The sequence below is a fragment of the Periplaneta americana genome, chromosome 17 (assembly GCF_040183065.1).
Source record: "Periplaneta americana isolate PAMFEO1 chromosome 17, P.americana_PAMFEO1_priV1, whole genome shotgun sequence".
Classification (NCBI taxonomy): domain Eukaryota; kingdom Metazoa; phylum Arthropoda; class Insecta; order Blattodea; family Blattidae; genus Periplaneta; species Periplaneta americana.
This window is the reverse complement of record NC_091133.1, coordinates 105,010,279-105,132,174: the sequence shown is the minus strand read 5'-3', so window position 1 is coordinate 105,132,174 and position 121,896 is coordinate 105,010,279. Positions and strand designations below refer to the sequence as shown.

Here is a 121,896-nt window from a genome sequence, read left to right as displayed (position 1 = left end):
TCCTCGCCGCCTTCCTTCCCGCGCGCCCTCCCTTCTGCCGGACGCACGCTCGACTCCCGAGGCAACGAGAACCTTTCACCTCGGTTGCCACAATAATATTGGTACACTATGATTAGGGAACGAAGTCTGGACATCAAAAGATTGCCTAGAGGCGGTTACAGGTTTAAGGAACACTGGTTATAGGATGACGTTAATTGTTTACTATGCTGATGCACCTTCAAGTTCGTTTGCAAAGTGAAAGACGTCGCGTGAAGGGTGCTCTGTTCATTCGAAGTTTAATGGGTGCTGGTTTTATATTGTTTACTGTATTCTAATATGTTGTATCGACACAGCACGCCTCTTTTCGACGTGATTCATAGTGATGGCGATTGAAGTACGCATATGTGACAGCTCGAGTCCAAACAACATTGCAAATCAGAAAAATTAACTTCAAGAACAACATAACTAGGATCTAATTAATTATCGGTTCACTCGAAAGGTTAACACTGATAAGTCTTTGACAATGAAGCCGCAATGCACTCGCTGTATTCTTCCACAAATGATTCACCTAACATTCGTAAACATTGTGGAGTGAATATACGCGCCCATACATCGCAATAACACAGGTCAGAGCGTGTTTTGTTTTCAGTATACTCATCTTAACCATTATTGTTGATATGAGACATGGCACCAGTATATCAATTCAATTCACGGAGGAGCAGTAACTCTGTGGGCTCGTGATAAACATTTACAGTCGCCAAGAATCATTCGAACACAAAAATAACACTGTGACAAAATCACTATTATCTGTCACATCGATTTTTCCGGAGCTGTTACAGCAAAACACTGTCACACCCTACCTCTAAATCTACTACATTCCAGTGTTTTACAAAGTCTGTAAAACATTAGAAATGGTTCTATTTTCAAAGTGAGATGAACATGCACTCAAACGTTCACAATGCTTCAAGGGCTACCATATACACTTAAAAAAAAAAAAAAAAAATTGCTGACTACAAAAAGATATCAAACGGGGAGCTTGTATTCCTTGCTAATTGGGAACCACTGCTTTAGAGCATTGCAAAGAGCCAGGGGGAAGAAAGCTCTGCTATTTCTAATTGTAGCCAAGTGGGCAACAGCTTTTCGTTTAAAGAAGAAATTCAGAGGACACAAGCAAATCACTTGTAGACCCTATGCTGCAAATAATGTCCATGATACTACAGCGAATGTAATCCATTGGAAAAGTGGAATTGGGAAGCCCTCACACATCCATCTGCTTTCAAAGGGGATACGGAAATTTTAATCACTTTAGAACATCATGTGAGCAAACTATAACAAAAAGATGGAACAAAAAAAGATATGTAATGGGTTTTTTTCGACGTGTCTTCAATATGGCAGGAGGTTATTTTAAATCTTGCTGAATAAAACTGAAGTGTTGTCATCAATTTTTAAATACTTTAACATCAATAAACCTACACGTTTTCTTTTTGTATATGGTGTGGAATGAAATGTGATGGTTTTCACAGGAAACTGAGCCAATTAAAAGAAAATATTTATTCTGGAAAAAATAACACCACAATGCAATTTATCAATCTGTATTTATTTTATTTTAAATTATATTCTTCATTTAACCTCCAACATACAACATATTCTTGTAATTAGCTTTGAAAGTTCTCTATAACTTTCCACAATAAAATGGGATCGATGGCTGTAATTTCATTGGTTATGTATTCTTTTAACTCCATGAAGGTGTGTAGCCATTATGATACACTTTACTTTTCAAACGCTCCACAGGAAGTAATTGGGTGCCATCAGATCAGGGGAAGTTGGTGGCCAGTTGATGGCTTCAAATAGTGAAGTGATATTCCAGGAGACAAGGTTTGCAGACAGCTCTTTTTTTTTTTTAGTAGGTTATTTTACGACGCTGTATCAACATCTCAGGTTATTTAGCGTCTGAATGAGATGAAGGTGATAATGCCGGCGAAATGAGTCCGAGGTCCAGCACCGAAAGTTACCCAGCATTTGCTCATATTGGGTTGAGGGGAAAACCCCGGAAAAAACCTCAACCAGGTAACGTGCCCCGACTGGGAATCGAACCCGGGCCACCTGGTTTCGCAGCCACGAGACAGCTCTTGTATCAAATAATTAGCCATACTGTCTTCCACTGCAATGACAGGAGAAACTGCATAACTTGAAGTTCACATAGACAACAATGCTTAATTTCCCAAACAAAAATGCTATAAGCAGCTCGTTCAGAAAACTGCCACATTCCATTACCGCACCTAATGTAAATGGGAATAATGTAAGCAAAGTCGTCGATCAAAATGTAACTGCAACAGAATAGCACTTTTACATTACATTAGTTCTAGAATGTGATATGTAAATTGGATATAAATCTGGACAATAAAGACAATATTTTCTGTTTAATGACGTTCATACCTTTTGCAAGAAGCTGCGGAAATATCTCTTCATGTCAAAAGGCCTGGCTTCACATCTTGTACAGGTCATTCATCTCAGTAAATATGCTTATCTGCAAATCAAACCTTCAATTCATACAACCGAGGGATTACAGGAATAAAACAATGAATTACTTAAACTGTATAGATTTATTTACTTCTCGATGAGCTTAATAAGGTCAGCTAAACTGAATGTTAACAGAATCAATGTAAAAGTACAGGCAACATACACTATTGTGTTCGCTAAATGTGAACAGAAACATCAAAGACTCATCATCTACTCTCGTCAGTCCCGTCGGACAGCAGACCAGTACTGCCAACTTGCTAAGCTATAAACAGGTACAGTCTGCACTGCTGTGGAGATCGCTGGGAGGTAACACACAGTGGTCTACCATCCGATGCACACATAAGGCCTTGCATAGCTCCAGTACAATGTTACACTACTCACTACTGCCAAGCCACATTATTAGAAACATGACAATACTCACACAGAGTTCCTGATGTCAATACAGGCTCGCCATTTGTCATTCAGTACTATTCCCATTGCTACAATATATGTCTCAATAGGATTATGCTTTTAAGACTGGATATTCAAAGCGTTCCTTTGAAGACTGCTCTCACTCCAGCCTATACCTAAAAAATCTGTTATCGAGTGGTGAGCGGTCATATGCTTCCCTATACAAATCAGTTCCAGTCCACCCTCTACTGTTTACCTTCCTTGAGACGGGTGCTTCATACTACTAACATATAAGTCAATGGAACAAGAATACCTGGGACCAGTTTGCATAGGAATGTTCTGTACATAGCCATTAATAATGATAACGAAAGGAACGTGTGCAGAGAGAAACCGATCTAAAACAGGATTTTCAGAGAATAGATAATATGAACGAAAAAAAAAAAGATCATTTACCATGCTAATAAAGTAATATTAGCTGCTGAGACTAAAACATGATTAGCAATAGTGCTACAATATTCATTTTACAGAATGAAGCCACCTGCAACATTTCGTCCATCAAAATGAAAATATATCGTGCCAAAGGTACATATGTAAGCAATAGAATTTCCGCATAATTTACTTGAAGTATGATGCCTTTCAATAACAGTGCTGTCATGGTAATTTTTTTCTTGACCATACGCCCCACCCCTTATTTTTCTTCCTTGAAATATATTTTACTCTTTTTATCACTCCAACTGTCATTCAATGGATGATTTTATAATAAAGAAGTAAAGAAATTATTTTGATTTATCATTTAATTGTAAAACAAGCTTGATTCAAAGAAGATTTCATTAAGCTTTCACAGTAGATGCACAACTTGTCTTGATGAATCCTGGAATGTGTGCCTGGAGCACTATGGTGTTTTTCAACCATTCTTTTATATATGTCCTGCGCCGTGGCGGCGAGGTCTAAGGCATCCTGCCTAGGACTCGCATTATGGAATGCGCGCTGGTTCGAGTCCTCATGATGAAAGAAATTTTCTCATGAAATTTCGGCCAGAGTATGGGACCAGTGCCCACCCAGAATCGTGATGCTCTTGGGGAGCTATGATAGGTAGTGAAATCCGGTTATGCAAACCAGCTATAACAGCTGGGGGGCTCACTGTGCTAACAACACGATACCTCCATTCTGGTTGGAAGATCGTCTTACCTCTGCTTCGGCATGTGGCCATGAGGCCAGCAGCTGGCTAGTCGGTCTTGGCCCTTCGTGGGATGTAGCACCACAGATTATTTATATATATTATGGCTCTGGATTCCAGTCTGTAGAGGTGGGCCATTTACTTTATGATCATTAAAAAAGGTATATTAGAAACAGCAAGAGATGATCTAAGGTCAATACAGATCTCTGTATACAAAACTTAGGCACCCTATGTAATAATGGCTCCGTATGGGCAGAATTTTCTTTTCCCCATACAATTAGTAAAAGAACTGTAAGTTTCCATATGCTGCATGCACCTGTATGGCTTCCATGACAGCACTGTTCAATAAGTTAATTAATACGTATCAAATGGATAGAGAAAATACCACTCTCTCTCTTTAGTAAACGATTTTCCTTACACTAATCAGACGCAATCTAAAGCAAATCAAATTCATCTTAACACAATCTCTGTTTTAAATTCATTTTTTTGTTCATGAATATGTATTTTATAACACGATTTTTAAAACTTCTTTATTTTTGGATCAATAATAATTATTAAGTTCTTGGAAATTAAGCGTCCAAAATTGAACAAACTTAGTAAGTGCACAATAATTCAACACATGTCAGTGTCCTTCCTTAAGCCATGCATTCCAATAAGAGAAAGAGGAATTTCAAATGAAACACCGTGAGAAACAAGACTTGTTCGTGCTTGTGGTGGCTAGTAGGTTACATCCAATTTCATTCTCTAATGTTCTTTTACGCGAAAACTAAAATCAGAGTGAATTCCTAATATAAAAAAATATAATTAATATATATCTCTTTTTAGTATGTTTTGCGAATATCGTTAATAAATATTACTTATGATAAGTTTATGATCGAACTAGTGAATTCACAAGTTCTGTAGAATGAATACTTCAAAAACTTAAATGTGAGAGCATATTTGGAAAAATGAGAACATATAGAATCCTACATTAATTTGTAAGTGAGTCAAAATAATATAACATGACGAATACAAAATGCAGAATAAATGAATATCCGTGACATTTCAACTTAAAAATACACTACAAAACATGCTACCTGAGTATGACAATAACGTCAAATGGAGGTCTAAAGAAAGAAGTACCTGAACGAGTAAACATGTATCAGGTTAGTTTACCCGTAACATTGATAACAATACTTAAAAACTTAAGGACAAGAACTCGTAAGCTGTCGTCTGTTACATTCCTACCTACGATCTTTAAGCTCGACCACAGGAACACAATATAGGCTAAATACTGTACTCCAACCACGAGAAAGTCTCCAGGGAATGAAACAAAGCGGGGTGATGCTGTGAATGAATGTTGATGTCATAAGGTCACACACGTGGGTACTCGTATCTCTATTGGCTATCTCTCAAAGCACAAACCATAACATTGATATACACATTTTATATTACCCTAGTTACAAAATTAGATCACTGTTAATCTCCTGGTCTTTTAATCCCTCCATACAGGAAATAACATATGCAGGAGAGCACATGATTTTTAAACTGACGTTATAACTCTAATATTATCTATCTACTTTGCTCCAATAGATGACGCAATAGTAAGCACATTCCTTTCACGGTTTATCTCCTGGTTGAAGAACAGTACAGGAAACTACAAAAATTGAAATCCTCAGATAAACAATAAAAAAAAAACGGATACACGAGGAAAATGAAAAATACGATCAATATGTGAAAAAACTGATTAGAAAGAATTCACGGCTATAGAGTTTTTAAAGACGTCAAGGAACATATCACCCAGATAAAAACAAACTTAACGTCAAGATAAAAGATGGAGGGATAGTACAATAGCCTATATTCAACAGGCTACTGTAATAAATGTGAAAAAAGAGAGAGACAAAACCAAAAGTAGCATTTCGATGAACACAGAATCAAGACTCTACAAATACATGAAATGACCAATTTTGATGAAGTTGAATCATGCTATTGAACCTAACCTGTGACGTACGGCACTTCCCTTACTTCAGGTTTTGCTGTTTCAATGAAGGAATTTATAGAAGTTTGAGGAACGGAGACCGAAATTAAGTCTACTTTTGATATCAGATGCAGCCATGCCTACATACTGATGTCATTGTAGCCTGCCACTCCAATTGACTGGCTATCTCTGATAAGCAAGGTGGATTCAATGCAACTATTTTAACCAAACATAGTCACTTAGATCAGTGAGTGCTGGTACAGTTTATGAACGATAAACCCAAATCATCAAATCTAAATTCCCTTAAATAAAATTATTTATGGCTACAGAGTTACAGAAAACCTAGCAAATTGAACTAGCCAATTATGATGTCCTCAAAGTACATTTGACTTGGGAGAGACAAAGCATGGGGATAATTAGCCTAATGTGCCTATATGCTAAGACAATATACATAAGTCTAAGAGCAGAATGATGAATTTCTTTGTTACCTGATGATTAAGGTGGACAGAAACTTTGACATTCCTGTTTTCCACAACTATTTTTTTTACTTGGCTATTTAAGATGCTGTATCAACTACGAGGTTATTTTGTATCGATGAGCATGGTGATAGCGAGATATTTGACGAGATGAGGCCGAGGATTCGCCATAGATTACCTGACATTTGCCTTACGGTTGGGGAAAAACTGGGAAAAAACCCAACCAGGTAATCAGCCCAAGCAGAAATCAAACCCGTGCCAAAGCACAACTCCAGATCGACAGGCAAGCGCCTTAACTGACTGAGCTATGTCGGTGGCCTCCACTCCTATTAATAGGAATGGAAACAGATGGAACACTTCAATTGTGCGAGAAATGTGTGCATGAAGGAAACAAACTTCTGTGAAAGTTTTGAAGATATGTCAAGAGTTCAGGTGATCATAATAAAGAATGAAGAAATTGAAGATCTTCCTTGTCAATATTTTATAGGCATAGGGAAGCAGGATGGTACAGTTTCCATGTTTTCTGGATCTCGACACTAGAAGGAAGTGATATGGTGAGCGACAAATTCCAGCTGCCATTTATTACCAGAAGACTTTATACTCAGTTTTATACAGGATTCATTCATTTATAGTGTTTTGTCCGAGGGCAGGTCTTTCACTGCAAACCCAGCATTCTCCAGTCTTTCCTATTTTCTGCCTTCCTCTTTGTCTCCGTGTATGATCCGTCTCCGTGTATGATCCATATATCTTAATGTCGTTTATCAGCTGATATCTTCTTCTGCCCCAAACTCTTCTTCCTGTTTACCATTTTTTCCAGTCCATCCTTCAGTAGGCAGTTTCTTCTCAACCAGTAACCTAACCAATTCCTTTTCCTCTTCCTGACCAGTTTCAGCATCATTCTTTCTTCACCCACTCTTTCCAACATAGCTTCGTTTCTTATTCTGTCTGTCCATTTCACACGCTTAATCCTCCTCCATATCCACATTTTAAATGCTTCTAGTCGCTTCTCTTCACTTAGTCGTAATGTCCATGTTTCTGCCCCATATAATGCTACACTCCACACAAAGCACTTCACTAGTCTCTTCCTTAGTTCTTTCTTCAAAGGTCCACAGAAGATACTCCTTTTTCTATTAAAAGCTTCCTTTGCCATTGCTATCCTCCTTTTGACTTCTTGGCAGCAGCTCATTTATACAGGGTGTAGACTCGAATTATTATGGAAATTATGGTCAAATGAAAATTCTTCACTCTCATATATGAAGACAGATAACATTCCAAAAGCGGATAACTGGAGAGTGATTTATCAGTAGTGAAATGTTGTTCAATTAGCAGCAAAAAGCCTCAATGGCTTTTAAAAGCTTCATAATAATGATATGAAGGCATAAAGAATTCACATAATGAAAACTGGGTACTAATATGGTACATCAGAGAACATTGAAAAAAAAATAAAAGCCCCTAATCTAATAAATGTGACATACTAGTTCAATCAATTTAATGTGAAAGTTTTGAAAAATGAGCAAGCAGTTACCTTTATTGTAACAGGATTATCAACAGATACGACTTCCTTAGAAACGAACTGTGTGTCTTTCTTTACCCTTTTTCTAAACTAAGTGTAAAAAGGGGAGAAAAATAGTTAACAATGCTGCCTAACTGCAATAGAGGCAGTGTTATGTCAGTTCCATCCATAATTGATCATTCCTGTGATCTTGATAAATTATAATATAAAAAAACAAAAAAAGAACACATGCTGTTAAAATTAACAATATATATCTTGCATAGTACACAGTATGCTATATTGTAACATACAATTTCACATAGTGAAATGCTTACATCATCATACTCTATCACGAGTACAGACATAGTAGTCTGTCAGTTGTTTCAGGAATCTGCCATGTTTTCATTTTCCTATGAATTGATACTAGAGAATTATGCGGCCATTTTTGAGATATGCTGGAGCCAATTTTTTTTATATTTTCCACGTTATGCATGATGTGTATCTGTGAATGGTGGATTATCCAAAGGCCTAATAATTCTAAACTGTCTAAAATCGATTAAAAATTCGTTTAACGAGTTGATTAATCTATTAAAGGCATCTGGTTAACTGACCAAAATTTTTAGTCAATTGACAGCTCTAAAACTTACACACTCAAAAAAGAATAAGATATTAAATCAGTAGCTTCTATTTTATATAAACATAGCAAGAAATGGAAATGTCATACAGAGGGTCACAACAATTTATTTTATTGGGTTATTTTACGACGCTGTATCAACATCTAGGTTATTTAGCGTCTGAATGAAATGAAGGTGACAATGCCGGTGAAATGAGTCCGGGGTCCAGCACCGAAAGTTACCCAGCATTTGCTCATATTGAGTTGAGGGAAAACCCCGGAAAAAACCTCAACCAGGTAACTTGCTCCGACTGGGATTCGAACCCGGGCCACCTGGTTTCGCGACCAGATGGGTTAACCGTTACTCCACAAGTGTGATCGAGGGTCACAACAAGCTCAAAATGGCTGGCCAGTAGAGAATATCTGACAGTAATTCTGAAAAGCCGGAAAATGGGGATTCTAAAGGTACGATCACACTTCGCTACTTTTGCAGCGCTGCAGTACAAAAAACTGCGCAACTCTTGTACTGCGACGTGTGAACAACGGTGCAACCCGAAAAGTAGCAGCTGCCGAACCTGCTGCCCGCTACTTTTCCATGCTGCGTGCAACTTAAAAGTAGCGATGTGTGAACAGGGTTCTCAGGGTTGCAGCCGCAGCATTTTTGATATCGGTTTTGTTGAAACTTTTGCTGCGGTTGCAACCAGTGTTACCACCCAAATGTGTCAATGATACTTTTATTGTTTGGATATATTTTAATGTTAAATGTGATGAAAATAAATTATTTGTAACAGTTATTAAATACACAACACAGTCTGAGCATAATTGGTGACGATATAATTCATTTTTTAAATTTTCCGTAGCGTAGTTCCAAACAGGAGGGTTGCCAACATTGATTACGTGAATATGCTGTTGATTATCATTAAAGTATATAGGCGTTTTTAAAAGCTTTATAGTAAAAATAATGCCAATTTCTGAATACTAGATACGACAGAAGAGCAAATAATAGATAAGGAAGCTTTCGCATGAGTTTCTTAATAATGCGAACATAACCACAAAATGTATATTGAGAAGTCAACACGGAGATGGGAACCTGCAGCATGACTGCAGCTGCAAAAGTAGCGCCTTGCGTGTGAACAGACTCGCAACCTCCAGTTGCAACTTTTGCAGCACTCGGGTTGCGCAGCACGAAAAGTAGCGTGCAGCGCACTACTTTTGGCTTAGGTGTGAACACGACACGCAACTTTTGCAGCTGCAGTATAAAAGTAGCGCTGCAAAAGTAGCGACGTGTGACCGTACCTTAAGGGATCACTTGATGGTAACGCACATGTTGAATGACAACGATGATGAGAATAATAAATAAAAAGAAAAACAAGGCGAGAAGAAAAGGAGAACATAGGAAAACAGACGAGGAAGATAATAAGAGAGACAAGTTAAAATCACGATTGCCATTTTTTCACCTGCAAAATACAGAAACTCCAAATGTTCAAGTATGAGGAGTTACAAGAAATGGCAACATGCATTGTACATATTTCTGACTCAGCTTGAAAGACAGTCTCGGAACTATTACAATATGATACAGAAGGAAAACTACCCCCATCCTGCTTAAAATGGAGCCTTGACAATATTCATTAACATCTGGGAACTCTGATCATATAATAAAAAATTACAGTAAATGTTATAAAACTGAAAACTCTATAAAATATCACTGGAGTCTAATAATGTGGCCTGCAAGATCTTACAAAGTTCGAAGTAAAACATTTTGACAATCTAATGCTTTTTCTTTTTTTTCACGAGCCAAAAACCATCACCATTATTTTCTTATAATCCGCAAAATGTTTATATATATATTTATATAATTATAATAGTAGTAGTAATAATAATAATAGTAATAATAATAACAACAATATACTTTTCTTCCACATACAAGTGAGGATATAGACAGTGGGAAGGATGATACATCACAGACAGGCGAAACTAAATCTCCGGCTCTACATTTTGTTACAGAGATCTCAACCTCTACACGTTGGCTCGCACACACACCTGCCAACCTCTCCAAACAAAATACTACAAGTTGTATATACAATGTGCAGCACACGAGCTTTAAGTTCTATCTCAGTTCCGTCATTTATGCGCATGTTAATTTCAATACTTTTGCACAGAGTTGTCCACTGTGCAGCTGAGGTAGAGAGTTGATTGACTGTTGGTGCTAAAACCGTTCTCTGCAAAATGCACACTTCCTGCAAGATACGATAAACTTCTGACATAGCTCAGCATTAGTACAGTTTCATTTGTGCCAATTTAATATTTCTAATTCTTAGATGGATAAAATTATTCAAGTATATTTTGTTACAGAACTGTATCAATATTGTGCCAATGTAATATTTCTAATTCTTAGATGGATAATATTACTCAAGTATATTTTGTTACAGAACTGTATCAATATTGTGCCAATTTAATATTTAATTAATTTAACATTTCTAATTCTTAGATGGATAATATTACTCAAGTATATTTTGTTATAGAACTGTATCAATATTGTGCCAATTTAATATTTCTAATTCTTAGATGAATTTTTTTTTATTTTATTGGGTTATTTTACGACGCTGTATCAACATCTAGGTTATTTAGCGTCTGAATGATATGAAGGTGATAATGCCGGTGAAATGAGTCCAGGGTCCCGCACCGAAAGTTACCCGGCATTTGCTCGTATTGGGTTGAGGGAAAACCCCGGAGAAAACCTCAACCAGGTAACTTGCCCCGACTGGGATTCGAACCTGGGCCACCTGGTTTCGCAGCCAGACGCGCTGACCGTTACTCCACAGGTGTGGACTCTTAGATGGATAAAATTATTCAAGTACATTTTGTTACAGAACTGTATCAATATTTCAATTTTAAGTTACATTTAACCCGAAAACCTTAAACCTAAGTGTGGTCTGTGTGGTAATATAATAATCAGATAATTCGTATCATGTTTCATATTTTAAAATTAGCAACATTTTGATTTAAACAGTGAAAAATAATTTTTGTGATACTGATTACAAGTATGTTATTTGGGGACAGTTGCTCAATGTTTCTATTTTGTTTTGTAAGATTAAAATCACAAGACTTTCCATAATAATAATAATAATAATAATAATAATAATAATAATAATAATAATAATAATAATAATAATAATAATAATAATAATAATCCGTGGCGCTACAGCCCGTGAAGGGCCAAGACCGACCAGCCGGCTGCTGGCCTCATGCCCACATGTCGAAGCAGAGGTGGACGATCATCAAACCAGAATGGAGGTATTGTGTGGTTAGCACGATGATCCTCCCAGCCGTTATAGCTGGCATTCGTAACCAGATTTCGCTACCTATCGTAGCTCCCCAAGTGCATCACGATGCTGGATGGGCACCGGTCCCATACACTGGCCGAAATTTCATGAGAAAATTTCTTCCCTCATGAGGACTCAAACCAGGGTGCATTCCGCAGCGCGAGTCGTAGGCAGGATGCCTTAGACCGCGACGCCACGGCGCGGGACCAAGACTTTCCATAGATGATATAAATGTAACACATTTACACGAAAACGACTTGTAACATGGATCTATCCTATCATATGTATTACATACAAATCTCTCAATGGCTATGGCCCGAATTAGTTTAGATTTTTTAAGTTCTGGAGAGAAAATAGGAACTTACATGATTTGAATAATATTAAGGTGGGGAGGGATCGTAACTGAACAGATTCTTCGACTAACAGAGGTTCGTACCTTCAGTAAAACAGGTGTTGAAAAGTCTTTCACTTCACTACGAAACTGTCATATGAAGCAATGTCCACTGTCTAATTATGTAATTATTTTCAGATTCTTGCCATTGTGATGTAATTGTGCAACGTTTAAAGTAACAACTGAGATAAGAGGGTATTTTATTATTGATGGTTGTTGTTAAGGCTACTGTCCCAAGACATATTGGAACGTCATAAATGACATAAGGCATCACTCATGTGGTAACTAAGCCAGGAGAAATGGGATAGGGTGGCCAGTTCCTTTTCCCCTCCATTACCGAGCAGTAATATATTACACTAACCAGACTTCAGATGCATACAAACAATTGTCCTTCCTCGGACACATATCGTCAAGTGAGATGTACTGCTTGATAATAGATGTACAAATCAGCCAGAATCTCAATTAGAGTACTAGTACTGATGGGTAAGAATGCGAAAAACTGTACGTAATCTTGTGAATATTAAAAGAAACTGCATGACACAAAAGTACCAAATTTAGCACTCAACCTTGATGTATAAAACTTCGGCAAGGTATATGGATAGTTTACAAACTTCGGTTTGCTTACACAGATTGTGGGATAGTCATCATGTTTCCTATCTACATATAATATATTATAAATTAAGCTTCCCTTATGAAAAGGTTGCCATATTTGACAAAGCGTATTACATATAATTTGGAAACACACCTAAAAGGGAATGTGATTTACATTTGAAATGGTTAGGGAATCGAATATACAAAATGTCAGAAAAATTTACATCTAAGTAGCGTTTGTGCTCATTTGTTTTATTATTTACAATGACTATTTAACTCATTTAATGTAGACCAATAACATTTAAGAATGTGTTCATATAAACCAATCATAAACGCGATTCTTTTAAGTATTTATTGCTATATTATTGTCATTGTTAGTATTACCACCTCGTTACTGAAAGTGCGTAAGAATCAGTATGCAGTGGAAATAGTCATGCTAATATCAATTGAAAAGAACGAAGTTCCTTCACAATTTAATTCTGAGAGTGTATATTTAAATAAAGTTTAATTTATAGTTCGTGTTTTGGTTATAAAATCTGCTTGCTTTATTGTTAATATATTTTGTTTCAGAAAATAAAACTAAGGTAGGTCATGTAAAACAGCAATGACATATCCGCAATGATCAAGGTCTAAAATGCACGATTGTAGGTAAGTTAATTAATACTTATATTTTATTAACGTATTTCGTGGTTTTATTAATTATTTCTGTTTCTTGAAATGGTCCAAATTAATACCAGTCAATGTTTTGTAATTTTTCCAAATTGAAAGAATATGTTTGAATATGTATCAAATATCTGTTTCACAGCACGTGTTTCGATCACTAAAAAGAACACCCTCAAAATATGGTTTATGTAGTAACAAGTTGTTGTAAAAGTAAATTAAAAAAGTAATGTTACTCATGGAGGGATTTACCAGAATATTTATAGTATGACATGAAATATTTTAAGAACATTATTCCTAAATAGTGTAAAAAATATAAAAAAATACTAGTTTTGCAATCAGGAAAGTTTATTTAAGAATATCAAAACAAAATACTGCCAAAATTAATTTTATTTGCAGTTTATTTTGATAATGTCGCGAAAACCAATACATATACAAAGTAGGCAGTCTGTGGACGATCATTCTCACAATGAAGAAATCACTATCATTGACAATGTTTCTCCAACAATCTCTGCAGTGAACAAACCGAAGCTTTAGGAAAAAGTGACACACGCAGATCTGTGAAAATATGTAATCAATATTTTTATTGTGCACGTGGTGCAGGCAAACACGTAGTACCTAAACAGAGTAAATAAAAAGGTACTATTTATTGTACCATTTTGTGAAGCACTGAGTATTTCAGAAGCTCATTTTATATTGCGGAAGTGTAGAAACAACACTCAGACTTGTGCACCACTCATTCCTACGTAAGCAGAACGAGACACAACTTGAGGCCCGATTGGTCAAGTGTCAAGCTAGGGGTTATGCAAGGCGAGATCACAATAAAACAGTGAAATGAAGCTACAGTGGCAACAGTGAAACTCCTGTTGAGCAGTGCACTCGAGGTTGGCAGGCATGTGTGTCGTCACAATTGAGCAAACGCAGTCCTCGATGTGGAGTAAGGGGACTCACCTCTTACGCTCGACACGCATTTATTTCTCACAATGAAAACACAGGGCATGGTACCACTCGGTCGTGTTTCAAGCACATGAAGGGGTCTTGTACTGAAACGTGGATTTGTGCCTCTTTTAAGTTCTGATTTCTGAATTATCATGGTTAGACATTCTCATGTTAGTCTCCTTGTATGTTGATAGAGTATCCTGAGATTAATCTTTGGACTTGACTTCTTAAATATTAAGAGCTATTCATCTCTCCTCCAAGAAAGAAGTAAATGTGAAATGAAAGAGATGATATAATAAAGGGTCCAAAGTGAGAAGTTTACACAATGCTATTTTTTTGCAATAATAATTCATAAATGAGAAATATCTTATAAAAGAAGGGAGAGAGGAAGAGGAGACTATAACGAGAGAGAAAGACTGATAAAAAGAGCAGAAAATAAGTATAAAAAAGGAGAGAGAGGGAGAGAGAGAAAATGGGAGGGAGTGAGGAGAAATGTGAATAAGGGTAGTGAATCAGAAGAGGATGTTGAGACTGTAGATAGACGTGTTTGAAAACGTCCACCGACTCTTGAGGACTTCAAGGGAATTAAATCTGTCAACATAAGCAAGTTTAGACTTATTCCTATGAATGATGAGTAAAAAAAATAAAAAAAAATAAAAATTAATATGTCTAAGTGTTTATATTTGTCGCCTGAACAGAAGGGAGAAAGTGAGAAGAAAAGCAAGAGGAAATTCTTCCTTTATTACGCATTCTCTCTTGAAGGAGTGAAAAGGAAGAATGATAAGAAAAGGGACGAAAGAGGAAAATGAAAAAGGAGAGAAGATAATGGAAAACAAACGTAAAAGGAGAGAAGAGAAGAATGAAAATCGGAGAAGAAAAGTGAAAAAGGAGGAAAGAGGAGAATGAAAAACAGAGAGGAGGAAAAGGAGGAAAGTGAAAGAGGAGGGAAGAGGAGAATGAAAAACGGAGAAGAAAAGTGAAAAAGGAGAATGAAAAACAGAGAGGAGGAAAAGGAAGAAAGTGAAAGAGGAGGGAAGAGGAGAATGAAAAACGGAGAAGAAAAGTGAAAAAGGAGAATGAAAAACAGAGAGGAGGAACGTGAAAGAGGAGAGAAGAGGAGAATGAAAAACGGAGAAGAAAAGTAAAAAAGGAGGGAAGAGGAGAATGAAAAACAGAGAAAAAAGTAAAAAAGTAGGGAAGAGGAGAATGAAAAACAGGGAGGAGGAAAAGGAGGAAAGTGAAAGAGGAGAAAAGAGGAGAATGAAAAACGAAGAAAAGTGAAAAAGGAGGGAAGAGGAAAATGAAAAACAGAAAATAGTGAAAAGTAGGGAAGAGGAGAATGAAAAACAGACGAAAAAAGGAAGGAAAGTGAAAGAGGAGAGAAGAGGAGAATGAAAAACAGGGAGGAGGAAAAGGAGGAAAGTGAAAGAGGAGAGAAGAGGAGAATGAAAAACGGAGAAGAAAAGTGAAAAAGGAGGTAAGAGGAAAATGAAAAACAGAAAAAAGTGAAAAAGTAGGGAAGAGGAGAATGAAAAACAGAGAAGAGAAAAAGAAGGAAAGTGAAAAAAGAGAGAAGACAATGGAAAACAAACGTAACAGGAAAAGAAAGTGAAAAAGGAGAGAAGAGAAGAATGAAAAACAGAGAAGAAAAGTGAAAAAGGAGGGTAGAGAATGAAAAAGAGAGGAGAAAGAGGAAAGTGAAAAGGGGGGAAAAGGAGAATGAAAAACAGAGAGGAGAAAGAGAAAATCAAAGAGAAAAGAGGAAAATAAAAAAGGAGAGAAGAGGAGAATGAAAACAGAAGAAATGAGAAGATGAAAAAGGAGAGGAGATAGAAAAACAGAGAGAAAAAATAGGAGAAATATGAAAAAGGAGATAACAAAATAATAGAAAACTGAGAGGAGAAAGAGGAGGAAAATGAAAAAGGACAGGAGACTCAAAAACAGAAAGGAGAAAAAAAATGAAAAAACAGAAAGGAGAAAGAGAAGGAATGAAAAAAGAAACTGAAAAAAGGAGAGAAGAAAAAGAAAAAGAGGAGGCATCACAAAAGAAAGATGAAAACTAAGTGAAAGAGAGAATAAAAATCTGAAAGAAAGTAATACAAAATAGATAATACAGGAGAGAAGAGGAGAATGAAAAACAGAGAGGGCAAAAACGAGGAGAGAGAGCGATGGTTGCCATGGTACCAGGCCCTGCCGTAGCACGCACACAGGTGTTATTGCAAGATGAAGGAACAGAACCTACAGGCTCCTCGTGGGCGAGTGCATGAGTAGGCCAGCCAGACAGTTCGCACGGTGCCTGGTAGGCCTGCTCTCTGCAGCCAGGAGGAGGCAGCAGCAGCGGCGGCTAAAAACTAGGAACTATATCACAAGTGTGCAACTAGGTGCGTTGTTGTACACATTCGATGTTAATGAGCCTGCTGCAGGCTAACTACGTATTGTGTTCAGACCGACACTCACCTACATGTGCTGCTGCCCCTCTCTGGTGTCGGACATAACAACTAGAGATCTATCAGGTACCGAGTGTTGTTCCACTCTAGTCGCAAGGAGCAGACAGCGGTGTCACAACATCAGAGTATGGGTCAGGAGTGGAGTATCAGCTTCCGAATTATACAGAACTTCATTACAGCCAGAGACATACAGATGCCATCAATTGCTAACGTAAAATGTAAATACAGTCAACCTATGCGGACTTGCATATTGCGTTCACTAAATCCAAAGTGTCTCTCCTCTAACCTTAAATGACAGGAATGAGTGAAATTGTGAACAAGAAAATAAAATCTATACTTACTTACAAACGGCTTTTAAGGAACCCGGAGGTTCATTGCCGCCCTCACATAAGCCCGCCATTGGTCCCTATCCTGTGCAAGATTAATCCAGTCTCTATCATCATACCCCACCTCCCTCAAATCCATTTTAATATTATCCTCCCATCTACGTCTCGGCCTCCCTAAAGGTCTTTTTCCCTCCGGTCTCCCAACTAACACTCTATATGCATTTCTGGATTCGCCCATACGTGCTACATGCCCTGGCCATCTCAAACGTCTGGATTTAATGTTCCTAATTATGTCAGGTGAAGAATACAATGCGTGCAGTTCTGTGTTGTGTAACTTTCTCCATTCTCCTGTAACTTCATCCCGCTTAGCCCCAAATATTTTCCTAAGCACCTTATTCTCAAACACCCTTAACCTATGTTCCTCTCTCAGAGTGAGAGTCCAAGTTTCACAACCATACAGAAGAACCGGTAATATAACTGTTTTATAAATTCTAACTTTCAGATTTTTTGACAGCAAACTAGATGATGAAAAGCTTCTCAACCGAATAATAACACGCATTTCCCATATTTATTCTGCGTTTAATTTCCTCCCGAGTGTCATTTATATTTGTTACTGTTGCTCCAAGATATTTGAATTTTTCCACCACTTCGAAGGATAAATCTCCAATTTTTATATTTCCATTTCGTACAATATTCTGGTCACGAGACATAATCATATACTTTGTCTTTTCGGGATTTACTTCTAAACCTATCGCTTTACTTGCTTCAAGTAAAATTTCCGTGTTTTCCCTAATCGTTTGAGGAGTTTCTCCTAACATATTCACGTCATCCGCATAGACAACTAACTGATGTAATTGCGTTCACTAAATCCGAAGTGTCTCTCCTCTAACCTTAAATGACAGGAATAAGTGAAATTGTGAACAAGAAAATAATATCTATACAGTAATTAAAATATTTCATTTTTGTGGAATGGATTACTCACAGTTGATTTATTTAAAGTATGCTGTCGACCTAGTCTGCTTGTGAAAGATCACGTTCAATGTCACTTATAATATTCACTTTAGCTTCCAAAGAATAGTACATTATGCAACGAGCCTATAATGGTAGTAATTAAGACGCGAGTATGTTTGTTTATGAAACGAGCGCGAGTTTCATAATTTTCATATGAGCATTTTAATTACCATTATAGGCAAGTTTCATACGACTTTTTATGCTCGACCATATTTCTAACTTGAAATTATTCATAAGTATTCATGTTATGGTTATGTAAGTGAGGAGTGGGACTGACCTGAATTGTGAGATGTGCGCAGACGCGAAAGTATTGATTTTTTCCGAGGCACGAATGTCATTGACCTTGATATAATCTAGAGAATAACATGAACATTAGGCTTGATATAACCTGGAAATTGATTTAGAATTGAAAAACGAGATGAAAAATTGAATTTATTTGAATATTATTTACAATGAACACTAATTATTATAGTAACAGAACATAACCTGCTGTGACAGTATTGGATTTCCAGCCTCCGTGACTTTTCGCTAATTGTCTTTTGATTGCATATCCGAGAATAATCGATACTCGCGGTTTTATAATGGGGTACAATGGTGATTTCTCATTGGCTGAACAACTGAATTATAATGAATAGGCGTACTTTAATGAGGTACATTAAAGGGCTACTACCAGGTGTATAATTACTACATTTCGGCATGGTCGAGCATAAAACATTTACGCTTCAACATTTTTATACAGTACATTCACTGTTCGAACACTAGAAACAGACTGATCAGGTAGAAATGACATTTGCTGTTATGGTGTGACTGTATACTCAGCCTTGGAATTTCCCGGGTCACTCACAGGGAGTTGGGGTTTGAAAGCCATCGGAATCTTATTTCACTTATGCTCTGGACATAATGTTCGTCCCCTTTTAATAAAAGAAGACAATTTAATTTTCCGTTGTTTCGATGCTATCCGGGATAATGGAAATGTTTCTGAGAACAAAAGGCAACCCTTTGACGGTGGAGGATTAGAAATAACATTAGAGTAGTGTGCCTAAGAAAAAAAATGGCAACCCTCAATGGTGGAGTGAGGCAAGGTCGTCACACGTTGCCTGGATTTACAGTACAGCTCATTGTCTAGGAATCACTAATCCTACCTTTGTCCTTTGACTACAGGAATAAGAAACTTAGAATGTTGTTTTCAACACATTCTTTCAATTTTATACAAGAAGGTCTAAGACTTTGTCAGGATACAATTCTTGAAACTACAATTTTTAAGGTTCACTATAAACAGAAACTTTTTAATGTATGCAGGTTGGCACCAACGTTTTAGGTTCACTATAGCTGAATGTTCACTATAACCAAGTTCACTATATCCAGAGTCGACTGTATTAATGTTTTCAGTACGATTTTTTTATCTAAAAATTTGTTCATTTTTTAATTTTTAACTTTACACCAGAAACTTTAGAATAAATTTGCTGTACTAGCAATTGGTGCCAAAAAACTAGACTAAAATTAATTAAATATAAATTTAAAAGTGGAATAATGAATACAATATAAACTATAACAACTTCGTAGGTTATACTAAAAAAAAAAAGTAATTAGAAATCTTTGAAAGTTACAACTTCTTAAGACAGTACCCTTAATTCCTTGTCTCGTGTAAATCAGAGATGGAGAATTCTGCCTACAGATCACTTGTAATGAAGTGTAGTCCGCTGGTAGGTAAACAATACTACTCATATTACTGATCACAACTGAATAAGGGGAAATGACTTATGAAAATGAGAGATTTCTTTTACATTAATAAAAAAGTCATAGAAATTACTCCACACAGATTGGAAATATGATGGTGGCATTGACAACTTCAGTTTTCCTACAGTACTAGTGAAAGATAATGTATATGCATCCATCTTATGATCAACTTCATCAAGTATGTTTTTTTAAACGCAATATTCATTACAATTACGTAATAAACTGTTCTTCTGCAAGATTGACGTAACTTTATTATTTCCTGTGATTATATATTCACATGGGTTTCTAGGAATATCAACATGCTGCCTTATTATTAATAAAGTGGTACTCCCTTTTTAAGTGGCAAATAAAGGAAGTTTTAATGACTGGTCAATTGGTGCTGTATTCCTAAGACTTCCTCCTATAATTCTGTCATAATATGTGTGTGAATACAGTCTCATGGCATATCCTTCCTGTTTTTGCTGCTTGTATAAAATTCTGAACCAAATATTTTAATTTCTGACAGTATGAAAGTTATTGTAATCTGAGATAATCAAAGTTTATTAAATTTTCTTAAATTTTAATAATATGAAAGTTACAATTTTCAGTTTGTTTTCTTGAAAGTTTGCGATATAAATACATATGAAACATTTTTTTTTAAATTTTAGTTCAACTTTGTATTATATGGAAGTTGCTCAATTATGTTACAATATGGGAGTGTGGCACGAACATGAAGACTAACATCTCTAAAATTTCACTTTATAAATGACATTGTCGAATATTACTTCCCGTAATAAAGCAATTTTCCTCGCATTCTGTTAACTCTCGCTATAATGAGGTTCAACTCTAAAGCTTTGATAGATGAAAACCATTTTACATTTAAAAACTCATAAAAGAAGCTGCACTCAACTCTTGATATTATGTGTGCACCAATTTAAGAAGCCAGAGATGTTAGAAGAGGACATATGATATTCATGAGAAGTTCCAGTCCATTCATAAAGAAATATTTGGGTGAAACACTATAACCCAAGAATTGTTATTTGGTCTTCAAATAAAAAAAATAACGAAGATTTAAAGTTATATGCACTCCACTCAAATCTGACTTCTGATTTATTTGACACAAACTGCAAGAAAAACATAAATGGTTTAAAAAATATTTACATTACAAAATTTTACAATTCAACTTCACACACAGTATTTACTAAAACAGTAAAACTTAAAAAATGATCGTTCAAGCTAGCTCTTAATCTCATAGAAATGCACACAGTATCCCTGTCTGCTCCTACAGGTTGGAATGACACGTTATAACAAAGCCCTGCACTCGCTTACAGGCTGTAATACTGCTCGATCGGTCTATCAGACCTGTACTGTTGGCAGGATGTTCACATGGAACTCCGTTATTATTAAAGAGAGATTTTTTTATTTTGTCTTCTAACTTTGTGGACGTAAGTAGATTCTCTCCTAAGTCTATCCCTGCAACCTCTACAGGTGCTGGCGTTAAGGGACTGGAAGATCAGGGCTCGCACAGTCAAGAATTGGCGCACACTGGATTGCTAACAGGGGGAAACTCCCCCCTGTCTTATAGGGGAGAAACCCCCGCCCAGCAGTCCGGTATGCTGGTTGTCCCCCCGAACCCACTCACGTCCACTGCAGCGTACTAGATGCTACGAATATCACAGATGTTTGGTAGTACAAAGTTAACTTTGAGCAGCAACACCCTAACCGCCATAATAAAAATATTCAACAAGTCCCTCTCTCTGGAATGTTCCACTAAGACTAACTGTAAAAACCGCCCAATGGTCAAGGGAGGGGGTGACTCCCAAACCCTCAGGGCACACTACAGGGTGTCTGTGGTGTTACTTAAGAGTACTTCGAAGGTTAGTTGCGTGGCAAGCATCAGAACGGCACTGGACAGCATAGAGCATTTCCTTGCCTACACCAATTTTTCAACAATAGAAATAGAATTTCAATGTCGGCGCATGGATCAGGTGTATGTTCAGTCTTGCAGGTATTTATATATACAATTCATAAGAGAAAAAACTCCCAGAACTCAACGATGGGGAACAGCAAGAATTCTCTACTTGTGGACAGATGGAACCCGATGACAATTAGAGGGGAGGTGACTGATTAGGTGATATATTGACCACCAGCAATGACTAGCAGTTGTGTCACCTGTCCACAAGTCATATTGCAGTGCCGTGTCAGGTACGATCATTGTTCTGGCTTCTACTGACATAATTATACGTCTTTGTTTCTAAGAGTTTGTTAAATTGGCAGAGCTGTAGCTCAGCCTCGTACAGACACACAACTAACCTGTCGACAAAACCACCATGCGCTCACAACTCCCTTTTGTTTCGTAGCAATCTGCATCCACTCTACATTCATGCTTTTCTCTCCATACACAAGGAATTTTCCTCTTTTAAGATTAACTGCCTTCATTATTAACTCTCGTGTTCTTCTTTCGGCATTTGGCAAAAAAAATATATATATTAGTATATACATGAACCTGGAACACCTACCAGTATATAATTTAAAAGTACTCCAAAGTTGCTACATACAAGCTAGTGACTGGTTGATTGTGCTCTTACATCGCGCTCTGCAGCTGCTGCTACGCTACAGGACATGGGGGGAGGGAGAGGTTGCCGCCCACGCATTCGTCGAGTATCAGTCTGCAACCTCCAAGTCTTCATTACAATTCCTGATCCCTCAGAACTACCGGCAGGATAAATTCATCTGAGTCGCCGCCTGTCGGGTTGAGGATCACATCATGCAGCTCGGAGTCTGGGAGAGGTGACCAGACCATGCCCAGTGCCTCACTCACCTCCTACAGAAAAGGAATGCCAAGAACAAGTAGAGATGTGTCATCACAGGAGGGACAGCAAGAAGTACTTTTCTACAGTGTTGCTAGACATACAATAACTGTGGTATTCATATACTAGTACAATGCACCACTAATGTACACAAAACATACAATAGTTTTAGCAGCAATGAAAATTTCCAGATTTTCAAAGTACATTCCCAGACATACATCACTCAATGATATCATTAAAAGATCTCTGACTTCTTGTGGCATCCCGTCTCTTTTGGAACCACCAGGTATCAGTCGCGTGGATGGTAAACGGCATGATGGTCTCACCTTAATTTCATGGTCTAGAGGAAAATCTTTAATTTGGGACTCACTTGCATTGACAGTCTAGCTCCATCTCACCTGCCGAATACCTTCAGATGCGCAGCATCTGCTGCTGAATTAGCCATGAAGAAGGAGGTCAATAAATATGCTCATCTTTAGACAATTATATCTTTGTCCCCTTTGCTGTGGAGACCTTCGGTCCTTGGAGTCATGACGCTAAAGTTTTGGTATCTCAAATCGGCCAAATTTTGATCTCCATTACTGGTGATCGTCGTTGCACTACTTATTTGCGTCAACGCTTAAGTATTCCAATTCAACGTGGAAATGCAATGAGTGTTTTGGGTACTCTTCCCGAGTCCAGCCCTTTGGACGAACTCTTTCTCCTGTAAAATTTTTTATTCTGTGTGTAAATATTTCTGTTTAGTTTTACTTTATATAAACATCAGGCGGTTTCACATAAGTATAAAGATAGGAGTGCAACATCTCCTTCGAAGGGTGACCTTAACCCTTAAATTGGCAATGTTTCCTATAGGATACAACAGGTTAATAGGCCATATGCTACAATTTTAATAGAACAATAGAAAAAAACTGGTAGGAAAATTAAAATTTCACAATACTATAATATTGCACACATATAAAATATGGAAAAAAAATATACTATAATATGTAAGATTTTAATTTTGCAATCAGCATTATTATAAAAAATACTTCTACTTCTTCAAAGGGTCTGGGGAAAGAAACAGGTCTGCAAGAATGGGTGTTATTGTTAGGTTTTGATTAATTAATTAATTACATGCAAGAAGGTACTAACTCCATATTATATATTACATATTCTGTAACGACAAATGTTTTAACAATGGAAAATCGTTGTAACTCCTTCCTGAAGAGCGGAATTCTTGTCATAATAGTTTGAATCCTCTGCCAAGTCACCAAGATTGTGAAGTGTTCTGTTTTTTTAATTATTTTGTATTTAATTATACTTCGATGTTGAGTTTTGTTAATGAATGTTTGATAGATAGCGTTTAATATAAATTAAATTAAAATAAATGCTTGAATTCCTTGGGTGTTCTCCAATAAATGAGATATCACAGAGCTAGAACCGCATTGGCCTCTACCCTAAAATCCTTAGGATGGCAAGTTCACGAAGAAATCCACTGTCTCTCTACTGACGGTTCACATCAGCATTTTCCAATCTTTCCTATTTTCTGCCTTCCTCTTGGTCTCTGCATATGATCCACATATCTTAATGTCATCTATCGTCTGATATCTTCTTCTGCCCCAAACTCTTCTCCTGTTCACCATTCCTTCCAGTGCATCCTTCAGTAGGCAGTTTCTTCTCAGCCAGTGACCCAACCAATTCCTTTTTTCTCTTTCTGATCAGTTTCAGCATCATTCTTTCTTCACCCACTCTTTCCAACACAACTTAATTTCTTATTGTATCTCTCCACTTCACATGCTCTATTCTTCTCCATATCCACGTTTCAAATGCTTCTACTTGTTTCTCTTCACTTCGTCGTAATGTCCATGCTTCTGCCCCATACAATGCCACACTTCACACAAAGCACTTCACGTAACAACACGAGCTATTAGCTCTGGAAATCTACAAGGCTATTTTACTTCCACCCTGTATATTATTTATTTAAGTGAATGGAATGGTAAGTCTTCCCTGAAGAGAATAAAGACCCCGCGACTATTACATTTCCAATACATTCTGCTACTCACATATTGTAGGGAGAGCTCCTGGTTGTTGCTGGTATAGTCCATATCATACAGAATGTCTTGTGCTGCAATGTTCAGAGTCTTGAGGGTATGTCCCCGCAGCCGGGCAATGGCCACCAGGTTGTCCACATAATATTTGTAGCCTGCAACACACGAACGAAACAAAATTTCTCATGTTCTATAATTAACATACCTGACCCACAGCCACTTCAGAATTTCATTGTTCTGTCATTCTTAATCAGGATAAGGGGATTCACAGAAAACTGGTTAAGTAAGCCATGAAGTACATACTAACTTTCATCATTGTAACAAAATAACCAACTCTTACCAAACTTTGATTTAATCATTACATTTTTAAAACGGTTAAGTATTAATTTCATAAATACTTGCAGAAGGATGTGACAATAACTAAAACCCGGATCATTAGGCACTATAAAGTAGTAATTGCTACTTCGTATATACTTAACCACACCCCCATATGTAACAGATAATTCTGAATATTTAAGCATGATGTGGGAAGCAACACATATATTGCACCTTAGAATAATACTGTTCTACAATAACTACCAAAAGTTACGTAAAGATTAATTTTTGGTCCTACAGAACGTATGTGTTATGGTAACAATGATTATTACTTACTTACTTACAAATGGCTTTTAAGGAACTCGAAGGTTCATTGCCGCCCTCACATAAGCCCGCCATTGGTCCCTATCCTGTGCAAGATTAATCCAGTCTCTATCATCATACCCCACCTCCCTCAAATCCATTTTAATATTATCCTACCATCTACGTCTCGGCCTCCCTAAAGGTCTTTTTCCCTCCGGTCTCCCAACTAACACTCTATATGCATTTCTGGATTCGCCCATACGTGCTACATGCCCTGCCCATCTCAAACGTCTGGATTTAATGTTCCTAATTATGTCAGGTGAAGAATACAATGCGTGCAGTTCTGTGTTGTGTAACTTTCTCCATTCTCCTGTAACTTCATCCCGCTTAGCCCCAAATATTTTCCTAAGCACCTTATTCTCAAACACCCTGAACCTATGTTCCTCTCTCAGAGTGAGAGTCCAAGTTTCACAGCCATACAGAACAACCGGTAATATAACTGTTTTATAAATCCTAACTTTCAGACTTTTTGACAGAAGACTAGATGACAAAAGCTTCTCAACTGAATAATAACACGCATTTCCCATATTTATTCTGTGTTTAATTTCCTCCCGAGTGTCATTTATATTTGTTACTGTTGCTCCAAGATATTTGAATTTTTCCACCTCTTCGAAGGATAAATCTCCAATTTTTATATTTCCATTTCGTACAATATTCTGGTCACGAGACATAATCATATACTTTGTCTTTTCGGGATTTACTTCCAAACCGATCGCTCTACTTGCTTCAAGTAAAATTTCCGTGTTTTCCTTAATCGTTTGTGTATTTTCTCCTAATATATTCACGTCATCCGCATAGACAAGAAGCTGATGTAACCCGTTCAATTCCAAACCCTGCCTGTTATCCTGAACTTTCCTAATGACATATTCTAGCGCGAAGTTAAAAAGTATAGGTGATAGTGCATCTCCCTGCTTTAGCCCGCAGTGAATTGGAAAAGCATCAGATAGAAACTGACCTATACGGACTCTGCTGTATGTTTCACTGAGACACATTTTAATTAATCGAACTAGTTTCTTGGGAATACCAAATTCAATAAGAATATCATATAATACTTCCCTCTTAACCGAGTCATATGCCTTTTTGAAATCTATGAATAACTGATGTACTGTACCCTTATACTCCCATTTTTTCTCCATTATCTGTCGAATACAAAAAATCTGATCAATAGTCGATCTATTACGCCGAAAACCGCACAATGATTATTAGAGCAGAAAAAAACATATATTCTATAGGACCAAAAATTAATCTTTACCTAGATTCTTTGCCCAACAGTGCATATTACTGTAGAATCACGGCCACTAAGTCACTCAATTGAGTGCGCTCCTCGTATAATGGCAGTTGACTTAATATGTGTCAGCATACATGTCGAACTTGGAGTCAGGCCACAATGGGAAAAATACTAGAAGAGAGAAATTCGATCTGGTGCTGTGGATTGAACTTCGGCGTAGCTCAGTGGTTAGAGCACTTGGTACATAGAACCAAGGACCCGGGTTCGATCCCCGGCACAGGAGCGAATTTTTCTCCTTTAATAATCATTGTTTAAGGGTTTTAGTGGCCACCCTACCCCATTATATCCCGGCTCATTTGTCTCATAAGTGGTGCCTTATGGTGGTGTATCACTTGTGAGGTTCACCTGTCTTAGGACAGCTGACTAAACAACAACGACAGTATTATTTTAGGGGTGCTATATTATGTTCAATCACAGAAGCCTTTAAAGAAAGACAAAACAAATTTAAGTGCAGTGTCTCTTGATAACCACCATTACAGTAACTTGCAGGTGTCATAGGCACGGCACACAGTTCAATAGGTAACTCCTTGCCTTCTTTAGTTATAATTAGATAAATACTGGAAGATTTAAACTTCGTAAAGTTGTAAACCATGCTTTCTCAACTGTAATGTACATCATGCTTACCCAAATATAGATATCACTTTTAGCTTATAATACCTATAAATCCGGGCTCTAGTAATGATATAAGATAACTCAACTGTAATTGAGGGGCGTTTTCACAAAACTCGTTATCTACAAAATCTTCTTTTTTTCAAGACATCTCTTTTCTAAAATACACAACTGTAGATACCGAGTTTTGAAAAATCTCTTTTATTTCAAGATCAATTTACTGATATACTTACCAATTTTAGCTTAATTCTGATAGCACCATTGGATTCTCCTGGCCCACAAACATAAGGATACGCTAAACCCTCAAAATCGAAAAAAATGTAGATAACGAGTTTTGTGAAAACACCACTCAATTGAGAATTGTGACTAATCCACCATAAACATTTCAGTAATATTACTTAAATTAACCAAACATTTCAAAATACATAACAACTAACACCCTGTGAGCGAATTATAAGAGACACAAGATATTTTTCTTACACATAAAAATTTCCAGATACTAAGAGGAGGCTGAAAATAAGAAAGACTGGAGAATGCTGCGTTTGCAGTGGAAGACCTGTCCCTGGGCAGAAAACTATGAATGAACAGAAATTTCCTTCAAAATTAGGAAGTCTAGCAATCTTGACAAAAAGATCATTTTATGTCACACCAAGAACGAAATAAGGAAGAGAAGGCCTGTTATGAGACCATACATACACACCATGAAGTGAAGAATTAGTAGCAAAAGCAATAACCCATAAACCCATAATCACGGAGTCAAAGAAGCAATGCACAGACCTAGGAGGATGATCTCCTCTAGCTTGGAGCACCGCCAGGCAGCCATGACCAGAGGGTCAGGTTCTTCAGCAGACTCCACCAAACAGTGTGATGCAGCTGATGCCAGCGAGTCAACCCACCACAGAGAACGCAGGCTCTTAGCATACCAGCTGGACAAGCGGTGCAGAGCAAGACTGTTTAGCTGAAACAGCCAAGTTCACAGCATATCACAAACTGGGCACATTACATCCATCTCGTCTACTTTACCAGCTGTTCAGCACTGCTGATCTGTTTCAGTGTAGATTTATCTACATCAGCAGAGTTACAGGCTACCGACTTAAGGTCTAGATGGAGGTAAGAGTTGTTCATCTTGCCACAGAAAAAGAAGAGGGAAGAAAAGACCCAGAGCTAAAGCTAAGAGTGTTTATTGTAAGCATTTAAGTACAAACAAACTTGCTGTTTCTATTCTTATCTTTTAATATTGGGTAACTAACATGGTTGCCTTCTTTGCTGCAAATTTTAACATTGACAGTTCCTTCTTTATTATTCCGCCATCATCTTCTAGATATTATGTAACTTGCTGAGTTGTTTGTTATAATTTATTTATTTACACAATCACAATATTTACAAATCTTTCTGTACCTAAAGTCTTACCTTTCTTCTCCATTCGTCCTTATTTATCTAGTTCAATTCTTCCAGTTCTCTTTCTCTCATCCCTATTCTCGTTACTTGCATCCATGAGTTTCGAGGCTTACCTCTATTTTTTCTGTCAGGTCACCATTTCAATAACTTTGTGGGTAAACTTTCCTCTGACATTTTTCTCACTTGCTTATAATAATTCAATTATTTATATCTCTCATAATCCAGGATATAATTCTTAAAATTCACTTTATCTCTTCAACTGTATTTCTAATCTTTTATAATCTTGAATATCTCGCTAACCACCTTAAAAACTCAATTTCTATTTGTTATAATACTGTTTTCGAATATAGAGATTACTTAAAAGGTCGGTATTAGGACTTTGTGCCTCACACTTTCAGTAATAATGAATTGACATAGGAACATAACTTTATAAAGGTAAATATATGTCTCATACATAATAAATTGTTTTCTGTTTATTTAAATTAATTTACTTGAACTAAAATCTGCTATGGCACTAAAATCGTCCTCCAGTGGCTTAAGGAGGGAAAGCTGGTGATCAACTAGATCTCCCAGCTAGGTCCAATGAACCTGTCGACCAACAGCAGGTGTGGTCCTCTAGACACTCTAGGGGTTGTGTGTGAATGAAGTAGCCACCAAAACGTTAAAAAATGGTGTTCACTTAAATCGGCTACAACTTGCCAATTAACAATGATAATATCTTTGAAAAATATTGGAGTATAAGAGGTCAAATGACTTTATTGTCAAATGCCAGGCATTAGAAAACAACAACAACATTCTTGTACAAATCTTCAGACAACAATTCTAGCAACTGCTACCTACTTCACGATTAAAGCGAATATAAAGAAAGTATTAGGTATGATGTAGAAAAAATATATACGTACAATTCTAAATAATAATGGGAATACCTGTTTTCAGTGTAATGACACTGAAAGAGCAGTACCCAGCAATTTTTCCGAAAATATCAGAGTTGTTAATCATTATTAATATGAAATAAAATCATTTTATTAACATATCAATGGTCTCCCTGGGGGAAGAAAAAAACACATAAAATAGTGATACAATGAAAGCTGACTGTAACTATATTTTAAATTATTTCTTTTCTTGTATAACACCGTGTAATAAATGGAATTATATAGGCTATATGTGTCCAAAAATATTTTACCAGAGAAATTAGATCTAAAATTATAATGTAACATAGTATAACTTGAAAATTTAGGCTACTCGTAGTGTGGAATATACAACAATACAGAACAATAATGCATAGTTAATGAAACAATATTAAACATAAGAATATCTTAAGATATCATTAAGAGAAAAATAAAAATACAGTCAACTTCTGATAATTCGTGTGTGGTTAAATAGATGTATGGGTAATCCTGATCCTTTTTTTTTTTTGAGGGGGGGGGGGGAAGACAAAGCAACGTCATTTCCGCTTTTACTCGATTTATTCTTTCTCTCTCTCTCTCTTAAGAAATTTGCGATCTAAAATTAGGAGAAAAAAAAAAAAAAAGAACAATCGTCTAAGAAACAAAAAAGGGGTGACAGATTATTTCTATTAAACAAATGTAATATTACATAATATTATATTGTTTCAAGATGTTTTGCATTATTTCACATTTTGCACTTAATTTTGAAGTGTATTTCTGTAACTGAATCTGTTGGAGTAACTTTTACTGGACTTAAAATAATAATGAAAAATGTTGCATATAATTCGCGATTTTCAATATTTCGCGGAAGTTCGTACATTAATTACTACGAATTATCGGGAGTCGACTGCACTAAATAGGGAATACTGGCTTACACACAAGTATAATAAACATGTCTGCCTCCTATCTAATAAATGTCTAAGCATATTCTGAAACATCGGTAGGATGCAGCACAGTCTTTGATTTCACACAGGAGACAATTTCAAAGTCGAGAGTTATTTATATAAATAAAACTATACCTCTAACAGAAAAATTGTTAGGCAAACATATTACATCTTACAGATACGTATGAGAAAGACTCCTAAAAACTGACATATCTTACTCTTAAAGAACAGAGCAAACAAAAATACTTTATTTTTCTACAAAAATTTATTATTTAAAAAATGAGGTCTCCAATAGTAATTTATGCACAAATTTTAAGGCTTAAAGATTTTCTTCTTAACATCAACATGATCTTAATCATGATGCAAAAGAAAATAAATAACATAAAAATATAGGATTCTTTGTGAAAATTTTACTTTTCTGTAGACAGAAATTGTTTCTTGCCACAAACATAATTCACAGCATTATAAAAGAACAGAGTTGCTGCAAAATGTGGAAAGCAAGGGCTTCCATTAGTTTCAGTGACTCTGTCCTTGAAGCTCTTGAACGTCAGTAACTTGCATCATACATTTGTGATTTATAGTTTGCTGAGTTAGTGTGCACGCACGCACGCACACACACACACATATACACCCCCCCCCCCATCTTAATAACCATAAGCAGCGAGTCTTCACTAATGGTAAAAAATCTGTAATTATTAAAAATATGGTGTTCCTCAGGGATCTGTATTGGGCCCTATTCTCTTTTTATCCATGGTCAATAATTTGAAGTGTACCTAATGTTCTTGCCATTTCTGTGGTTTTTGCTGGCAAAGCTACATTTTGACACAACATAGTGATCTTAACGGAATGAAAAATCTTGCCAATTCAGTCCTTAATGGAGCTAAGAAGTAGTTAAATTCAAATAAGTTTTTACTAAATGAAACCAAATCCCTTTTATTCAACAATGGACAATGGCAATTCTTTCGAACTCCTTGGCATCATGGTAAATGGCACACTTACGTGGGAAGACCCATATTGATCTAGCTTGCAAAAGATTATGAAAAATCTTATTTCTTCCCGAAAGGTATATTAGAGTTCCTTATTTCTCATATTTCCATAATATTCTTTCCTATGTTTTATTGTTATGGGACAACAGTGCTCACATTGACAAGGTCTTTACACATAAAAAAAAAAAAACATTAGAATAGTAACTCACCAATGAAGGCATACAGCTAACCATTATTTATTAATGAAAAAATAATAATTAGTATCTCAGTGTAGTTAGTTATCAAGCTTTAAATTTTGTTAAAGATAAAAACTCATATTATACTAACTTTAAAGAATGGTGTTCATTCTCATAATATTAGAACCATTATTTTTTTGATATAGTACCTAAATGTAGATTATCTAAAAATAAACAAAAATTATTTTATTATATAAAAAAAAAGGTAAAGGTATCCCCGTAACATGCCATGAAGGCACTTGGGGGGCATGGAGGTAGAACCCCATGCTTTCCATGACTTCGGCACTAGAATGAGATGGTATAGTTGGCACCATGCTCTGACCGCCTTTTACCCCCGGGAAAGACCCGGTACTCAATTTTATAGGGGGCTGAGTGAACCTCGGGGCCATTCTGAAAGTTTGGCATCGAGAAAAAATCCTGTCACCACCTGGGATTGAATGCCGGACCTTCCAGTCCATAGCCAGCTGAATTATTTTATTACGGCATTAAAAATTGAAAATACATCCCCTCATCAGGTTTTGGTTTGAAAAAGAGGGCTTTAATAACTTTATCTCTGATTGGTTGATAAATAACCTTTTCATGGTGTTAATGAATTTTTTAGTGTTAAGGTTTCTCTGGTATTTTCTTACATTCTTTGTGTGTTTTTCACATAGTTTTGCTATTTCATTTTATTACAATTTATTGTTATCAGTTTGTGTTTTTTTTTCTTTTCTATCACTCTGTACTTTGACTATGTCTTACACTTATTGTGTTCAAGACTGTCAATACATTCAAATTCATTTAATAATTTAGCATGTGTCTTATTTTCTAATATTCAATTTTATAGATTGATGTAGGTTATAGTTCAAGGTACTTTTAACGCCCACAAATTAAAAAAATTCAATTCAATATTAGTGTTTTTCTTATTACTGTAGTTAAAGAGTTCTGCAGTTATACCATTTACATTCAACTGAAGAAAATCTTTATATATACCTTGTTATTTGATGGTCCAAGTTCTGCTGCTGTGAGTACTAGTCTTCAATAGTTCTGCAAGCTTTTATTCTCATCTACTTTTTATGATACAAACTTGGCTGGTTATTTTTAATGTTCTATCATAATTTTGAACTTTGTTCTTAGTGTTCTGTCCTCACATCATTTTCGGAGGAATTACATCAAGAATCATGTCTCTGCTCAATGCCCAAGAGGCATTAATGATCTCAAGAACAAGATCAATGCTGCATTATGAAACTATCATGTAGCAGCTGGAGCAGTGTGGTTGCCAGGTAACTTCTATAACATATAAACCAGAGAGGTAATGTAGAAGCTCAAATGAACTCCAAAATGTCATGTACTTGTCTTCGAAATTTCAGAAAAATACTTTATCAGTTTTCAATGTGTGTGTTTTTAGTTTATGCCACTTTGAATGGATCATGCTATATAATCAATGGAACTTTTTTTTTTTAATATCTAAACAGTCACCAGCAAAGCTCAGTCGGCTGAGGTGTTTGCCTGCTGATCTGTAGTTGCACTTGGGGCGTGGGTTCGATTCCCACTTGGGCTGATTACCTCGTTGGGATTTTTCCGAGGTTTTCCCCAACTGTAAGAAGAATGTTAGGTATCTATGGTGAATCATCGGCATCATCTCACCAAATACCATCTCACTATTGCCAATCCCATCAATGCTAAAAACATCGTAGCTGATACAGCATTGTTAAATAACTAAAAAAAAAAAATTCTAAATATCTTACCTATTTAACAGTCAAGCCCAGTTCCTACAATGCACGTTTATTTTATAGATCACATATGGAGAGCACTGATGGCAGTTCAGCATGCTTGCTTGCTAGAAATTCTGCCCATTGCTGACTGCTTTGATAAGTACTATGCTGGATTTTCAGATTAGATTTATTGCTATTTTTCGCGTTTGCTTGGAACAATGTCACCAAGCTAGTGGCTTTCCAACTAAGTCTGTTTTTTTCTATATTCCTAAATTTCTATGAATACAGCAATTAAACTTAGTAGTTCTATACTTCCGGTTTAATTACTTTATTACAACATTTATTATTGTTAATAAAGAAATTTAGTTCTTTTCTATTTATGGCTTAGTTTCTGGCTATAAGAAACCTCAATCCTACTTTTAAGGGATATATTTGATTAAATTTGATTTCTATACAAGGTATAATCACACCAGTGCTGCAATATTTATTGTACTGGATATATGCTATTGTTCATAGTTCTAGCCTAAAATAAATATACTCATATTTTGCAAAAGGTTATCTGTCGGATACAGGGGGGAGAGCCATTAATCCTTCCCATTGAAGGCTTTAAGGAACCAACCTGGACAAATACCCAATGTCCCATCCCTACCTTCCCGTAGTGCAGCTGTTAGTAAGCATAATTTTACAAGCTGAACTAAAGGGAGGGGCTATTCATCAATTAGCACTGGTCAGCTTGATGAGTTAGTGACTGAATTTGGTATAATTTTCCTCTATTCAATACCTAATTCCCTCTTTACCCTTTCCTATCCAGTCCTCTGACTGAACTCTTACTTTCTTCGACCCCGATGGCATTAGAGCATTTGAGGCCTAGGGGTTCATTTCCCTTTCCTTCCTCCTCTTTCTACTTTTCTGTTCCTAGTGCTGACCTGCTATGACACTAAAATCGTCCTCCGGTGGCTTAAGGAGGGAAAGCTGTTGATCAACAAGATCTCCCAGCTAGGTCCAGTGGACTCTTCGACCAACAGCAGGTGTGGTCCTCCAGACATTCTGGGGTTTGTGTGTGAATGAAGTAGCCACCAAAACATTAAAATATGGTGTTCACTTAAATCGGCTACAACTTGCCATTTTTTCTCAAAATCTGTGCTTCAGTGGCTGGCCATGATAATATCTTTGAAAAATATTGGAGTGCAAGAGGTCAAATGACTTTATTATCAAATGCCTGGCATTAGAAAACAACAACAAAATATTTTGCTGCAACATATAATTTGATCATTGCAGGTTTTTAGAATGAATTAACGACGATAAATGAAGATGTCATACTTGGAACAGAAATAGTCAGTTGACTGAATTTTGACCGAGGAAACTACTCTTAGTACATATACGGTATGAAGATTGTCTACATACAGTAGGAAATATAGTTACCTGCTCGCAGAAAAAAACCTTGAGATGAGTGAGCGGCATCGATGGCTTCAGAATATCAGAGTGCAGAATGTCCACTACTTCGTATGAGTGGATAAGAGTGAGGCGCAGCTCACAATTTGCACTGCAACAGGACAAGTTGACAACTATCTCAATCACAGCATACATAACACTAACACTGCAACACAGCCATCACCTGCTTAGCATTAGTAATTCATTTCTGAAAACTAGGACACTACCCAGGATCATTCTCCTTATTTTTAAAATATCAGAATTTATTTGGAAGAGGAGAGTCTTCGATATTTTTTGCATTTCTGATGAATACAGGAATTCACAATGCTTTGAAAATTGGATCCACTTGACTTACCCAGGATTAGCAGCGGGTATCTCAGTTGATAGAGCAACTGGCCACAGACTGAAAGGTCCTGGGATCAATACTGGGTGGTGGCAGGAATTTTGTCATTGCTATGGGAGTGAGGTGCTGACCACATCACCTTATTCTACTGTCAAGGTCATGAATAGAGCACGGATTTTATGTGATTACATGTATCTATAAGAAAAGTTAAAATGTCGGCGAATCACACCAAAGGGATCATTATTCCGATGTTACATGTTTTTATATATTTTAGTGCATAATAAATATTTTGGCATACATGTATTACATATTTTGAAAGAATACACATTTTTTTTCACCAATTTTCCCTCGACTTAACTCATGAGTTATATGTTTTAAATTTGTTTATGCTCAACCATGCCGAAATGTAGTAATTATACACCTGGTAGCAGTCCTTTAATGCATGTCATTAAAGTACACCTATTCATTAAAGTTCAGGTTTTCGATTATTCTCGGATATGCAATCGAAAGACGAGGGAAAGTCACAGAGGCTGGAAATCCAATACTGTAGCAGAAGGTTATGTTCTGTTATTATAATAATTAGCGTTAATTGTAAATAATATTCAAATAAATTCAATTTGTCATCTCGTTTTTCAATTCTAAATCAATTTCCAGGTTATACATTCTCAGTTATATTGTCAGACTCCAAAGCAGCTATTCTATCAATAGTCTCTAAACACACACCTTCATCTCAAACAGCAGAAATAACTAAAATGCTCCCTCAATTAATATCACTCAATAAAAGAATTGTATTCCAATGGATACCATTCCATTGTGGAATCCTGGGAAATGAGAATAAGGATGCTTTAGCAAAGAAGGGCAGCACTGCTACTTACAGACCTGTTACTAAATCAACGTATTACTCTGTGAAAAGATTTATTAAATCTACATACTTAGACTTCAACAAACAAAATTTAAAAACACAATCCCAAGGGAAAAAATGGAACTCTCTGCATCAAAATCCACAGTTAATTCCCGATTTACCACGAAAATCGTCTGTAGCTGCATTTAGATTGGCAACAGGCCATGATTATTTGACCAAACACCTGCATAGAATTGGAATATATCAGTCCCCTAACTGCCCATTGTGCACCTCAAAATCTGTGCTCCAGTGGCTGGCCATGATAATATCTTTGAAAAATATTGGAGCGCAAGAGGTCAAATGACTTTATTGTCAAACGCCTGGCATTAGAAAACAACAACAACATATTTTGGCATATATTACATGTATTACATATTTTGAAAGAATACACATTTTTTTCACCAATTTTCCCTCGACTTAACTCATTAGTTATACGTTTTAAATTCTAGCTTTCTCCTTCACGTGCTTTGTGAACGTTGTTCCTTGCGGCTGCAGGGTGATGCCGAGGTAGCAAAAGTGATTGACGCATGATAGGGGGATTTCATTATAATAAATCGTGTCTTTTGGTGTTGTTCTGCCTCCCCTCCTGAAAACCATCGTTACCGTTTTGGTCTCATTTATTCTCAGGCCGGTTTCGGTTGCCCACTTTGCAAGGTCATTGAAGGCTTCTTGGAGGTAACTTTGCGATTCGGAGAGAATTGCCATGTCGTCTGCGTACACGAAGACTTTTACCTTATCCTTTCTCACAGCCTTGATGGCATCTGGCCCGAATTTTACAGCACCGAAGCGATGACATCTGATCTCTGGACTCACGGAAACTACGAGCTGAGACATCTAGTGACAAGAATGGCTGTACATGGTTTTCATCACAAAGTCTGCAGCAGTGCACACTACCACTCACCAGATGGAAGCTGCGTGTGTCTACTATGCAAGAAATCCTGTGAAAGATACCATATCCTATGGTGCACCGAAAGAACGAAATCATTGATTTCATACAGTGAAGACAGCGCCCGTAGGGAAAAGCCCTAAAACTCTTTCTCTTTGCACGAATGTGCGCTTTCTCTTCTTTATTTATATGTTTTAAATTTGTTTTTAAAGCTTGTCTCTTGATCTCTAATGCATAAAAATAATTTAATAATTGAAAATAATAACGTATTCTGTCAAAAAAAAAAAAAAGGATATCCCTTTGTCATGCTAACATTTTGTGTATACCTTAAGAAGCAATGGTCAAGTAGAAACAAATACCAATGCAAAGGGTGGGTCATTGTACTGCTACCGCGATAAAGGAGAGTGGACATTATCCTGTGGATATGACCATTTTGCACAAACACTCCAAATCAGTTACTCTGAAAGAAAACAATAGTTCTTTCAGTTTGCTTGAGAAGCTTATACTCTCATCAGGTATATCTACTGCTATGGCACAGTTGAATTCAAGTTAACAGACTGGATTTAAATTGATGATGCCTTTACTAGTGACGGCAAAATCATGCTGTGCAAAGTGTGTGAGAAACGCATTTAAAAACTGAACTTCATGTCACAAATAAAAAACGTGCTCCATCGAAACAACAAGTTCTTCTTACTCAAGTGGTGTTGGAACCTTTTTCGTCTTCTACCAGAATTTAATAAAGATTTGTGCATGGCAATGGTTGCTGCAAATGTACTATGGTATAAAGTTTCAAGCATTCCTATGCAAATACTGCAACTTCAATATTCTGAATGAATGAATGAATGAACACTCCGGAAAAATTATTTGAATTCCTGCTACAATGACACAATGGAAACGATCACAGCTTAACTTGGTGATTCCTATGTATGGATTGCTGTTGACGAGACAATGACAACAGAAAATATGGAAAAATATTTAATTATTAACTTACTTACTTACTGGCTTTTAAGGAACCCGTAGGTTCATTGCCGCCCTCACATAAGCCCGCCATTGGTCCCTATCCTGAGCAAGATTAATCCAGTCTCTACCATCATATCCTACCTCCCTCAAATCCATTTTAATATTATCTTCCCATCTACGTCTCGGCCTCCCCAAAGGTATTTTTCCCTCCGGCCTCCCAACTAACACTCTATATGCATTTCTGGATTCGTCCATACGTGCTACATGTCCTGCCCATCTCAAACGTCTGGATTTTATGTTCCTAATTATGTCAGGTGAAGTATACAATGCGTGCAGCTCTGCGTTGTGTAACTTTCTCCATTCTCCTGTAACTTCATCCCTTTTAGCCCCATATATTTTCCTAAGAACCTTATTCTCAAAAACCCTTAACATCTGTTCCTCTCTCAAAGTGAGAGTCCAAGTTTCACAACCATACAGAACCGGTAATATAACTGTTTTATAAATCCTAACTTTCAGACTTTTTGACAGAAGACTAGATGACAAAAGCTTCTCGACCGAATAATAACACGCATTTCCCATATTTATTCTGCGTTTAATTTCCTCCCGAGTGTCATTTAGATTTGTTACTGTTGCTCCAAGATATTTGAATTTTTCCACCTCTTCGAAGGATAAATCTCCAATTTTTATAATTCCATTTCGTACAATATTCTGGTCACGAGACATAATCATATACTTAGTCTTTTTGAGATTTACTTCCAACCCTACCGCTCTACTTGCTTCAAGTAAAATTTCCGTGTTTTCCTTAATTGTTTGTGGATTTTCTCCTAACATATTCACGTCATCCGCATAGACAAGAAGCTGATGTAACCCGTTCAATTCCAAACCCTCTGTGTTAGCCTGAACTTTCCTAATGGCATATTCTAGAGCAAAGTTAAAAAGTAAAGGTGATAGTGCATCTCCCTGCTTTAGCCCGCAGTGAATTGGAAAAGCATCAGATAGAAAATGGCCTATACTTACTCCAAATAATAATTGAATGAGGTTGAATCACATGTGCACCTGCAATTTTTTACCACTGTGAAAAAATACATAAAATAAAGCCCAGATTTTAAGTTACATATTTTTTATTTATTACGTATTTATCTACATATTTTGCCATTTTTAGCTATATATTTCGCCTTTTTTTTACTTTATATTACTTATTTTCATATTACATATTCATGAAACATCATGATAGCAATGTTGAATTTCTTCGTCACCTGTCTTTGTCTTATCTTCTTCAGACGAATATCTACTTCACCTACCAGCAGGGCACGATCTGAGTTAATATCCGCTAATAGTCTAGCTGATATCTGCTTTCATCCCTTAGGCATGTCCATGTACATCTTCTTCTTCTTTTTTTTTTAAGCAGGTTATTTTACGACACTATCAACATTTTAGGTTATTTAGCGTCTGAATGAGATGGAGGTGATAATGCCAGTGAAATGAGTCCGGGGTCCAGCACTGATAGTTACCCAGCATTTGCTCATATTGGGTTGAGGGAAAACTCCTGAAAAAACCTCAACCAGGTAACTTGTTCCAATCGGGAATCGAACCCGGGTCACCTACTTTCGCAGTCAGATGTGCTGTTTCTCCACAGGTGTGGTCTATATCTTCTTCGTTTATGTTGTTGGAATAATGTATTTCCAACAATCATTGCATTTCTTTTGCAAAAATTCACCAAATATTCTCCTCTATCATTTCTTTTTCCCAATCCATATTTTCCATATTATAAATATATAATTTTACGAGCTGAACTAAAGGGAGGGGCTACTCATCAATTAGCACTGGTCAGCTTGATGAGTTAATGACTGAATTTGGTATAATTTTCCTCTAACCAATACCTAATTCCCTCTTTACCCTTTCCTATCCAGTCCTCTGACTAAACTCTTACTTTCTTCAACCCCGACGGCATTAGAGCATTCGAGGCCTAGGGGTTCATTTCCCTTTCCTTCCTCCTCTTTCTACTTTTCTGTTCCTAGTGCTGACCTGCTATGGCACTAAAATCGTCCTCCAGTGGCTTAAGGAGGGAAAGCTGGTGATCAACAAGATCTCTCGTCGACCAACAGCAGGTGTGGTCCTCCAGACATTCTGGGGGTTGTGTGTGAATGAAGTAGCCACCAAAACGTTAAAATATGGTGTTCATATAAATCGGCTACAACTTGCCATTTTACTCTAAATCTGTGCTTCAGTGGCTGGTCATGATAATATCTTTGAAAAATATTGGAGTGCAAGAGGTCAAATGACTTTATTGTCAAATGCCTGGCATTAGAAAACAACAACAACATATTTTCCAACTGTTCTTCCACCTTGTCCTTCTCCTACAACTACGTTTTTCATCACAGGCTCCAAAAGACCCTTAAGGTGGCATGATATTAAGACTCGCACCTCACGAGACAATCGGCACTGAGTAGCAGTAGGGATGTCAGTCCCACATGTTGGCCACTTTTGCTCCCACAATGCAGCTGGAAGGATTACGTCAATGGGAAAAATTCATGACTATCAGAAATCGAACCCGTAACCTTCCAACTTGCAGCACAATGCTTTAACTGCGACACTACTGCATGCCCAACTGTAAACAGAAACCTAAATTTGAGATAACCCTAAATAATTTTCCTAAAACGCAATTAAAACACGAGTGTTCAAGGATTTAGCATGTAACACTCCAAACACTGCTACTTGATTACGAATCTATTCCCTCAAGTATGAGGCTCTCAGGTCTGTTATGATGTCAATGAAGAATTATTAAACGACGATCCAAAAAGCATTTCCTTTCTGAATGACAGTTCTTGAACATGAGTTTTAAAATTTCATTTTCTTTATAATAAAATGTAACTCAAAACTGAGGACTTACACAACAGTATTCTATAGTCTACCCAAAGTTAGGAAGGGATCGATGTTTGGCAGTCTCCATCGAATCTGCATACATACACAAGGAGCATTATCATTATGATCCAATTCAAGATCACACTCACTTGTTCTGCACGAAGGTAGTCCAGGCTGCATTAGATGTGCCAGGATGAGTATCTTCAATTCCATGAACGTGAATGATGAAGCGAAGCAAGCCAACTTCACCCAGTGCTGCCAACATGGTGTCACTCACATAATCATAGTCCACACTCAGGACCTGCATAACAATATTATTTATACTCTTACACAATTAGTTACAATTTTATTGAGGCTGCAAAAGGGTATCTGTCGGATACAGGGGGGGAGAGCCATTAATCCTTCCCATTGAAGGCCTTAAGGAACCAACCTGGACAAATACCCAATGTCCCATCCCTACCTTCCCGTGGTGCAACTGTTAGTAACTAAAGGGAGGGGCTAGTCATCAATTAGCACTGGTCAGCTTGATGAGTTAATGACTGAATTTGGTATAATTTTCCTCTATTCAATACCTAATTCCCTCTTTACCCTTTCCTATCCAGTCCTCTCACTGAACTCTTACTTTCTTCGACCCCAACGGCATTAGAGCATTCGAGGCCTAGGGGTTCATTTCCCTTTCCTTCCTCCTCTTTCTACTTTTATGTTCCTAGTGCTGACCTGCTATGGCACTAAAATCGTCCTCCAGTGGCTTAAGGAGGGAAAGCTGGTGATCAACAAGATCTCCCGTCGACCAACAGCAGGTGTGGTCCTCCAGACATTCTGGGGGTTGTGTATGAATGAAGTAGCCACCAAAACGTTAAAATATGGTGTTCACTTAAATCAGCTACAAGTTGCCATTTTCACTCCAATATGAAATGAGTACCATCAAGGTAAAATTATCTGGAGGTAAAATGGTTCCCCAATCGGATCTCCGGGCGGGGACTACTTTAATGCTACAGAATCAACTAAACATCTAACAATGGAATGCTGGCGGTATAACCTGCATAGAATTGGAATATATCAGTCCCCTAACTGCCCATTGTGCAACTCAAACCAGGAAATGGATTCGGAACACCTCAAAATGTGTGCTTCAGTGGCTGGTCATGATAATATCTTTGAAAAATACTGAAGTGCAAGAGGTCAAATGACTTTATTGTCAAACGCCTGGCATTAGAAAACAACAACAGCAACAACAATTTTATTGATGGGTTTTTCTTTAATATCCCTTTGAAAAGCAGCAGATACTCGGGTATTGTGAGATTAAGGTATTATGTTGTACATAATACCGGAAAGAGTAGTAATGAACCCCTTCCAAAACTCTCGATTTTCTTGGGTATTGCTGCTGTGAGACACCATGCACTCTGACTATTAAATCACTCACTACTGGTCTGTCACCTCTCACCACAGTTCAGCTGTCGTGTGACTCCTGACATCATTCAAGGTCATTTTTAGAGATTGGAAACAATCCTCCATATTCTTGTGGTTCACAAGTATGGTTTGATAAAGAAAAATTGATAGATAACATGTGAAAGTGTTGTTGTACCTGCAGCATCTGGAAGGAGCGGAAGAGAGAAGGGTCCAAGTCTAGGAGAAGGTAATCATCCGGATTATCCTTTACGGATGCAAGTCCCAGGTGGCGTAGTGAGCATGCCTGGTGACGTGCCAGCAGATCCAGCAATGCACCAACATAGACCGTGAGCTCCTCTGAACAGCCCAGACTCAGTGCCTCCAGTCGCCGACACTGCTCCACAAGCACACGCACCGGCTTCAATACATGCCTGCCAACACACGATACAAACCCGTGAATTTACAACAGAATCAAAGCAAATTAGCAGCCTTCAAATCATAGGCAGGTAATGTTTTGTACAGAATACAGAAATTTGGAAAGACTTAATGAAAAGCACAATACACTTTATAGGCAGAAGAAATGGAAAGTTGATGGACTTTTGTGGAGGGAAGGAGAAGGTTTATAAATAGTCCAAAGATCTAAAATTGTTATTAGTAATCAATGTATAAAACAAATCAGTGAATTCAATTACTTCGGTTGTAATCTATCCTACATAAATTCTAGGGAGGTAGACATAAAATTAGCCAAATTTCAATAACTTTTAGGTACAATAAAATCAACATTACTAAAGAAAAAAAACACGCACGCACGCACACACACACACACACACAAATTTACAGCACGGTATCTACAGTATCTTTACAATAATTGCGTCTTTTTCAACAATCACTTCTCGAGTTGCAATAATTTTTTTCTTTTCGATGACGCGATGTTAACCCTAGCAATATCAAATTATTTTAAATAATAGGCAGTACCAGTGGCAGGGTATTTTGTGACTATAAAAATGTCTAATTTTGAACAATTTTTTAACATTTTTAATCAATAAATAGTATGTACTATAATAAAAGAAGAAAACTGAAATGTCACTATACATTTTTTAACAATTACTTCAACATAACAGTAGGCCTATGAAAAATGTTACGTATCACTTTCTTCACATCCATTCTCGCATACAGAACAGACCACAGTTTTACTACGAAAATCAGCAAATAATATGTAACTTACTATAATAAAAGAGAAAAACTGAAATGTAATTGTATATTTTCGAACAATTACTTCAATAAAGAGGGGTTTTTTTTTTTGTTCACCTTGACAATTTTCGTATTTTAGTAAAACTAAGATCAATGAAAATGATTAAACAATAACACAAATAAGATAGAAGGATTCATAGCTCACAATAAATAATATTTTCATATTTTTAGTATATCAATGACATAGTCCTATTTAACAGAAAAATTTCGGAGGAGGTGGGAGCAAACTTCACCTCCCCCCTGTTGGTACTGCTAGGGTTAATCCACCATTCCGCTTCTTCAACATGTTTTCAACTCTTTCTATCCTCATCTCGCACGAACTAATAACATGCATAGCCAACAATGATGTCTGAAGCGTATATAATGTAAACGTTTAAATTATTTTATTTTTATAATTGTGTCTAAAATTAAATTTGCAAAAAGGGAAGGTTAAATTCATATAGAAGGATTCATAGCTCACAATAAATAATATTTTCATATTTTTAGTAGGCCTATATCAATGACATAGTCCTATTTAACAGAAAAATTTCGGAGGTGGTGGGAGCAAACTTCACCTCCCCCCTGTTGGTACTGCTAGGGTTAATCCACCATTCCGCTTCTTCAACATGTTTTCAACTCTTTCTATCCTCATCTCGGACGAACTAATAACATGCATAGCCAACAATGATGTCTGAAGCGTATATAATGTAAACGTTTAAATTATTTTATTTTTATAATTGTGTCTAAAATTAAATTTGCAAAAAGGGAAGGTTAAATTCATATAGAAGGATTCATAGCTCACAATAAATAATATTTTCATATTTTTAGTAGGCCTATATCAATGACGTAGTCCTATTTAACAGAAAAATTTCGGAGGAGGTGGGAGCAAACTTCACCTCCCCCCTGTTGGTACTGCTAGGGTTAATCCACCATTCCGCTTCTTCAACATGTTTTCAACTCTTTCTATCCTCATCTCGCACGAACTAATAACATGCATAGCCAACAATGATGTCTGAAGCGTATATAATGTAAACGTTTAAATTATTTTATTTTTATAATTGTGTTTAAAATTAAATTTGCAAAAAGGGAAGGTTAAATTCATCACAGAATTAAAAGTGTATATTATCTTTTCCGGAGGAGCGACCCGAAGTCTTACACTGCAACCTGAGGCTTACTGTGTTTACCATTCTGTTATGCGAATGATACTTGTAGCCAAATAGTCGTGCTCTTGTGCAAGTGCAGCACACCGCACCATGAACTTAATCTAGACTGTGGTATGGATGATGATGATGATGATGATATGCGAACTAATGATGGCGAAATGAGTCCGCGATACAACATCAAAAGTTGCCCAGCAATTCTGCTTCAATTGGTTGAGGGGAAAACCCTGGAAAAACCCAACGAGGTAACTTAGTCCAAACCAGGAATTGAACTGGGGCCTGCTAGTTTTACGGTCAGACGTGCTAACCGTTACTCTAAAGCAGTGGACAAAGAAAGAATAGGCCTTATAATATATACTTCAATTATACAGAAGCTAATATAATTTGACAATTTATGTTTTTAGATTTTTACTGGTTTATGACTGCATGATAGGTGCCAGTGAATAAATGGGCTCAGTGAATTAGGAAAGCATAACTTTAAATAAATCTAACCTATTTAAGCAGCGCTCAAAAGCGTAAGTTAGGTTGTGAAAGAGAAGAATTGGTTATGAAGTAGAAAAAAATTCATGTGTTTTTTTTTTTTAAGTGCAAATGACTCAAAAGACTTTTACACAAATGTAAATCAAGTTTCTGTGCTTTTAGTGAAATTAAATAAGCGCCTTGGATAATAGGACAGCCAAATGCATACTAAAACGTTCTGGTCTTCGATCTTTTGATAGCTTATTCGAGTTGAAAAGGGGGGTTTTTTGCAGATTTAGATATGCCTTCAGAATATAATTTTGTTTTCAAACAAATCTTCCTGAGAAAATACAGTTCTTGCATTGAAAAAGGAACTCAATTCCTTTGACTTTGTAATTATGCTTATGTTCCAGTAAAAAATATTACAGTAAATCAATATTGTTTCAAAATATTTACAAGAAATCCATTGATTTATGACGGCCACATGCAACATCACTGTTAAAACAAGCCCGAAATAATATGATGAGTTGAGGCAGTAATTTTCGAGTACTATTTTAAAAGATGCAAAGGAAACCTCAGATTCCTAGAAAATAGATCCTGTTTTCAAAGAACATGGCAATGCTATGTTAGGATGTTAGGAAGATTTTATTATTTATTGGCAGTTGAACGATTACATGATGCAGAGGAAAGGTTTCGAGTATTTGTCTTGTTTTTAATGGTTGCTTAGAAAATCATAATGCAGCAACTTAAAGTACACTTTGGAGGCATGAACGATATCTCAGGTAAATTCTTGCTGCTCCTGCCATCAACACTCAACATCTTAACCGAAAAGGATATGATCGAAAAAGCCAACACAGGCTACTTAGCGAATAATGTGCTACAGATTTATCTCCTATTTTTTCTCAACAACTTATCAGTTTTCGATCCTAGTCGCAGATGAGACTGAGTTCCTGTTGAAGAAGCAACGGCACTTTGGAAAATCGTGAGAAAAGTCTGTTATTATTATTATTATTATTATTATTATTATTATTATTATGCAAATCTGACTTTCAGGTAGTAGCTCCCTGTAAAGCAGGTTTGAATAATTTCAAGGAAAAATTGTTCCAGGGCCGGGTATCGATCCCGGAACCCTTCGCTTAGTGCGCGAATGCTCTACCGACTGAGCTACCACAGGAACTATAAACGACATCGTCACAATTTTTCTTTTATATCCACACGACTCAGATGAGCTGACAAGACGCCAGAACTCAGCTATGAGTGCACACAAATGCTGTGTGACAAATTGTGGCTTTCTGTTAATGTACCTCCAGTTATTATTATTATTTGGCAAGTTCAAATTCACCACTTAAATAATATGACACGTGTAGATAGGCTATATCGTTAACACACCATCACAACAATCTTAGACATGGGCAGATATGAGAAGGGGGGTCCCAATTGAAATTTTTTAAAAAGAGAGGGGCATGCTTTCTTGGTTATGCTACTCTCCACAGGTGGAGTAATGGTAATCCATTCACTTCATGTAGGTGACTGAATTGTGTTACATTTGGTTTTAAAACAAAATAATACTATTATTTAAAGTAATCTTGAGACATTATCAAAAATAATATACGAGACTATTAAGTGCAAAACTCGCATTATACAAAAAAAAAAAAAAAAATGAGTTACATATGGGATGTTGTACTTCTTGCAGATCTCTATCTACTGATATAGCCTATGTAGTTGGTTTGTGCAAATCTCGTCTAATTCCTCTTCCATAGTGCTCAGAAAACTACTATCAAATGTAAAACTGTCCATATCCATAACAGTTTTTCCTGTTTTCTCACAAATCATTTTACCTGGATAAGGCGAGTTTTGCATTTGATAGCCTCATATTTAACAATAAAGAATATCGAAAGCATTGGATAAATCACAACACAAATATATTTCCCATTTAAGTAGTTTCTTGCGCCAAATATTACTTATATACAGAATGCGAACTAAGATTTCTTATGAGGAGGGGGATAGAATCCTAAATAGGGAATATCATACATAAAATTATTATTATTATTATTATTGCTGTTGTTGACATTACTGTGATGAAATATAAACATTGGAAGTAAGAATAACAAATTAATGATAATTATATTTTGTGAGGGGGATATAAGTTATCCCTGACGGGGATGTTAATATGGATTTATGAGAGGGGGATAACTTTCCAAAAGGGAGGAAATCCCCTCCATCCCCCCGTTAATTCGCACCCTGCTTATATGAAAGCTGAAACAGTCAAGGAGAGCAAACTTAAATAATAACACTAACAAAACAAAGATGTCCACAAATGGACCAATATATATTTGCAAGTAGTACCTACTGAAATTGTCCATAAATTAGAAAAAGCAGCTACGGTAGCCTACTTCCATTAGAGGACTGTTTTCTCTTTTGTGATGCGACTTTTCTGTAGCATAAAGTAGGCCTACTGACAAATTGATAGAAGACGTGTCCATGTATTTATGTCGGTTTGCTTTAAGTAATACAGAATATTTTGTTGGGTAATTTGCTAGCATATGTGTCTGTGTACGTATGTCCGTTTTGCTTTACAGAAAATCCTATTCATTTCTGTTATTTGATCTAGAGCAATTTATTTAAATATAATGAAGATAAGTTATTTCTTGCATTTATGTTCTGTACCAAATAACAACGATCAACAAAAGATTGCCCTACACTAATCTAATGAAAACTTGTATAGACGATTAAATGAAGCTATTCAACATAAATGATTTGAAGTGTAGGCGTAAACAATGTTCAATCAATTTGCCTTTTCTCAAGGACATTTGTTTTTCTGCCAAATTAAACTAAATGTGTCCTTACAATTTTATTGAACTACTTCTCTTCGATAAACATAACTTACAATCCAAGGACAAAGAATAAATGTGTGACATCTGTCAAGTAAGAACTGTCAACAACTTACTTTTTGAAGAATTGTTTTTGTTCATCAATTCTTCCAGGGCATTCAAAGCGACAGTGGCTGGGCATCAACATAAGACGTCGTAGGTGATCATTATCACATAACTTTTGTAATACTCTTGCTGCTTCTTGAACACATAATGGGTCCAATGAATCGAAACTGACAGTGGCATTGCGTAACTTCTTCGCAAAACAGTTCGTAAGGTACCGAGTCCGTGACATACTATTCTGATCCCTTGTTTTGGCTTTGAAGTGTATGTTCTGCCAAAAGCTTGGGTGATATAACGCACACCTCCATTGTTTGCATGTTGACGATGCTCTAATTTTGTCTTCTTGAGGCAAATACGAGAAAACCTCTACCAAAATAACACTCGGTAAGTTATTCCAACAACCCTCCTCTGTGGCCATGATTACCCAATGCCACTGTAAAATCTCTTGTGGTAGGCGTCTTTGATACTCTAGTTATCTAGTATGCCGTGAATTCCATGACCAAAATATTGTTTTGTTTATGTTTCCTGTGGTCTTCGTTTGGGATTATTATGAAACGGCAAATAATGACAATAACAATTAAATATTTACATTCAACAGTCTTATTATAATTATGAATACTAAGATGGAACGAGTGAAAGTTTTAAAACCACAAAACCATAAATATATGCTATAAAACTTGATGAATTTCTCTTTAAGTCACGAAGTAATTTATTATAGTCATTACCTAGTTACTGTATTTATTATTCGTAATGCAAGAATGGTTAAAATGATACAAATTAATAGTACATAATCATAATAAAGACTTTATGTACCTACAATACTAATTTCAGAATCGTGAACAGGGATTTTGATGTGCATATGTGGCAACCATGCTACTCAAACTTCCTGTTCCGTTATATTCACAATGTTTGTCGAGAGGCGTAACATAAATGACAGGTGGACTTCGTAGGCGTTTCGTAATTTGTGGAATATTCAGAATTTTACTTTAAGCTGGAGATCGTTCCTATATTGTTTTTCATCCTAACCACGACTTAAGCTGTGAGCATTGCAAGGGCCTAAATGTTGAAAACAAACGAAAATGTCAGTGTATTCAGGTTGTCATATAAACGTAATATATGTATGCGTAGTGTGTTTGTTGCTGCATTCTTTAATCATTTCCGAGAACAAAGTTAGTGCTGACAACCCTTCTTCCAATGTGAAAACGACGGACAAATCAATTAAAAATGTATCATTAACACCGCCACCGAATCATAGTGAAAACATACATGGAACTGAGACGAACAAGACAAAGGCTGAAAGCGTAACGAATGGTGACAATGCTACAGCTCAAAACTCAACGACTGTAACGCCTGGAAATTCTTCGATTATACCGAAAAGGGATCCTCTGAAAAATATCAGCGCCGGAGCCGTCGTTAGAGGATTCTACGTGTTTGTTGGTTTAGGTGCTATAGTTGTTATGTACATCGTTGTTAGAACTATCCGGTAAGTGAACTTGACCTTAAAAATGGTAGAGCAGGTCAAGGATGAAGGTCTTTTACTAGAGCAGGAAAAACAATGAATTGATTGCACAATTATCCCAATTCTTTACACGTGTATTATAAAATTTCTATAATATGCATAATACTATGTATTACTGGGTAATATAATATATAATGAAACAAGTACCTTATTTTCTCGCGAAAATGTAATCTAGACATTTTCACCAACAAAGTATTTTTTACTTTCTCAATGTAGAAGCGAGTATTATGAATTATGATATTACAGGAAACAGTTTTCAGATTTTTCCGGAAATATAAATTTTTTAGGGCATCACCGATAAAGAAAGGTGGGGAATAAATGCAGAATCGGTTACAACGGATTTTAGACTTCCGTAAATTGCATGAAATGACGCCACAAGACGTCATGATATTATCAAAACTTTCACAATACGTAGCATCATGACGTTACTTGAAACGACACGTGGCTGCGAACCTGTCAAAAGAAAACTGACACTGACAATGATGCCAGAAAAGTTTACTTAGCAACTAGTATTCCATGACGTCATACCACCTTCACAACACAATTTTATACAATGTACCTGTAAGAAAAAGCTAAGATCGTCGCCCTTACGGTACCTTTGAATTCTTCAAAACAACAACAAAATTACATTGTCTTAAAAACAGTTACTTAGCGACCATACAGTATATTACGTCATATCCAGTACTCATGTCACTACTACGTCATAACATTACATTTTGTAAATTTATAATACAAGATTAAAAGCACTGTTTCATTACCATCCGCACGGCAAAAGATCTCTGGGTCGTCCGAAGAAGAGATGGGCTGAAAATTCTAGTTTGAAACCATAACAGGCCACTCGGCTTAATACTTGTTAGGAAGACGACGACGATAATACGAGATTATATACTAGTTACATCAATTATTATTAGGTACGCCTATAATGGAATTAATTTAAATATCACTTATAAGCTGACGGAAATATTGAAAATTCAATGTGCAATTTGATTATGGAGTTATACATAATCTTACTCGTAGACTAGTACTGGTTTTTAAACCTACATGTAAAAAATTTTTGTTCTCTGTGTAGTATTGTGTATGTAAGAACATGGTATATAATCTTTGATTTTTGTGATGATACTTCAATAATGTATATTTGTATAATTGTTTAATCTGAAATGAATTCGGAAAAGAAGAATTTAGAAGTGCAATCAGCAGAAGTTTGTCATTTTTCTTGTGCGATTATTTTCAGGTTGAGACGCAAGAAAACAACAGTGAGGAAGTACGGGATCCTGGCAAGCCGAGAGGATGTGGAAATGACGCCCTTAGGAGCCGATGATGATGAAGAAGACACAACCCTGTTTGACATGAGCTCCCACAAGTCCCGACCCTGACATCCCAAGCACTAATTCCTGTAAACAGTGTTGCCTGCACAAACTTTAAACTCAGGTACTCGAGCACTTCGCATCATCGCGCTTCTGCAATTGTGAAATTCTCCAGTTTGTGTTGTAGACTACGATTTTCAAACAATATTACAGAAAGCATTTTGTGACTGTTTCTAAGTTGATAATTCCTTTGTGCCTCAAATATTGTAAATGAAGATCAATCCTCGAGCTCTTAATTTGGCCTAACATGCTCGTATTTGTGTCTCTCTTTCTCTATGTCGTAAGGAGAAAATACTTTCCTATCCACAGTTACGTTTTCTTTGTGTTAATTGAAAGCAGAATGCATGGAAAACCAGTGATTATGCAATAATTAATTTTATTTGAAGGAAATTATAGAAATTGAGCCATCTCTGTGAATGTATATAGACGAGTACTACTTGTAGTTGTGTATTAGGTGGGCTGAGAGCAAGTTGGAAGTGGCGAGATATGAGTAACATTGGAAGAAGAGTGAATGGAATTCAAAATTTTGAACTAATGTTGCTAGAGAACAATTCTTCACCTGAATCTAAATTTATTAATAAATTAGTTTGTGATTCTATCATCATAATCATCATCCATTCAAGCTTGGAGCATTTATGATCCGTTTGTTCTATTATTTAAAATTGCTCTATCCATCTTTTAACTGGCCTTCCTTGAGATCTTCTACCTAATGAATTATACTGTAGTATTTTAATGGAAATCTGTTGTCTTGCATCCTGCAGACATGATCATACCTCTTCTGTCAGTATACTCTTCTATTTTTTTTTTTTTTTCAAAGAAAATATTTTCAGTTCTGTGTGGATATTTTCATTAACTTTTCTCATCTAACAGGCTATATCCTGCATTTGGTCTTAAAAATTTCATTTAATAAATTTCTTGTCATTGTCCAGCATTCTGAGCCATAAAGGAACATTGGCATAGCTAGAACTTTGTAAAATTTTATCATTGTTTCTTTTCTGGCTTTCTTTAATAAAGTTCTTTTTAGTGTGCCACATTTATTTTGAAACAAATTTAACTTTTTATTAATATCTTTGGTTCTATTTTTCCCTGTAAATAGTCCTAAATAATTTAAATCCATTACTTGTTCTATTGTTAAATTAATTCTTCATTGTTTGATACACTCTTTTAACACTTGAGTATAATACCTGATTAACTATAACTTCTTTACTGCGTTATTATAAAAATACCTGGCTGACTAGTTTCGAACCTAGTCATAGACTTTGGACAACGAGGGACTCCACGTCGAAACTAGTCAGCAGGTATTTTTATAATATTAACACAGTAAAGAAATTATTGTTAATCAGGTATTAATAATTATTTTTGTTCTTACTTGTTCTTTTCCGTGCATTGCTGTTATAGACGTGGACAAATTATTAGCAAAATGTACGATTTTTGTGACATGTTTTTACAAAATTTGACTTTTCAATTTAGACTACTGTTGACATTTTTATGATTATAGTACTCAGAAATATGTAAAAATGTCAGCTGCAGTCAAAATTGAAAAGTCAAATTTTGTAAAATTATACCATAAAAATCGTCAGTTTTGCTAATAATTTGTCCACGTCTGTACTTCTATTAGGAGATATAAATAAATTGCATTCTGTTATACATAGCTCTCTGAAGGTAATTTTATGCTGATGCAACAACAATCTGGTCGTCAGTGAAAAGAAATGTATCTAACTCTAAATTTCTTATTTTAAAATGTGGTTTTAAATTTATTTGCCATTTCCTTATGACGTCAACATACAAATTAAAAAAAAAGGTAGTGGAAGAGAGCACCCTCGTCTCACACATTCATTTTATTCATTTATAATATTTTTTAGAATTTATCAGTGGTTGAATGGTTATTGTTCTTACCATTATATTAAAAAAATGCCATTGTTCTAGCTGTTCAGATAATGGCATTCGTCTTTTGCAGTAAATTAACTTCATTTACATAAATTATTTTGTTAGGAAGGAATTAAATGTCATCAACTGGTACCTGTGTAAGAAGAAATAATCAGTTTTTCTTTTTGTATAAATAAGTGATATTTTCTCATTTACTTGTTGCAGATCACATATCCTTGCATTCATGCAGTTTGTAAGCTTAAGTTAAATCATTTTGAGGGAAGGGCAAAAAGATAAAAATTCAGTAACTGTCCCTAAAAAGTCTAGAAAAGTGACAGCCCCTCTCTCACCCTAGTTGTAAGTCCTGTGTAAACGAATTGTGGATAGTTTCTTTCTTTCATGTATCCTTTCTCTTTGGGAGTAATGATGAATATGGAAGCTAAATATAAGTTCTTTCCTTCACCTACCCTTTCTATGTGGGAATTGTGATGGTTATTGAATGAAAGCTAAATATAAATTTGCAGTAAATATGTAGCTAAATGCTTTTTTTTTTTGTGACATTTCTTGCATTTAATTATAATTATCTCTTTACTGTATGTTCCTACCAGTTTGTGTTAATTAAGTTCGGTGGTGTGAAAGATTAAGGCCAATATTACAGTATGCCTTTTAAAATGAAGTTATGCCATGAATAGGAAAACTGCAGATTTCTGTAAATTCAGAATAAGCAGTAGATGCTGACTGTCCTGATGAAAGAAAGTTGAAAGTGTTAGAACTCTTGCTCCTTTTAAAAGTTTCAATTTGACCAGATAGCGCATCATTTAAGGAATATATTTAATTATCTCAATCCTCAACTACAGAATGCTGAATTATTCACATTGCAACAGGATCATAAATGATACGTGGGGACACTAGATTTTCGCGAATTATTTTGTCACGAGGGTTAAAATTGTTATAGGTATGAAAGAGACTTGTTCTGCTACAGAGTGACTCTTTTTCATACCTATAACTCTCTTGACTCAATTAAAAATTATTAGTGAAAATCAGGTTTCCCTAGTGGTACAGATACAGTTAAATAAACGTTACATAAAATAATTTTGCTTATTATTGATCAGAAATATATTTTGTTAATATAGATTAACAAATTGAACTGAAACCCTGACCGAGTTACGTGAGCGCTGGCTGTCTTGGGGAGGAGCAAGTGAGAAAGCACGGGGGGAAGGTAGAGAGCACTATGCACTATGTACTTGCAGGTCCACTCACAGTTTGTCAAACCTGCTAACAAAAGCATTAAAAGGTTGACTAGTTACCTGCAATGCTAGCATAATGGAACCTTCCTAGCCGACAGTCGAGGCAAAAATGAAGAATCCGTTATTGTGGTAATACTGGAGAGTGGTTCTTCTATTGGTCGCGATGCCCACGCACACTCTCTCTCTCAGATATTTACGTGGTGATTGGTGACTGAATGATGAGCAAGGGAGAGAGAAGAAAGAAAGAGAGAGATTCCAGAAGTTGGCGTGTTTTACGGGGTTTCACTTGAAGTTGTCAAACTATAGTTTTCTTGAACTTCCTTTTGTATTTTCTTTCCTGAAGGTCTTCTTTTGAGTAAATACTGTGATCATTAGACTAATAATTATGGTAGTTATTAGAATATTCCAAAAATAATCTTACAGGAACACACAAGGAGTGAGAGTTCTAACACGACATTCAAGTTATTTTTAGATAAAATTATGGTTGTGCTAGATGCTAGGGCAGAAGTATTGATAACCAGAAGCATGTAACAGATGTATCACGTTATAATTCAGAAGAATATATTTATATTACTTGTAAGTATGAATGAATATGGTGTTTATATTTTGTTGAATTGAAAGACTACAATGTATTGCTGAGCACACTTGCATTGGTTCAGAGAGGGTCTCAAAACTTACTCAACAAGCAAGAGATTTGGACTAGTACTCTGACAACATTTGAACTAAATAAATAAGGTTTTGTAAGACACTGAAACTTCTGACACGTTACAATCATTGTGAAAAGTAAGAAGCATGCAGTATCAGTTTGAGTCACTATGTAAGTGACGTACCATAAAAAATACAGCAAAGGAAAAGTAATGAATTTGACAAAGACAGTTGAAATGTCACAATATGATTCTCCAATATAAACCTAGGAGAAGACCTTGGAGATCATGGTGCAGTTTTAATGAAATTTTAGTAAAAAAAATCAACATAACTAATAGAGATCGTAGAGAAAATGTAGCATTATTCGTTTAATTAAAATAACAGTTTAATTATGTACATTTTATAACACTCTAAAATAATAGTTATTTATGGTGCTTGTGAGGTTAAGTGCATCTTTATTGCGCGGAGTGGAAAGATTTAAGCACGAGGTGTCAGCCGAGTGCTTAAATTACACGAGCGAAATAAAGATCACGCTTACAAGTACCATACATAATTTTATCCATGACCATAACGAAAAATTATGTTTTATAAAAGAAAATATGTTGAAAATAAGTCATCATATAATCACATATCATGCATGGATTTTAGAATCGATACATATACTAGGTAGGTTATGATGTAGGAGGCCATGATTAGTGAAGAATGGTATCTAAGGCGTTGGATAAATAACAAATTATAATTAATTATATAATTTTAATATATATTTTTTTCATTTTAAACGTGTATTTTCGTCTTTTTGAAGTTTCAGGGATTATTTAGAAGTGTTCACGGGACTAATGTGATTAAAATAATTTCACATTTTACTTCTGTAAACTTAAGAGGAATGTTAAAACGTAACTTATCATGGTGTCTGTTTAGCTCAGTTGACTAATGCGTGTTGTTTTAAAATTTTTAAAATCCTATAAACCCAACTTTGCAGGTTCAAGTCTCCTCGTATCCCCAAAAAAAAAAAAAAAAAAAAAAAAAAAAAAAAAAAAAAAAAAAAAAAAAAAAAATACATATTAGATATGGATGCAATGCACAAATTACGACGTAGTAGATAGAGAAAAGAGAATGAGATTGAGTGTATGTATATATTTAAGAAATGGTAATAAAGAAGTAGAGGTAGTGACATCTAGTAACTAATATATTAACTTCTTGAGCAATAGTTGAATGGAAAAGTATACATGTTTGGCCGGGTACTAGGAAAATACTAATGAACTGTGAGACAAAGTTTAAACTGTGAGGTAAAGTCTTTATCTCACTAGTGGAATAAAGTAATGTTGAATAAAAGCCTACTTTACAAACGCAAAAGTATTTAGTAAAGGCATGTTTTTCGTTATGGTCATGGATAAAGAATTTTATTTAAGGTAAAACATAATCACTTCTTTATTATTTCAATTATTTACATATATCATATAAAGTTCATAGAATATTGAATACGAAATTTAACATTCTTAACTTTTCTAGTAGCCTACAGCAAAAATAGTTTTTTTTACCCTTGTTCTAATTTAGACTGTTATGCAAAAGTCTTAAAAAAATAACTTTTTTGTTAAATGTCAATTTAATGTGTATCGTGTTGGAGGCTACAGTGTATCTTCAGTTTTGTAATCTAATCTGGAACGTAAACTGACAAGTGATAGTGATGTTCAAGTGTGTTCATGCTGGTCTGTGGATAAATATATTTTATAAAAATTACTTTATAATTTTATATGTTACTTAGCCTATTTGAAATTATAGATAAAGGGAACAGAAGTGCTTGAGGAAAATAATATTTTGTTCATGTATAGGAATATTTCCATTTGTATGTTATTGTGGAACAGACATGGCTAGTCTTTTCGTTATTTATAGCATTTATCCATATTTCACATCTTTAGAGACATGCTCCTCTCTTCTTGCTATCCACTACTCATTAGTACTTGTTGGTACTTCCTCTTTTGATGCATGAAGCTACAAATAAAGCTGCCAATTTTTTCTTTATCTAATTGTTTGCGTGTAAATCCAATATCCTTGAATCCTTATGTGTTCAGCAAACAATTGGAATGTGATGGAACTTCCTTGTATGCCACTTGAAACACGTGGTAGGGCTCTGATTGAATGAAAATATTTCATAATGATATCTGCGAACAGTTGATTTGTTCAGTAAGAAAATGAGCTAACCCATTGAACAGATGACAGTCAGCTGATGGCTTTTCATTATGGTGATCGGGGGTTTGATCCTCTATAGATCTTGAAAGATTTGTGATATACAGAGTAGAAGAGAACTTGTTGTTATTCTTCATACTAATGATCGACCATGTTATGTGAAGGATTTAGATAACTTTTTTCCTCACGCCCAACTATGGATGATAAATTTTTATTTTTCATATAAATAATGTGCGCAATATGACACCATCTTTGCTATTCCAGCTTTGCTATACACTAGCGAAACTTGGACACTTCAGAAAGAAGATTAAATATTGCAGGGGATGATGATGATGATGATTACCTACTAGATCTCGGCGTCATCTCGAACTTCGCTGCCTGTTGTGTGGGTGCATTCGTTTGTTGATAAGTGTTGAAATATTATGGTGTCAAATAGTGTGTGTGTGTTCTGAAATTGATCTGTGTGTTGAGAATTTGATCAGGGTGTGTTTTAGTGTGTCTGTATATTTCATATTGTTCTAATGTGTTGAGTTTTTGGGTTGTATGTGTAGGATTTCCATGTCTGTATTTATGTTATTGTATATAGAAATCCTACACATATAACCCAAAAACTCAACACACTAGAACAATATGAAATATACAGACACACTAAAATACACCCTGATCAAATTCTCAACACACAGATCAATTTCAGAACACACACACTATTTGACACTACATTTCAAAACTTTTTAACAGTCGAATGCACCCACACAACAGGCAGCGAAGTTCGAGATGACGCCAAGATCTAGTAGGCTCTGAGGATGGTGTGAAGAAGCACCGAAACAGCTGTAAGCCGCATATGCTTACATAATTAACATGAGTAAGATCGCCATTTAATCAATTATTTATATTTAAGTGTTAAAAGTAGGGTACGAAAGATTCAACATCGATTATCAAGCTGTAAATGCTTCGTTAGACCATAAAATAAATTAAGAAATCTTACAAGAACTGAAGACTGGACATAAAACACTAAGTGCCAATATCTTTGGAAATTATTTTTTCCAAAATATAGTCTATGCCCTTGGCTGAATTCAGTAAGAAAAGAGAATTAGTTCCATTCTAATTTTATTTATAACCTAGCATCTCCCACAGATGTGCAAAATGTAGGATAGTACATTACTAATTGCAAATCTGTGCTTCAGTGGCTGGCCAGGATAATATCTTTGAAAAATATTGGAGTGCAAGAGGTCAAATGACTTTATTGTCAAACGCCTGGCATTAGAAAACAACAACAACAACATTACTAATTGCACAAGAAAGCCCTGTTTTTTTCATAGAATTTCTCTCTTTGGCTCTTACAGCCTTTTTTATGTCCAGTGTTAATTAGAAATTGGAAAAAATAAAAATTTATAAGCAACGCTGGATACGACATATACTAAGAATGGATGATAACAGATTCACCTATAAATTTTGAATAACCAACCTGGAGGAAAGAGAACACTAGGAAGACTGTCAGAACCTGATGATTTCTTTTATTTTGTGTGCCGAACGGACCACCTGATCTAGAATCTTTAAGGATTATAACAGTGATAAGAAATGCCAATTAATATGAGAAAACAAAATCTACGAAACCATTTAGATGTGGCAACCAACTTTAAGATTTGGAAGATTTACATTCAATTTTGCTGATCTTTGTAATGCAAATAAATTCATATTTTCCGAACATACCAAATCCTAATACACTCAAATACATGTGGCTTACAGATGAGGCAACAAAAGTAATTTAAAGATAAAAACAGTTTTCAGTTTACTTCAATGGAAAAACAATTTTATTAACCAGATACTCTTAGAAGTCAGTTGAATGATTTGTAACTTAGAAAGCTCTATGCTTTTCTTGAAATGTGGAAAATTTTATGGAACTGTTATAAGACCAAGAATCATAAGCATAACCTAAGTTAATTTAAATTAAAACTAACAAGATAGTAAATATCAGACAAGTAGCAGTTATTTCTATGCTATTGTACAATAAGTATTACGCTACTTTGATCTGATGTCATACTGTTGGGTCTTCCCTCTCCACTTAATACAAGAAATTTATTTTGCAATTACACTATTTTATTTTTAGTTATTCTGAAACCATACTTTTATGGGTACCGTAAATTACAACCATATGTGCTGTAAATCTAATTGTTCTACATCACCTTAGGCGAAAATAAAAATTCAGTTGCTGTTTCTTCACTTTACGCCTGTTTCAGCTTCACAGTTTATCTTTCAACGTCTTTTCGATCTTCCATTGCCTCTTGTTCCTATTGGTGTATATTCCAGCACTATTTTTGTAACCTCGAGTTTGTCATTCTCTTAAAATGCTGGAACCAATTACTACGGCATTCTTTACTTGTTTCATTCTTTATTGTTCTAGGGATGGTGCTGCAGATTATTTGAAATTTTGATATTTTCTTGTTAACATCATCATCTGTTTCATTTCTTGTGTGTTGCAGCATAGATAAATAAAATTTTTAACGTGTTCTGAAAACAGTTTTTTCATCATGTATAATATTTGATCGTAGGAATTATTTTACCCTGTTTGTCATTATTTTGGGATATTCTGTTGACGTTTTAAAATCATAATATTTGCGTGCAGTATATTGTTTAACTTACGTAAAGATTTCTGTAGATTTTTTTTTTATTTTGTATAATTAGAACGTCGTCAACATAACTTTTTAAAATTTAATTTTATCCTTGGATTCACTAGTCTTTTCCACTTCTGGATGTTGTCATAAATATAAATATTAAAAAGAGGTGGGGGATATAATACATCCTTATCTAAGATCTCTGTTCACTAAAATTTGTTCAATTTTTATTTTCCCTGCATTTATTATTATTCTCGAATTGCAATATAAACTCTTTATTGTGTTTGTTACATTTGGATAGCCTTGACTTTCCGTTATTGTCCGTAATTGATTCTGATCAGTTGAATGCTTTTTGAAATCGAATGTAACGTGAGTTTGAAGATTAGTTGTTAAATGTCCTATTCTAAACTTACACTGCTCTTCGTTTAATAAACTTTCTGATATTATGTTAAGCTCTTTGCTGTTCCTAATTTGTACTATGAGAGAGATAAGGTATGATTAACTCTGTGTGGGCGAACTCAATACGAATAGCCAGCCATCCAGAACAAGGTTGTAACCTTCATTTCTCATAAGTTTACTTTTTCTGATTGTCAACCTTGCTCTAAAAAATTAAAAGTATGCACAGAACAATGTATTTTTTCCAACTTTTTAAGAATTTCGTATTTGCTGGTCACAACCTTGTTCTGGGCAGCTATTCTTATGTGGAGGCTTGACGTTTTCTTGTTTTCTTCCCTTTACGTTGCCACAGATCATGAATTTTTGTTGGGCGAGATAATGTCGAGCCTCTGCACATGTGAGTTCGCTCACCCACTGTCAGTCACAACCTTATTTATCTCCTAGTATAGCAAAGTTGACAATTTTTAAAAAAGGAATGTCCACGGAGTAAGAAAATGTTAAGACATTTTTGTATCTCATTCCAGGAATTAATTAAGGGGAAGTTAAAGTTTCCTTTCTTTCTGTAGCTATGATACATGTTTCTTTATGAGTTAGCTCATTCTGTTATGTTTTTTGCTGATCCATTTCATAAGTTCCTGTAGTTCGTTTGCACTAGGTATGCCAGAGTCGTTCACACAACTTTCTTATAAGACTGATTTGAAATTACTAATTTCATGGCCAACAAGCTTGAGTCAGTTGATAAGTCTTTTCGCTATTTCTGCATTTGATATTTTTATGTAATTAAGAAAGATTATTTTGATAGAACATGAAAATAATCTTGATTTCATTGCTGATCAGTGCTTTTCATCTTCCATCTGGTACCTCTGTGATTCATGACATCTTCCAGCTGCATGACATCTCCGACTTCATCTTCCATTATTACGTCATGCACTTGTGATTACACGTCTTGCTGCTAAAGGCCTTTAGTATAGTCCTTTGTAGGATGTAATTTTGACTGATATTGTGCAAATCTTGTCTGAACCAGTAGTAGTTTTTCTGCCTTTTTCCATAGCTTTGTTTGATGGTTCTATTTGACATTATCGAATGACTATTTTTTCCTATCATTAGATGACTTTGTCTTTAAAAATGTATTTTTTTTTATATAATTTCAAGGGAAAAATTGTTCCAGGGCCGGGTATCAAACCTGGGATCTTTGACTGAGTGCACCAACACTACCGACTGAGCTACCCAGGAACTATATCAAACCATGGGTCAATTTTCCTTTCATATACACATATCTCAAGTGCGTTGACAGATTGTCAGATCCCAGCATTGAGTGCACACAAAGTTCTGTGTGACTTAAATTGTGGTTTTCTGTTATCTAAACAGTAATGCATATTATACAAATCTGGCTTTTTCAGGTATAGTTCCCTGGAAAGCTCTTTGAAAATGTAATAACTTGTTGGTATTCTCTCATTGTAATTGAATCATTATGCCAAGTTTTTCAGCTTGAAATCTTCGCTGTGACAGCACTTTTTTCTTTAATTATTAGATAGTCTAATACTTGGATACTTCAAAGTGGAAAAGATGTAAAAGAAATTGCTGGAACAACATAATGGAGTGTGATCCAGTCACTGTGCATTGGAAGGATGTTAAAATTGTACAGTAAATGCATTTATGTATTAAGAACAAAATCAGATCATACTAACTGTAAGATGACGAGAAGTGTTCAGTGATATACTTCTGTATTGTGTTAAAGAAGCTTTACTTTATTCCGCTGCATGCATTATATTTGTTTCATTTACAATGGACCTTATATCAGAATATTTTATAACCTTACATTTTGTTACGCTTTTGTAATGTAATTGTTATGTTGACCTATATGCAAATATCTATGTCAAGGAATGATTTGTTTTGTGAGTATTCCGTCATACACAGTGAGATTGAAATTTCTTTAAGAAACTTCAGTAGTTTTATTCTGTAAAAGTATAATAATGCTGTGTCATTAAGCATGCGAATCATAGGGCATTTATTCTATTATGGATTTTGATTTTTTTTTTTTTAAGAGCTGTGGATTTTATAACTGTGTATCTCTGATACTTATGCAGACAAAGTTTTTTCCTTTTATTTCTATATATTACCGAAGTAATATTTATCCATTAATCAAGTTGGTTATTCTGAAAATCAAATGTAATCCAAAGACATATAAACATGTAAGGTAATGGTTCGTACAGAACCAGTGTATGGTGTGACTCATGATTTTACAAATCTCTATACTACAGTGTTAACTGGTGAAAATGCATTCAAAGATCATTGCTTTAAGTTTTATTTTCTTATTAATGGCCCTTTGCTGTGTTAATACTAGAGGCCATGAGCTCAGCTAGTATGATACACAAGCCTTCATATCTTTATGAACTTGACATATTGCATTTCTTTGTTTTTAATTTTGTTACATAGTAATATTTTCTGTGATTATAATAATTTTTTGTCGTAGAAAGTTCCAAGTTACATGGCAAGAGGCTGTGCGTGTAACCTAGAACAATAATTAAAGTATACATCTTGATTACACAACTTTTAACACTGTATCACTTCGGAATATGTATGGTAAGACTTTCCTGTGTTAAATTTCAACGTACCTCGTTTACATGTTTCGATCTATTTATGGGTCATCTTCAGAACTGGTCGTTGTTGGTCTTGGTGCCACTAGTTCTGTTTCCTGTGAGGGTGTGTTCCTATGGTATAGTGTAGAGTCAAAGAGTGTGTGTGTTTTGAAGTTGAGTTGTGTGTTGAGAATTTCGTTGGGGTGTGTTTTTGTGTGTCTGTATATTCCATATTGTTCTAATGTGTTTAGTTTCTGGCTTTTTGGTTGGATGTGTAGTATTTCCATGTCTGTGTTGATGTCTCTGTGGGTGTGGTTAGCATTACAAGATTACAACGAAGAGCTAAACACAATCAAATACATAGCACAAGAAAACGGATACAACCCTAACATAATAGACAACATAATACCTAAGACAAAACATAATCACAAAAAACATAAGAATACAACACAAATACAAGAACACAAAAAATACATCACACTAACATACGAAAACAAAAACACACACAAAATTGCAACCTCATTCAAGAAATTAATTACAACATTGCATACAGAACAAATAACACTCTACAAAAACATCTCAACACACAAACAAACAAATACAACCACACAGGCGTATACAAACTCAAATGTAACACCTGCAAAAACTTCTACAAAGGACAGACAGGCAGACTGTTTCAAACACGTTACAGAGAACACATCATAGCCATAACAAAATTACAAAACACCTCCACATATGCAGAACACATCACAAATGCTAACCACACCCACAGAGACATCAACACAGACATGGAAATACTACACATCCAACCAAAAAGCCAGAAACTAAACACACTAGAACAATATGAAATATACAGACACACAAAAACACACCCCAACGAAATTCTCAACACACAACTCAACTTCAAAACATGCACACTCTTTGACTCTACACTATACCACAGGAACACACCCTCACAGGAAACAGAACAAGTGGCGCCAAGACCAACAACGACCATTTCTGAAAATTACCCATAAATAGGTCGAAACATGTAAACGAGGTATGTTGAAATTTAACACAGGAAAGTCTTACCATACATATTCCGAAATAATTAAAGAATAAAAAAGTTACTTCACGAAAATGTATGTATTACATGACAGTACTGACTGCCTATTTTGATTGTTTTCATTGCTGTATATAAGTCTAAAAAATTATCGGCATTTTAGAAATAGTAATTACTGAAACTAGCACAATGAAAGTCTTTTTGTGTGAGAGTGAACATGAACACAAATACGTCGACATGTGTGTGCATGTGTGTTTGTATGCAGATTTAACAATATAGCATTTCTTAAATTTTCTTTTTTGCATTTAGTTACCAATGTTCTATATTATCAATATTTCTGATGTAAATAGAGAAAACTTAATTTTTTCTCTATCCTCGTATACAACACATATCTGCTCATTGCCTAAAAGCTTGGTTTAAAAAGGGACTCAAACTATATTAGGACCATTAATGAAAACTTTTCATGTTGTGAAACATTGATATATTTTTAGTTCATAACAGTAGAGCTTAATTGTGTTATCATTATAAGCAAAATATTGTTTATAGCAAACACTAATTTGTAACACTTAAATTTGTACAATAAAAGTTTGAAGTTTGTTATTTCTGTAACTTACAATAGTTCCTACATCTCTCTTCTTCCTTCCCTATTGTGTCACTTTTTCTTGTTTTATTTACTTTGTACCTTTTTAGAGAAGTCCTCATATACAAGGTGGTTCACTCAAAACTGATTTAAAACTCATTTTCCATATCTCTTAAGTACTAGAAGGAGCATGTAAAATGACACATTATGCATCTTTAAATAATCGAGGTTAATCAGAAGTAAGCACTGAAATAATGAAGCAATTGTCTTTAGAAACAATTAATATTACTGTCAGTGACTCAGGAGAAGACGAGAGCAGACTGAGGGGAAAAGGATGTGAACAGATAACGTACGACAACACGTCAATATTTGTAATGTAGTAAGCGGAAACATTAGGTCTCCTTCTGTTCAACTTAGCTTTAATTTCTATATGCATTGTTACTCATGTTTCCTGCACGAGTAATAACCTGGATGGCATTTTTATGGATAGCGATCTAAATTGGAACACCCAAGTAACACACACTTGCAAACAAATATTTTCTCAACTTCACTCTTTGTTTCATATGAAAGAATTTCTACCACTTAGTCTAAAAAAGAATCTTATTCAGACGCTTGTAATGCCCCATTTTGATTATTGCGATTCCTTACTAACTAATGTAAGTTCACTCTCAGCTGAGAGACTACAACGTGTTCATAATGTGTGCATACGATTCATCTGCAATACTCGTAAATTTGACCATATAACACCTTCCCTCCAGTTACTTTCATGGGTGCATCTGAAGGAACGAAGAACAATACATTCACTGTCTCTTCTATTTAGAATCATGCATACTTCTACTCCGAATTATCTCTTATCGCGCTTTCAATTTCTTACAACTCTTCGAAACCGACATCAAGCACTTCTTTCTATCCCTCATCATAGAACGTCTCTATAGTCATCCTCCTACACTGTAGAAATACCTCGTCTCTGGAATTCGCTACCTAATGATGTCAGGGACCGCTGGACTTTATCACAATTCAAAATTAAATTGGAAAATTTTGTCTTGTTTAATGCTTTTTAGATATTGCTAGAAGTGTTGATTTGTTTTTTTTACTCCAGATTAAAATCGCAAGTTTCTTGTTTATGTTAGTTAATTAGGATACAATTAATTATACTTAATCACTCATTTAAAGTTTGTGTGACTGCAACCTGTGTATATTTTTGTGTGACTTTACTTCGTTTATAGTGTTTTTTTTTTTTTTTTTTTGTTTTCCTTTTTGTTTCTGTTATTGTATTTGTATTCCTGGTGTTGTGGAAGAGAAGGCCTAATGGCCTTAACTACACCAGAATAAATAAATAAATAAATAAATAAATAAATAAATACTGGGATGCTTATCTGAGCGATGTTTATAATAATCAACAGCGATAGTCAAGAAGGTCACATTCTTACCCCTCGTCTTCTCCTGAGTAACGGACAGTAGGTACCCTCCACAAAACTGGCTTCATTTATACACTGATGGATCCTTGACCTCCAGAGAACAAGGTGCCGGTGCAGGTGTTACGTGCTGTCTCTTCTTACTTTATAGATCTCTTGAATATGGAACAACTAGTTTTGTTGGAGAAATCGTTGCAATAAGTGAAAGTCTCAGGAATCTTCTATGCCACATCAATAAATTTAAGAATGCAGTTATATTGTCAGACTTCAAAGCAGCTATTCTATCAATAGTCTCTAAACACACACCTTCATCTCAAACAGCAGAAATAACTAAAATGCTCTCTCAATTAATATCACTCAATAAAAGAATTGTATTCCAATGGATACCATTCCATTGTGGAATCCTGGGAAACGAGAATGCGGATGCTTTAGCAAAGAAGGGCAGCACTGCTACTTACAGACCTGTTACTAAATGTACATATTACTCTGTGAAAAGATTTATTAAATCTACATACTTAGACTTCAACAAACAAAATTTGCTAACACAATCTCAAGGGAAAAAATGGAACTCTCTGCATCATAATCCACAGTTAATTCCCGATTTACCACGAAAATCGTCTGTAGCTGCATTTAGATTGGCAACAGGCCATGATTGTTTGGCCAAACACCTGCATAGAATTGGAATATATCAGTCCCCTATGTGCCCATTGTGCAACTCAAACCAAGAAATGGATTCGGAACACCTCAAAATCTGTGCTTCAGTGGCTGGCCGTGATAATATCTTTGAAAAATATTGGAGTGCAAGAGGTCGAATGACTTTACTGTCAAACGCCTGGCATTAGAAAACAACAACAACATAATCGAGGTTACGTTGTTTTAAAAATCATAACAGTTGCTTGTATTGGGATAAATAACCTGGCAAAGGCCAGTGGAGCCATGGGAAAACTTAATACTACAATGCTAATGCCTCTCTACCTTATGCAGGAACATGTACAGGCTTGTTGCTTTCCAGTTTACTTTTTCGTTCTGTTAATGTATTGTGGCCACCGGCATAGCTCAGTTGGCTGAGGCACTTGCCTGCCGATCTGAAGTTGTGCTTGAGTGTGGATTCGATTCCCACTTGGGCATAGTGTATATTTTGAAGATTTTAGATTTAATAACACTAATAGCGACTAAACAAACTATCTTTACATATAAGTAGTGGAAATAAATATTGTATAGCACATGAGAGTAAACAGATTTTAAGCGCTCATCTCGTATCCACTCCTGGATAAAATCTCATTTTACTCTCTTAAACTGTAAATTATTATTGCTTATTGGAATTGGCTGGTTTTTGTAGGTTATCTGGCAGTAACGATGCACATGGCAATGTTATAATGAGAAAAAGGGATTGAATATTATCTTTGGCATATCCATATCAAAAGTTCTGGCTGCTTGTGTAAAGACACGCCGTGCAATACTGTGGTGGAACATGAACCGCTATGATTTCTGCTGTGAATTTCAATGTTGTGAAGGCCATAACTTGGAAATGAAGCATTTCCGGACACATGTTGTAATGAACTATTTTGATAGTCTACATGTGGGAAATACATACCTGAAATTATGCCCCGTATTTTTTAAACACCCTGTATACTCCTATCAGATAGTATTTGAGACTTGCATTCAGGAGGTCCCGGGTTCAAACCTCATGGCCGACCAATCTGACTGGGGTTTTTAATGGTTTCCCACAGTCACAAAGGCCAATGCCCGAGCCCGAGCAAAATAATAATAATAATAATAATAATAATAATAATAATAATAATAATAATAATAATAATAATAACACTAGTCTACAACATTTTTTGTGTCGACAAACAGAATGCTGATTATTACCAAGTCTGATGCGCTGATTGCGAATATGTAATCAGATTTTTCCTATCACGTCAGGTTTCCGAGCACTGCAACAATGTTATATTTTATGAATAGCCATAAATACAGTGCGGGCGGGAATTAACTAGGTATTATTAATTGGCTGTAGAATTTTTAATATCGATGGAACCATAATGAAAATTGTGTATATATATAAATCATTAAATAGAATTTGAACTTTTGTTCGTCCGTAGTATAGATGATGGCCGTGAGGGGCAGTTCGCGCAACAATAGCAAAGATGGTCGATCACCTATGTGTTCGCGAGAGTGCGCAGATTGCTGCTCGCTATGAAGTGTGGAATTCCGTTGTTTTCGTTCAAGATGGTGCCATATGGAGAAAGGAAGGAATGCCACAATCCGTCCAGAGACGATAAAGAATTGGAATCACGGATTCGGGGCATTATCACCAATGTTCCACGCAACTTCCTCCAGAAGACTGTGGATTCCATTACCGGCCGCTTGAGGAAATTGGTGGAAGCCACAGGTGTCTACGTTTAATTTTGATATATGCATACGTATTCCCATTGAACAAGGTACACATTAAATAAATTTCAATAATTTAATGTTGTAAATATAGAATTTATACACATTTTTCAATACCTAGTATATATATATATATATATATATATATATATATATATATATATATATATATATGTATATGTAGCAGCGCTTCTTTAGTTTCTATCCATTATGCCAAGTCCCTCTTCACTTGACACATCTGATCCTTGTTGATCCTTGAAAGATAATATAGACTTATAGGGTACCTGGTAATGAAAACAGAGACAGTCTGTACTTTGTTTAGTTCGAGTGTAGAGGTTTTGTTAGTAGTGTGAGCTGTTCTGTGTGAAATGAAATGAAGAAGCAAAGGCGTAGTTTTGAAAACTTTCCGAACCAATGGTATGGTGTGAGCAAAAAAACCACTAAGATGACTGTTATTTCTGCTTAATCAATGTTACTGGATTTTCTTAAGAAATAAGAGACTCATTCAGTATCCTAATCTCCCGTCAGCTATAAGACCAATACCTCACGGAGAAAATTTACCTGTTCCCATTCCACCTTCTACATACCAAGAAGAATCGGAATCTGACATAACGTCATCTGATGATGTGCAGCCCTCTACACCAAGGGATGACGTCTACATCCCAGATGAAGAGAGAGAAGAAAAGCCATATGTAATAACCAGGGAACGGATTTATATGGACTAAAAATATATGAAATATGTAAATATATATGTAGTTATTTTTACCAAAATATGGAATTAAATATGGATTTTTACCAAAATATGGAATTAAATATGGACTTAAAATTATAAAAAAATGACTATGTACGTTAAATATTGGTACATTTTAATCAAACTAAACAAAAAATATAATGGACGTACCTTATCTTCCAATGTAGTTTCAACAAAACACAATTTTTATTGTCTGTTACCATAACAATAGGTTACAAACATTTCTTTCAAGTGCTGAAAAGTGAATCTTCTTCTATTGTCTCTGAGGATAGATTTATACTGACTAAAAGAGCGTTCGACGTCACAAGAAGTAACTGGTACATAATTCAATTTCACAATGTCTGCTGGGGATAAGTCCAAGTTAATCTTCACTGTTGATTCACCACTCATCACAGCAACAACCTTTTGTAGTTCTTCATATCCAGGGTTTTTTGAAAGTACAGTGTCCACCTTAGCTCTTACTGCATCTGCAACTTTACCTCTACCACGATTCAGTTGTTCCACAGTACTATTTATAATTTCAAAACTTTCAGATAGTGAAAGGTGCCTATTTTGGAGACTTTTGAGCGTTTTTATGATGCATGAAAATGTATGCTGAATGTGAGCTAAGTCATTCTTCACACTTATGTCACAGGTAACTGTTTTCGCAGTATCAATTGAGACTGCATCTTCAGAGTCCAATGCAAGGAGAACATTGTTAATAGAGTCTATATGTTCGGCATAATATTCAACTGCTTCTAGCCATGTACCCCATCTAGTTAAAATTGGCTTTGGTGGCAATGGAATTTCAGGGTACATTTCTTTCAACACGTTAACTCTACTGGGAGCTTTGAGAAATACTTTTTTCACTGATGAAATCAACAAATCTACTTTAGGGAAATTGTCTCTGACCACTTCTGCCACACGATGAAATGCATGCGCCACACAAGTAAAATGAGTCAATTTAGGATATACAACAGATAATGCTTGTCCAGCTTTGACCATATAAGGGGCAGCATCGCTAATAAAGAATAACACATTATCGTACATAATACCCTTTGGCCACAGGATACCCATAGCTTCGTTGAACAGTTTAACTATAGTTTTGTTATTGCACTTTTCTAGAACATCACAATGTAAAAGAATTCGTTCAGAATATTGTTCACTTAACAAACCGATAACTACATTACCAACAAGTCTACCTTCTTTGTCGGGAGTCTCATCAATGGAAACCCAAATTGAACTATCTTTAATTTCATCTCTTATCTTCTGTATTGTCTCATCGTAGATGGATGGAGCATACGTCTTCCTAAGTGTTGACTCATCCGGGATTGTATGTTGAGTATATTTTTCAAGGAATTCCCTGAAGACCTTATTCTTTAGTTTGTAGAGAGGAATATCAGCAGAGATGAGAGAACGGCACAGGTCGATGTTAAACTCAGATCTTACATTCGATGTTGTTGGTTGTGTTAAAAACAATTGTCTCTGCTTGGAATTTAGTTGTTTGTTGGCCTGATGTTTACTAGTTGTAATGTGTTGTTGCACCAGGAACTTTTGTGTAGATGATACTGCACACTGACACAAATTACAAAATAATATTTTATTGTCAGTTGATAAACCATCTTCTTTAAATTCTGAAATGTAACTTGTTAGTTTTGATTTTAAATTGACTGAATGACGTACTTTTGGCATATTTACCGTCTTTATAGTATGATTTACAAAACTGAACCTATGTGTACTCTGACTGGCATTTAACTGTTGAGCTGCACAACTGAAGTCTGTTAAAAATTTTAAATTAAATTAATACAGTTTTGTAACTTACTTTCCCATTGTTGATAGGACTGCTAATTTTCAAATAACTCTGATGTTAAAGGGATTACTGAACATGTGTTTAAATCTCTATTGTTGAAATGTATTTTTAAAAGTTAATGGAATTTTGTTTTGTTTTATTGTTAAACCTAATATAATATGGACTGTTTTATATGAAATATGGAAAATATATGGAAATTAACGAAAATATGTACTAAACTCTAAAATATGGAAAAATATGGAAAATAAAAGTAGGATTTTTCAACCCTACACATTGTGAAACATAAAGATAATGCAAAATATAAATTATATTAGCTTTATAAGTAAATATGTATTTACATATAAATCCTTTCCCTGGTAATAACATAGGTGGAACTCAATGATTGGTATACGTGATTTGTACTTAACTAAACAGCTGACTGAGCTTCTAGGATCTCGTCTTCAGGAATGGAAGGTGCTGGATAAAGATGCTAATGTTTCGTATTTAGAAACATAAATAAGGATCTATTACCATTTTTCATAGTTACAGGTTCTGGAGTTTGTGCATGCCGCTGTAAATGGACTGATTAAAACTAGGTATTACACATAATGCTAAGAGCGGCGCTTATTTATAGATGCTTCTAAAATTAGTCTGAAAGCCATTTTGTTGCACAATTGCAATAAACTTCCCTCCATATCTGTAGCATACAGCGCAGCAATGAAAGAAACATACAAAAACATGTGTCGTATTCTTGAAGCCATTAAAATATGAAAACCATTGTTGGCATATTTGCGGGATCTTAAAGTCTTCTGCAGAGTGGATTCACTAAATATCCTTTTTCCTGTGCCTTTGGGACAGCCGAGATACTCAACATCACTATACAGTCAAGGAATGGCCAAGAAGAGAAGATTTCACTCCTAGAAAACATAATGTAAAATTTAAACCTTTAGTGGACCCACAAAAAATATATCTCCATCCTTTACACATTAAATTAGAGCTCATGAAGAACTTTATGAAAGGTATGGACACAACAGGCGAAGGTTTCAAATATCTAAGAAGAATATTCCCTAGTTTGAGTGATACAAAATTAAAAGAAGAAATATTCATTGGACCTCAGATTAAAAAAGTGATGGGTGACCAATTTTTTTAGAAAAAATTAACTCCAAACGAACGTGCGGCATGGGAGTCATTTAAAAGTGTTGTGAATGGGTCCCTCGGCAATAAGAAGGAAGAAAATCGTGACGAACTAGTTCAGAATCTTTTTCAAAATTATAAGAATTTTGGATACAGGATGTCTGTCAAATTCACTTCCTACATTCTCATTTAGATTTCTTTCCTAAAAACTTGCGTGCAGTGCGTGACAAACAAAGGGAACGCTTTCATCAAGACATTTTACAGATGGAATAGCGTTATAAAGGGAGATGGGATCAATCTATGATGAGTGATTACTGCTGGTTCATACGAAGAGAGAATACTACAACATATACAAAAAGTGTTTTAAAGTGACGCCTGCCTTCCACTACGTAAATGTAAATAGCCATTTACATCATTATAACATGAAGGATACTTTATTTTTAATACTAACACCACTATAATAGTGGAAGACTATGTTTGTGCATTCTGAATTAGATATTAAAAATGTGGAACTGCTTAGTTAGTATCGAACTTTTCAGAAGTGTAATAAGGGTAATAACTGAAAATCTGAGGGTGCTGCTGAAAAATGGGTTCCATTTTTGGATTCAGCATGGCAAATATGAGGATAGTAACAATGTTTCATTTCGGCACAATTTTCAAAGTTAAAATTTGTAGACTAGTGTAATAATAATAATAATAATAATAATAATAATAATAATAATAATAATAATAATAATAATAATAATAATAATAATAATTTCTATCACTATTAACAGTGCAGAAGCTGAGAGAAGCTTTAGTATAATGAACAGGGAACGGATTTATATGGACTAAAAATATATGAAATATGTAAATATATATGTAGTTATTTTTACCAAAATATGGAATTAAATATGGATTTTTACCAAAATATGGAATTAAATATGGACTTAAAATTATAAAAAAATGACTATGTACGTTAAATATTGGTACATTTTAATCAAACTAAACAAAAAATATAATGGACGTACCTTATCTTCCAATGTAGTTTCAACAAAACACAATTTTTATTGTCTGTTACCATAACAATAGGTTACAAACATTTCTTTCAAGTGCTGAAAAGTGAATCTTCTTCTATTGTCTCTGAGGATAGATTTATACTGACTAAAAGAGCGTTCGACGTCACAAGAAGTAACTGGTACATAATTCAATTTCACAATGTCTGCTGGGGATAAGTCCAAGTTAATCTTCACTGTTGATTCACCACTCATCACAGCAACAACCTTTTGTAGTTCTTCATATCCAGGGTTTTTTGAAAGTACAGTGTCCACCTTAGCTCTTACTGCATCTGCAACTTTACCTCTACCACGATTCAGTTGTTCCACAGTACTATTTATAATTTCAAAACTTTCAGATAGTGAAAGGTGCCTATTTTGGAGACTTTTGAGCGTTTTTATGATGCATGAAAATGTATGCTGAATGTGAGCTAAGTCATTCTTCACACTTATGTCACAGGTAACTGTTTTCGCAGTATCAATTGAGACTGCATCTTCAGAGTCCAATGCAAGGAGAACATTGTTAATAGAGTCTATATGTTCGGCATAATATTCAACTGCTTCTAGCCATGTACCCCATCTAGTTAAAATTGGCTTTGGTGGCAATGGAATTTCAGGGTACATTTCTTTCAACACGTTAACTCTACTGGGAGCTTTGAGAAATACTTTTTTCACTGATGAAATCAACAAATCTACTTTAGGGAAATTGTCTCTGACCACTTCTGCCACACGATGAAATGCATGCGCCACACAAGTAAAATGAGTCAATTTAGGATATACAACAGATAATGCTTGTCCAGCTTTGACCATATAAGGGGCAGCATCGCTAATAAAGAATAACACATTATCGTACATAATACCCTTTGGCCACAGGATACCCATAGCTTCGTTGAACAGTTTAACTATAGTTTTGTTATTGCACTTTTCTAGAACATCACAATGTAAAAGAATTCGTTCAGAATATTGTTCACTTAACAAACCGATAACTACATTACCAACAAGTCTACCTTCTTTGTCGGGAGTCTCATCAATGGAAACCCAAATTGAACTATCTTTAATTTCATCTCTTATCTTCTGTATTGTCTCATCGTAGATGGATGGAGCATACGTCTTCCTAAGTGTTGACTCATCCGGGATTGTATGTTGAGTATATTTTTCAAGGAATTCCCTGAAGACCTTATTCTTTAGTTTGTAGAGAGGAATATCAGCAGAGATGAGAGAACATCACAGGTCGATGTTAAACTCAGATCTTACATTCGATGTTGTTGGTTGTGTTAAAAACAATTGTCTCTGCTTGGAATTTAGTTGTTTGTTGGCCTGATGTTTACTAGTTGTAATGTGTTGTTGCACCAGGAACTTTTGTGTAGATGATACTGCACACTGACACAAATTACAAAATAATATTTTATTGTCAGTTGATAAACCATCTTCTTTAAATTCTGAAATGTAACTTGTTAGTTTTGATTTTAAATTGACTGAATGACGTACTTTTGGCATATTTACCGTCTTTATAGTATGATTTACAAAACTGAACCTATGTGTACTCTGACTGGCATTTAACTGTTGAGCTGCACAACTGAAGTCTGTTAAAAATTTTAAATTAAATTAATACAGTTTTGTAACTTACTTTCCCATTGTTGATAGGACTGCTAATTTTCAAATAACTCTGATGTTAAAGGGATTACTGAACATGTGTTTAAATCTCTATTGTTGAAATGTATTTTTAAAAGTTAATGGAATTTTGTTTTGTTTTATTGTTAAACCTAATATAATATGGACTGTTTTATATGAAATATGGAAAATATATGGAAATTAACGAAAATATGTACTAAACTCTAAAATATGGAAAAATATGGAAAATAAAAGTAGGATTTTTCAACCCTACACATTGTGAAACATAAAGATAATGCAAAATATAAATTATATTAGCTTTATAAGTAAATATGTATTTACATATAAATCCTTTCCCTGATAATGAATGACATTGCCACTTGTGAAAGAAGTAAGCTTAATGACTATTGACGACAGTCGAGTGCATTCCGCAGAGCTGAACCCGTCACTGGATGAGATGGCAGTTTGGAACCTATTTTAAAGGTATATTATTATTATTATTATTATTATTATTATTATTATTATTATTATTATTATTATTATTATTAATTTAAAGTAGCTATTATTTGCTCCTCCTCCTGTTCCCTATCTTCGCTCTTTCCCATTATATTTTTGCGAACCTTTTATTAAATTTTTGCCACCAAGCACTACACTACTGTTTGTGGAAAGTGCAACAGCCAGAAAGAATAGCCCGAACGACTCCAAACTCTGGAGAAGTGTAGAACAGTGTATCACCAATAATTGATCACGTTTCCAGAGAGATGGCATACACATAGGCCCAACAGTAACGTCTCTTTTGTGACCAGCAAGGTGAGTGTTATGACTTGCTCAGTTAATGCAGAGCTTCCAAACGAAGTGTAAACGTGAGAGCTAGTGCAAGTATGCCTCGTCGACGTGGAAGGACGCAATATGAGCACGTGAGTGGGTTCGAACGGTGCAGATTCGTTGGTCTCCGGGAAGCAGGTTTGTCATATCGTGACATGTCGGCTCGTACAGGGCATGTTGCTACGACAGTGATGCGTGTGTGGAACCAGTGGATAGAAGAGGGTCGTACACAGAGACGAGCGGGTACTGGACCACGTAATGTGACCACAGCACGGGATGACCTCCATCTTGTCCGCATGGCCGTGACGTCGGCTTCCATTGTCCAGAAACCACCAACGCCTCAGAATGCAATGTGCACGAGAACGTCGTCACTGGCATGCTGAGTGGCAAAATACGTGTTAGACGCTACCGTGGTGAACGCAATCTGAGAGCCTGCATTGTTGAGCAGCATAGCGGACAAACGCCTTATGTGATGGTTTGGGGCGCCATTGGATACAATATGCGATCTCGCCTCCTACATATTCAGGGCAATCTGAACAGCAACAGCTACATTAGGGAGGTTTTAGAGCCCGAGGTACTGCCCCTCCTTCAGACAACTCCACATGCCATATTTCAGCAGGACAATGCCCGGCCACATGTGGCGAGGATTGTGCAAGCCTTCTTCGAAGAACGACGGGTAGCACTGCTTCCCTGGCTTGCACGTTCGCCAGACATATCGCCCATCGAATATGTCTGGGATATGGTTGGTCGGAAACTTGTTCGTCATGGCCTAGATCATATATGTAACAGATAACTCCTCGCTACGTTAAAATCGGCAGCACTTTGAAGAGAACAACCGCCAGGATCGCCACCCGTCCGCCGCAAACGAACACGAGATGGCAGCAAAGCCGCTAATGCAATTCAAATGGGAATTATGACGTGACCCCTTATGTAACAACTAGATGGCAGCGTAGCATACCTGACAAAAGTTGTTAACCTCAAAGCCTATAAGCCCGACATATCTGTTACATATATGATCTAGGGTCATGGTCCTCCAGCACCCACTCTTGATGCTTTGTGGACTCGCATACAAACCACTGCTGCCAACATTTCGCCCTACAATCTCGCTAACTTTTCAACAAAAAGTGGCTAAATCTTTCCAAAATTTGTTAAGAAATCCCCAGAAATGTCGCTAAAAATTAATAATAAATATCACTAAATATAAATAAGAAAAACACACATATGCGGAGGAAAATTATCATTTCCTCGTCGTCACCCTATTCTGCGGAGTCTGGTTGTATTGTTGACAGCTGTAATGTTGAGGTGGAAGGTGTGGGAACAGCTGATTGTGAATACACTGCGCTTAATCCTACACTTTCTGGCAAATTGTTAGTGTGGAAATTTTTACCTAAGCGTTTGACCACAATTTTCTTTTTGTGAAATGTAACACTTTTTAAATATATATTAAAATTTATATTAAAACCAGCAAAAACTACAGTCTCATTTGCTTCACACGAACTATTAGCACAAAATTCCAAAACTCAATTGCCTCGGGTCGGTTCGGAGTGGAAAATCTTCGTGTTTCGGCGAAGAACCAAGGTTACATTAGCTGCAGCTTGCGACTCGTCATGTGCCAATCAAAGTTGCCACCGTTTATGAGTGTTGGCAGTGGCGGTTCCTCGGGGGAGGGAAGGGAGGCACGTCCTCCTCATATTTTCTTCTTTTGAAAGTAAATACCAAATAAAATATGTGCCTTGAAATTCGAGGAAGATTCGATAATTTTTAAGTTCACAGCTATAAGAAAAACTCGGTTGATCAAGTTTTAAATGACGCGCGCTCATGTACTGTAGAAAACTGTGAGAAAGATGCGAGATTGTCTGTGTAGAGGAAAGGCACTCCATTCCTCCTCTACTGCAGTTAACACACATGGACAACAGCGCACTAGCGGCCAGAGAAAGAAGCAGAGTTTTAAAGCAAGTAAATGAACGGAGAGGGAGGAGATCCTCCTCTGAATCAGCGCATGGGCGGGAAATAGAAACCGACTGGTTGTGCAGCAAGCTCGCTACCCCTGCCACCTAACGATGTTGCATTCAACCGGACTATAACACATCTAGGAGGAGACACAACAGAAACAGTTTTAACGCAACGCTATGAAAGACGCCATGTAAACTTTTTTAAAATTATAAATAAAAAATATTATTCATTGCGCTTTATATAGGCTACTATTCATGGTTTGAAACTTTCGTGGATATTTGAAAGTTAAAGTCGGGTTTATGTAAAACAAAGAGGAAGTAGTTCTACGTAGTTGGCCCCTGAAATTCACTTCTATTCATTGTTTACTAGACAGGGCAACAGCCAAGTTGTCGGTTTTGTACAAATATATTTGAAACTGAAAATAGGTACTCCAAACTACATCATTTTTAACATAAAAAATTAATCGGCCACCGGCAGCTTTGAATAATAATGATAGTATGACTTTACAAGAACTGAAGCATGTGATACTGAACTTGTAAAATGTACATGTGGCAACACAGACCACGTGGGTGGGTGCAGTGTTCTCGCTTTCCTCAGATTATTTCCCATTCCCATTTCCATTTCCGTAAAACGGTTCCGGTTACGAGTTAGTAGCTAGTCTCTTCCAACACGTGTGATGCTGTAGTTTGCTCGAAAAATGCTACGAGGTTGTGAATTTCCTTGTAATTTTTAATTTGCGCAATTATTCAACAATGAATGGAAGTGAAAACATAATATATTTTGGACAATTTAGGAAACTCAGTTTACAAGAACAGATTATTGCTATACAGAAGGGAATGCCAACCCCAACACTACCTGGTCTTACATGTATGCATGTAGGCTAATTTGTAGCATGTTTCATTCAAGAAGGTGTCATTTCGTGCTGTTAACTTCTTTCCTCCTCTTAAGAAATATGCAGGTGCCGCCACTGGGTGTTGGAGCAGTAACATTGAGAGAGAGACCTGACCCATGAGAATCGTTGAATCAGCATCTTTCACCCCTGATCACTGATCACAAATATACGAGATCAGGGCTTTCACGTATGAATCATTAGACTACTCACTCGTGCCTCTTCTAAAACTAAGAAGTGCATGACTTCAGTTGAATGTTTTAACTTAAAAGAAAGAAAAAAAAATGGAAGAACATACAAATCAGCAGAAAAGTCGCTAATCGTGTTTTACAAAATTTGTCGCCGAGACTGATTCAAAATTCCCTAGATTTAGCGACTTATCGCTAAATATGGCAACACTGATACAAACTGCATGGAGGGAGATTCCCCAGAAACATATTCAGGCCCTCTTTGATTCCATGCCACGACACTTAGAGGCTCTGATTGCAGCGCATGGAGGCTTCACGCCATACTGAAATCTCACGGTCACAGATCAGGTACAATTCTGTAATTCTGTATTGTCATGTACCTAATCTGTGGTATCAATTTCATTTCAGTCACATGTATCCTTCTTGGTGTTGCAATTTCCACAAACATTAGTGTAGGCCTATATATAGCATGGTAATACTAGATGTCATCTCACCGGTCATTAATTCCGTCGATGTCGTCATCACCACCATCGAGTACACGAAAATAACACAGCGTTCCGGTTCGTGAAAGCGTTCATTTAGAGCCCTGGTCGTTCATTAGGCCTACTAATCCTTGCACGTGGTTATAGTTGCACTCTCTGATAAGAGTACATAAAAGTTACATAACCGCACACCGGTGAACCACAGTCTACTATATACAGTCGCGAAGCTTGAGGTGTTTTTTTGCAAATCTCGTGATAAAGCGCTCCAAGCGGTTAGCAACTAGAAACAATAGACTGTCCATGGTCGACTTTGGACTGTGTCGTATTTCTGTCGAGTGCTAGCTCGTTGCGTATTTCACATTGATGCTTGTGAAATGTTCGTTATTGGTTATAATGAAAATGTTAATGGCTAAAATATAATAATTGGAATAATAATATGGGACAAGGAGGAGACGTTTGTAGTGCTATAAACTGTAGCAACAGTAAGAGAAAGAGGCCAGATTTATCCTTTTTCTGATTTCCGAAAGATTCAGAAAGGTTCCTGGGTTTCCACAAGAATGCTGTGCAGAAACAAAACTGTTAATTTGAAGTTCTTTGTGACTGTTAGAATACATTATATCCTTAAATTTCACAATGAAATGTTTCAGTCTAACCGAAAGGACATTAGATACCGGTTAAAGTTCTGTCACTTAGGCTGCTAAATTTCCAGAGAAATAAAGGTTAGGTCTACTTTTTTTTTCAGAGGATATATTTTTAATTGTAGCTATTAATTTCGTTATTATTTTTAAGTGTTATTTTACTAAAGACGTAGAAAAATTAAGTTTGTTTTAATGAAATTTATTGATCACGTTTTATTTTCAATTCTGGTGAGATTATTATTGCTTAGGCCTACTTTTTTCTTAAAAGGATATGTTTTTAATTATAGCTGTTAATTTTGTTGTTATTTTTTATATGTTGCTTTACTAGAGACGTAGAAAAAGTCTGTTACAATAAAATTTATTGATCATGTTTTATTTCCAATTCTGGTGTGATTATTATTGCTTAACCTCATACCACTTTGTTAACTATGTAAGCCTACACTACAAGTACCGGTAAACGTAAGTTACTCCATTAATTCATATTTCCATTATTAGTCTATTGTTGTAAAGAGAAACGCAAATTAATATTTATTGGTTTCATAGTTAATTATCGCTATTATCTTGAATGAGTGAAGCTATTATAGTAAATTTCAGTTCGTTTTGCACAAACAAAAATTATAGTAACTTATTTCTTGCAGGTATCTTCGAGTTTATGGTGGAATTTAATATACTTCATTAAAATAATAAATTAAATTTATGCATTTAATATTTCAATAATGGAAGGAAGGTGTTAATTTTTCCAAAAGAACACGACAACGAAAGTGTAACATATTTTGTCGGCTGCTAGGAGAGAGATCTGCGATGATGAGGCGATAGTAGCGATCCTAGTGGTGGGCAACTACCCATGTTTGCATTTTTACTACATATTGAGCTTCGCGACTGTATATAGTAGATTGTGGGTGAACTTTTTTCGTTTCACTACTTTGATGCCAGATGCCGACTCTGTGCGTCGTGATACGATAGCAGCAGAAATCGCAGCGGTTCACGTTCCACCACATTACTGCACGGCGCATCTTTACAGCTTAGCCAGGACTTTTCATATGGATATGCCAACGACAATATTCAATCACTTTTTCTCATTATAACATTGCCATGTGCGTCGTTCCTCCAGATGACCTATGAAAACCAGCGAATTCCAATCAGGAACAGTAATTTATAATATAAGAGAGTAAAATGAGATTTTATCAGAGAGTGAAAAGTTTACGAGACGAACGCTTAAAATCTGTTTACTCTCATGTACTATATAATATTTTTTTCCCACTACTTATATGGAACATAGTTTATTTAGTCGCTATTAGTGCTATTAAATATAAAATCTTCAAAATATGCATTATACATGAATTTACTCCCAAAAAAGGACGAAGCATGCAAACATGTATGGAAAAAGTACGGTTACTTAGAAATTATAAGTCATAAAACGAATATTTGCAAAGTTTGAGAACTATAACAAGCTTATAGGTCTAATAAAAAGCACGCATTTGTATGGAAATCCGGGCTCTAGTAATAAACTAATAAATATCTTAAAAAGCGGAAACATTATGAGTCTCGCGGCGGGTATGAGAGTGACACAGGAAAATTTCTTCAAAATCGGGAATTTCCCGCCTTATCGCAACATCTGGCAACTGTAATCACAATATGCATGAAAACAGGAGAATATGTCTGGGTCCTTTGTATTTTAGTGATAGCGCGCAACCGAGATTTTTGGGTCCGGATTTATATTCTAAAATTGTTCCTAATGAATATCCTCGACGAACTCTAAATATTTATAATATGGCTGATGAAGCAACCTGCAAACATATACGCAGACACATGCACACACACGTAAACAGGATGATTCAAGACTAATGTGAATAACTTGAGGAGGTGATCCCTGAAGACACTGTGGTGTAAATAGTTCCTACAAACACGGATCCGATTTTCAACGACTGCAGGGTTATCGAAGTTTTTATTTCTGAGAACCGAGCTACAGCTATCGGATGGTATACAAACAATCCAAAACTCATTTATTCTGGTTAAGGTTTCGTTAGCTGCAAACGATCGTATGAACTTGGGAAGTTGTATTCATGATGCCATATAAATTTTGTAACGCAGAATACGTTGGATGAGTTGGTGAATCCTAGCAAATACCATATGGTGTGTGTTGGATGGTGTCTGTTAGGAAGCCTGCCACGATAAAGACGCCCGACTTCTTTGCTATTACCATGTGCTTCACTATTAACAAAATGGATGTCTGAAAGACTGTATTCCTGAATCGCTCCATTGCAACTCCTGAAGGGAAAAGGTAAACACGACGAAACTGAAAATGTTTGATAACCTAACGGAGTGCGTAACTATATTTTTTACGCAAGTTCAAGTTATTTTCACTTTTTGTTAAATTCCACTGCTTATGTATTTTGTGACTTGGCGGAATGTAAGAGAAGACCCTATGGCTTTAACTCCGTCAGTATAAATAAATAAGTAAACAAGCAAATAAACAAACGATCGAACATGCAAACAAACAGGCAAACAAGAAAGCAAAGAAACAAGTAAATAAGTAGCTAAGTAAACAAGTACCGTAAGCAAGTAAACAAAAAAAATGAAAGAAAAGAGAAAGAAATAAAGAAAGGAAAAAAAAAGAAACAAAGAAAGAAAAAATAAAAAATGAACGAAAGAAATAAATAAAGAAAAAAGAAAGAATAAGAAAAAATAAGAAAGAAAAAAGAGGAAATAGAAAGAAATAGGAAAGGAAAAAGAAGAAAGAAGTAAAAAAGAAAAAAGAAAGAAAAAAGAAAGGAAAAAGAAAGAAACAAGCAAATAAGTAGCTAAATAAACAAGTACCGTAAGCAAGTAAACAAAAAAAAATGAAAGAAAAGAGAAAGAAATAAAGAAAGGAAAAAAAGAAAAAAAGAAAGAAAAAATAAAAAATGAACGAAAGAAATAAATAAAGAAAAAAGAAAGAATAAGAAAAAATATGAAAGAAAAAAGAGGAAATAGAAAGAAATAAGAAAGGAAAAAGAAGAAAGAAATAAAAAAGAAAAAAGAAAGAAAAAAAAGAAAGGAAAAAAAGAAAGGAAAAAGAAAGAAACAAGTAAATAAGTAGCTAAATAAACAAGTACCGTAAGCAAGTAAACAAAAAAAATGAAAGAAAAGAGAAAGAAATAAAGAAAGGAAAAAAAGAAAAAAGAAAGAAAAATAAAAAATGAACGAAAGAAATAAATAAAGAAAAAAGAAAGAATAAGAAAAATGAGAAAGAAAAAAGAGGAAAAAGAAAGAAATAAGAAAGGAAAAAGAAGAAAGAAATAAAAAAGAAAAAGAAAGGAAAAAGAAAGAAGAAAGGAAAAAGAAAGAAGAAATAAAAAGGAAAAATAAAGAAGAGAGAAATAAAAAAGGAAAAAGAAAGAAGAAAGAAATAAAACAGAAAGAAAAAAGAAATAAAAAAGAAAAAAGAAAGGAAAAAGAAGAAAGAAATAAAAAAGAAAAAGGAAAGGAAAAAGCAAAAAGAAAGAAAAAAGAAAGAAATAAGAAAGGAAAAAGAAAGAAAAAAGAAAGAAAGAAGAAAGAAAAAAGAAGAAAAAAGAAAGGAAAAAGAAAGAAATAAAGAAAAAGAAAAAGAAAAAGAAAGAAAAAGTAAAGAAATGAAGAAAGAAAAAGTAAAGAAATAAGAAAGAAGGAGAAAAGAAAAAAAACAAAAGAGAAAGAAATAAGATAGAAAAAAGAAATAAGAAAGAAACAAGAAATAAAAAGAAAGAGGAAAAATAAATAAAAGAAGAAAAAAGAAAGAAATAAAAAAATTAAGAAAGGAAAAAGGAAAAATAAATAAGAAAGGAAAAAGAAAGAAAAATGAAAGAAATAAAGAAAGAAAAAAGAAATAAAGAAAGAAAAAAGAAATAAGAAAAAAGAAAGAAATAAGAAAAAAGAAAGAAAAATAAATAAAAAAGAGAAGAGAAAAAAGAAAAAAAGGAAGAAACAGAAATAAATAAGCAAGCAAACAAACAAGTAAATAAATAGGGTGAGTGAGTAAATGGATGGATAGATGGATGGATAAATAGACAAAAATAGTTAATGTATCTCCTTAGTGTAATGCAATCAAACGTGCAGATGCGTACAACGAGTTGCCTATAACTCCAGGCGTTTAATACAGAATAGGAATGGAACAAAGCGGGTTGCCATGGGAGAAACTCGCCGCTTTCAAGGGTATGTGGCATCGTATTGGAGCGTCGCTGGATATGGGTTGAGCAAAAGTTCTTCTAAAAAATTAAATTATGCTTTAATTAACGACCCTCGCAACTGCAGAGGTTATATCAGCGTCGCCGGTGTGCCGGAATTTTGTCCCGCAGAAGTTCTTTTACATGCCAGTAAATCTACTGACATAGGCCTGTAGCATTTAAACACACTTAAATGCCATCGACCTCGGCCGGGATCGAACCCGCAACCTCGAGCATAGAAGGCCAGCGCTATACCGGCTACGTTACGGAGGGAGACAATCGTTCTATTTGATATGACCTATTATTGCTCCAAGCTTATCGTAAACTCACCTGAACACTCGGTATAGACCCTACATATCATCAGGAAAGTATTTCAGGCCTGGCGGTGCCAAGGTATTTTATGATTTTCATGTTATAGTCAAATTTTGCATTTATAAGAAGTCAGGTCTTATTCATATTTAAACAATTTCATAATGAGGTCTACTGCGCAGACCTAACAACCTCTATATCTAGATTCGAACTCAGGTATTTTCTTCTGACATTCCATAACTATTCCTGCGGAAATGGTGATAATGGTGATGAAGACACGACGAATACAACTACTAGGCCTACCGGTATTACCGAAATCCCAGAGCCAGGGCACTTTTTTGTTTAGATATACATCAATGTACTGTATATCCCACAAGGGTGACTGCCCTTCAGTAACGGTTGCTAAAAGACACAGCATACTAAACAAATGAAATAAAAATAAACATTTGCGTTATCACTATTTACGATGTTTATTTTCAAATGGAAACTACCCTTGGGAAAGCACTTTTATTCAATAATTATTAGTAATCAAATAGAATATAAGGAAATTTAGGTGTACAGGTGATTACGTAAAATCTGAACAGAATATTTCATTACGTCTATAGCAATAATTTTCAAAATATTTAAAGGAATTCCAAAAGACTTAAAACATTCAACTGAGAATTTTGGAATTGTTCCCCTTGCTCCGAACAATAGCCCAAATACTTCAATCTATCCTTGTATATGATAATAATCTCTGAAGTATTGAATTGTAGGGTCATAGATGGTCTTCTTTTCTTCATGTACTGCTACAGGTTGTTCAACTGCAGTTTCAAAGCGCACGGTGGGATCGATGATAACTGCTCTGTCATTTCTTCTATCAATGGCAATCAGCGTATTCCGAATCTCACCGGTCCGGTGGCATCAATGACGTCACGTTGCAGCAAAATAAGGAACAAAACTGCTGGAAGGATCGATGACTGTCATGGCGACTGTACAAGTTGTTGTCTGTGCTACGCTAGCAAAATTTTGTGAAATTTCCGTACTGTCATCTCGTTCCAAGAAAAGATAGCATAAACAATTTATTTCTTGAACCGGTAGTAATAACTGGTCCGTTGACATGTTCGCTCATAAGCCATTAACATATTGTTTTACGTTGTGCTCATTACAAACAATACAGCAGAACACACCGCCATGGCACAACTGTGCACGATGTTATTCGTCTGCTAATTCTCGCCCTATACAAGAACCAATCAGATTCACTGATGGCGGCTGATGGAGACTGCCACCACCTCTGCAAGTTGATGGCACCGGTGCGACACCGGTGGAGCATCAATGACGTCATAGGTGGAATTCGGAACACCGTGATGCCATCGGAATGCTCACCGGTGAGATTCGGAATACGCTCAATGATGTCAACTTGTCGAGAACTTCTATCTTTTTCAAGGCAGTGAACTTCTTGTTGAACCTCGTAGAAGGAAGGAAGACTTTTAGCAATAAGTTCTCGTATTGCATGGCTTCTAGTATTCCGGATGAGAGTTCCATGTTGGCAGAATCCCAGGATGTGGAAGACAATATAATTTACATTTATTCCAGTCAATGTTAAGAAGTGTTGACAGGCTGCTTGTAGTAGCCTATGCTCAGTATATGGGTTGGGGAATGTTTTTCTGATAACGGCTCATGCATCTGCGCCATAACGATGGTTATTGTTCCCTCTTTATTACAGAGGCGCACGTGTGGTCTAATAAACCAAGCGAAGCAAATATCGTGCGGTATAAAGATTGTACTATTCTTTACGAAACTTAACAAGTAATTACATCCATTTACACTTATGGAACTGTGCTTCATGGTACTGTAAATGCACGAAATGATAGTTCACTAATAACAATTTAAATACATTTTTATTACTCACAGGAACTGACGCGCTCTGCTGGTTCTTAGATCTACAGTTCAGTCTCCATCAATGTTGTCGATTTTCTTCAAAAGGGCTGTAGCCACAAAGGTTCTAGGTTCTCGTCAACAAAGCCTGATCCTAGAAAAGAAGAAATATGCAAAACAAAATATTGTATATTTCAAATGCAGAACAGATTTTAAAGATATATGTATTTTTCAGGCAAGGGGAAACGTGATCAAGGAGGAAAATGGTGACTTGCTTGCAGACTCTCATTCAATCCTGAACAGATGGAAAAACTATTTTCGACAACTACTAAATGTACACTTGCCAAATAGAAATGATCGGAACGAAATTCAAATACAAACTGCTGAGCCATTTATACCCGAACCCACACTTCCTGAAGTCGAAATTGCGATAGAAAATCTGAAAAAGTACAAGTCTCCAGGTATCGATCAAATTCTAGCAGAATTAATACAAGAGGGTGGAAGTGCATTATCTAGCGAAATTTATAAGCTTGTACTTGCCATTTGGAAAAAGGAAATTGTACCAGAACAATGGAAGGAATCCATAATTGTACCTATTTTTAAGAAGTAGTAACTGTAGTAACTTTCGAGAATTATCACTTTTGTTGACGTCGTACAAAATTTTGTCCAATATTCTTTTGAGAAAATTAATTCATATGTAGATGAAATTATTGGGTATCAACAGTGTGGTTTTAGGCGTAATAGATCGACTATTGATCAGATTTTTTGTATTAGACAGATATTGGAGAAAAAATGGGAGTATAAGGGTACAGTACATCAGTTATTCATAGATTTCAAAAAGGCATATGACTCGGTTAAGAGAGAACTTTTTATATAATATTCTTATTGAATTTGGTATTCCCAAGAAACTAGTTCGATTAATTAACATGTGTCTCAGTGAAACTTACAGCAGTGTCCGTATAGGCCAGCCTCTGTCTGATGATTTTCGAATTCACTGCGGGCTAAAGCAAGGAGATGCACTATCACCTTTACTTTTTAACTTTGCTCTAGAATATGCCATTAGGAAAGTTCAGGATAACAGAGAGGGTTTGGTATTGAACGGGTTACATCAGCTTATTGTCTATGCGGATGACGTGAATATCTTAGGAGAAAATTCACAAACGATTAAGAAAAACATGGAAATTTTACTTGAAGCAAGTAAAGCGATAGTTTTGGAAGTAAATCCCGAAAAGACAAAGTATATGATTATGTCTCGTGACCAGAATATTGTACGAAATGGAAATATAAAAATTGGAGATTTATCCTTCGAAGAGGTGGAAAAATTCAAATATCTTGGAGCAACAGTAACACACATAAATGATACTCGGAAGGAAATTAAATGCAGAATAAATATAGAAAATGCCTGTTATTATTCGGTTGAGAAGCTTTTGTCATCTAGTCTGCTGTCAGAAAACCTGAAATTTAAAATTTACAAAACACTTATATTACCGGCTATTCTATATGGTTCGGTGGGTTGGTAAGCTGGCACCAGCGTTTTCGGCGTGTGTCCTAGAGTACAGTATTGTACCCAGTTTGTGAGCATGTTACTAGTGCAGCTGAGAATGGTACCACTTCCTATACACGTCACATGACACATCAGCCATTTGCCAAACACAGTTGTCAGACTGACTACGGTAAAGGTAAGACAGTAGCACTTAACGTTCCCATTACTTATTTCACACGCCAAAAACGGTGACGCGGACTGTATACCTCATTCTCATTTATCCCATAATTCGGAGTGCACGATAGGCCGCTGTCGAGCCGACTACTACTAGATTGGTGTGTTGGAAGAGGACTGGCGTATCCTCCCAAAGATCCGCTGTGGATATTCTCTTACGAAATCGTCAGGAGTCGCTCGCGACTATATGAACTTACATCCATCCTGAAGTTTAAATGTCCAACGTCTCGCAACTACTTACAAATTCCATCATAAACATATTGCCCAAGACCTTACTGTACTGAATCCGTTATGCCACCTAATCCAAGGAATGTTTTCAATAATAAAAACCCAGTAGAATAGGCGTCCTTTCAAGACCGGAAAAGTATCCTCATTTTGGAACTTGCTGGTAGTTCCGAAACATTTGAGATATTCAATCATAACACACAGCTGAAGAAAACAAAATGTAAAATTTCTTCCGAATATGACCATTTCTATCATCGGTACACAAGACAACGATTATCGATCCAAATTCATCACGATTCTGGGTGGTTACCGGTCCAATACACTGGTTGAAATTTTATGAAAAAAATTCCTTCGCCCATTGGCCCACCGAACGCTCTCCCAATGGGCTCCCTTCACCTGCACCTTAAGTTCATATCGTCAAGATGACCAAGCAGCACAGAATCCATTCCGACAGCCCTTCTAAAGTGTCGAAGCGCCCTCGGAAGTGCTCTTTTTTAAGTTGGTTATTTAACGACGCTGTATCAACTACGAGGTTATTTAGCACCGATAAGATTGGTGACAGCGAGATTGTATTTGGCCATAGCATTCACCTTACGGTTGGGAAAAACCTCGGAAAAAACCCAACCAGGTAATCAGCCCAAGCGGGGATCGAACTCGCGCCCGAGCGCAACTTCAGACCGGCAGACAAACGCCTTAACCTACTGAGTCACGCCGGTGGCGGAAGTACTCTTAAGGCAGAGATATCGCGAAAGGCTTGAAACCACAGTCTAGTATATACAGTCACGAAGCTCAATACGTAGTAAATATGCATCCATAGATAGTTGCTAACTACTAGGATCGCTACTATCGCCTCATTACAGACAATGCGAAATAGTATCTGCACAGTCTCTTGTTTCTAGTACTCTCATAAACTCAAGCTTCGTGACTGTAGATACTAGACTGTGTTGAAACCCAGAGACAGTTTCGGAGAGCACGCACCTCCTGCAAGCGGGAAGACATGCATCATGATCTGAATATGCCCATAGAATGAGATGAAGAAGATGAATGGTATGGTATGAAATCTAAATTCTTTTTCTACAGGGAAGAGGAAGGGAAATGGATCGTGGCAATGAAAATTCGAACTCGACATTTGCCTAAGTAACTGTGGAAAACCACGGAAAATCACAGTCAGGTTGTTTGGTCCGGGGATTTTAACCGCGGGCCTCCCGAATGGGAATCCCATGCGGTACGCTCGGTTACACCAATTTAAATCTAACTTTAACATAAGGACAACAAAAACACCGAGGCCATACATACCAAAGAGTCCACACCTGTGGAGTAACGGTTAGCGCGTCTAGCCGCGAAACCAGGTGGCCCGGGTTTGATTCTCAGTCGGAACAAGTTGCCTGGTTGGGGATTTCCGGGGTTTTCCCTCAATCCAATATGAGCAAATGCTGGGTAACTATCGGTGCTGGACCCCGGATTCATTCCACCGGCATTATCACCTTCATCTCATTCAGACGCTAGATAACCTGAGATGTTGATACAGAGTTGTAAAATAACCCAATAAAATAAAATAAAATAAAATTCATCTCATTCAGACGCTAAATAACCAAATATGTTGATAAAGCGTCGTAAAATAACTCGTACCAAAGAAAAATCCTTTATTAAAGTCGGGAACTGAACCCCAAACCTCCTAGTTAGGCCCATCGTCGCTAGCCCTTAGACCAAAAAGCTGACTATTAAATCTCTAGATATGGCGGAAAACTCATAACCATTGTACCGACCATAGGAATTGTGAAAGGATATATCTTACAGAATAGACTTAGATTAAATAAAATCGGAGTAGGTTGTATCGAAGTCATAGTCGCAGGTTCTATTGTGAATATGTCCATGGTGGAATTGCTATTAAAGGTAAACGTCATGGGTGACAATCAACATCTCTTCTTTCCAAATTTCCCTGAAAACGGGGTATATATTCGCTGTCTGGGACTCCTGGAAGTAGCCATCTTATATACATTGAAAGTATACATCATCTGTTGCTAGAGTAACCATTTGCTCGATCGTTTGCCCTCCCTACTTATACGACCGCTTCCATTTGCGCATCATATGCCTCGACATTGTGAATTTCCTTTCTTAACTTGTCGCCAGCTGATTGCTTCTCAGTCTGGTTCATTACGAATCGTGTAACTCCGCTGCGAACGTTCTATCGTTTCGCATTCTCAAGTTATGTCTTACCTGCCGCGCGATCTGCCAATTCGTGCCTCAAATCCCTCCCCTTCCCCGTGTATCGCTAGATGACGTCACCCGCTCCAACTCAAGGTCACATTGGTTACATCCTTCGTCTATGAATCGCTGTTTACTGCATTGGAATATGTTGTGCAGTTTAGAAATTATAGGTGTGACAAAACTCGCCTGAATTTGTGTCGGTTGACTTTCTGGGATGGCACCCTAGTATACTGGGGCGAACTTATAGGCGTATTCACGTCAAAGAAAGTTTATAATTATGGCTGTGGAAATTGGATTCCTCGAGAAATCCTGGCGGCACACCATCTTTTTGTCTCCACTTGAGTTCGTCGGAGTATGAATCCGGATCTTTGGTATAGAAGCCGATATTCTGAACGTTCCGTGCGGTGCAATTGCCGAAGCGAAGACTCTGGTGCCTTACTGACACCTGCTTGCAAGACGTCATTACAGATGTGCGTGTCATATTAAAGTTTATTGCCGAGATGAGACCTCACGACTTGTCATCTCAGGTATAAAAGTATCCACCGTCTCACTGTCGCCCTTCGTCTGACGAAATGTCGTATTTAACATTCGTCATTTTGGTGGTTGCGTGCTTGCCGCTCCGTCCAGCTCAAGGTAAGACGTGACATGATAAAGACAAACACACAACTGCATGGTGCAGGAATCGAGCTCACTTGCCACCCAGAAAGTCAACCGACACAATTTCAGGCGAGTTTTGTCACACCTGTAATTTCTAAACTCCACAACATATTCCAATATAGTAAACAAAAATCCATAGACGAAGTGATGCTACTGAATTTCTTAGTTACAAGCAATGAATGGACAAAATATTATGTAACGGCCACCTTGCTACAAAAATATTCGACGACCAAATAGCTTTTAGATGGCAACAGAATGAATCTAGTAGGCTGTGATCGGAAACGAGAACTGCAAAGTTAAAACTTGGCCAACTCTCCGTTCCTGTTCCCGGGCTCCGGCAAGCTTCTCGTTAATAGGGATATCCTGAACTAGCACCAACAGATAGCGCGCGTGTAGGCCTACTTTGAGGGATGCGCTTTGCGTGTGCATTTGTTTTCCGGTATATAAACATTGAGGATTTACATAATGTATTAGTACATTAAATACTCTTAAAAAAACTCAAAATGGCAAATTTTTGTTTTGTTCCTCTATGTAAAAACCAGGGAAAGCCTTTTGTCTTCATTCAGGTCCCGAAATATTTTAAATATGTGCTTTGAACCTTAAAAATTCAACTAATGAAACTGCGCCTCGAAAGTGCTAGCAATTAAACAAAAATAACTACTAATTGCCGGCTACAGTTTCATTTTGGAAGAGGGAAAAGTAAGTTAATAAAAACATATGCAACCTCGACAGCAAGCTATGTTAGCTTACTTAGATTATATTCAGCACTTCTAGGAGATTCCGAAGTTTATGGCTGCAGTAAACTCTAGATTAATTGAGATGTTTATTATCCAAGACAATTCATAGTGAAGTCCATTTCGTGAATAATGTTTTTAGTGTGCTGTAGATTAATTATTAAAACCACGTTTTTACTTCAAATTTTCAAAATCATCCTACATAGTATTCAAAACTGCATGTCCTTAACCTACAAAACACAGGAATAATCGTGCGATCATATTATATCATCTTATCAAATATTGCATTTAATCTTTCTGCAACTAGAGGAAAAAAATACGAGAAATTCAATGTCGATAGTCCCTTCCCTATAAAAAAAAACACATTGGTGGTTGCATATCCTGTTTCTTTTGCGTACGGTACTTACAATACTTATGATTAAACAGGTAATAGTTACTTCCGACAAAGTTCCTGTTTTATTTATTTTTCTTATTCGTGCACCTCGTTCTCAAAGTCCTCGTTTAGGTTCATGAACATTCAATTTACTCCTATCTATATTCTGCATACTGCAGATTTCCTCATCCATCTCTTAAGGGGAATCGCTCAGTATTATACAAGTTTACGCTATTATTTATTGTAAATTAAATTAAATTATGACGTAAGAAAATACTGAATTATATTAGGCCTAAATTATACTAGGTTATACAAAATAATATAATGAATTAAATATTATTATAGTCACAATCATGCCATGGTATGAAAGAAAAATTTCACAACCTCGAGCGGGAATCGAACCTGCGACTTCCTGTTCTCCGGTCAGGCGCTCTACTACTGAGCTATCGAGTTCGTCTCACGCCAAAGGCTCGGAATTATCCTTCCATACTGGCGACTCTGTTATAGAGTACTGTCCATAGCGTCACATCAACGGACGTATATACGTCACCCAAACATGGTAAGATGAAGATTACATTGATAAATATAATTTTGACACGCACAAAAACCAACAAGCGCTAGAACGTAATCAACTGTAGCATACGACATAACATAGCCCTACAACATGTTGTGCCGCATGGAACGCTCCTGTCATCTAACGGTAAAACTTCGCATAAGATATCCCTATTGTGAATGCTCACATTTAAATGCATTAAAAATCCTTTTTCGTTGTCGTTTCCGTTCCCGGTATATTGTAACCAGCATTTACTGAACCTTTCGTGCAGTGGCGTACATAATTTTGCGACTCAACCGCTAATGTTACATGTTTCAGTGTTGCCATGTGTTTGCTTTTATATGTATGGATATTTTAAAAACCACTCGCAAACGTCCTCAATGGCATTACATTTAACTTTACTTCCTGATTCATCTCTCAAAAGACTCTATTTAGCCCCCTTCCACTAAGTCAATGGTCAAAGAGTTTTATGTTTCTATCTCCTGACTATGCTCGTTAACAGGACAGGCTGCAGACAGAGATGTCCTGTCACAAGGACAAGAATCCGACATTACTATCATCTTCAGCCGCCGCTACAAAGAAAATGATCCCTCAATACAAGGAACGCTAGGTGAGTACCACAAACTGAAATATCACTAGAGTTTTTTTTTACATAGTGAGATTAACCGATCTTTTGTTCGTAATATTGCTACTTTCTACTTTCTGCCACTTACTTCATACGTTATTTCCATGTTTATTTAATATTGTTATTGTGCCTATCATTGTATCTGTGTAATTGTTCTTTAACATTTTATTTTTTTTTGCCTCTAATAAGGTAGGTGTCTCTGATATGGCCATGCTAAGGTTTGAGAATTTTTCTAGCCACCATTTTGAAAAAAATGTAAACCACATTTTTCTTACTCGTTCTCAGTGTAATGGACTTTCTTAAAACAATTTCCTTTCCCCATAAAAATAGCTTTAATTGTCCAAAATGTCCCAAATTCTAAAAGTCTACCTAGTGGCCATATCAGGAACATGTGCACATGATATGGCCACCCTTGTTCCATGTTCTACAAATCGTGATAGCGCAGTTGTGCTAAAATTAAATAATTTTGGTGTAAAATGAATAAATATGACACTTAATAATCTTTTTTATAATTAAAAAATGAAGTCAAAACAGTTTTTCCATAAAAAAATTAAGTTGTTTCTCTTAAAATACAAAACTTTTGCGTAATCCCAGCTATAAGGCATGTAAATTTGTCAGGTGAAAAAATAAAAGTGAAATGAACTTGATATGGCCATGGTGCATTTGATATGGCCATATCAGGAGCAGGTAAGCTTTCACGAAAATGTTTTGATTATGAACAACTCGTAAAAGATACGCCATCAACGACAACACCAATCAACAGAACATTAAAAACTGAATGGAGTAAGATGGCTTTCATGAAACAAGTATTTGAAAAACATGCATAAAACAAAGGAGACTTACCAGAGAAAAATAAGAAGAGGTCACATGAAAACCGTAAAACAGGCAACTGACGTCATATTGCTCAACCTGACTGGATGGAAAACGATCAAGTGACATACCAGGATGTCCATTCACTGGATGCTGCTGCAATTTAGCGGATTTTTTGGTTAACTAACTCACAATAGGGGGGTGGCCATATCAGGAACATGGCCATAACAGGAGCACCCACCTTACTTTTTAAAAATAGGTGGTACAGTATTAAATACAATATTATTTACTGATGATCAGGTGATATTTGTGGAGTCACCTTTTTTCGTTATATCCTCTTTCTACTCTTTAAATATGCACTAGAAGTCCTAATACATTCTTTTACTTCTTCAACATAAATTAATAACTCAAGTACTGAAAAAATTCAACTATCTTGGAGCAACAGTAATAAATATAAATGGCACTCGAGAGGAAATTAAACGCAGAATAAATATAGGAAATTCCTCCAATTATTCCGTTGAGAAGTCATCCAGTCTGCTTAAAAAAAAAAAAAAAACTTATAATTTATAAAACACTTACATTACCGGTTGTTGTATATAGTTGTGAAACTTGGACTCTCACTTTGAGAGAGGAACAGATGTTAAAGATATTCGAGAATAAGGTGTTTAGGAAAATATTTGGGGCTAACAAGCAAACATTCTGATGGGGGCAGATAAAGTTAATTTTTTTCTTCCACCATGTTAATAATGTCAAAAGAAGTGCTTATACAAATTTTGGCCACTCGACCGCAATTATGAGGCCGTCCAGAAAGTCATTTTCCCTGGTGCCGTTTACAAAAAAAAAAGCACAAATTGCATGGAAAGATTTATTGAAACAGATACAGCAATTCTTGAGCTATTTGTCAACATGTCCCCCACTGGAATTGAGACATTTGTCATACCATGGGATCAATTTTTGTATCCTTGTGTCATAGAAGTCAGCTGCCTGGGATCAACTGTCTGCACCTCTCTATCGATCCCATATGGTAAATGTCTCAATTCTGGTAGGGAATATGTTGGAAAATAACTCAACAATTGCTGTGTCTGTTCTAATACATTTTTCCAACGAAATTGTGTTTTCTTTCTGTTAACGGCCCCTACCGAACTTATTTTCTTACGGTCGTCGTAATTGCGGTCGAGTGGCCAAAATTTGTATAAGCACTTCTTTTGACATTATTAACATGGTGAAAGAAAAAAAAATAACTTTTTTATCTGTCCCCATCAGAATGTTTGCTTGTAAGAGGACTGAAGCTGCAGGAGAATGGAGAAAGTTACACAACGCAAAATTGCACGCATTGTATTCTTCACCTGATATAATTAGGAGTCCACATCTGTGGAGTAACGGTCAGCGCGTATGGTCGCGAAATCCAGACATTTGAGATGGGCAGGGCATGTAGCACGTATGGATGAATACAGAAATGTATATAGAATGTTAGTTGGAAGACCTGAGGGAAAATATTTTTGGGGAGATCGAGACGTAGACTGTTTGTTAAAAAGGCGTTCTTTGTTTTAATTTGTGAACCATCTCGCCCCCCCCCCCCTCAGATCTTTACACTAACTCCCAGGAGGTCGCGACCTCTACTTTGGGAACGGCTGAATTAAGCAAAGTCTAAGGGCAGTGAATTTGTGCTGGAGTATAATAACAACCAAAGTATCTGAAAAATGTTGACCGGCAGGGGGAGAAGTGGGTACAGTAAGACAGGGAGAACAGTGAGACATATTTTATTAAATGGTCAATTTTGATGTTGAGATGTTGGTAACAGTGGAGTTGTATGATGCATGAGTAAAGTAACAGTATTTTCATATTCGATTTGATTCTAGTTATAAAGGTGAATGATGAAAAAATAATTCGTAATTTTTCACTCTAGAAGTAAAATTTTGGCTTGTGTTTAATGAAGGTTACATTGGATATACAAATGAGATATAAATATGAATGTTTTGTTACCTAATACTATGGTATTTGAGATTATGTTTGGCAAAGTTTCGTCTTTCTTGTTTTAATTTTGAAGTGATGGTGTCATTTTTAAATGAACTATGCGTAAAGGGAACAGTGAGACATGCCATTGAAGGGTACACTGAGACGTCTCACCGTTCCCATGTACCAATGATTTGCAAAAACAAACTGTAATTATATTACATTTACCAGTAACTAACATTAAAAATGAACATACTAGTAACCAATTTAGGATCTATAGCTTAAAATAATGGATACATTACATTTTAATGGTTTCATAAATAAAAAATTCACAAAATTTAAGAAAATATTAAAAAATTATAAAGGATTACATTAAATTCTTATAATTATAAGCTTTATTGTCACCAAAAATTCATTTCATTTTTTCGCAAAAGTTTGAAATGTCATGGAAAATTAACTTTTCGAAATGTTCCAGATGTTTCAATGGTTTCGAAGTCAGACATTAAAATGATTCTAAATAAGCCTACAGAACATGTCAAGATAAAGAGACAGCAAGCTTTTCTTTCTTTTGAAATAAATTTAAATCATTTCAATGTCCATCAATAGACACTGTGGTGTCTCACTGTACCCTCCTGAATGGGAACAGTGAGACATTTTCATTTTTTTGACAAACACGTATTGTATATTATGTCCTTTTTCTATTAACATTTTCGTTTATGTCTATTTCTATTGCACTTGATTTTAAAAATACTTGAATTATCACTTGCATACATATGTTTTAATATTTTGTGTCTCACTGTACCCACTACTCCCCTATACGTGTTGTAGAATGTCAGTACGAGAAAGACCTCCTGGTGTATAGGCCACACGTGCCGTTCTACGTGGCGCACAACGGCACTATTTATGTCGGCGTATACCTGGCGCCCAACAAGACCATGGTGCTCTTCAAGCAAGACCAAGTGGAAGTGGAAGGCCATTACCTCGTCTTCCGTGACGACAAGTTCCACCTCATCAGAAACGGTAGCGTCACCTATGTCGTGTACGAGCCCGACAGTCCCAACGGTAAGTAAACTTCTCACTGCTGATCAATGGAGTTTCTTCAGCAAAATGGAGACGTTTCCGGACAATGCCCTGCCACTCAGCGACATTTGTCCTTTCTCAGTACTAGGGAAAGGATTTCTAGTCCCGTATCTATTTTGTTTGCTACGTCCTAGATGTAAGAAAAGAGTAATTAGAATAATAGCAGCTGCCACATCTAAGGAATCGTGTAGGACTATTTAAAAAAAAAACTACAAATAATGCCCACGGCTTGTCAGTACATTTTTGTCATTAATAATCTTCCTCGTACGTAATCGTGAAAACTTTGTAATTGATTCAACAGTTTACAGCATAAATAGGCCTACACGTCAAAAATGACTTTCATACTCCATCGGCAAGTCTATCGTGCTATCAAAAAGGAGTGCGTTATATGGCAGTAAAATTTTTTAATAGCCTCCTTATAGATATAAAAAATAAAACTCAAAACATAAGATTATTTAGGGCCAAATTAAAGAAGTACCTAATTTCTCACGCTTCTAGTATGTAGGTGAATTCATGACATTCAACAACGCTTCATGAAACTGATACTAAAACTTAGTGTTGTACTAGTAGCGCTATACATAGACTATGAACTATATGTGAACCTCTTCTGTGTATATTTCAACTAGACTGTGGCTATAAATTAAGACTTTATAGTAATATTAAGTTTTTTTTTTACTTGTTCCATATTCTAGCTGTGAAGCAATGTAAGAATACCGTGGAATGTAAATAAAAACTAAATAAGTAAATAAATAAGAAAATAAATAAGTAAATAAGTAAATAAGTAAGTAAATAAATAAATAAATAAATAAATAAATAAATAAATAAATAAATAAATAAATAAATAAATAAATAAATAAATAAATAAATAAATAAATAAATAAATAAATAAATAAGTAAGTAAATAAATACATAAATAAATAAATAAATAAATAAGTAAATAAAAACATAAATAAATAAATAAATAAATAAAGATATAAAGATATAAATAAATAAATAAATAAATAAATAAATAAATAAATAAATAAATAAATAAATAAATAAATAAATAAATAAATAAATAAATAAATAAATAAATAAATAAATAAATATATTATTCAGATATCTCTATATTTAGGCTAATGTACACAGGTTTTCTCTATTAAAATTTTATAGAACCTAAAACGCCTAAATGGGCCATAAAGTATTATAAATGCGTAAAACTATGTGTCTAAAAGCGCCTTTTTACTACGAGTATTTTGCGTATATTGAAAATAAAAATACCGGTACTAAAAATAAAAATATACCCCAAATATTACAAAATTGCTATTTAAAAAAAATCCTTACAGATAATTATTGGTGTGGCAAGTTCTTTCCTTATTGGTCTTAAAAGTGGAGGGAAGAAGGTTTTACCTAATTTTCTGGAACTGAAGTTCGTTCGGAAAAGTCCATCCTAGCATAAAAGAGGTGGTAGATTGTTCAGGTTAGACCAGAGATTACAAATTAATTTTCGCGTCAATGCACACCCCGTTATGCGAAATGAAAATGACCAATCAGCAGTCAGTCTCTTTCGCTGATAGGATAATCTAGAGAAAATCAAAACTCAAGTCGAATTTAAATGACTATTACACGATTAGAAGAAATAAAGTAGGCCATTCTAATACAATAAAATATTAATTGACTTACTAAAATTCTATTTCACTATTACCTTTACCAAAACGTTTGAACGGATCCTCCATTTTCAGTCGACTATCTATGCGGAAAACAAATGGCGATCGCAAAGCATATTTTATAGTACCGTAAAGAATTTGCAGTTTGAAATGTTGGCAAACAAAGAAACAAATGCTAGGGAAGTGATAAAAATAAACAAATGCTTGGGAAGTGATAAAATTGTAGCGATAAACAGCCATGATTGATTGAAAGATGTCCTTTAGTACCGTTTTTTGGTCAAAAGTAGTGCCACATAGTAAAAGTGTAATAGTTTACATAAATTCCACCTAAAATGGAATATTTACTAAAATTGAAGTTATTAATTGTTAAGTTTATAAAAGTCCTAAGTTGGATTTTATAAAGTCTTAAATTTCTCTTTCTTACCACCTAGAAATCCGTTTCCTACTCATGAGTCATGTGCAATTTTTCTTTGCAGGGAAAACAATTGAGAAAGCGAAAGAAAACTCTCATCCCAACCCAAACAGATGCGAAGTGCTGCACCCAGGTGAGTATTCCGACACTAATTCTACGTAACAAAGCACAAACCGAGTTTGAAGCAGGCCTACCTCATCCTTTAAGATTGTAGTGACAGTATTCATTGTTTGACTAGGATGTAGTGTGTGAGTGTGAGTAGGGCAATCTGAATTTTTGCTGCAGTGATCTTCTTCTTATTATCTTACACATTCTTACGGATCAAGAACAAAATTTGTCTAAGTTATAAATTTTATTCGCCATAAAGAAATGTCAATTTCATTGCCATTTAGAGCTTCTGAATTCCTATGTTTTGTAAAATAAAACTTATATAGCATAATTATGTTCATTAAATATGAGACATAACATTAAAATATTTTTTATTAATTTAGGCCTACATTAAAATAAATATCGTTACCATAATAAGATAAATAAAATAAATCTTGAGAGTTGCTTCTCTAAATAATAAACGTATCATAATTCATTGTATGCAGTAATAATAATAATAATAATAATAATAATAATAATAATAATAATAATAATAATAACAGTAATAATAATAATAATAATAATAATAATAATAATAATAATAAAGAAAATTTATACAGGCTATTAAAAGTAAATATTCAATAAAAGTAATATTTGAAGAAAGATCGTAGAGATGAAAAGCAGTCTTTCTGACAAACGGATTTTGGAAGTAGTCGATGTCTGACAGCCCTTTACACTATGTAGGTCTACACTAAAATACGCTATTGTGACTATTTACAATGTCATAAAGAATGAAAGCTGACATTGATCAAACATTATTTATTTATACTATTGTACAGAATTTACAAAACATGTAGGCTATAGTATTATGAAATAAAAAAAAAACCTTGCATTAGAATATACATCACTGTGCATAAGCTTAATATTGTAAATAATATTTGATCAATGTAGGCCTATATTTTTTATTTTAGTGTAAATATTAAAACATAGCGTATTCTAGTGTACATAAGGTAAATAATTTAAATTGTAAATATTAGTGTAATTGTTAAAGTGGTCCATATTTTGTTCTCCACCACCTAACGAAACAAGTGTCGCGTGAGCTGTCAGTTAAGTACTTCGTTTGCTATAATCTTTTCGCTGTAAGAAAAATCCTAATATAAGCAATAGCACGTGACTGAAGTGAGGCTTCGTTGGCCGCTGTTTGGCGCCACAGATTCTCAGTACATGTTCCCGCGTACTGTTGTACATTCTGTTCTATGTTAAACATTTCCCGTTACTCGTCAAGTAGGCCTAACCTCACTACTATGCATTCGTTTGCTTAGGAAACATTTACTTTATAATTACTGTAATTAAAGCTCACTTAACTTATTATATACATTTAAGACTTTGTTTTCTCCGCTTTTGAGAGGGTTTCCACTCTTATGTTTAATAACCACATACACCGATGATACAGAAGCCATACTTCAGTACCACGTGCTTACGTGAACAACTACGAGCTCGAGTGACGCCAGCTTGTTACAAGAACAGACTACTTCGGTGTTACTTTTGGTATTCATCCGCGTTCATAGTACATAACAAAATATAAAAGTAGCTTTTCTTTTACATAGACTTTTACATATGAGTAAAGTTAAATGTTTCATTGTATTTAACAACTAGAATTCAATGTTTTATTTTCAAATAATACAAGATTATGGTTTCCAAATACGAACTATATTTTCCTACGTCGTGTGAGTGTTTCGACTGGGAGCCAATCACGGGTATGACAGCAACGTGCTTATGTTTACATTAGGTTTTTTCTTATAGCGAAAACAGTATAAATGGACGTGCGTCTTCTACTTTAAAAGACCAGTAATACTTAATCTTATAGCCTCCTGGGACAAAGTATGGCCCCTAGTTGTAGAGAAAAAATTGTGTAAATAAGGCCTTCCTTGTGTTCACAGGCACACCCGATCAGGAGATCATGGTACCGACAGAAGAACGAAATGTGGACGTCAAATACGAGGGGCACCGATACAGATCTGTATTCCTGCCAGGTATGAGTCGATTTATAGTGTACGACCCCAAGCAGGTGACTACGCGGGACGGATGCCTGGTCTTCAAAGGAGATAAATACAAGATCATCGACAAGAACATGAACCTGACCTTCACGCTGTACGGACCGCCTGGTGAGTTGGCTTTCATTATAGCAGTATGAGAGAAAGGCTGAATATTAACATTTCGCGGCGAAATAAAAAATTTTTCTTCATATTATTTTTGAGAGCTCGTAAATTGTTATGGAACTGTTATATGTGCACCTTCAGCTGCTTTTTTTGAAATTCCAATTTCGAATGAATGTGGTATTCTATACTCATCTATTCAAAGAACATAATAAAATTAGGGATATAATTATGTAGGCCTATGTACGAAAATGTGTGCTTAAATCAGAGTGCTGCATTGGGGTTAAATCGCTCGCTTGAACTCTGTCGAGTGTCGCACCCTCGAGTGAGATACGATCGGTCGTGATACGCTCGTAATAAATAGAAGCACAGTACAAGGTCATCTCACCGACATGTCTTATCTTGTATGGAAGGCGACAGATAAGATACACATGTGTTTTGCTCACACGGTAAAAATAAGGCTTTATTTTCTGCGTTTATGACAAACTTTTAATGGAACGTACCAAAACAGTAACATGAAGTTATAAATAAAATAGTATGAAAAACTTCGATATACAGTTATTATTGCTAATTAATAATTATTCAATATTCGATTTATCACATATATAATATGATAGGTCCATACATAGTGTTCCGCCTATATACTGCGACAATGTAGAAACGTTTTACAAAATATTATTGATATAGCAGTAGATTAATAACAATATCAGTACAGAGATAACGTCAGAGAAAATATAATAAAACGAATAATCATGCTGCACAACTGTTACAGACGCGAATATTGATACAGTATTATTAGAGATTATTATTATTATTATTATTATTATTATTATTATTACTAGAAAACTCGATACAGTTCTTGCATTATCGTGATTGTGTTCTCCGTTTATAATAATTACATTTACATCCAATAACATCTATCAGATGTGGCAAAAACAAAATCACTCCTGTGTGGGGGGGGGGGGGGAACATTTACCTACAACATTTATATTACATTTTAAAGCAAGTTTTGTAGTTGTACTATGGAGTGGTTAGTTAAATACTGCAAAGTTTTCAAATGATAAACATCTATGATGTTACTACGCAGTTCATCACTGTAACAAGAACGAATGTCTAACGCTCGGCTTATACCGTTCGAGGATTTATCGCTCGTGACAATTTTACCCATCATTCATGTGCGCTACCTATCGGATTATGCTATGAACTAGTTGGCGCTCGAGCGAAAACGTCCGATGCAGACCTCTGGTGCTTATACTCTATAGCATACCTGCACAAACAGCGCTCAACGAGCGCGCGCCGCTCCTTTGGAGCGGGAGAGCTGTGTTAACAGCTCGCCGAAACGGAGAGGAAGATACGTCAGAATGACATAAACTTGCTAAGGTAGAGAAGAGGGAAACGAGCACTCAGTTATCTAGTGGAGTGCAGTGTGTAGGCCTATTCGCAGTAACTGTTTCACGTTGCTTACCTACTGCTACGGTACAGTATGGAGCAATCTAAAAGACGGAACATAACATTTAACGATTTACAGCTCGAACTTATTGATCTTGAATGTGACCTAAGGGCTAAAGATCGTTTGAATAATACTACTAACCTGGTTGAGTTTTACAAACTAAACATTAGCAATAATAGACTATCCACGACTGCACAGGCTGGCTGTGAAAATGATTGCTATGTTTGGCTCAACATTTATATTTGTGAGCAACTGTTCTCTATAATCAACTTTAATAAAGGCAGACATCGAACATCTGTAACGATCAGTAGGCTACTGTTCCTTTCAGCTGCCAACAGCATAAAACCTCGTTTTGATGTACTGATAAATAAAAATATAACAAAATGATAGTGTACATTTAAGTAGCTATAGAATTTCTATTATTCCTGTAAAATAAATATTTCTTTATTGATTAATAATAGTCCAAGATAGTTTTGCAAACACTGAACGGGAATTCATTTCATAAACACTCGTAATAGTACTTCCGTTTGTGTATATTTTGTACGAGATCCACCCCTTCTTCCAGTCCACCCTTATACAGAGCTGCTAATATCTGCATTCCGCTCATGAACTGTGAGCCGGCTCAGAGAGCGCAAACCTTGTGCAGGCCTGCTCTATAGAGTATGAAAATGTATTATGTGCGTTTGTATTCATGGAGGAATTATATAAAATGTGCACAATGAAGGGGGCAATAGAATACATTAAAATAAAAAATCTATTACGCGCTTTGTGATTAAGTGCACGGTTAATTAGAAAGTTAGGCTGAAAGCTTGCGTTGTTTGGCAACAGCGCTTCGCCGTCTCACGGACTCAGTTCTGAATAGCAGCTTTCCTTCCCTCAGTTACTGCAGTAGGGCATATTTTCTAAGGCAGAAAACAGCGACAAGTATTTTTTTTCTCTCTGTGAGACCGGGAGGGGAACATCCCTGTGCACCGCGACCTGAGGTCTATTGTGCGCCCCTGGGATGAGTTGTAGCTCATCGGTCGCACCCACTCCGAACCGACCTAACTGCTAAAACTCTGACGACCAGTCCCGCCATCCCTCCAAGTCCGTATACCATTCCACCTCCAAGAGCCCCCCCCCCACATTCCCTCCTCAAACGGTCTGAGGTGTAGACCTCCTCTCCCGTCAGGAGGGGAGTGGGTTCCACTGCTGGGTCACCAGCTACCACGTTTGAGATATCCATGGAGACAGACCGAGAGTGTCAGCAGCTTCGGAGGGCCGCCGCAGGCGCGATCTGAAAACCAAGTAAGACAACCGGGATGATGAGGGAGGAAAGGAAGTGGCGAGAATGAGTGGGGTTCCATACGCCTGATTGTATTCCTGGTGTTGTGGAAGAGAAGGCCTGATGGCCTTAACTACGCCGGGATAGATAAATAAATAAAAAAAAAATAAATAAATAAATAAATAAATAAATAAATAAATAAATAAATAAATAAATAAATAAATAAAATTACCTGATATTCATCTATAGGAGTGAGAGAAAAACTTCGAAAGAACCTCACTCATGCAACCCGTCCAAAGCGGGGAATCGAACCCCAACCCACTGGGTTCGGGAGCGAAGACGCGCGTTAGGTGTTAATTTGCAAGAAAATCGTCCATTTTATTTAAGAGCTGCAAAGGATAAATCATTGCTTATCAGTTTCTCTCATGATAGGAATAAAAATCAGAATTTTACAGATAGCACTTATCGAGAGAAACTGTAGCCTATTAACATTTAGGGGAACTACATATTTTTTTTGAGAAAAGTATTCATTTCGGGCCAATATAATAATAGAATGTTTTGTTGCATTCTATCCAAGAATTAAACTGTTAAAATCTGCACAGTTATATTAATTTCACACTGTATGTTATATACGTAAGAAAATGTATGCACATATGCATGTATGTATTGTGTGTAAATTCATGTGTATATATGATAGGGTAGTCGGGGCATGAAATAGTGTAGTACAGCGGTTCGCAACCTTTTTCAATGACGTAACACTATTTTTAATTTAGGACATTAACTGTACCACTAACCAAATGTATAATGGAAAATCGTCAAGTATCACTCTCAGGGAAATAATAAACTTTAATATGCTCCAATACCGATAATTGACTGCTTTATTTATTATTAATTATTTGTTTAATTAAAACAATTACTATTTGAATTTATTTAATGGAGTGTTCCATGAATATACATAAAACAGCTGTATATATACATATGTTTATCATTCACGATAATTTATATTTTTATATCACACTTCAAGTACTAACCAGCAGTGGCTCACGTGCCATAAGTTCAGAACCGCTGCTGTAGTGATTTAAGAGCTAAGCTACAAGGCTAAAGGTCGCAAATTAGATAGTTGATGTGGTCATGAATTTTACCCCAGCTAGTGTACTTAATATCCTTGGGGACGAGTCAGCCTCTAAAAGACATGAGTAGATACCATGGAATTTTTCTTGGGGTAAAGGCGAAAAAAACGTAACTGACATCTCTACTCCTATTTGTCTGCAAAGCTAGGAATCTTATCCTCTTGCTGTCATGTGGGGCTCTATAGTCTGTTATAGAATGAGAACGTAAAAGAACGAAATCAAAATTAAGTCTAATACTGTATTATAAATTTAAATTCCAGAGTCCGCTTCAACTGTTGCAATGTCAACAGAAGGCCAACACATCCAGGAAACTCTAAGTACAAAGTCAACAACTGAAGGCCACAGTGATAATTATACCACAAAGAGTATGAAAAAAATAACTCATACTCATAAAACAACTATACAAAATAGTCAGGAAAAAGCAACTCCGATATCTTCTACTCAGAGAAAGATTCCAAATCCTGAAGTACGTACCACACATGAAGCTGCAATTCGAGGACAAAAATATACTGATACCACTATCGACAGGAATACAGTTACAAATAGGCCTACTCATGCGACAACGACACGTCAAAGTCATGATCACTCGATTCCGAAATCATCAACCAAGAGCAGACATACAAATTCTGACACAACTCAAGGATATAATACTACATACACTATGAACGCAATTACGAGAACCCATACTACTGCACGTCAGAAACATGGCAAAGGAACTTCAAAAGAGTTAACTCCTGAATCGACATTGATGCCCGCTACTCACGGACATAATACAGGTCACACCTCGAAAAATACACACACAACAGAAACTGAGCACCATGGTAATGAGATCAATAGTTCGAAACCGTCAACTAACAGCAGACATTCCAATCCTGAATCTGCTACAACTAATGAGATGCCAGGTCACGAGCATAATACACGTCACACGACGAAGCATATACATACTACTAGAAGTGCTCATACAACTGTACACCATGGTAATGAGAGCGAAAGTTCGAAACCGTCAACTCATAGCAGACATTCCAATCCTGAATCGGCTACAACTAATGAAATGCCAGTTACTCACACTACAGAGCATACACATACTACTAGAAGTGCTCATACAACTGTACACCATGGCAATGAGACTGAAAGTTCGAATCCGTCAACTCATAGCAGACATTCCAATCCTGACTCGGCTACAACTAATGAGATGCCAGTTACTCACCAGCATAATACACGTCACACTACAGAGGATACACATACTACTAGAAGTGCTCATACAACTGTACACCATGGCAATGAGACTGAAAGTTCGAATCCGTCAACTCATAGCAGACATTCCAATCCTGACTCGGCTACAACTAATGAGATGCCGGTTACTCACGAGCATAATACACGTCACGCTACGAAGCAAACACACACTACTAGAAGTACTCATAGAACTGTACACCATGGTAATGAGACAGAAAGTTCGAATCCGTCAACTAACAGCAGACATTCCAATCCTGAATCGGCTACAACTAACGAGATGCCAGTTACTCACGAGCATAATACACGTCACACTACGAAACAGGCACACACTAATAGCAGTGCTCATACGACTGTACACCATGGTAATGAGACCGAAAGTTCGAAACCGTCAACTCATAGCAGACATTCCAATCCTGAATCGGCTACAACTAATGAGATGCCAGTTACTCACGAGCATAATATACGTCACACTACAGAGCATACACATACTAGTAGAAGTGTTCATACAACTGTACACCATGGTAATGAGACCGAAAGTTCGAAACCGTCAACTCATAGCAGACATTCCAATCCTGAATCGGCTACAACTAATGAGATGCCAGTTACTCACGAGCATAATACACATCACGCTACGAAGCATACACACACTACTAGAAGTGCTCATACAACTGTACATCATGGTAATGAGACAGAAAGTTCGAAACCGTCAACTCATAGCAGACATTCCAATCCTGAATCGGCTACAACTAATGAGATGCCGGGTACTCACGAGCATAATACACGTCAAACTATGAAACATACACACACTACTAGAAGTGCTCATACGACTGTACACCATGGTAATGAGACCGAAAGTTCGAAACCGTCAACTCATAGCAGACATTCCAATTCTGAATCGGCTACAACTAATGAGATGCCAGTTACTCACGAGCATAATACACGTCACGCTACGATGTATACACACACTACTAGAAGTGCTCATACAACTGTACATCATGGTAATGAGACCGAAAGTTCGAAACCGTCAACTAACAGCAGACATTCCAATCCTGAATCGGCTACAACTAATGAGATGCCAGTTACTCACGAGCATAATACACGTCACACTACGAAACATGCACACACTAATAGCAGTGCTCATACGACTGTACACCATGGTAATGAGACCGAAAGTTCGAAACCGTCAACTCATAGCAGACATTCCAATCCTGAATCGGCTACAACTAATGAGATGCCAGTTACTCACGAGCATAATACACGTCACGCTACGAAGCATACACACACTACTAGAAGTGCTCATACAACTGTACATCATGGTAATGAGACAGAAAGTTCGAAACCGTCAACTCATAGCAGACATTCCAATCCTGAATCGGCTACAACTAATGAGATGCCTGGTACTCACGAGCATAATACACGTCAAACTATGAAGCATGTACACACTAATAGCAGTGCTCATACAACTGTACACCATGGTAATGAGAAAGAAACTTCGAAGCCGTCAACTCCAAGCGAACATTCCTATCCTGAGTCAGCTACAACTTATGAGATGCCCACTACTCACTGGCATAATACACATCCCACCATGAATCATATACACACTACTAGACGTACTCATACAACAACTCTGCATCATGATGAGAAAGAAAGCTCGAAACCATCAACTCAGAAAATAACTCGAAATCGTGAAACCAGTATAAACCATGGATCTACAATTCATATAAATAAAGATACTTTGACTACAAACAGTGTGAGCACAGTTGAAGTTGTCTCTACAACTGTGTATCATAACATGAATAAATCAACTTCGAAACCTTCAGCTCATGCTGGTACGACTATATCCCATGAATCTAAATCTGAAGAACATAGTGCTACTAATACTGCATTGAGTACAAGCACAACTATGAATTCCCAGGCTTCAGTTACTGAAATAGTAATAAATGCTACAGTAACAACTGAGTTGCCTGTCTCTTCTAGTACGGAAGGAAGTAATGATACCTTTAAGATGCCTGGTTGTCCTCAACCGAAGCATGAAGGGAATAGTTCAACATTACTGTAAGTTATGTTTATTACTATAGTTTTATAGTTTAAGATCAAACGTCACAGCAATGGACAGTTTAAATAGCTTTTTTTGTAGGCATAACAAGTTGCGACGTGTGTCCACACACGAGATGTGAAAGAAGAACATGTCGAGTCCATAATACTTTCATTTCACATGTGTTGCACACAGGATCTTTTAAACAGCCATATAGAAATAGTCATTTAAGTGAAAAAAAATCAAATTACTTTGTTACAGCTAACATATAAAAAGGAACCCTTTAATTGTTATACTGGTTGCTAGAGAGTTGTTTACAAAAAAGTTATCTATTTTGCACCACTAGTGAAGTTTGCATAAAATAACTAAGATTCTCTCGAAAAAGGAGTGATTCAGAAAATTCTGATATTGAAAATACTGTAGAATATATATGTTTATGTATTATTAATACTCTAGATTTTGTATCTTTTCTCCATAACATTGGCAGGCCTGCAAAGTGCGGAAGGCCTAGACGAATTCTGAAGAATTTCGTCTTTGGAACCAACCAGATTATTGCCGACATTCCTTGGATGGCGTACTTGGACATCACCAAGTTGGACGGCTGTAAGTATTCCTAAGAACATTTTGGAGTGAGGAGATAATTAAAAACTTTATTACTATCAGTTTAGTCGCAGGATTTGGTAAGTGACGAACACAGTTCAAATCTCATATTTTGTCAGTATGATTCGCGATCAACTGGAAATTTCTATATTTTCTCCAAAGACATCAGTTCATAAGACATGAATGACCACAAGGATCATGAATATTACAATCACATCCAAGAGGTGTACCTTGTGTAACAATTAACATTTCGACATACTATATCCATAAATTCTGGATAAATAAATCATTACCTCATCGTTAGTATAGAAAAAACTTAACGAGCTTTGTAACAAACTAGAATCATGGTGATAGTCATTGCAAATTAGTTATGCAATTGACGGAGAAGGATGCAGAAGACGAAAGAAAGACAGAGGAAGCAATAAAAAATGAAGAAATAAATTACATGGACAGAGAAACAAATATATAGATAGATAAGTAGACTATATAGACAGAGAAATGTAAATACTAGTAAAAAGAGAGACAGATAAATAAATAAGAAAATATAGGCCTACAAATATATTGAGTAAAAAGAAACGCATATAGTCTGTAGGTAGGCAAGAAGGAAATAGATAAAGAGAGGGATAGACAAATATATAAAGATGTTGATAGGTAAATAAATTTAATAAAAATAGAGAGGTAGGTAGATAAAACATAAATAGGCAATATAAACAAATATACAAATAAATTGAGCAGAGAAATAAGCAGGTATAAATAAATAAATGGATAAATAAATAAATAAATAAATAAATAAATAAATAAATAAATAAATAAATAAAATCAGTGACTAAATAAATACATAAACAAACGAATAAATGAATAAATAAATACATTTAAAAATATAAAAATAAATAAATAAATAAGTTTAAAAATATAAAAATAAATAAAGACATAAATAAATAGATAAATAAATAAGTAAATAAATAGAGACAGACAGACAGACAGACAGACAGAGACAGACAAATAAATAAATAAATAAATAAATAAATAAATAAATAAATAGATAAATAAATAGACGGAGACAGAGACAGATAAATAAATAAATAAATAAATAAATAAATAAATAAATAAATAAATAAGTAAATAAATAAATGAAATAAATAAATGAAATAAATAAAATAAATAAATAAATAAATCAACCTTTCTAAAGCGATAACATACAGATATAAGCAGATAGGTAAGTACAGAGGCGGATAAGCAATAGGTAAATTAGATTACAAACTTATGGTAAAAAGTACATGATTTACTTACGGCAATAGTCCAAGTGCTGAGAAATGTATTACATAGATTTCCAGAAACTGACTTAGTTACGGGAGTAATTACAGTATGTTATGAAAAACGCATTTTTATCATTGAGTCTATCAAGAGACAATTACTTGTAAGAAGAGCCTGAAAGAAAATTATAAAATTCGTCCAATATGTTGTAAAAACGAATGTTAATGAAAAAATTAAACAATTGAGGAAAGAATGGATGAAGGATTGACTAGGCATGGAGGATGGGGAGAATCCACGAGCACTTTAAGTAGCTATTATCATGGGCCCACTGTGCTGTCTACAAATTCAACATGGGCGAAAAATGGTGGACAAATTTTGCTTGGAGCCCTTTATCAGGAACAGGGCTCTTTTATTGCAAAAATATGTCATAAACCTTCAGCTTTAATTACTTCCCGAAGTAAGCCGTGTTAAATAATTTATTGTCATTTAAAATTCATCGCCCTCGGTTCAACTGAATCTAATCTAACCTTTTAACCAGCAACTACAAATTTCATGAGAATAAAATATGAGACATTTTCACTAGCTTAGCTGAAAACTCTTTAATCTCCGTTGCAGATGGGGATTACGTTTACAGCCCTTGCACGGGTGTCATCATAGCTGAAAGATTCATCCTCACGTCAGGTAGCTGTCTTACAGACCTCACTAGCGAGTAAGTATGACTGGGTTAGATTAGAATTGCTATCACTAAACCCACCTCTGCGCACAGTGTCTAAGACAAAACTATATTGCTTACTAATGGTGGATAACATAAGCGCAAACTTCTTTGAAATATTGGAGAGGAGGGCACAAATCTACAAGAAAGTCCAGGAAATAGGTTATTTATGATACAAGTTTGTGAAGATTCTCTTTTTGGCTAGAGTATAAAGTTTATGAAACGAGGCCTATTTGAAGAGTAAATATCAGCAACACTAGCCGTTTCTGTTTGGCATTTTATCGTCGTTTTCTTAACACGCTGAATTAAGTTAGTCGCTTGCCTTGTTTTTCACACTACAGTAGAGAATCGATTATCCGAAACAACTGGGGACTGGGGATGTTCGAATAACTGATTTTTTAGATAACCAATCATTTACGAAAACAAATTGTACAGATGTCATAGGAGCAGTATCAAACAAAGGAACACTGATATTAATCACAAAACTGTACATGCAGTATATACAGGTGGTTTCAAAAATACGGGGCATAATTTCAGGTATGTATTTCCCATATGTAGACAATCAAAATAGCTCATTACAACATGTGTCCGGAAATGCTTCATTTCCGAGTTATGGCCTTCACAACATTGAAATTCACCGCAACGTTTTTCTTTGCGCAGGTCGTTGTCATTACAGAAGATGTTCAAAATGTCCACCTCCTGCTTGAATGCAGACCTCACATCGATGTCTCATTGACCTGCGTACACGATCCCAAACTCCAGGAGTATTGCGTATGTCCTCAGAACATGCCACAATTCGATTCCGAAGGGATTCCAAATCAGGCACCGGAGACGAATAAACCAATGATTTTAAATGGCCCCACAAGCAGAAATCGAGAGGGTTCACATCAGGTGAGCGTGGAGGCCAAGCAATTGGGCCACCTCTACCTATCCATCGATCAGGAAACCTTCGATCCAAGTACCGGCGAGCCGTACGTCTGAAGTGTGCAGGAGCGCCATCATGCAAGAAGTGAATGTGTTGACGATTGATCAGTGGAGTGTCTTCTAAAACATGAGGTATGGTGTTTTCCAGGAAGTTTGTGTACGCCTGCCCCGTAAGTCTGTTTACAAGTACATGGGGTCCAACTAATCGATCACCAATGATACCGGCCCACATGTTGAGGGAGAACCGCACCTGGTGATGAGATGGAACAGTTGCACGTGGGTTTTCATACGCCCATACATGCTGATTGTGGAAATTTGTTATGCCATCTCGTGTGAACTGTGCTTCATCTGTAAATAATACTAAGGCAGTAAAGTTCGGATTTACACCACACTGCTGCAAGAACCACTGACAGAACCTAACTCGTGCAGGGTAATCTGCTGGTGACACGGCCTGTACACGTTGCAAATGATAAGGATACAATTGATACTCTTTCAACAGTCTCCAGACAGTCGTATGAGGAACATTGACTTGCAACGCTACCCTTCGTGTGCTGATAGGAGTAGTCATGTTCACAGCCTCCAGAATCTCCTCCTGTACTTCTGGAGTTGTAGATCTTGGTCGTCCCCTTCCCAAACCAGGAGAGTTAAATTTTCCATACTCGCACAGACGGTAATGGAGACGTACAAATGTCTTCCGATCTGGACATTGTCGCTGTGGGTACCTCTCCTGGTACAAACGACGAGCCAGCGCAGCATTGCCGTCCGCCTTACCGTACATGAAGTTTATCTCTGCCAGCTCTTGATTTGAATACATGTCGCACAGTCTAACGCCTACACAACACTGAATGCAACCTTCGCCTCGGAATGAACTGTCAGAGTGCCCTCTTAATGTCTCCTTTGACGGCAACGACCTGCGGAAAGAAAAACCTTCCGGTGAATTTCAATGTTGTGAAGGCCATAACTCGGAAATAAAGCATTTCCGGACACATGTTGTAATGAACTATTTTTATTGTCTACATGTGGGAAATACATACCTGAAATTATGCCCTGTATTTTTTAAACATTCTGTATATTTTGCTTCAGAGCTGAGACTCGTTTTTTTGCCGGTAAATCTCGCAAACAGCGTTAGCGAAACTTCTACTGTCATCTTCTTAGGAGTTTAGTGCTGAGAGGAATGCGGTTCCGACTAGTCTAGCGCGGTACTGGAGTGGGAGGGAACAGTGACATCGGTAGTCTGGAAGGAAGTACAATCATACTGAAAACATTTTACTCGTATATAGAGTACCTAATACGTGCACACAGTCACACACTACTACAAACCGAAAACTGCATATTTTTGGACGATTAATACTTCCCACTCCGCTCGGCTCGGCTTGGCTGTAGCAACAAAAGAATCTACCTGCAACCTCCCCCGCACCGATGGCAAGAATACCTCAGGTCCCAGGGCTAAACTCGTCGGAGGAAGACAGTACATAGCGCGTGCGCAAATTTGAATTTGCCGACTGGAACGCTTTCGGTTAACCGATGTTTCGGTTGATTGGTATTCGGATAATCGATGCTCTACTGTAGTTAATATTCATTTAATTTTTCTAAGGTGCAAAGAGAATTAATGTTGAGATAAGGCCCGAAAAAAATGTGTGCAGGCTTATTTTGTATTCATTATCTTAGCTTTTCACGTCCAAATTCAAGACCTCTTCTCTTCGACGTGTAACATCTATAGTCGACATACACTAAAGGAAAAAAAAAAATGAAAGTGTTTTGTAAAACGGAAATTTAGCTTCAGTTGCCATGGCAATGTTTAAAAATTCTTGTACATTTCAAGCTCAAAATTTTGGACGTTACGAACTTGTTCATTTTGCAGGAAGCCACTACAGACGTACGTGGGATCTTCCTATAAGAACGAGTCGCAGGACATACACGCGTCCTGGTTCAAGGCGTTCAATGATTACAACATGGGTATCGTCAGCTTCGCGGATCCTTTCAATTTCACGGGTGAGTGGCATCCATCACTCAATGATTGGAATATGAGCAGTGCGGTAGGGCTCTGTTGAACTCGCTGGCTGTGTGTATTTCGTGTTGCAGAGACCGTGAGTCCCATCTGCTTGCCCAAGGAGCAGTACGTGTTTCCCGTCAACACAACTCTACAGACGGCCGGCTTCGGAGGGAAAAGTGAGTAGAATGGGATAGCGTATACTGTGCTCCAACCACGAGAAAGTCTCCGCCGGATGAGACGAAGGGGGGTAATGCTGTGAATGAATGTTGACGTCATAAGATGTCATAAGGTCACACACGTGGGTACTCTTATCTCTATTGGCTAGCTCTCACAGCACAAACCGTAACATTGATACAGACATATTGATACTACCCTAGTTACAAAATTAGATCACAGTTAATCTCCTGGTCTTTTAATCTCTTCATACAGGAAATAACATATGCAGGAGAGCACATGGTTTTTGAATTGGCGTTATAACGGTAATATTATTTATCTACTTCGTTCCGATAGATGAGGCAATAGTAAGCACATTCCTTTCACTGTTGATCTCTTGGTTGGAGAACAGTAGTAGGGAGGAGAGGAGAAGAACAGGAGGGCGAGGGGGAGAGAAATAAAGGAAGTATGAGGCAGAGGAAGAAGATATCACAGGAAGAAAGAAAACGATGAAGGAAATAGTAAATGAATGGAATAGATGGAGAGAGAGAGAGACAGTAAGAGAGAGAGACACACAAAGTAATACTACAGTCTAGTATATACAGTCACGAAGCTTGAGTTTATGAGGGTACTAGGAACAATAGACTGTGCAGGTACTATTTCGCATTGTCTGTAATGAGGCGATAGCAGCGATCCTAGTGGTTAGCAACTATCTATGGATGCATATTTACTACGTATTGAGCTTCGTGACTGTATATACTAGACTGTGGTAATACAATTAATGAAAATAGGGAAACGTAACGAAACTAAGAGAAGTATGAATTGCAGAAAACGACAAAATTATGAATGTGATATAATATTAACCCAGAATAAAGGAAACAGAAATAGGAAGAAAATTACAGAAAAAAATAAGGGAATGAAGGGAAGGGAGAGAGAATGAATGAAGGAAAGGGGGAGAGAATAAACGAAGAAAAGAGAAATGAACGAAGTAAAGAGGAAGAGAATGAAGGGAAGAGGGAGAGAATGAATGAAGGAAAGAGGGAGAGAATGATAGGAGAAAAGTTCACTCCTGTGGAGTAACGGTTAGCGCGTCTGGCCGCGAAACCAGGTGGCTCGGATTCGATTCCCGGTCGGGGCAAGTTACCTGCTTGAGGTTTTTACAGAGTTTTCCCACAACCCATTATGAACAAATGCTGGGTACCTATCGGTGCTGGACCCCGAACTCATTTCACCGGCATTATCACCTTCATCTCATTCAGACGCTAGATGTTGATAAAGCGTCGTCAAATAACCCATTAGAGTAGAAGGATAGGAGAAAAGAGAGAGAATGAATGAAGGAAAAAGTGGGATTACGCAGCCAAATAAAGGAGAAATATATGGTCCAGGGAATATCATTGAAATGGATGAAGTTAAGTTTTGGTGGCGATCTTAGCCCAAGTCGTAAATAAATAAGGCCGCATTGACATTGTATTTTTTTGGTATAGGGAAAATAACTCGTCTTTTACGAAAATACTTGCATCGGTCATAATTATTTACCCCTTTTATTTGGTGAAGTTAAGCAATTTGGGAATCAGATCTATTAGTCTAGAAGGGACACACATCAAGTTCGCGACATTATGTACTTGGTTGTCATCGTAACGGCACGGTTCAATGGCTCCACACGAATTCTCCAGTTTAGCCCAGAAAGGTAATCGAAAAACAGGAAAATAAAAATACAAGGGATTGGGACTATTTAAGTCTAGGTGCGAAGCTTTCTTGCAGCAAATAAATGCGTGTCAGAGCTTACAACGATCCAAAAATATTCATATGAACACTTGTCGCATTTTTCTAATGAAATTGGGGTTTGTTTAAATAAACTTGGATCTCAAAGCATCCCTTCTGATTCACTTCATGTGAAAAAATTGAGGCAAAATCTCAGGAAGCGAGCGTTTCAATCTTGGTGCTCTTTAAATCAGAAAGGGCAAGGAGTCATCCTCTATAAGGAGTTCACTCCCGCCAATAAATGGATCCGACAACCTGATCGCCTCACTAGCAGTGAATGGAGACTAGCTCTTATAATGACAGTTAATGTTTGTCCGCTACGTGCTATACCGGTAAGTAACTATAACGTCATTGGCTATACCAGGAAGGTCCCGAGAAGGAAACCACTGTCGTTGTCGCGACAGTGAGCTTGAAACTCTTGGCTATGTTTTTGGTGCCTGTTCTTTCAGCGAGACGCTGCGGAACTCTATACATCACAGAATTAAGTCCATGATCACCGAAGTCTTGAGGAAAAAAGGTTTCACTATACACGAAGAAGTCCATGGCATCTCTCAAGAGGGATCCTGTCGGCGAATTGACATGCTTGCCAGTACACCAGCTCTACATCAGCCTACATTATCGACCCGACAGTCAAGTTCGAGACACAGAAGCAACAGTCCGCTGAAGTCCACGCAGAAAAATGCAGAATTTATGAGCCTATACTTCCACACTATTTGGAGAAATGTCACCTCACCTCCATTAAAGTTGTACGGCTAATGGCTGGAACTAGTGGTAAAATATCTCCCATCTTTGCCAGTTTCTGTAAGAAATTAAAGTTGAATAATGACTTCATTCGTGCTGCTATCAGAGGATCGCTGCTTACCATCTGCACTTTGTTTCCAACAAAGAATAACTTTTGTTTGAGAGTTTATTCTGTTTGTTTACTATGTTTATTATATTCTATTACTAGCTGTAGCGGTGCGCTCCGCTGCACTTGTTAATATAAAGCAATTACATAATTAAAATAGGACATTTGGTCCAGGGAACATTCGTGTTTGACAGAAGGATAAATCGTTTATTATGTCACTTAATTTAAATTGTATTTAAATAATTAAAATGCGATCATTTGTAAATGAATATACAGAATAGCCTATCAAGTTTTCTGTGCATAAGAAGCTATTTTAATCTTACCTGTGCTCGATTCACTCAGAAGTTACAGTAATAACATTATTGCATTATGTCCATCTAGAGAAACTACACTTTCCAATGGTGAAGTAATAATTAATTATACAAATCGGCTAATTTAGCTTCCGATATTACTTCATACAAATACAGAAACATTATCTGTAGGCTATGTTTAATAGCTTTTGATTGTTGTTGTCCAAGGCCCCTTATAGACGAAGTCATTTATTTTTATTTAATTGCAGCGCCTTAGATGGCGTTATTTTAATTTTAAAACTTATTTATCTCATTAAATGTCAGTCCTATCAAAATTTTGCATAGAATAAAACTTATCGGAAATCATTTAAAAAAAACTTTTGTTATGTAAAATTTGTCACAAAAATCAATAATAAGGGAGATATTTTGATTTATTTAATTCAAGCCCCCTTATAACCCCCCTTTTAAATAAAATATTTTGAATGCAATATAGCCTAAAATCTAAGTTACAACGAACTTAATTTATATTCCAATTTTCAAATAAGTCGGTTCAGCCATTATCGCGTGAAAAGGTAACAAACATCCAGACAGACAGACAGACATACAAACAAAAATTTCAAAAAAGCGATTTTCGGTTTCAGGATGGTTAATTATACATGTTAATACCAATTATTTTTGGTAAATCGAAAAAACCAGAAAAATTTTGGCTACAGATTTATTATTAGTATAGATGTTTAGTGTCTAGAATATGCCATTAGGAAAGTTCAGGATAACACAGAGGGTTTGGAATTGAACGGGTTACATCAGCTTCTTGTCTATGCGGATGACGTGAATATGTTAGGAGAAAATCCACAAACGATTAGGGAAAACACGGAAATTCTACTTGAAGCAAGTAAAGAGATAGGTTTGGAAGTAAATCCCGAAAAGACAAAGTATATGATTATGTCTCGTGACGAGAATATTGTACGAAATGGAAATATAAAAATTAGAAATTTATCCTTCGAAGAGGTGGAAAAATTCAAATATCTTGGAGCAACAGTAACAAATATAAATGACACTCGGGAGGAAATTAAACGCAGAATAAATATGGGAAATGCCTGTTTTTAGTCGGTTGAGAAGCTTTTGTCATCTAGTCTGCTGTCAAACAATCTGAAAGTTAGAATTTATAAAACAATTATATTACCGGTTGTCCTATACGGTTGTGAAGCTTGGACTCTCACTTTGAGAGAGGAACAGAGCTTAAGGGTGTTTGAGAATAAGGTTCTTAGGAAAATATTTGGGGCTAAGAGGGATGAAGTTACAGGAGAATGGAGAAAGTTACACAACGCAGAGCTGCACGCATTGTATTCTTCACCTGACATAATTAGGAACATTAAATCCAGACGCTTGAGATGGGCAGGGCATGCAGCACGTTTGGGCGAATCCAGAAATGCATACAGAGTGTTAGTTGGGAGGCCGGCGGGAAAAAGACCTTTGGGGAGGCAGAGACGTAGATGGGAAGATAATATTAAAATGGATTTGAGGGAGGTGGGCTATGATGGTAGAGACTGGATTAATCTTGCTCAGGATAGGGATCAATGGCGGGCTTATGTGAGGGCGGCAATGAACCTCCGGGTTCCTTAAAAGCCAATAAGTAAGTATAGATGTTTAGTGTTCTTAATTTCACTTTTTTCTCCATTTCTCTTTTGTGGTCTTTCCTGTTTTCTACTCTAATTTCAATTTTGTGTTAGTTATGCTTTGTCCAATGAGGCCGTCCCATTACTGGGAAAGCTGAAAGAGTATCTTTCGAAATAAATAGAGTACATAAGAGAATGAATTATAAATAATTAAGCAAATCGTTACAGTCCCGAACTCCAAGGACGGAGTCCTACACGTCCGCAACGCGACTGTGGTCTCTCTTGACGAGTGCCGGGCGCTGGGGATCACCGCTTCGAACTCCGACTACTGCGTGCGGGGCAACACACTCTGCAGGGGCGACTGTGGCGCACCCCTCATGTACAACGACGGCTCGCGTTACTACGTGGTAGGCGTGGCGGCGAAGAACAACTGTCAGAATCCTGGCTCACCTGTGCTCTACTCGGGAGTGTTTCAGGCCATGAAAGACATTCTCGAGTATATGGGTGACTTTGTCGAATAGAGCTTCCGTTTGCTCTTAGCTTAGGAACTCTCTGAAAAATAGTGTTGTTGGCTTAATCAAGTCAATCTGTAATATTTCAGATCATAATACAAAATAAACATGGTAGCTGTTGTAGTCCAATGTTGAAGCTGTAAACACATTACGTTTTATCACAATTTTCTCACACGTTTTGCTTAATAAATATGCATTAATTTTATGCTGACTTTCATTTCAAATCCTTCCTTTATCAACTTGTCAAATTATTTTAGAAATATTTTCACCATTTGTGAGCTGCCACAAAGGACAAACAGTACTTTAAGGATATAATAGTAATATACGTTACAAGAGCGGTATGTTGACGTTTTCATGGTCGAGGAAAAGATTGAAAAAGCGAAACGTAGTTGAGCTTTTTTAATTTCCGAGAACATGAAAACAAACATACCGCTCGTGTATCGTACATTATTTTGTGCGAAGATCGTTTATTACATACCTGAAAGAAGAATTTCTAATTAGTTGCAATGAAATCTCCATCTTGGTTTCTGTTTAATGACGCCAACTTCGAAAACCAAAATATCTTTCTTCAACATTGTTGCTATAAAATGTTTTCTGTGTTTACTATACTCTAGCAGGCCGTGATATACGTCTGTCTTTTTTTCCCCCCAGTCTATAAATGCGAACTTAAAACAAACGGTAAGGTTATGTAAGGATTTATTTTTCATTTTAATATTTTAACAATATTATTTATATAACGTATTGCAGTAATAACATCCGCATCTGGAATCTTGTTGATTTTTTCACGGCTTCCTTAATGCTATTTGTATCAGGAATGCAGTAAGTTTCGTGGAGTAGTAGACTTTACTTAATTTTTGCAAATATTTAAAAACAATAATTAACATTGCAATTTAGGTGAAATTGCAGTGGTAAGTTTCCAATTTATAATTATTACTAAAATAAAAAATAATATGTTAAAGCCTAAAGCAGTAAAATGAATGTCGCGCTTAAGCGGTAAGAAGAGGGAAATTGTTATGTGTGTTACGTTGGGAATACTGAATGTGGTATTTCACACTTACCGCGTATTGGTTCTGTGCGGAAAACAAGCAAATATGCACGATCTCGCACAAAATATATAATTACAAGTTCATTGAACCATTGATTTTGTTTTAAAAAATTAAACTCCTATAAATGCAAAGTGTTATTCATACATTTCAAAAAGGCATATGACTCGGTTAAGAGAGAAGTTTTATATGTTATTCTTATTGAATTTGGTATTCCGAAGAAACTAGTTCGATTAATTAAAATGTGCCTCAGTGAAACGTACAGCAGAGTTCGTATAGATCATTTTCTGTCAGATGCTTTTCCAATTCACTGTGTGCTAAAGCAAGGAGATGCACTATCACCTTTACTTTCTAGCTTTGCTCTAGAGTATGCCATTAGGAAAGTTCAGGATAACAGAGAGGGTTTGGAATTTAATGGCTTACATCAGCTGCTTGTCTATGCGGATGACGTGAATATGTTAGGAGAAAATCCACAAACGATTAGGGAAAATACGGGAATTTTACTGGAAGCAAGTAAAGAGATAGGTTTGGAAGTAAATCCTGAAAAGCCTAAGTATATGATTATGTCTCGTGACCAGAATATTGTACGAAATGGAAATATAAAAATTGGAAATTTATCTTTTGAAGAGGTGGAGAAGTTCAAATATCTTGGAGCAACAGTAACAAATATAAATGCTACTCGGGAGGAAATTAAACACAGAATAAATATGGGAAATGCGTGTTATTATTCGGTTGAGAAGCTTTTATCATCCAGTCTGCTGTCAAAAAATCTGAAAGTTAGAATTTATAAAACAGTTATATTACCGGTTGTTCTGTATGGCTGTGAAACTTGGACTCTCACTTTAAGAGAGGAACAGAGATTGAGGGTGTCTGAGAATAAGATTCTTAGGAAAATATTTGGGGCTAAGAGGGATGAAGTTACAGGAGAATGGAGAAAGTTACACAACGCAGAACTGCACGCATTGAATCCTTCAGCGGACATAATTAGGAATATTAAATCCAGACGTTTGAGATGGGCAGGACATGTAGCACGTATGGGCGAATCCAGAAATGCATATAGAGTGTTAGTTGGGAGACCGGAGGGAAAAAGACCTTTGGGGAGGTCGAGACGTAGATGGGAGGATAATATTAAAGTGGATTTGAGGGAGGTGGGATATGATGGTAGAGACTGGATTAATCTTGCTCAGGATAGGGACAAATGGCGGGCTTATGTGAGGGCGGCAATGAACCTTTGGGTTCCTTAAAAGCCAGTAGTAAGTAAGTAAGTAAGTATAAATACAAAGTTGCAAATACATTTTTAGATTAGTACGTCCGAACCTTGTAGCTGATTTCAGAATCACAGATTCAAATTTTGCTAGTCACAAAACACATCCATCTTGTATAATTAATTGTAACATTGCATTTGTTCGATTCTTACCGTCTTTTGTTTCCTTCAGTGCCTCAAATATACAGACGAAAAAACTTTGAGGATTTTTGAAAGACATGTTGGTTCAGAAAAGTGTGAATACAATTAATATTTATATATAATAAATTTTCAGTCAAATACACTTTTCAATTTGTGAGGTCAGATAATCTGTTACATCACAATAATCTGTCTAAAAGAGTCTAAAACATGTAACGTCGGGTGAAACACGCCCCCTTGTCTGGATGCAAACAACTGAACAACTATGTAAGTACAAATATAATAAACCTTTAAGAAACGCTGATATCAGCTCTCACAACCTTTTCAAAATTAATAATAACCTATTAACTAAAATATTTTCAGACAACTATGGCATTCACCACGACGAATTAGACTGCGTGCTCTCCCACCAAGAGCATTTGCATCACAGCTTCTCCATCTCTTTAAATTTATACATTATATTTAACATTTTAACATAGTTAATATCAAACTGTACAAATTTAATTTTAATGATACGATCTAATGAGAATACTTAGCCTTTAATTGTATAAGGTTAATATCATGCCGTGCCTTCTCCTTGTCTTATATACACACGAGAATCTAGCATCAGTGTTCAGCTTTACCATGTACAGCTTACCTCAAGAGGCACGAAATGTATATAATTGTAAATGCCAGTACGTGCATTACTTAATATGTTATTAATTGCTAGATCAACTTATCACAAAATTTTTAAAAATTGTTTGCATCTCATGCACCTGAAGATGATTTTTTAAAGTCGAAAATATTAGTGACTTCGTAAATATTGTGATGTAACAGATTATCTGACCTCACAAATTGAAAAGTGTATTTGACTGAAAATTTA

General features: G+C 36.1%; 3 protein-coding genes and 2 long non-coding RNA genes across 6 annotated transcripts in view; 3 read left to right on the top strand and 2 right to left on the bottom strand.

Moving 5' to 3' along the window:
* Positions 1-1,406: 1,406 nt before the first annotated feature.
* On the bottom strand, positions 1,407-48,542 carry LOC138692899 (F-box only protein 33-like). Of its 2 annotated transcripts, XR_011330157.1 has the most exons (9): positions 48,131-48,542; positions 42,531-42,765; positions 41,098-41,249; positions 34,988-35,108; positions 28,198-28,378; positions 24,861-25,000; positions 22,597-22,832; positions 2,416-2,506; positions 1,407-2,306 (listed from the first exon to the last, which is right to left on the bottom strand). XR_011330157.1 is itself a non-coding variant. In XM_069816222.1 (7 exons), exons 1-7 carry the CDS (start codon positions 48,532-48,534, stop codon positions 22,698-22,700), a joined length of 1,368 nt encoding a protein of 455 aa, XP_069672323.1. In that variant the 5' UTR covers positions 48,535-48,542; the 3' UTR covers positions 19,310-22,697. The 2 variants fall into 2 exon arrangements, 1 of the variants encoding a protein (XP_069672323.1); XM_069816222.1 differs by lacking the exons at positions 1,407-2,306; positions 2,416-2,506 and having other exon boundaries at positions 19,310-22,832.
* Positions 48,543-48,868: 326 nt separating this feature from the next.
* Positions 48,869-64,170, top strand: LOC138692673 (uncharacterized). Its single transcript, XR_011330097.1, has 2 exons — positions 48,869-49,599; positions 50,867-64,170. It is a non-coding gene; the product is annotated as an uncharacterized lncRNA (long non-coding RNA).
* Positions 64,171-85,620: 21,450 nt separating this feature from the next.
* Positions 85,621-121,896, bottom strand: part of LOC138693139 (uncharacterized) — a 399,597-nt gene continuing 363,321 nt past the window's right edge. Inside the window, exon 3 of the long non-coding RNA XR_011330232.1 lies at positions 85,621-85,733. This is a non-coding gene — a long non-coding RNA (uncharacterized lncRNA). The remainder of the gene's footprint in view (positions 85,734-121,896) is intronic.
* Positions 90,290-105,832, top strand: LOC138693363 (uncharacterized). The gene is made up of 7 exons (XM_069817282.1): positions 90,290-90,362; positions 92,549-92,656; positions 96,263-96,496; positions 98,637-98,705; positions 100,600-100,824; positions 104,920-105,767; positions 105,815-105,832. Exons 1-7 carry the CDS (start codon positions 90,302-90,304, stop codon positions 105,830-105,832), a joined length of 1,563 nt encoding a protein of 520 aa, XP_069673383.1. The 5' UTR covers positions 90,290-90,301.
* On the top strand, positions 105,734-118,794 carry LOC138693389 (uncharacterized). The gene is made up of 6 exons (XM_069817311.1): positions 105,734-107,947; positions 108,415-108,530; positions 110,397-110,490; positions 113,279-113,409; positions 113,500-113,586; positions 118,306-118,794. Exons 1-6 carry the CDS (start codon positions 105,852-105,854, stop codon positions 118,596-118,598), a joined length of 2,817 nt encoding a protein of 938 aa, XP_069673412.1. The 5' UTR covers positions 105,734-105,851; the 3' UTR covers positions 118,599-118,794.

What these genes read in the sequence shown, in the direction of transcription:
- LOC138692899 (XM_069816222.1), bottom strand. Translation starts at nt 48,534, where the DNA reads ATGGCCACAGAGGAGGGTTGTTGGAATAACTTACCGAGTGTTATTTTG. An exon ending in CAAAAACAATTCTTCAAAAA is followed by an intron (nt 42,766 to 48,130) that starts GTAAGTTGTTGA and finishes GTGTGTTGGCAG; the next exon opens with GCATGTATTGAAGCCGGTGC. An exon ending in AGAGGAGATCATCCTCCTAG is followed by an intron (nt 25,001 to 28,197) that starts GTCTGTGCATTG and finishes CGTGTGTTGCAG; the next exon opens with GCTACAAATATTATGTGGAC.
- LOC138693363 (XM_069817282.1), top strand. Translation starts at nt 90,302, where the DNA reads ATGTCGTATTTAACATTCGTCATTTTGGTGGTTGCGTGCTTGCCGCTC. An exon ending in GCCGCTCCGTCCAGCTCAAG is followed by an intron (nt 90,363 to 92,548) that starts GTAAGACGTGAC and finishes GCTCGTTAACAG; the next exon opens with GACAGGCTGCAGACAGAGAT. An exon ending in CGAGCCCGACAGTCCCAACG is followed by an intron (nt 96,497 to 98,636) that starts GTAAGTAAACTT and finishes TTTTCTTTGCAG; the next exon opens with GGAAAACAATTGAGAAAGCG.
- LOC138693389 (XM_069817311.1), top strand. Translation starts at nt 105,852, where the DNA reads ATGCCAGTTACTCACCAGCATAATACACGTCACACTACAGAGGATACA. An exon ending in CATCACCAAGTTGGACGGCT is followed by an intron (nt 108,531 to 110,396) that starts GTAAGTATTCCT and finishes TCTCCGTTGCAG; the next exon opens with ATGGGGATTACGTTTACAGC. An exon ending in CTTACAGACCTCACTAGCGA is followed by an intron (nt 110,491 to 113,278) that starts GTAAGTATGACT and finishes TTCATTTTGCAG; the next exon opens with GAAGCCACTACAGACGTACG.